Source organism: Dreissena polymorpha, chromosome 9 (assembly GCF_020536995.1).
Source record: "Dreissena polymorpha isolate Duluth1 chromosome 9, UMN_Dpol_1.0, whole genome shotgun sequence".
NCBI classification, from domain to species: Eukaryota; Metazoa; Mollusca; class Bivalvia; order Myida; family Dreissenidae; genus Dreissena; species Dreissena polymorpha.
Genome location: NC_068363.1, coordinates 96,500,429 through 96,644,607, shown reverse-complemented (window position 1 = coordinate 96,644,607; position 144,179 = coordinate 96,500,429). Strand labels below are relative to the sequence as shown.

At 36.8% G+C, this 144,179-nt stretch overlaps 7 protein-coding genes and 1 long non-coding RNA gene across 16 annotated transcripts in view; 7 read left to right on the top strand and 1 right to left on the bottom strand.

Moving 5' to 3' along the window:
• The window catches only part of LOC127843867 (centriolin-like), a 176,184-nt gene extending 136,643 nt beyond the window's left edge, over positions 1–39,541 (top strand). For all 4 annotated transcript variants that reach the window (XM_052373747.1, XM_052373744.1, XM_052373745.1 and 1 more), the window contains 12 exons: positions 10,166–10,219; positions 11,297–11,398; positions 12,999–13,068; positions 16,425–16,525; positions 18,424–18,507; positions 25,295–25,417; positions 27,460–27,552; positions 30,779–30,904; positions 32,487–32,597; positions 33,349–33,429; positions 33,625–33,745; positions 37,510–39,541. In XM_052373747.1, coding sequence (XP_052229707.1) covers positions 10,166–10,219; positions 11,297–11,398; positions 12,999–13,068; positions 16,425–16,525; positions 18,424–18,507; positions 25,295–25,417; positions 27,460–27,552; positions 30,779–30,904; positions 32,487–32,597; positions 33,349–33,429; positions 33,625–33,745; positions 37,510–37,523 — 1,080 coding nt within the window. In that variant the 3' untranslated portion in view covers positions 37,524–39,541. The remainder of the gene's footprint in view (positions 1–10,165; positions 10,220–11,296; positions 11,399–12,998; positions 13,069–16,424; positions 16,526–18,423; positions 18,508–25,294; positions 25,418–27,459; positions 27,553–30,778; positions 30,905–32,486; positions 32,598–33,348; positions 33,430–33,624; positions 33,746–37,509) is intronic.
• Positions 39,542–42,823: 3,282 nt separating this feature from the next.
• LOC127845010 (medium-chain specific acyl-CoA dehydrogenase, mitochondrial-like) lies at positions 42,824–70,780 on the top strand. Its single transcript, XM_052375622.1, has 14 exons — positions 42,824–42,881; positions 48,168–48,270; positions 56,387–56,484; positions 57,852–57,921; positions 59,545–59,645; positions 59,784–59,864; positions 62,220–62,412; positions 62,607–62,653; positions 63,702–63,773; positions 64,076–64,144; positions 66,054–66,149; positions 66,794–66,970; positions 67,428–67,499; positions 70,395–70,780. The coding sequence occupies exons 1-14, from the start codon at positions 42,861–42,863 to the stop codon at positions 70,464–70,466; spliced, it is 1,272 nt and encodes a 423-aa protein (XP_052231582.1). The 5' UTR covers positions 42,824–42,860; the 3' UTR covers positions 70,467–70,780.
• A 1,965-nt stretch (positions 70,781–72,745) lies between these two features.
• Positions 72,746–103,614, top strand: LOC127844294 (ubiquitin-associated domain-containing protein 1-like). Its single transcript, XM_052374388.1, has 10 exons — positions 72,746–73,073; positions 78,158–78,222; positions 90,070–90,183; positions 91,648–91,750; positions 92,150–92,264; positions 94,114–94,207; positions 95,203–95,346; positions 98,518–98,604; positions 100,786–100,924; positions 101,423–103,614. The coding sequence occupies exons 1-10, from the start codon at positions 72,815–72,817 to the stop codon at positions 101,584–101,586; spliced, it is 1,284 nt and encodes a 427-aa protein (XP_052230348.1). The 5' UTR covers positions 72,746–72,814; the 3' UTR covers positions 101,587–103,614.
• On the top strand, positions 81,694–88,459 carry LOC127844295 (uncharacterized). 2 transcript variants are annotated; one of them, XM_052374389.1, is made up of 4 exons: positions 81,694–81,870; positions 86,474–86,645; positions 87,249–87,397; positions 87,584–88,459. In XM_052374389.1, exons 2-4 carry the CDS (start codon positions 86,539–86,541, stop codon positions 87,757–87,759), a joined length of 432 nt encoding a protein of 143 aa, XP_052230349.1. In that variant the 5' UTR covers positions 81,694–81,870; positions 86,474–86,538; the 3' UTR covers positions 87,760–88,459. The 2 variants fall into 2 exon arrangements, with proteins under 2 accessions (XP_052230349.1, XP_052230351.1); XM_052374391.1 differs by lacking the exon at positions 81,694–81,870 and adding an exon at positions 81,906–82,334.
• A 627-nt stretch (positions 103,615–104,241) lies between the features above and the next one.
• LOC127844296 (uncharacterized) lies at positions 104,242–109,876 on the bottom strand. Its single transcript, XM_052374392.1, has 4 exons — positions 109,710–109,876; positions 106,485–106,609; positions 105,297–105,394; positions 104,242–104,707 (listed from the first exon to the last, which is right to left on the bottom strand). The coding sequence occupies exons 1-4, from the start codon at positions 109,710–109,712 to the stop codon at positions 104,616–104,618; spliced, it is 318 nt and encodes a 105-aa protein (XP_052230352.1). The 5' UTR covers positions 109,713–109,876; the 3' UTR covers positions 104,242–104,615.
• Positions 109,877–115,588: 5,712 nt separating this feature from the next.
• LOC127845479 (uncharacterized) lies at positions 115,589–129,516 on the top strand. Its single transcript, XM_052376413.1, has 4 exons — positions 115,589–115,739; positions 124,908–125,531; positions 126,372–126,546; positions 129,434–129,516. Exons 1-3 carry the CDS (start codon positions 115,693–115,695, stop codon positions 126,433–126,435), a joined length of 735 nt encoding a protein of 244 aa, XP_052232373.1. The 5' UTR covers positions 115,589–115,692; the 3' UTR covers positions 126,436–126,546; positions 129,434–129,516.
• Positions 129,517–130,203: 687 nt separating this feature from the next.
• Positions 130,204–144,179, top strand: part of LOC127845477 (uncharacterized) — a 67,690-nt gene continuing 53,714 nt past the window's right edge. For all 5 annotated transcript variants that reach the window (XR_008033234.1, XR_008033235.1, XR_008033233.1 and 2 more), the window contains exons 1-3: positions 130,204–132,507; positions 134,429–134,530; positions 134,668–134,843. Coding sequence is in view for 1 of the 5 variants with exons in the window: in XM_052376407.1 (XP_052232367.1) it covers positions 134,761–134,843 (83 nt within the window). In the remaining 4 variants the exon portion in view is untranslated. The remainder of the gene's footprint in view (positions 132,508–134,428; positions 134,531–134,667; positions 134,844–144,179) is intronic.
• Positions 142,180–144,179, top strand: part of LOC127845483 (uncharacterized) — a 20,736-nt gene continuing 18,736 nt past the window's right edge. The window contains exon 1 of the long non-coding RNA XR_008033237.1: positions 142,180–142,215. This is a non-coding gene — a long non-coding RNA (uncharacterized LOC127845483). The remainder of the gene's footprint in view (positions 142,216–144,179) is intronic.

Below are 144,179 nucleotides of genomic sequence, written 5' to 3'. Positions count from 1 at the left end.
TGTCAACATATTAAAGCATGTTCCCCTCAGACTATTCAAGTCAGAAATAAAGTAAAAATGCTTATGCTTATGTTAATAATTTTATGCAGTTTGGTCAGTTAGTGGATTTTGTAACATCACATTTTATTAATATGTAAAAACATGGCGCGATTTGTTGTGAATTAACACTTAAATATTAAAACACAGTATTATGTGAATTTGGAATAAGACATCAAACTGGGAATGGACCTCATTTTGGTGATTTTCTCAAACAAAACTATTCATTTCATGATCTGAATTTATTTTTGAAATATTTTATCTATACTTACAGCTTAATAAGCAATTTTCCATGACTTTTTCATTTACAGTGATTGTATTTTTATCCTTTTACTGTATTTTTAAACTGTGTTCATGCGCCGCATGGACACAGTTTTATTATGCTCCCCGAAATATTTTTGGTGGAGCATATAGTTGCCAGTTTGTAGTTCCGTACTTCCGTCCTTCCGTCACACTTTTGTTACCGTTTCTCATAGCGCCTTCAATACTTTACTGATCTCTTTCATATTTGGCATGTAGGTACCTTGCATGGACCTCTACCTTTTGATGAGGTTTGAGATCACTGGGTTCAAGGTCAAGGTCACCGTGGCTAATAATAGATTTTCTGTCACGCTCTTGTTACAGTTTCTCATAGGGCCTTCAATACTTTACCGATCTCTTTCATATTTGGCATGTAGGTACCTTGCATGGACCTCTACCTTTTGATGAGGTTTGAGGTCACTGGGTTCTAGGTCAAGGTCACCGAGGCTAATAATAGATTTTCCGTCACGCTTTTGTTACAGTTTCTAATAGGGCCTTCAATACTTTACCGATCTCTTTCATATTTGGCATGTAGGTACCTTGCATGGACCTCTACCTTTTGATGAGGTTTGAGGTCACTGGGTTAAGGTCAAGGTCACCGAGGCTAATAATAGTTTTTATTATGCTTTTGTTACAGTTTCTCATACCACCTTCAATACTTTACCGATCTCTTTTATATTTGGCATGTAGGTACCTTGCATGGACCTCTACCTTTTGATGAGTTTGAGGTCACTGGTCAAGGTCACCGAGGCTAATAATAGATTTACCGTCATGCTTTTGTTACTTTACCGATCTCTTTCATATTTGGCATGTAGGTACCTTCCATGGACCTCTACCTTTTGATGAGGTTTGATTTCACTAGGCTCAAGGTCACCAAGGCTAATAATAGATTTTCCGTCACGCTTTTCCTACAGTTTCTCATAGGGCCTTCAATACATTACCGATCTCTTTCATATTTGGCATGTAGGTACCTTGCATGAGCCTCTACCTTTTTATGAGGTTTGAGGTCACTGGGGTCAAGGTCACCAAGGCTAATAAAAGATTATTTTAGGTGGTTATTAACACATAGATTGACAAAGCGCATCATCAGGGAGCATCCATCAGTTTCACTGATATTCTTGTTTTATGAGGATTTAAAAAAATCAATAAAAATCCAGTTTTGTAGTAAGATCAATTTAAATGATGCTATTATATATGCAAGTATTTATTTTAATTATAATATGTCAAACTAAATAAATACAACATGTAAAACTGCATATTATGCACTGTTGAAAAAACACAATTTATTCCCAATTGATGTCTTTTTCCAACTTCACATAATACTGTGTTTTAATTACTAAAAGACCTGTACTGAAAGTGTTGGTTAATATTTAAATCCATTGTACTTCTTATTGATTGAATTCAGGTTACCCCCTCAATAAATCTTTTGCTATTTACACAAAATCTTGGAAAAAATATGATGACTTGGATGTCAACACACTATACATTAGGACATGTGTAAGTTAAAACTTCAAAAATATTGTATAGTTAAAACCTTTGTCCCGAGGCTAGGTATTAAGGTCACACTTAGGTCAAAGTTCATAATTGGTCACAATGTACATCAAGTTTGCAATACATGGTATATGTTCACACTTATAATGCAATCAAACGTTTTTTCTATTAATGTATGATGATTTCTTTCTTATTCCAATATTGATAAATCAGTCTCTCTTTTGTTTATTTATGCTGTTGGTTCCTGGTACTGATTGACACATCTTCTGTAGTTTATGGTGTGTAACCTTATTTATTGCATGCTTAGATGACTGTGGTTACATATTTTATCAGTCCTTTCAAATGTTATCTTTACCTTTATAATAATTTGTTCAGTGCCATATTGGTTCAAAACTTTGTAAATATAATGAAGTCTTTTATTAGTACAAGGTTCATTTCTTATTCTTGAACATGAATTTGTTTTTAATGAAGAATGAATTTTGATGTTTTCTTCAATGTGATATGTTTGATCATCTAAATCTTTTTTTAATGGCAACCTGATTTTTTTGCCATACTGATTTGTCTGAACTACCAGAGAGTGACTGACCTGAAATTGTATAAATCATTATGTTCAGCATTCTTTTTTTTTACTTAAAAATAGCTGACAGACTTAAGTAAATAATTAAATATGTGTGCTTTAGGTGGGGGTGTATATTACTAATGATAGGTTTGTCATAACTAGTAATTATAATTACAATAGTCTGAAGTAAAGGTTTGATTGATATCAGATATAATTCAAATTCACATCATTTTTCGATCATAACAATTTCTATTATATAAGTCTCAAGTCTAAGAATCTGTTAGTTGTGTGAGACCCTGTCTGTGTGTGCTCGTCATTATTCTTCCTGTGTCTGTAGATTGACCTGCAAAAAGCTGAGTTGGAGAAGGTTGACCACGCGATGGGCAAGAAGCGGACAGAGTTGCAGTTCCTGACCGAGAGTCTGGAGAGGAAGCAAGGGGAGATCAACCAGCTGATCAGGGACACCGAGGCTGAACTCTCCGCCAACAAGAGGGACATCAAGGTCAGTAGGTCACACAGAGGACTTCAGAGGTTAATTTGGGACAACAATCACTCACATGCATTAAGCCCAGTTTTCCCATAACAAGGCGCATTTGGGTTCACCACTTGGGGAAGGGGTCTGAAACCTGTGTAATATTGATGTGAGAACATGCAGTTGGGAAATATTAAGAAAGACTTGACTAGTGTTTATAAAAAAAACAGAAAGATTACTTAATGATTTACTACTAAGAAACACATTTCTCTTTATATTTAGGATAAATCACTTGTGTTTTTTTTTCTGTGAAAGCGGAAACAAATAAATTATATTTGGCATTGGGAATTTGTCCTTTTACAAGATCCTGTTCTTGTAAGGAAAACAATCTCTGAACTACCTATCATTTCTCACAAACATTCTTGTGAATTAGGAGGCAAACCAACAGTTGAGGTCGATTGTGACTTGATAGTGTTAGTTTCTTGTTTGCTGTTCATGTACTGCTATATGCTGGCATGTGTTTGTGTTCAGGAGCAGCGTGACATGCTGCGTAACATGGAGGTACAGAAGTCGGACCTGGCTGCCCAGATCAAGTCCACAGACAGGAGCTTCAGAAACTCAAGGACGAAATGGGCACCAGCGAGGAAATCATGCAGGTCTGTAAATACACCAGTCACAAATGTGCACCATGCAGGTCTGTAAATACACCAGTCACAATGTGCACCATGCAGGTCTGTAAATACACCAGTCACAATGTTGCACGCTCTGGAGTGTTTTTTTTTAGTTTTTCCTACACTAGTTCAGGGCCCTTTAAGAAAAGTACTCTATAAATACTATAAATATATACAATAAATATTATTCTTATAAATTTTTTAACGACTTGAATATTTTTGCATTCATTTGTTGCTGATATTTGATCCAAAGCAATACAGATTTTGATGTTTTTATGAAAACTTGTTACCATAATAATATGCATAAGAAGTTTACAAAGTTTAAAAGCATTCTTTACCTCTGGTTGACAATGTTTTAAAATAAAAAGTACCATTCATTTAACAGTAACATGTACAAGTAATTCATGTTATCTGACTGTTTCTAAAGCTGGACTATCGTTTTTACTGTTAGGACATGTTGCATGCACCATATTTGAATTTTTTTAAATCTGGGTGGAAGAAATTTAAACCTCTTAGCTTTTTTTCACTGCTCCTGAATTTCCTAGTTTTTCCCTAGTTTTCTACATGAATGTTTCCTAGTTTCCTAATAGTTTTTACTTTTGTATTGCTTTAGAGCCTGAAGGTGTCTAAATGGACAATAGCTTGTGGTAGTATTTACTTCTGTCACATTTAGCCAACACTCTTGACAGTGAACAAATGTTTTTACAATAGAATGTCCTCTTAATATTAAGTGCTAGCTTTCAGAATGGCTAAAACATTGTCAATCAAATCTCAGAATAAGATCAGGTGAGATGTTTGCTCGACAATTTATTTGAGCCTCACTCTGATAAAATGGGGCTTAATGCATATCCCTAAGTTTAACAAGATTAGCCTGTGCAGTCCGTACAGGCTAATCAGGAATGGCACTTTCCGTTGTAATAGAATTTTTCGTTGAAAGAAAGTTTCTTAATGGAACTATAGTCTAGGTGGAAAGTGTGGTCTTTGATTAGCATGTTCAGAGTGCACAGGCTAATCAGGGGCGACACTACGCACATGCATTAAGCCCCGTTTTCATAGAGTGCTGCTCATTGCTACATGTGCACACACAGAAACTGGTGAACTCAGTGAGCAAGCACAAGTCTGATCTGAAGCACACGTTTGAGATGCAGCGTCTGGAGCAGACAGAGCTGGACAACCTCAAGTCCCAGCATGCACAGCGCCTAGCAGAGCTGGAGAGGACTCAGAGGGAGCTCATTGAGGTCATTATATACTCATTCAAATCCAAATGTTATTAAATGTAAAACCTTCAACTGAAGTAAAAAATAAAGTCAAAATTTTTAGCTCGACTATTATATATGAAATATATATAGTGGAGCTATCCTACTCACCCCGGCGTCGGCATCTGCGTGCAAATGTTAAAGTTTTCGTACTACCCCAATTATTTTCATTGTCCCTTGACATATTGCTTTCATATTTTGCATACTTGTTACCAACATGACCCCAACATATAAACAATAGCAGACAACTCTATCAAGCATTTTGTCTTAATTATTGCCCTTTTTATACTTAGAATATGCATATTATTGATAAATCTATGTTAAAGTTTGCGTACTACCCCAAATATTTCCTATATCCGTTGACATATTGCTTTTATATGTTGCATACTTGTTTACCAACATTTACCCCAACCTATAAACAAGAGCAGACCACTGTATCAAGCATTTTGACATAATTATGGTCCCTTTTACACTTAGATAATTGAACATTTTGCTTTAATTGCCATAACTTCTTTATTTATGATCACATTTTATTATTACTTTGACAAAACAACACTTACCTGAATACCACAATGGATTCCACCCAAACAATACCCCACGCCCCTACCCAGAATCCCTTCCCCCCCCCAACCTCCCCCCCCAATTTTTTTTTTTTTAAAACATCATCTTATAAATTACCACACCCCACATTATACCCCCCTTCCCCCCCCCAAAAAAAAAAATAATATTTATTTTTTCCTTTTTTTTTATTTTGAAAGATCGTCTCTATGAATTATTGAATATGAACAATTTCCCCATGATGGCTTACGTTATACTGTCAAGCACTCGAATAGTTGAGCGCGCTGTCCTCTGACAGCTCTTGTTTCATAAACGGACTCCCATAACCATACATTTTCTTAAATAGAATTCTAAGTTGAATGCATTCAAGAAATAAAAAGGTATGTTATTTAATATGTTGGCAAATGTAATTTAAACTGTAATTGAACTAAAACATTTAATATGTTGGCAAATGTAATTTAAACTGTAATTGAACTAAAACAAAGATTGGATACTCATACAAATATCAAATCATTTATGTTTAAAGAATCTTATACTACATATTTCTGGTTTGTATATCTGTAGGAGAAGAATGCCCTCGAGCAGCTGAACTCTGATGTGAACAAGAAGACAGTGGAGATGGAGAGGCTGCGAAGCTGCATAGAGCGGGACAGAGAGGACGTGGAGCGGCTGGCCATGGAGAAACAGTCGTATGAGGACCGCATAGCCACCATGAGCAGAGAGAAAGAGATGCTTGATGAGTCACTGAAGACACTCGATGCCAAGGTCACACACATGAGAAGGTGGGCCCCAAGGGGTTGTTCTCCAGAGCAAGTGCATTGATAGTGTGGGCTGAATCTAGTGTGAAAGATTGGTATACTTTAGAAAAGATGTATAATACCATAACACTTGTTAATGAACCACCACAAACACAATTTGATAAGGGTTAATCATGAGTCACTAGATCAGTTGGTTTGGTTTGTTAATTGATTGGTTTATTGGTCTGTTACAATGGTTTGTGCCCTTATGCCCTTTCAGAGTGTGAAGGCAACTTCTCATTAACTTCTGTGTCGATTTTGTTTTGATGTACATGATTGAGCCTGATTAAAACTCAGCTCAAATATTGTCAAATCATATAATCCTGTTACCATTCTTGAGGCCACATTTATGACCAAATCTCGATGAAACTTGGTCAGAATGTTAATCTTGACAATAGCATGACCATGTTTAAATCTGGGTCTATTGGGGTCAAAAACTCGATAACCAGGTCAAGAGTGCCTAAGGGCCATCGTCACCCTCTTGTTAAATGGAAATTTTAAAAGGAGATATCTTGCAAACTATAGTAAGTATCAATATGATTTTTAATATTTCAATATATAGCTCAATGATGGGAAGTTAAGTGCACAAGAGCCATAACTCTTGCTTTGATAATTTCACAGTAATTGGCTAAAATTTTGTTCAGGGATCATCTTGGCTTCATAGCAATGTCACAGGTATGAAGCTTGAATTTTTAGGATACCAGTTCTTCAAACAGATCTGCCCATGCCCTCTTACAAAGCAGCATTAAGGGGGCAGTGGGGTATTCAAGGCATGACATGGACAGGTGTTGCAGTTTTCCCTGATTAAATTTTTAATGGTTGATGTAGGTAATATTAGCTAAAGTTTCTCCTTTAATCTGCTTGTATTTGCATGACAGAATTACACGAATTCTACATGATAAGAATGTGGACTTTTCCCCTTTCAGGAGTCAGAGTACAATGGAAGAGAAGATTGACAGCACATCTCGTCGCCTGGATACGCTGGAACAGGAGCTGGTGAGGCGGGAGGGAACGGGAGATGGACGAACTGAACAGGGAAAAAACTGCTATAGCCAAGGATGTGGGAAATGTGAAGAACGCTATTATTGGTGGGTAACTAAGTATTTCTGTGGAGAACGCTATCATTGGGGGGTAACTAAGTCTTTCTGTGGAGAATGCTATCATTGGTGAGGAACTAAGTCTTTCTGTGGAGAATGCTATCATTGGTGGGTAACTAAGTCTTCCTGTAGGAGAACGCTATCATTGGGGGGTAACTAAGTCTTTCTGTGGAGAATGCTATCATTGGTGAGAAACTTAGTCTTTCTATGGAGAATGCTATCATTGGTGGGTAACTAAGTCTTTCTGTGGAGAATGATATAATTGGTGAGTAGCTAAGCCTTTCTGTGGAGACTGCTATCATTGGTGGGTAACTAAGTCTTTATGCAGAGAATGCTATTATTGGTGGCTAACTGAGTCTTTCTGTAGAGAATGCTATCATTTATGCATAAATTAGTCTTTCTGTGGAGAATGTTATCATTGGTGGGTAATTCAGTCTTTCTGTGGAGAATACTATCATTGGTGAGAAACTAAGTCTTTCTATGGAGAATGCTATCATTGGTGGGTAACTAAGTCTTTCTGTGGAGAATGCTATAATTGGTGAGGAACTAAGTCTTTTCATGGAGAATGCTATCATTGGTGGGTAACTAAGTCTTTCTGTGGAGAATGCTTGAATAGGTGGGTAACTAAGTCTTTCTGTGAAGAATTCTATCATTGGTGGGTACTAACTCTTTCTGTGGAGAATGCTATTATTGATGGGTAACTAAGTCTTTCTGTGTAGAATGCTATCATTGGTGCGTAACTAAGTATTTCTGTGGAGAATGTCATCTTTGGTGGGTAACTAAGTCTTTCTGTGGAGAATGATATTATTTTAGGGTAACTAAGTCTTTTTGTGGAGAATGTCATCTTTGGTGCGTAACTAAGTCTTTCTGTGGAGAATGCTATCATTGATGGGTAACTAAGTCTTTATGTGGAAAATGCTATCATTGGTGTGTAACTAAGTCTTTCTGTGGAGAATGCTATCATCTGTAGGTAACTAAGTCTTTCTGTGGAGAATGCTATCATTGGTAGGTAACTAAGTCTTTCTGTGGAGAACACTATCATTGGTGCAGAACTAAGTCCTTCTGTGGAGAATGATATCATTGGTGGGTAACTAAGTCTTTCTGTGGATAATGCTATCATTGGTGGGTAACTAAGTTTTTCTGCTGGAAAATGCTATCATTCGGATGTAAATAAGTCTTTCTGTGGAGAATGCAATCATTTGTGAGTAACTAAGTCTATCTGTGGAGGATGCTATCATTTGTGGGTAACGAAGTCTTAGTCTGTGACTTATGTTATCAAGGGTAGATAATTCTGTGTTTGTTAATTGATGATAGAACAAAATATCTCTGCAGAATTTTCTTTAGAAACATATCAAAATAAATATGAAATCAGCTTCAGTGTTCAAATTGTTAATGTTTAAACCTTTATACCTTTTACTTTTGATCTGTTTAAAGGGCCTTATCAAAACTGAAATTAATAAAATATATAAGTAAAACAATTATTGGCAAGATATTTCTGTTTATAAGTTTTTTATGTGTGCAGTCAAGTGCTATATCTGTCTGTTTGTATTCAGATGGCAAACAGAGCTGAAGGGTCTGAAAGAGCAACTAAAGGATGGAGAAAAGACCATGGCTCACCTAGAACAGGTACAACAAATGTATCCATAAATCTTACACCACTTGGCTTCTATAGAAACGTACCCCTCAAACGTTAAACCACATTGATCCTATAGAATAGTTGCCTGTCCGCACATTTCACAAATATTTTGTGAATGGCATTACTAGGATTGAAACAATTGTATCCATTAAATGATTTGCATGCTAGAATCATTTCGAATAATTTTGAAAGAAAATTAAGTGGTTTTGCTTTTCAGTAATTTCTTTGTCAGACAATTGTGTGGAAAGTGTCGTCCCTGATAAGACTGTGCAAACCACATACATGACGGCTATCTGGGATTACACTTTATGCAAACGCATTAAAAGCCTCATTCTTCCAGAACGAGGCTCATTTGATGAAAGCCTAAATGCCTGTATGTGTCTTTTTGAAGCAACTGCGTTACACAAGTCTGCTTAATGCCTGTATGTGTCTTGTTGAAGCAACTGCATGACACAAGTCTGCTAAATGCCTGTATGTGTCTTGTTGAAGCAACTGCGTGACACAAGTCTGCTAAATGCCTGTATGTGTCTTGTTGAAGCAACTGCATGACACAAGTCTGCTAAATGCCTGTATGTGTCTTATTGAAGCAACTGCATGACACAAGTCTGCTAAATGCCTGTATGTGTCTTGTTGAAGCAACTGCATGACACAAGTCTGCTAAATGCCTGTATGTGTCTTGTGAAAGCAACTGCATGACACAAGTCTGCTTAATGCCTGTATGTGTCTTGTTGAAGCAACTGCGTGACACAAGTCTGCTAAATGCCTGTATGTGTCTTGTTGAAGCAACTGCATGACACAAGTCTGCTAAATGCCTGTATGTGTCTTGTTGAAGCAACTGCGTGACACAGTCTGCAGCGTGATGAGGCCAAGCTGGAGATAGAGCGGCTCAATGAGGGCATCCGTCAGTCCCGTATCACCCATGATGACTGTCTCCGGCAGCAACGGCAGCGGGAGGAGGAGTTGCAGGACCTGATACGGACCATGGACGAGCGAGAGATTGAGTACCAGGAGACCAGGAAGGTGGGTGTAGGCTGTGTACTGAGATAGGCCAGGGGGTTAGTTTCTCTAGGTATTGCCTTTAGAAAGAAGTTAAATATGTCTATATATAAACCAGTTATTGAAATTGCATTAAGCAATCTTCTAAAACACAACAATAATAAAAACTAGGGATGGGAAAGAATTTTAAAATGATATTTGAATTTTCGTTCTTCATAATATATTTGAATATTCAATTTTCAACCTTAGATTCAATTGACCCAGCTATTGAACATCCTTTACTTGATGAATTTCAGTCCTTAAACAAAGTCAGGAAAGAGGTTGAAAAAGAGGAGTCCAAATTACAGAAGGTTGGTTATCAGACTTAAAGAAAGAATTCAGTATCTGCTACCTAAGAAGTTGAATGTGCATAGGTGTGGAAATGTTCACCTAGGTTTGTTACAAAAGAACATGTCCTACTGAAAAAATGCAATTATTACTGGTATGTAACACCCATTTAGCTTTAAAAATATATACAGGTAATTAACTTGTTGGTTTTGTTAGTGTAAAAGATGTTCATTAAGGTTCTTTTTTAGCCGATTTGTTCATTGAACAAGCATGCGAAAGATTTCTTTAGCTTGGTAGGTTTGTTAATATTCTGATGTATGAGCATGATTAGCTGGAATTGCTTCATCATGAATGCTATATGGCTTACTGCTAACAATCCTTGGCGGCTTATCTTTGTGAAATCATTTCAAATTAAAAGCAGCAGATTATCTTTCATCATTTTCAGAATGTGAATTGCTTCAGATGCTTTGATCTGTTTCTAGTTTTCCACTTGTTTTACTCTTGTCTAATTTTATAAGTAATTTACTTTTTATGCCCCCGGATCAAAAGATCGGGGGTATATTGTTTTTGGCCTGTCTGTCTGTCATTCATTCATTGTGTGTGTCCCAAAACTTTAACCTTGGTTAAAGTTTTGCAATAACTTTTGCATTATTAAAGATAGCAACTTGATATTTGGCATGTATGTGTATCTCATGGAGCTGCACATTTTGAGTGGTGAAAGGTCAAGGTCATCCTTCAAGGTCAAAGGTCAAATATATGGCTTCAAAGCAGCGCAATAGGGGGCATTGTGTTTCTGACAAACACATCTCTTGTTTTCTTTGTTATTAATCATTTACATGAAAACAGATTATGTTATGTATTTTATTAGTAATATCATTATTATAATAATAATTATTATTATTATTAAATTCGTTAAGTTATTGTGTGTTTTATATTGAATGCTACTTCTTATGCTTTTTTATGCATTAATACATGTAGCTTACTTTAAACAGGAAATTATTAAAACCTTGTCTATAGTTTCATAGCTAATAAAGAACCTTAATTTTGGTGATGGTTGCTATGGTAACTAGTTGACCCTATGACCCCTGACATAATTTCAGCTCGTAACAACAGCCAATTTTGAGTTGGACAATATAAGAACGGATCTGAACACAAAACAAACAGAACTTAGCCACGCCACAGCGGATATAATGAACTTGAAGGTATACCTCCAAACACAGCTGGTTGCTAGCGATGATCTTGTAGGGAGTGCCTAGTTACAGAAGCTTCTTTAAAGGCCAATATTATAGTGCTGCTTTGTTCAAGAGTTACTTTTGTTTCCCATACCAACATTAGTTGGATTTGCTTTCAAATTATATGATTACGATTTTAGATGCTGCAAATGATATTTATAATAATACTGAAGATTATACATCATAGAAATAGTATTTATTTTTAAGATTTATGTAGGTATTTTCATTTAAATGGAATTGAGTTTCAATAGTCTACTTGCTGCTATCAGAAAATAACAGAACAAAAGGTGTGATTCTATGATAATGGACCTACATTCCATATGCCCAGTTTGACAAGTTTTACCCAGTATTGTAAGGTTTGACCTGGTATTGTAAGGTTTGACCTGGTTTTGTGAGGTTTGACCAGGTATTGTGAGGTTTGACCTGGTATTGTAAGGTTTGACCGGATATTGTAAGATTTGGCCTGGTATTGTAAGGTATGACCTGATATTGTAAGATTTGACCTGGTATTGTAAGGTATGACCTGATTTTGTAAGATTTGATCTGGTATTGTAAGGTTTGACCTGATATTGTAAGATTTTACCTGGTATTGTAAGGTATGACCTGATATTGTAAGGTATGACCTGGTATTGTATTGTTTGACCTGATATTGTGAGGTTTGACCTGGTATTTTGAGGTTTTACCTGGTTTTGTGAGGTTTGACCTATTATTGTAAGGTTTGACCTATTATTGTAAGATTTGACCAGATATTGTAAGGTTTGACCAGGTATTGTAAGGATTCATCAGGTATTATAGGTTTAACCATGCATTGTATGGTTTTACCAGGTATTGTGTGGTTTGACCAGGTATTGTGAGGTTTGACCAGGTAGTGTAGGGTTCGACCTGGTATTGGGAGGATTGACCAGGTATTGTGAGGTTTGACCTGGTATTGTACGGTTTTACCAGGTATTGTGAGGTTTGACCTGGTATTGTAAGGTTTGACCAGGTATTGTGAGGATTGACCAGGTATTGTGAGGTTTTACTGGGTGCTGCAAGGTTTGACCCAGGAATTAGCTGCACAACATTAATCCCTTAACCTTTTTTATTTCTTTGATAACAGCGCTATTAACTCACCTAACCTTCTAAGTTAATGTCAGCAATCATTTTCATATTCATCTAGCATGTGTCCGCATTTGCTGTTTGTAACATTCAGCTTTACAATTTTATTGTTAAACTAGCATAGGCATCTCTCATACTTAATTTTTACAATTGTGAATAATTAAAAACCCATCACGCTGGAGGATCACGTATTGTATTGGTACTTTTAAAATGACCCAATCAGTGTCACTTATCCAGATCACTAATACTCATTGCTCCTGAAGTATAATGATTACCCAAGTTCCTTAATGGTACACTGTACAGATTCACTTTATCTTTTGCACCATTTACTGTCCTTGTTATTATGTGTTAGGTACCAGTATATACTTCGTAAATTGTTGTTGTAATATAAAAACGTACTTACAAGTCAAGAAATGATTAACTGACTTAAACACAATTGTTATTGAGAGCCATGGTTCTTCTTGTATTTCAGAAAGAGGCTGAGAAAATGGAGCTAGATGAAAAGAAACTGACTGAATGTGAAAACAAGATCAGAGAACTGAGTAAATATCCATCTTTACTTGACACCTGTAGATGAAATCAGTCAATATCCAATAATCTACACCTGACACTATACACCTGTAGATGAACTCAGTAAATTTTCAATAATGTACATCTGACACTATACATCTGTAGTTGAACTCAGTAAATATCCAATAATGTACATTGGACACTATACACCTGTAGTTAAACTCAGTAAATTGTCAATAATGTACATCTGACACTATACACCTGTAGTTGAATTCAGTAAATATCCAATAATGTACATCGGACACTATAAACCTGTAGTTGAACTCAGTAAATATCCAATAATGTACATCTGACACTATACACCTGTAGTTGAACTCAGTAAATATCCAATAATGTACATCTGACACTTAAACACCTGTAGTTGAACTCAGTAGATTTCCAATAATGTTCATCTAACACTATACATCTGTAGTTGAACTCAGTAAATATCCAATAATCAGGGATCATATTTTTGTCGGTTTTGTCGGTCCTAGGCCGATTGGGGTCATGAAAGACCGATTGAAAATCCCAAAGAGTCGGTCCGATTCTGTTTGCTAAAATTCCCATGTCATGAAATCGATTACGCAGTGAACATGCTAGCATACCCTTATTACATTCTTGTCTCGATTAGGTGTGATAAACCATACACTGCAATCTCTAAACCGGTCAGGACCAGTCTATTGCACGTCAGCCGACTAGTATCAGCGTATGACACCAATCAACGAAGATTCGCGCGGTTGTGTATTAGTAAAGCTTGAATAACCCAGTGTCAATATCAATCGATAATTTCACTGGCTTATACCTAGCACACTTATCGGTCCGTAATGTGTGCTCGTCCACGATAAAATCGTTGACAGTTACTTCGGAGATTAAAACCTCGATGTTATCCTCGTGGAAATTGTGCATTTCATGCATGATACAGTCAGTAAACTTTCATATAAACAAAGAAGAAAATCGGATATTCTGCATTAATTGTCGGCGGACCTTATACACTGAAAGCACGCGCTGTGACTAAACAAAACATGCCGATACATTTTCCACCAGCGTAATAATCCGGCAATAAATGAATGAAAGTTGCGGTTTTGATTGACAGAACAGCCGAAAGTTATTTTTATGGGCGGAACTTCACATAAAATAGTACACAAGAAAAATAATATACATTGTATAAATCTTTAGTAAAAATCGTGTTAGAATCGAAATAATTCGTGTACTTTATTGTTTGTTGTTGAATTACCCACGACCGGAAGTTAAGATGCGTGTTTTTGAATCACTCGTGCTTCGCACTCGTGATTTAATCTCTACGCATCTTAACTATCGGCCGTGGTTTATTTAACAACAAACTATAACGTACACAAATTGTTTTTCAACTATTTGGTTTTATTATTGCCAGTAGCCAACCTACGCACAGACATTTGTTAGATTCAATGCATGTGTGTAAGCTATTATCGAGTCGACAATGATTTAAAACATCTGTATAGACTTACACAGATTAATTATATTGACAACGATGAAAAGTCAGATAAAACAGTTACCGAAACAACAATGAAATAGCTAATGATAAAACCAATTGAGAAAACCTCGTATGTTCCGTTTAAAAAAATGCTTAAGGCAATTTAACTTGTACATTATTATACCCTCTTCATGAATGGCAATATCAATGGTATATATTTTAACGTAATTTGTCATAATTTCGGACAAAAATTTTCGGACACTTTTTCCCCATTTAAATCCGGACCGATTGATGTTGCTGGAAAATATGATCCCTGCCAATAATGTACATTTGACACTGCACACCTGGAGTTCAACTCAGTAAATATACAACAATGTACATTTGACATTAAACACATGAAGTTGAATGTACAGTCAATCTTGTGGATGCGACCACTTGTATTAAGCGACCTTTGTCTTATGCGACCATTTTGAAATCCCACGGAGCTTTTTTGCTATATAATGATATTGTATTCAGCGACTTTTGTCTTACGCGACCAGCGACCGCTGATTTCTATGTATTTTGATGTCCAAATCTTGAATTAAGCGACCACTAGGAGGTAAAAGTGGTTAATGTATTGATCTTTCAGGGACAAATCTGTGTTAATTGTTTATCTAAGCCGATAAGATGTACTGCTACTCCGCTGCTTTGTTTTCACACCAACCATTATGATTATGCTTTGTCTCGTTGACCTGTATTGTAGACTGCATATCAATTTATTGAGTTCAATAATAGAGGAACGTTTTACGCACAGTCTACAGCTTAAAAAGTTTACTATGTGGAACTTTAAGAGACAACGCCGATTTTTCTCGAGTATAGATAACAGGTGCAGAAACAATGCACTGTACGCGACAAACATTTCCTGAGAAGTGCGGAAAATAAACTATCAATCGGCAACATCTGTCGAAATCCGTACATTACCAATTTGTAATTATGCTAATTAGTAAATATTTGTTAGCCAATCACATTGTTATTTACTTAATAAATTTTCCAATCAGGTCTGTTTGTTTGTTTTGAATTGACGTGTTTTAATTTTTTCAGCTCATTATGTATCATAATCGAGTCAGATTTCCTTAAGCGTACATACAGAAATTAAAATGTCAAAACGAAAAGTGTTAACGTTGAACGAGAAAATTCGGGTTTTGGAATTGTCAAATAGTAGAAGTGCACGTAAAATTGCAGATGAGTTTGGAGTTGGTAAAACTCAAATTCAGAACATTCTTAAGCGTAAAGCCGAGGTGCTTGAAGACGTGGAAAATTATGTGTCAGGTAAAAAAAAACGTGAAAAATATTTCCTTGTCTATGTTGTTTTTGCAAATAAATATGTACACACAATTCATTTATAATATATGATAATTTATAATAAGTGAAAAAATAAAACACATTATAAGTAAAATATTGTTTATGTACATTTGTATTGTGTTTATATTCATTTTATTATAAAAGTTAAAATCATTGTTGACAAAAGAGATTATCCTTCATATAGATTAAAATTGAGGGTAAGAATTCTTCCAGAATGGCCTTTTTTTATTTAAAGACCATTTTATTAAGAGACCACTTTTGATTACTCCCTAGAGTGGTCTCTTAATACAAGATTGACTGTACATTCAAGAGGCATTTTTTTTTTTTAATATTCACATGGAAAAATAACAAGAGCTCAAGTGATTTATCTTGGAATTAATGCATTTGCAGTGGCATTATTGTTATTAATACAGAAACAAGGTTATAAAAACTTCTCAAGGAATGATAGCTATTATAATGAGCACATTAATACTAATTTTAGTACTGCAGAGACATGTCCATTATTGTTCAAAGGGTCTCAGGCCTCCCCAATGCTAACTGCATTGCCTGGTGTTTCAGAGCAGGAAATACAGGACCGCAATGAGGAGAAGAATGAGCTGGCTAAGGCCCTCACAAGGTCCTATGAGGAGCTGCAGAAACTGAGGACTGAATCAGCACAGGTATGTACAACTAATGACCGAGTCAGCACAGGTATCTGAACAACTGAGGACTGCGACAGCACAGGTATGTACAACTAAGAAACGAGTTGGTATGTACAATTGAGGACCAAGTTGGCACAGGTATGTACAACTGAGGACTGAGTCAGCAAAGGTATGTGAACAACTGAGGACTGAGTCAGCACAGGTGCATGAACAACTGAGGACCGTGTCAACACAGGTATGTGGAACTGAGGACCGAGTCAGCACAGGTATAAGGAACTGAGGACCAAGTGAACAATTGAGGACTGAGTCAGCACAGGCATGTGACACAGAAGATTGAGGCAGCACAGATATGTGGAATTGAGTACTGTGTCAGCACAGGTATGTGAACAATTGAGGACTAAGTCAGCACAGGTACGTGTAACTGAGGACTGAGTCAGCACAGATATGTGTAACTGAGGACTGAGTCAGCACAGTAACATGAACAACTGAGGACTGCATCAGCACAGGTATGTACATCCGAGGACCAAGTCAGCACAGGTTTGTCAACAACTGAGGACGGATATGGCACAGGTATGTATAACTGAAAACCAAGTCGGCACAGGTACATGAATAACAGAGGAGTGAGTCAGCACAGGTATGTGGAACTGAAATCCAAGTAAGCACAGGTATGTACAACTGAGGAGTGAGTCAGCACAGGTATGTGGAACTGAGGACCAAGTAAGCGCAGTTATGTGGAATGGAGGACTGAGTCAGCACAGGTATGTGGAACTGAGGAGTGAGTCAGCACAGGTATGTGGAACTGAGGTCCAAGTAAGCACAGGTATGTACAACTGAGGAGTGAGTCAGCACAGGTATGTGGAACTGAGGTCCAAGTAAGCACAGGTATGTACAACTGAGGAGTGAGTCAGCACAGGTATGTGGAACTGAGGACCAAGTCAGCACAGGTATGTACAACTGAGGAGTGAGTCAGCACAGGTATGTGGAATGGAGGACTGAGTCAGCACAGGTATGTACAACTGAGGACTGAGTCAGCACAGGTATGTGGAACTGAGGTTCAAGTAAGCACAGGTATGTACAACTGAGGAGTGAGTCAGCACAGGTATGTGGAACTGAGGAATGAGTCAGCACAGGTATGTGGAACTGAGGACCAAGTAAGCACAGGTATTTACAACTGAGGAGTTAGTCAGCACAGGTATGTGGAACTGAGGACCAAGTCAGCACAGGTATGTACAACTGAGGAGTAAGTCAGCACAGGTATGTGGAACTGAGGACCAAGTCAGCACAGGTATGTACAACTGAGGAGTGAGTCAGCACAGGTATGTGGAACTGAGGTCCAAGTAAGCACAGGTATGTACAACTGAGGAGTGAGTCAGCACAGGTATGTGGAACTGAGGAGTGAGTCAGCACAGGTATGTGGAACTGAGGACCAAGTAAGCACAGGTATGTACAACTGAGGAGTGAGTCGGCGCAGGTATGTGGAACTGAGGACCAAGTAAGCACAGGTATGTACAACTGAGGAGTGAGTCAGCACAGGTATGTGGAACTGAGGACCAAGTCAGCACAGGAATGTGTACATATTAACCACCCTCACAGCACTCTTGGTACACCAAATAAATACCGCCCTCCCATTTTATTACGCATGGGAATCGTATACACTGTATGTTTCAAAGTGTTGGCCTTACAATAAAAATGATTAATCTCGACTATGTTTTAACAGAACTTAACATACAATATCTTATGCTTACTGGTATGGATGTCATTGATGGAAAAGAAGGTGTTGTTTCGCAGATCTTAAACAAATTTACAGGTAAAAATACGGTGATACAGTACTAAATCTTATTACGTAGTTATTCATGAGCTTCAACTCATAACACGGTGTGTGGTGCCTTGTGTTGACTGTAATGCTGTGTTTTCAGGAACAAGAGAGGCTGACCATGGAGAGGATGACCCTCCAGAATACATTGAGGGACATGCAGGATCAGATGGAGCATGCAAGAAAGGTATGTACGGTGTTAGGATCACACAATTTCTGCCTCGCAAAATAACTTTGAAAAATACTAGAAAGCTTCTTAAGAATCTGAAATGAATAACGTCATCATGTGCTATGTCATTTGATATTTAAAATATTGACTTTTTTATTTGGTGTTAATATATGTACAATGTAGTCAAATATTTTAATGTCATAAATACTGACCTGTTATCGTATGCTTATACTTTCCAAGGGGAAATAACTCATCCGGAATTTTAACTGGGAATCTGCCACCTCAATACCGTAATACAGGCCAGGTTAAACATAGTGCAATGCAACCTAGCCAAAAATCGGTAACCAACCCTCAATATTATTTCCGGATCAACCAGGTGTATACGTGTCTTTTACGGCTCTGAATTAAAATATTGTTTTTCACTTGGTTGATTGGGGTTTTGAATAGATAAATTGTGTTATTTATCTTTTTATTTCTCATTCGGATTAATTTGTGTGGATTAAATGGATTTTGTTTCATTTGTAAAAGGTAAGCCATGCTTGTTTTTATCGAACAATGGTTTATTTCTACCATGCTGGGTGTTTTCAGGCGCGAACGACCACGTGCAAAACGTGCTCTTCTAATACATTGCTAGAACGTGCAAAGCATGTTCTTCTAATGTGTTACGAGATCGTGCAAAGCGTGTTCTTCTATTGACAGATTGTTTATCATTTGCCATTGTGTGCAATAATGATTTTAACGTTCCGTATGACAATCTAATTGATCGTCATTTTATTTTTCATCTGTTTTGAATTAAACTTTTGTTTAATTTATGATCTACGGGAGTATTATTATAATTTTCATTATGGTCAAATAATGATTTTATGTGCCGTATGATAATCTGGTCTGTGACCAGTTTATGGTTGAATATGCTTTGCTCTTGTTTTTCATATATTCGACTACATGATGGTCGCAGAAACAAGAGTGGATAAATACCCGGTGACTTCGCAGATCATGGATGATAGTTGCAGTATCAGTCACCGGGTATCGGGCACGATCGCGACCGTACTATGCTAAGTCTCTTAGACAGTCGGTCAACGTCAGACCATATGGCGACACCCGTCAGCCGGTCTTTGCCCGATGGCATTGGTCAAGGACATCGACCAATGCCGGACCATTTGGCATCCGCCATACGGTCATTATCCGGTGACAACACTGGTCATGATATGACCGGTACGTCACCGGGGACGTTGATCACGGACCATTGATCGACGTCTGACCGGCCGGTCCGGTCACCGGTCATGTCACCGGTCCGGTCCGGTCATTGATCACCGGTCCGGTCACCGGTCATGTCACCGGTCCGGTCCGGTCACCGGTCATGTCACCGGTCCGGTCCGGTCACCGGTCATGTCACCGGTCACGGGTCCGGTCTTTGATCACCGGTCCGGTCACCGGTCATGTCACCGGTCATGTCACCGGTCCGGTCACCGGTCATGTCACCGGTCCGGTCTTTGATCACCGGTCCGGTCATGTCACCGGTCCGGTCACCGGTCATGTCACCGGTCCGGTCCGGTCACCGGTCATTGATCACCGGTCCGGTCATGTCACCGGTCCACTCATGTCACCGGTCCGGTCATGTCACCGGTCTGGTCATGTCAACGGTCCGGTCCGGTCACCGGTCCGGTCATTGATCACCGCTCCGGTCACCTGTCAACAGTCATCAGTTAGGCCTGCCACCGATAACACCAGTCACCGGTCAAGAAGAAGAACTCGGTCTTCTTCATTGAATTATTCTCCTATTCTTCGTTGAATACATCGTCTTCATCAAGGATTAGACATCGGACACGCTCTTCTTCGTCGAGCAGTTCTCATCGTCGCGGCTCTCGTAAGCGATCACGTCGTCACTCACGGAGACGTTATTCTAGAAGATCTCGGTCTCATCGCAGCCGATCCACATCTCGGCCGATCCAGATCTCGACATCGCAGGAAACGAGGACGTCGTCAACCTTCACGTAGACATCAGCGGACTGCATTGAGCACCACTGGATAGTTATCGAACATACCTCTCCTTCATTGAGCAGTTCTCGGCGTTGATACGCTCGTAAGCGATCATGTCAATGCTCACGGAGACAATATTGTAGAAGACAATATTTCCAGCGTAGCCGAACAATATTTCGGCATCGAAGTGATATGGATGTCGCCACTTCTCACGTAGGCGTTAATGAACCTACTGGTCATATCGACGTTCTCCATTTTATTCCTTTAGGAATATCATGTCTCCATTCCACGTGTGATGGTTCTTCTTATGGCATCCACAAATGTTGCAGTCACCGAGCCGTAGTTGTATACGAACACTAGTTCGTTTAACATTCAGGCTTCGGGATAAGCTGTTGTTTTCTCCACTACGACTACAAGGACACTTATGCCTATTAATACTGATAATCTACCGTTGTTTTCCGGTTAACATTATCAGATGACTTCGTGGATGGTCATTCTTCTGCACCAGATATTTCCATTCTGACGCAGTTATATTATACCGGTCCCGATCACCGGACATCGGTCACCATTCATCGGTCATATCACCGATCACTGATCACCGGTCAGAATAAGTGATGTCTCATCGCCATCGGATTGGATTTTTTTGGCATGATCTTCTTTTCCGAGCTGTGCTTGACATTGATAACAGACCATATGGATTCCACCATTTTTCGGTCTTTAACTGGTAACGTCACCAGTCATATTATGACTGGTCCGTTCACCGGGCTACAGTTACCGGTCATTGACCGGTCCGGTTCGGTCACCACTTACCAATTACCGGTATTCCACTGTGTTTTCATCGGTCAATTTTTAGTATCACGGGTATCGTCTACATTACATAGTTGTATACCCCTGGCTATGCTTGTATTGAATACTATATTTTATGGATTCAACAATCTACATGACTTTTTGTGTTTTTCAATACTGATGTTCTACTGGCGACGGTTACCAAATCATGCTATATCTGTTATTTGTACTTCTATCTCAACCGGCTACATGCAGACTACTGGTCTTGCAGATAGATCGGCTGAAGTGGGCTCGGAGACTAGCATTGAGGTCGAACATTACTATTTGACCTCTATTAATTTATGTTCGAGACCCGAAGGATGAAATGTTTTAACCCCCTTTACCTGTCGGCTACAGACTTTGCAGTCAGTGTCACGGAACAGTTGGGACACATTAATGACGCTAGCAGGATTAGCAAGACGACATTTGTATCGACTTCTGCTTTTCTATTGCTCCTACGGCAGTGCATATTTTCAAGCTACTGGAATCAACAAGAGTTCTGATACATAGGATTGCCTATCAGATTGACCGCATAGCGGCTACAGTCTTGTAGATGGCTTAGGACCTATTGAACTCAGATCTTAGATCCTAGGATCTGGAGGGACCTCATCTTAAAGTTATTCTTCTATTACACTTCTGGCCATAACAGGCCGTCTTCCTATAACTGGTCGTATTCCTTTCGGAATTCGTTCCGGTTAGAAGTCTTGAAGTAAATGGATTAATCAAGTCAGAATTTAAGACTTCCATGCATTCTACCGGCAAGCGTGGACCCGCTTAAGGTTACCCCTAGGGTTTTCACCTTTTTCTGCCATCACACCTCCGATTCCGGAGGTACCACTATCAATCATATTTCCGTACTTCGCAAATCGATGACTTCGCGACCTGTATTATCCAGGATTTTAAAGGCGCCTGTTATTGGTTCAAGAAGAGGCTATATTCTGTAGATAGGTCATAAACTTATAAGTGTTAAACACTGTCCTATTCTACCAATTTTCAAGTGTGTTTGGATTGGGAAAGTTCGGCTTGCCGTGGTTTCTTTGCCCACCCATCCTTGACAAATGGTTCCGGTCACCGGTCGGTATTTACCGGTCCGGTCACCGGTCCTTCTGCTGAGACGTCTTTTCTTACGTCCGTTTAAGCTTTATTTTTAAGATAATTGTATTAATCTCGGGATTATTTAATGACACAGATTTCCATCTTTTTGTCATTATTTACCACTATTCAGTGGTGTCTAGACTAGAAGATTATCTTGGCAAGAATATAGTTTATTCTACCACAACCTTCCTTACATCTTATACAGATGTGAGCAGATAAGGTTATGGACGATCACATAGAACAACGTATCGTGATTTTCTCAATTATGTGGTATCCTAACGAATATCACCTGCACATCTACATCTTGAAAAGCGAAAATTCTTTTTAGCTGTTTTTCATTTACAACACATTTTCACGATTCCTTTGTGATGGTTTCAACTATCACACATCGGTCGTGGTTTACTTACAGACACGGAGGTGATCATATTATCACTCCTTGTAACTGGAAATCAGGAACTTATTCGTTCTTTGCAAGAACAACAAATTTTCTCTATCGTCTTTCTCATACCAGTTCGTCTCAACGCCCTGTTGGACGTTTTGTCCTGCAGTTCTTTCTTTCGAATTATTTTTCCGTTGGGTTCAATAATGTAATTGCGCATGCGCGGCAGTGAAGTTGCAGACGAGTTGCATGGTGTACATAGTATATCAAAAAATGTTGTTTATCATCAAACACTAGTTATTAGCGTTATGCGATCGTATATCGCAGTGTATACCGGTATGCTGAACAACGTCAACAATGCAGTTCACAGAAGTCGATCCAGCAGGGTGTGCGATTGTTATACATTCGTCCATTGACATAAACTGGAATATCTTGCCTTCTTGGTGAGTTTTTGCAATAACTGAGTTTTTGCCATAATTTCATGAAATATACTTAATGAACCATGGGATTATGGTTCTACGACCTTTTAAGTCTCCTGTACAATTATTTTCAGGAAACTTCTTCACAGGTCAAATATCATATCTCACTGAGACATATTTTTACTGATCCAAACATGTGCCACTTCATGTCTGGCCATTAATAACTTTTAGTTATCTCTACAGAAGAACGTTTTTCTGTTAGAGTTTCAATCCTTGTTACTTGTGCAAGGATAATTCCATCAGAACTGTATAAAGGTTCTATGGAAATTCATTTTTTTACTGGGTAATTGAGAGCATAGTTATTACCTTAATCACTCTGCTAGATACATAGAGGTTTTTCTCATCTTTTTCTTGATGATAAGAAATTTGTTCTTTTCTTCATCAAAGGATAGAGATTATGCTTTCGTATACCTTGTTTTGTGTAAGTCATCGCAACTCTGTGCTGTCTTACCTATTTTGGAACTGATCCAAACTATGGAACGTCAACACTATGTTTTTCGTTCCTTTACCTTCTTAAGCGGTTTTGACTTGTGTAACATGTTGGGATGCTTAATGAGCTCCCTTTGAACCTTTTTCATCAGGCTTATTAACAGTTCCAATATAATTTTAAGACGGTTTTCCTTCTTATGATGGCTTTTACCATACGGAGAAGTGAAATTCATGCTTTTTCTGTTGAATACGACCAATTCCAGTTGGATCTATTGTCGTTTTCACTTTGTTGTGTCAGCCAGGATTCCTTGCTTAATATCAAGTCCTCTATATGGCTTCTACCTTCAAGTTTCCAAGTTTTCTTAAACTGGTAGTCATGAAGATGAGGATAAACTTCTTTGGGCAATCAGGGCTTTGAAGTTCTATCTCAGCAGTGTTAGTCAGAAGTCCATTCGAGGTTCTCAAAGACACTCTTCATTTCCCCAAAAAAGGGGGGGGAGATGTGTCTGCGGCTTCTATTTCTCGGGGTTAGACCTCGACTAAGGAAAGTTAATCTTATCCTATCTAAGGATTCATTCCTTTTTAGGATCTGACCGCATGAATTAAGAGCTCTGTCTGTTTTGTGGGCATATATTAATCACACCCCACTTTTTGACGTGCTCTAAGCTGTTTACTGGAGGAATCCGACCACCTTGTCATCTTTTTATCCTCGTTTTCTGAAGTGCCAACAATACAATTTGTATATGTTTGGGCTTGTTGTGGTTTCACTAACGGTAGTGTCTTCTTTACGACATAGACATATTACTCTGTCCGAGAAGTCATAATTAATACTGTTTTAACGAAGATTACTTGATATCATTAGCTGATAACCCTGTTTATGGGTTCTACTGTGTTGGGAAAATATATACGAACCTTCCCACCGCAGCTGCAAAATCAGCATACGATAACAGGTCAGTATTTATGACATTAAAACAAATTTTTTTAAATAAAATTCATTTTAATTATTAAATACTTACCTGTTATCGGTAAGTCCCACCTCCCACCCCGCTATTCGATTAATATTTTTGTATATATATTGAAAGAATATTGAGGGTTGGTTACCGATTTTTGGCTAGGTTGCATTGCACTATGTTTAACCTGGCCTGTATTACGGTATTGAGGTGGCAGATTCCCAGTTAAAATTCCGGATGAGTTATTTCCCCTTGGAAAGTATAAGCATACGATAACAGGTAAGTATTTAATAATTAAAATGAATTTTATTTTAAAAAATTTGTTTTTCTCCGTAATTATAAAAAGGCACATTCCCAAAATGTATAAAAAGGAGTATAATCAGAAGATTTATTATTATTAAATATCCCTGAGCATAATTACACTGAGTCTATTGATTTTAACATTTGTTTTGTAATATATGTAATTATGTTTGATTTTGTATTTAAAGGTAAGTTTTCTGTTCACATCTTTATCCTCTGGGTTACTATGTTTCTTGTTTGGAAGCTTAATTTTGATTGGTTGGTGCTTGAGGAAGGTTGAATTTAATTGGTTGGTTTTTCTTTTACTGCAAAATCAATATTGATTGGTTTGCGTTGGTGGATAGTTGATTTTGATTGGTTGGTGTGTGCAGGAGATGCAGCAAATGCAGAAGCGGTCCAGTTCACAGGCAGTAGAGTTACAGACGCTAGCAGAGGAGCAGTTTAACCGGGCCAACAAGCTGTCTGATGAGCTGCTCCGGTTGAAGAGTAGAAAGGTAGAAAACTCAATCTTGTGTGCACACTGGCATAGTCACTAGTCAGCCTGTAGGAGCTGGAGATAGGGCATGTCAATGGAAAACACATAACATTATACAGTAAATGCTATTGTTAAAGTATTAGTAGATCTTTTTTATGCCCCGGATCGAAAGATCGAGGGTATATTGTTTTGGGCCTGTCTGTCTGTCTGTCATCCCTTCATTGTGTGTCCCAAAACTTTAACCTTGGACAAAGTTTGATAACTTTTGCAATATTGAAGATAGCAACTTCATATTTAGGATGAATGTATATCTCACGGAGTTGCACATTCTGAGTGGGGAAAAGTCAAGGTCAAGGTCATCCTTCAAGGTCAAAGGTCAAATATCATTGTATTTTTCTTTCCTAAAACTTTAACCTTCGTTAAAGTTTGGTCATAACTTTTTAAATATTAAAGATAGCAACTTGATATTTGGCATGCATGTGTATCTCACGGAGCTGCACATTTTGAGTGGTGAAAGGTCAAGGTCATCCTTCAAGGTCAAAGGTCAAATTTATGGCTTCAAAGCAGCGCAATAGGGGGCATTGTGTTTCTGACAAACACATTTCTTGTTAATGATTGGAATGTTTTAGTCATTTTTTGTAGTCAAAATCGTTCCATTTTCACACTTTTAATTGGAGGTTTAAAAGATCAGCTAAATATTATAATCTTTGAGATTGACATATTCTTGTAAACTGTACTCAGGGGTTTTTTTTTAGAAAAAGGGGAAGACGCTGGACGCTGGGTAAAAGGGGAAAATCGAACGCGAAAGAGACATATTTGGGGAAAAAATAAAAACTGTTCATTTCAATGTCTATAACTCGCCTACATACTTCAGGGTTTGTTTTTTTAGAAAAAGAGGCATGTCTCTGACCTTTTTGTTCTTAAACACATGAACAAGTATGATATTAAAGTCAAAGGCCTAAATAAAGTTGCAGGGGTAGATCTAATAATGGGAAATGTTTTCAACTGGGGCCGGGGAACGATGTCAATATTGTGATTTCAATTTCATGATGAATGGGTTGACGATCTAGATCTGCTACAGTATTGGAAGGGAAAGGTGCGACAGTATTAATCGATGTTGATTACATTTACCTCCGACTCCTGCTGGGTTTCAACGGTTTTTGGTGATTCATTCTTAAAAAATGCGTCAACGCAATTAATATTTCCCGAGTCCGAACGTTTTATTTTGTTTGTGTATGAACGCCAATTGTGAGACTTTTTTCTGTTTTAACGTTTATATCTTGGCTTTCACATAACCCGGATGAAAATTCGACTGGTTTCTGGTAATTAATTGACGAAACACCCTTCTCGCGCAAGACCGGAATCCAGTAAAATAGTCACATGAATAATACGATTAGTTGCCCGGTTTCCATGACGTAATTTAAGAGCTATATATAGAATCACTGGGATTCCCAGATTTTAGTGTTCGTCGGGAGAGAGAGAGAGAGAGAGAGAGAGAGAGAGAGAGAGAGAGAGAGAGAGAGAGAGAGAGAGAGAGAGAGAGAGAGAGAGCGAGATCGTTGTACATGGTACAAATTGGATAAGTGTCGACTTCCCAAAAGAAAAAAACATTTCTTTGAGGGTAAAATATTATATTTTGGTGAAAAATTATATTTTTGAAGGGGAAATGGTAGTTTTAGGGGAAAAATTCTTGTAGGGGAAGACGCCGAATATCGGCGTCACTTTCTTAGTAAAAAAAACCCCTGGTACTGAATGTTAAACTTAGGACTGTGTGCATCTTAATGACTTTGCACAATTTACAAGTGTTATCCCTTCTACTAATAACATTCAATTACATAAATTTTATGTGTCTTTGAATATCCCTTAACTGATGCACATGTAGAATTTGCTACACTTTGTTTGCTGTGACTTAATGCAATTTAATTGCAGTTGTTAGCTTTGAGCTATAGTAATTACGCCTTATGCTATACTTACCTTTAGTATAATATTTTTCATCCAAGTAATTGTTTGCCTTTTGTCACCACCATAGATTCTTTAAACACACATACTAATTGCTTACAGAGTTTCAACCAGTTGGACGCTACTTTGTCTGATGTGACCAATCAGAGTGCAGAAAATGAGTCACATGACAATGTCAACCAATCAATTATTGAGGTTCTCTAGATAATCTTAAATATTTTGTAGATGTCCCAAACCTGTAGCTTTATAAATGTTATAGTAATTTAGATTTGTAGATGTCCCTGTGTTTCAGATATGCGTTTATTTCACATATACTAGATTTTTAGATGTTTGTGTATTATAGATTGTTAAAGTTTTAGATGTTTAGATCTATGTCTTCTTGTTCTTTATTTACCCAGATGAATCTATACTGTCTGCTTTGCCTTGGCTACTAGTGTGTATGATGTTCTGCCTTATTGGTCTGGTTATATAAATAGTCAATTAGAAATATCTTATATAGATAGCAAATAAACCATTTGCTCCACTTTTTCTGATGATTTTCAATAGTTTTACAGAATTTATATATGAGCCTCGCTTTTTCTGGGAAAACTTTGCTAAATGCATGAGCATAAAGTGTTGTGCCAGATTAGCGTGTGCAACCCAGACTAATCTTTCTGCTTTTATGGTATTTTTTGTTAAAAGGAAGTCTCTTCTTATGGGAAATCTAGTTTAGGCGGAAATTGTCGTCTCTGATTAGCCTGCGCACAACACTTTACTTACATGATATAAACCCCATTTTCCCATATATAGGCTCAAATACAAGAACCTACCCCGAGTGATGGATAACAGAACGCCCAGTATCCCATGCACTGTAGTGATACATTTCTATAATAAGAGCTTGTAAAAAAAACTGTGAAAAATAGGAAATAATATTGAAATTTAGTCTAACTGTTATAGGATGATAAATATATTTGACCAACCTGTTCCCACCATGTTTCTATATTGATGCTTTCACCAGCTTGATTTCTAAGCATTTTATTGTGTTGTTCCATCTTTGTGTTTCAGTTTGCACAAAAAGAAAAATGTGACTTGATGTTATCTCTGAATTTGTTTTGTCTATTTTACCCAAATGGTTTTGGGATATTGATAACCATCAATAAGCAAAAATTAATTGAAGTAAAACAATTAAATGTCATTTTATTGTATTGGTATTTTATTTTTTTAAAGTTCCATTCTTTAAAATATTACCAGCAGAGTAATATTAAGGTGTTAATATTAAAGAATGTTTAAGATCCTCATAATACTTATTGTGAAAATAATGCTCATTACTAGATTAGCTTAGAAAAATTGGTTACGGGAGAAATACAGTAGTTATGTAGGTTGAAGGACGGGTTATTTATTATATGTAAAGTTTAGTATCAGCTGTTAACTTGTGTTTCTTTCCTTGGTTTCAGCAGTCTAATGCACGTGACAGTACAAAAACAAAATCTCATGACAAAGGACAGGTGCCTACATGTCAGTCTATACCGACTGCATCACAATCAGCAGCTGTAGGTTTTAGAGATTACCTTAATATAGAACCCTACACCATACCATCCAAAAGTTCACGTTACCACACCCTACCATCTAAACCTGGAGAATCTAACACCCTACCTTTCACTAACAGCAAAGTCTCTGACCCTGATGATCCCTCATTTAACCTGTTAGACAGCCTTGAGTGGCCCGCAGGTAGCCCAGACTTGAGTTTTCTTGTGTCCGGCTCCCCTATTACTGGTTCCCCAGCTCTGGGCTCCCCAGTGAGATCTAGGTCAAGGTCTAGCCTACGTGAAGAGTCCTCCAGTCCTCTTTATACCCAGAATAGGACAGGTAGACCCTATGGTGCTGTGGTCAGGTCTGAACACAATAAGCCCTTCAAAGAGGTCATGGAGAGGTCAGGTCAAGGTCGTGTCAGAGAGAGAAGTTGGAGTCCTCCCCGTCACAGGGAGCGCACTGTAACTCCTCCACACAATGGCTCCAGACAGCTACCGGTGATCAGAGATCGAGACATCAGGTCATTGCCTGATCTGGCTGCAAAGACCGCAAGAGAATCACTTGATAAGGGCTATAGTCCCACCAAACCAGTGACAAGAACTGTCACACAACATGACACTGCCACATCAGCTATGGCTGGTACTAACACAAGTCTAAGCCTGACTGATACTTCCTCCACCCTAACATCAACTGTCACCACCCCAGTCCCAACTCACAGGGAGCAGAAAGATAACAAGGGTATGAACACACTGACCCCGTTGTTAGGTAAAGGTCATTCCCCCCCTGTCAGGGACTCTGGGTCCTCCCTCACCACGGTGACCACTCTGACTGACCAGCAAGCTCTGAGCAGTGCCCCTGAGAGTGCTGGAGAGAACAGCGCCAGAGACAGACGTGACCTCTCGTTTGACCTTGGATTTCTGGACATTCTGACTGTAGATAGTAACTCAACCGTAGTGGATCAGTTAAGCACTGGAAGAGTGAGTTGTACAATGGCTCTTGGTGGTGTTCCTAACCTTGTTGTGGAGGAAATAACAGTGTTGTCACATTGTGAAAGCCTAAATGGATTTTGTGTCTGTTTTAGAACCAACCTAATTGAAACATTTTCTTATTTATATGTGCCACAAAATTGTTGACTCAAAATATGCTGTGTCACTTGATGTGCCTAAATTATTAAATTATTATTATACCCCCACAAACGAAGTTTAAGGGGGTATATAGGAGTGAGCTTGTCTGTAGGTCGGTCCGTATTAAGTGTCTGCTCTCTAATTCAAGTAGTTTTCATTCGGGCTTCACCTAACTTGGTCAGAAGTTGTATCTAGATGATGTGTAGGTAAAGTTCGAACATGGGCCATGCTGGGTCAAAAACTAGGTTCCGGGGTTACTTAGTGCGTTTTAAACATTGAGCATGGTGTCCGCTGTTTTATGTGAAGACAACATGAAAAATATTCTGTGTCAATGCGGCATATGGGGGTATTCGTCACGTCTGTGACAAAGCTCTAGTTTGAAAATTTCTGATATAATTTCACAAATGCAAGTTTTCATTGTGGGTTCGTTGTGATAACTAATAACAACTAAAATATGTTTTTGAAAAAGAGTGTTGTTTTTCAGCTTTTATTTTCTTTTGTCAGAAATTTTCCTCACACCTATTTACCTGGAAAATTGTAAAAATGCTCTGTATTAGCATATGTTTTCGTCTCTAATTCAGCGTCATGTTGTTTAATGTGATATATTTATTTTAGTTGTTTAGATATTACTGTAATTCATATTAATATTGCACTACTGTAATTCATATTAATATTGCACAATAATTATCATTTCAATATGGCCAATCATTGCACTCAATTATCTGTTGATCAATCTTTCTGCGGCATGTCTGTATAGAGAGCCTCATAGACTGGTGTTCATGTTTCAGACTACAGACCGGTTCTCAGAGGACAAGGAGAACATGCGATCTGACCGGTCAGACCCGGTCGAGGAGGTGAGGAAGTCAGACATCGCACTCAGAGACAAGCTCTCTAAGGAGCAGGAGACACTCAGGGTGAGTTCTTACTGGGCATTAATACTGATCAGTGTTCCCAGTGGCAATCAACCTCAATTTTGTATCAATGCCATTTGTGTTCACATCTGTATAGTGTTTTCTTCAAAGCGTATATATATTAATATAACTCAGTGTGTACTTCACATCTCCACTTTTAACCTTTTGGTTTTATTAATAAAGCCTATCTATATTTCATAGCTGCAACTCTTTCCCTTTAGTATAATATCTAAAGCCTATATATATATATATATATATATATATTTCATAGCTGGAGCTCCAAATCTTTTGTAGAATATCTGTATCCTATCTATATTTCATAGCTGGAGCTCCAATTATTTAATAGAATATCCCAATGTTTCTAAGCTGCATCTTTAGCGCTGTGCTTATAGCTCGATTGCAAGTATTTGTTTCACAGCTGAATATCTATCTATTTATTTGTATCATTAAAGTGTGCTTATTTCACAGCTGAAACTCTAAAATGATGGTGGTATCTATTAAAGCATGCCATGCAAGAGTTTAACTGTAGCAGTTCTAGCATTGTAGTTTAATCTGTAAAGCCTGTACATGTTTCACAGCTAAAGCTTTAACACTGTGGTAGTATTTTGTAAAACATGAGTCTCTTTCACAGCTTCAGTTCTTGCATTGTGGTAGTATCTTTTAAGCATGTTTGTATTTCACTGCTGAAGTGATAATATGATGGTCGAATCTGTAAAGCCTGCACCTCTTTCTCATCTTCAGCTCTACCACTTATAGTATCTCTAAAGCCTCTTTATGTTTCAAAGCTGTATCACTAACAATATGATATTATCTCAAACGCCTGTGTGCGTATTCAAGCTGTAACTCCTCAACTGTGGTACATGTATCATCTCTAAAGCCTCTGTGTGTATTCCAGCTGCAACTCTAACCCTGTGGTATTATCTCTAAAGCCTCTGTGTGTATTCCAGCTGCAACTTTTATCTTTAACCCCTGTGTATGCCAGGCATTATCTGTAAAGCCTGTGTTAGTATTACAGCTGCAACTGTAACACTGGTATTATCACTAAAGCTGGCGTTAAAATTCCAGCTGCAACTCTAACACTGTGGTATTATCTATAAAGCCGGCATTAGTATTCCAGCTGCAAATCTTACACCGTGGTATTATTTCTAAAGCCTCTTTTTGTATTCTAGCTGCAACTCTTACAACATGGTATTTTCTCAAAAGCCTCTGTGTGTATTCCAGCCGCACATCCTACACCGTGGTATTATCTCTAAAGCCTCTGTGTGTATTCCAGCTGCAACTCTTACACCATGGTTTTATCTCTAAAGCCTCTGTGTGTATTCAAGCTGCAATTCTAACACGATGATATTATCTCTAAAGCCTGTGTGAGTATTCCAGCTGAAAATCTAACTCTGTGGTATTATCTCAAAAGCCTGTGTGAGTATTCCAACTGCAACTCTTACACTGTGGTATTATCTCTGAAGCCTGTGTTAGTATTGCAGCTGCTATTCTAATACCATGGTATTATCTTTAAAGCCTCTGTGTATATTCCAGCTGCAACTGTTAAACCATGGTATTATCTCTATAGACTTTGTGTGCATTCCAGCTACAACTCCAGCAGCAGATGCAGAGGCATGCAGACGCGATGGAGCAGGCAAGACTCCAGTCAGAGGGCACCATTGAGAGTCTGAGAAAGAAGCTCAACACTCTGCAGGATGTAAGCTGGAAAGCTTATCTGTTTTCTTTAGAAAGTTTGTTGTGAAATAACACATTACACAAGTTTGTGCATCCTTTAACGAAAAAAAAATTTAACTTGTAAACCATTTCATAATAAAATTAAAGCAATTATGTTTTAATCCACTCTGAAACTTACTGTTGTTTTTTAATCAAAGTTGCCAGGAATGTTTCTGGGAGTTTTCTTTAAAATATTTCTTAGCATGTACACTTATTGGCAATATAAAAATCAGGCTTTACTGCGGTTTCTGCATTTTTCTCTTGTTTCACATTTTCATGGTACGTGCCTTAAGAATTTTGTCAGACATAAATCGTGGTTGACATATTACAGAAATAAATGACTGAAATCTGGATCATGCAATATCTGAAAAAATTCTAAAGTTAGGTTGATGAAACTCACAGTGTTAGTAGTGGACCTTATGGGAATTGTAGCATTATTTCAGTGTTTTTTTTCCTCATACTTAAATTATGGTTGCTATGGTTACATAATTAATTGAAAGCAAAAATCTGGATCCTCCTTTTTTGTTCCTTTGAAATTCATAATTAGGCCCTGTCCTTACTCAGACAACATTAACACAGTAGGGTTCTGTTGTTTGTTCTTACTTAGACAACATGAACACAGTAGGATTCTGCTGTTTGTTCTTACTCAGACAACGTTAACACAGTGTGTTTTATTATTAATTAAAGTTTGTATATGACTTGTATCAAGTATTATGATCGTATTCTTATCGCAGGTGCTTGTCACGACAGCAGATATCACAAGTCCCACCCTACGTCGGGCACGCTCCAGGTCTGCAGGTCTCGTACCTTCCCCGGTATGTTGCACACCTGATGATTTGTGCTTCCTTTGTTTTTGATGAGGATCAGAACTTGTCATTATGGAACAGAATTGAAAGGCATTGCTCATTTGTGTTGATGAACTGTAGGATAGGATTTCTGCACTGTATGACAAATAATTCTATACATGTATTACTACATATCAGTCATTTGATGTTGTATTTGTGTTCCAGGATCGTCAGAGGTCGCCCAGCCCTATCTATCCTCCTCGCCATAGTTACCTCTCACAGAGGCCAAGGTCAAGGTCACGTTCAGCTGACAGGATCACAAGGAGTCTTTACCCAGAACGGGACTGTAAGTTACTGCACTTTAATGAGATTCCTCGTGAGCTGTATTCATGATTTATAGTTGTCAAAAATACGATATGATTCTATTAATTCTCTAACATTTTCACCTAAGGGGACACTATGTTAACTACTGACAAATCCGTATGTCCGTCCGATAAATGTGGATCCTGCAATTACTCAAATAGTACTAAAGCTAGTTTGAGGAAAATCTGTAAGTGGATAGAGGGCAATATTGGAAATATGAATTTTATTTAAGTTTTTTGTCAGACAAAAATTGTGGTTGCTGTGCTTCCAAAAATGATTAAAAATATAATCTTGATCCTGCGCTACCTCAAAAAGTAATTTATCAAGATTAATGAAACTCTGTATGTGAATACAGGGCAATATATCTTTTTGAATCAGACAAAAATTGGTTGCTATGATTACAGAAATAATTAAAAAATATAATCAGGATCCTGGGATAATTAAAAAGTATGTAATTAGCTAGGTGGATGAGACTTAGCGTGTTGATAGATGATCACATAGGGAGTATGAATGTTATTTCATTGTTACCAGACCAAAATTGTTATTACTACCGTTATGTTTGAAACCAAAAATCTTGAACATTGGATGACTCAAAAGTACTTAAGGTACATGTAGGTTAATGAAAGTTGGCTTGTGGATTGAGGACCATATGGGGAAGGTGCATGTTATTCTAAGAATTTTGTCAGACATAAATCGTGGTTGACATATTACAGAAATAAATGACTGAAATCTGGATCATGCAATATCTGAAAAAATTCTAAAGTTAGGTTGATGAAACTCACAGTGTTGGTAGTGGACCTTATGGGAATTGTAGCATTATTTCAGTGTTTTTTTTTCCTCATACTTAAATTATGGTTGCTATGGTTACATAATTAATTGAAAGCAAAAATCTGGATCCTCCTTTTTTGTTCCTTTGAAATTCATAATTAGGCCCTGTCCTTACTCAGACAACATTAACACAGTAGGGTTCTGTTGTTTGTTCTTACTTAGACAACATGAACACAGTAGGATTCTGCTGTTTGTTCTTACTCAGACAACGTTAACACAGTAGGGTTCTGCTGTTTGTTCTTACTCAGACAACATTAACACAGTAGGGTTCTGCTGTTTGTTCTTACTCAGACAACGTTAATACAGTAGGGTTCTGCTGTTTGTCCTTACTCAGACAACATTAACACAGTAGGATTCTGCTGTTTGTTCTTACTCAGACAACGTTAACACAGTAGGGTTCTGCTGTTTGTTCTTACTCAGACAACATGAACACAGTAGGATTCTGCTGTTTGTTCTTACTCAGACAACATTAACACAGTAGGATTCTGCTGTTTGTTCTTACTCAGACAACGTTAACACAGTAGGGTTCTGCTGTTTGTTCTTACTCAGACAACATGAACACAGTAGGATTCTGCTGTTTGTTCTTACTCAGACAACATTAACACAGTAGGATTTTGCTGTTTGTTCTTACTCAAACAACATTAACACAGTAGGGTTCTGCTGTTTGTTCTTACTCAGACAACATTAACACAGTAGGGTTCTGCTGTTTGTCCTTACTCAGACAACATTAACACAGTAGGGTTCTGCTGTTTGTTCTTACTCAGACAACATTAACACAGTAGGGTTCTGCTGTTTGTCCTTACTCAGACAACATTAACACAGTAGGGTTCTGCTGTTTGTCCTTACTCAGACAACATTAACACAGTAGGGTTCTGCTGTTTGTTCTTACTCAGACAACATTAACACAGTAGGGTTCTGCTGTTTGTTCTTACTCAGACAACATTAACACAGTAGGGTTCTGCTGTTTGTTCTTACTCAGACAACATTAACACAGTAGGGTTCTGCTGTTTGTTCTTACTCAGACAACATTAACACAGTAGGGTTCTGCTGTTTGTCCTTACTCAGACAGCATTAACACAGTAGGGTTCTGCTGTTTGTTCTTACTCAGACAACATTAACACAGTAGGGTTCTGCTGTTTGTCCTTACTCAGACAACATTAACACAGTAGGGTTCTGCTGTTTGTTCTTACTCAGACAACGTTAACACAGTAGGGTTCTGCTGTTTGTTCTTACGCAGACAACATGAACACAGTAGGATTCTGCTGTTTGTTCTTACTCAGACAACGTTAACACAGTAGGGTTCTGCTGTTTGTTCTTACTCAGACAACATGAACACAGTAGGGTTCTGCTGTTTGTTCTTACTCAGACAACAAGAACACAGTAGGGTTCTGCTGTTTGTTCTTACTCAGACAACATTAACACAGTAGGATTCTGCTGTTTGTTCTTACTTAGACAACGTTAACACAGTAGGGTTCTGCTGTTTGTTCTTACTCAGACAACATGAACACAGTAGGGTTCTGCGGTTTGTTCTTACTCAGACAACATGAACACAGTAGGATTCTGCTGTTTGTTCTTACTCAGACAACATTAACACAGTAGGGTTCTGCTGTTTGTCCTTACTCAGACAACATGAACACAGTAGGATTCTGCTGTTTGTTCTTACTAAGACAACGTTAATACAGTAGGGTTCTGCTGTTTGTCCTTACTCAGACAACATTAACACAGTAGGATTCTGCTGTTTGTTCTTACTCAGACAACATGAACACAGTAGGATTCTGCTGTTTGTTCTTACTCAGACAACATGAACACAGTAGGATTCTGCTGTTTGTTCTTACTCAGACAACATGAACACAGTAGGGTTCTGCGGTTTGTTCTTACTCAGACAACATGAACACAGTAGGATTCTGCTGTTTGTTCTTACTCAGACAACATTAACACAGTAGGGTTCTGCTGTTTGTCCTTACTCAGACAACATGAACACAGTAGGATTCTGCTGTTTGTTCTTACTCAGACAACATGAACACAGTAGGATTCTGCTGTTTGTTCTTACTCAGACAACATGAACACAGTAGGATTCTGCTGTTTGTTCTTATTCAGACAACATTAACACAGTAGGGTTCTGCTGTTTGTCCTTACTCAGGCAACATTAACATAGTAGGGTTCTGCTGTTTGTTCTTACTCAGACAACATTTACACAGTAGGGTTCTGCTGTTTGTTCTTACATAGACAACATTAACACAGTAGGGTTCTGCTGTTTGTTCTTACTCAGACAACATTAACACAGTAGGGTTCTGCTGTTTGTCCTTACTCAGACAACATCAACACAGTAGGGTTCTGCTGTTTGTCCTTACTCAGACAACATTAACACAGTAGGGTTCTGCTGTTTGTCCTTACTCAGACAACATTAACACAGTAGGGTTCTGCTGTTTGTCCTTACTCAGACAACATTAACACAGTAGGGTTCTGCTGTTTGTCCTTACTCAGACAACATTAACACAGTAGGGTTCTGCTGTTTGTTCTTACTCAGACAACATTAACACAGTAGGGTTCTGCTGTTTGTTCTTACTCAGACAACATTAACACAGTAGGGTTCTGCTGTTTGTTCTTACTCAGACAACATTAACACAGTAGGGTTCTGCTGTTTGTTCTTACTCAGACAACATTAACACAGTAGGGTTCTGCTGTTTGTTCTTACTCAGACAACATTAACACAGTAGGGTTCTGCTGTTTGTTCTTACTCAGACAACATTAACACAGTTGGGTTCTGCTGTTTGTTCTTACTCAAAAAACATTACCACAGTAGGGTTCTGCTGTTTTTTCTTTGACAAATCTCTTGAGAATTTGGATGTGTGCAAACAGGGAGATAACATTTTAAAACCAAAATCCAATCATAATGATTTTTGTGTTTTTTGTATTCAGTTCTGACAGCGTGATGATGTCGATGAATGAAGTGCCAGATTATATGCCGTCCAGTTTATTGTTTGCCGTCCAGTAGATTGTTGCAGCATGATGAAGTGCCAATAACTTCAAGCATTTATTATTCGTGTTCCTGTTAATCTTTTAAAGTTTACATTTTAATCGTGTCAAATGGTGAAATAATATTGTTTCTTCACATTTAAAAGAAAGTTATATTTTGTTACTATGTTGAGTTTGTACATTGTCACATGTGCCTGTCAAAATAAACGGAACACATTCTGTATGTGAAGCATTGGAAATATGAGGTGTTTTATGTTAAGAAAACTGCCATGCAAACTGTTTAAGTATTGAGTTTGAGTTTTACTTATTCTGGGTAATATACACTATTCTTTATCATATATTCACACTGATATTTGTTTTATCTGATTTATTTTTCATAACAGGTCAATAGGCATTTGTATGAGTCAATGTTTAGAGGAACATCATATTTTTCAGGACCAACTGTAAAATCATCATTTTTGGTAAAAGAGAATCAACATAACAAACACTTTGATACCAAGATGATATTTTGGACAAAAAAGGCAAAAAAAAATATTCACAAATAATAAATACAAGTCTCATGACGTCATGATTAACATGTAAATCGTTGCAAAACATAAATTCCCACTAAATATGCAGCATCATATCGATGATACTTTATTAATTGTTAAAGCCTGGTTGTGTGGAGTTCTGATAAACAGGTTACTGCCGTATATTTTGTACTAAGGCATTTTCGCCTCTTGTCCAAAAATAAAATATTAACGTCACCTGATGTATTAAAAAACTATAGAACAGTAACCAGTTATTTTCTATTTATGAACATTGCTTTTACTCTTCACAAAGAGAGTTTGTGTAAATCAATGTGTGCTGTGTTCACAAATACCAAAAGGTCGTTTTAATGTTTATTTCTTTTTATTAGATAGTTATGGGCTCAATATTTTAATCCTAATGTTAGACCATACCATTGCCTGCACTTTAATACAGCATATAGATGGTAGATTGATTGAATATTATTGTTGAACCTGTCTGTGATATTTATTCATTTATATTTATGTTGCCATTTATGCTTTTTACTATGCTTTTAATTGAAGTTGGTGAAGCATTACACTTGAATTGTAATCGCCCTATTTCCATTCTTGCTTTTTTACCAGGAGGCTTATTTCCGTGCATTGCACATACAACTGCACATATAATTGCATTGAAACTATGATTGCGTGATTGTTTTTTTTTTTAAATAACGCCATTTGTTTTAGTAAAATATATAAATAAATTAAGCACTGAACGATATATACTCCCAAAACAGAGCAGGATTTAAGCTATTCAAGTAATTCTTTAGAAGGTGTGTAAGTGAGTATGGTATAAACTATTGTTGTCAAGTGCACATGAAAATGACAATTTAAATTGTTTACAAGTTTTTTTTTAGTCAGCCTTTATTGTGACATGTAGCTCTGCTTTTTATGGTTAGATAAATATTTATTCTTTGTTTAAATTATGTGGAGTCATTTTGTGCTGCATTTACCCCTAGTATTATGTGTTTTTGTGTAATGTAATCTGTATTTATTCTTATTTGTTATACACACTGCTGTATAACAAGTCATGAGACTTAAAGGTTGCTATATGCTCCAGTATAGAATATGTGTGAGTTACATAAAGCACTACATCACACAAACCGTAATATATCAACTCATGACTTATGCCAGTTAGATTGATAATAATTGCATTTTTTAAACATAAAGCTCTGATGTAGTAATGTACTAAATGCAAGCAGATATGTTCAAAATCCACCTCCGATGTAGTATGTTTTTAATTATATATATAAATTTATTAAATACATGTATACGGTGATGCAGTATAAATGTACATGTAAGCAGATATGCCGATAGTCAATTAGGTTTTAACGTGTATTTCTAGAAGTGTAATTCACTGTGATACTATCTGTTAAATGTTATATGTGTGTATTTAAATTATAAAAATATTAAATAAATATTTATATACACCATGTCTCGGCTTCTGGTGTGACCAACAGTAACAGTAAATATGATTGAATTTTGTGTCTCCATGCAATAAGAATGGCGGAGGATATAAACATCTATAGATCTAGTGATTTAATTGCTGTGCGCGTGACTAGAATGATACATTCATTTTACATTGACACAAAGGTCAATGTAAAAGTCGGCACTTGGAAGTTTGTGGGTTTTATATGGATATGGTGAAACTATAGTTGCAATTATCCAACTCCCAGCTATTGACCCTCCGGAGCTGTACTTATAAATGCTCAGAGCATTCAAGAAGAACTAGGTGAAACTACATATGGTTGTGTATGGCCCATTACTTTAAAAATATTGTAAATGATTGGATTTCAAATAAACTGATACACGTGATCAGAAAATAAGACAATTGTCTCAGACGAAAGGCCATGGTCACAGAATACAAGTGTGTCGATATTCTCAATATTGATATTACCAAAGATCCAGAGGCGTATTTAGGTTGGGGGCTAGGGGGCTAAAGCCCCCCCCAGCTGGCTGGCTAGACACGATTTTTAACAAAAATGAGCCCCATACAGTTTCAATCCACTTGTGTATTTCCTGTCATATGTCCCTTATTAAGCCATAAACAGCTGTCGATTTGTGTGATTAGCCCCCAGGCATGTGTATAGACGATCTAACCTTCGTCAGCTAAAGTGCACGCTTCATTGACTGTAAGTAATAAACTGCCCTATTTGATTGGCTGAAGAAGATACATTCAACTAATGAAATTCATCCATACATTTAGCTATAGATAAATGTTTACAAATGGCTGCCGCATGAGACTTGTGAAAAACAGTATTTCAAATTGTAGCAATTAAAGAGTTTAGACGAACACAATGGACAATCATAATTATTTTTTCGGTAATTTCTTTGATGAATTTAATTGGTATTAGCTCTTTAGAGTGAAAATCCTTTTGAGTAACAAGTTATTGCCAGTGAAATTCAACTGCACACTTAATGAATGGCATTTTTTTTTTTTTTTTTTTTTTACAAATCGGGCTAACTGCTTTGATGTTCATCCATACTTTTTAAAATTAAAAAAGACTCAAAAATGAAGAATTACTTTGCTATATGAAACTAAATCATTTTCTTAAAGCGTGACAACATCGAGGCAGCAACACCCGAATTAAACTACACAGAAACCTAACGACTCCCTTTGTTAACACTTTTGTGAACGAAATGGACACCCGATTCAGTGATTTTCAGACTAAGGCAGCCATGGAATTGAAGTTTATACCTGAACAAATGTGCGCCTCTCCTGTCAGTGCTAGTGACCTTGAATGGTTCATTGATGATCTCCCTTCCCCTCAGTCCCTCCCTGCTGAGTTGCACTTTATATGGCAGGCTAGGTGGAAAGGTGTACCCAACCCACCTACTACCCTTCAGGGCTCTGTTGCACATTGTGATTCCCAGCTGTACCCCATCATTTACACTGTTTTGTCCATACCATGTGTGTTCCCTGTTACATCATGCGAGTGTGAAAGGAGTATCAGTGCCCAAGGACTTGTTAAGACAAAACTAAGATCATCAATGGGTCAGGACAGGTTGTCCGCTGTGTGCCTGCTTTCCATTCATAGGGACATGGACATAAACATTTTAATGTTGTACCTAAGTTGACCTAGTAGGATATCCAACAAGGTTAAATAGGAGGTCCACTCATCTTACTCTGTTAAAAAAGTTATGGATAAAGATAATGACTCCCACCACTTAAGTGGTTTGAGAGACATTTGATTTACCCTGTGTGTCTGTCTGTCCGTGTGTCTGTCACACTTGATGTGTGAACTCAAGTTCTTGTTTGTTTTACATGCACTTTTATCATGCAAAATGCTGATTAGATAGCAGGAAATCGCATCATTTCAAGGTGCCATTAAAAAAAAATCGTCGACGGAAGGGGACACCCCTTCCGCACCCTCCCCTGTTGAGCCCCCCTCTGTACATTTTCTGGATACGCCTCTGAGATCTATACATAAACTGGTTAATTGACAAATACTTTAGAGATCTTTGATATAACGGTAAATGTTTGTGTCCAGCCCATATGAAAACTACGTGGCGTATGATGACATTTCAAAAGAAATTGGCAAATCATTATATGAAGAAAACGTGTCACGTACACGAATCCTGCATGGGGATCGCTTTTAGGTCCTGAGCATGGTGCTATATGCTTATTACATTTATTTGATAGCGTATGCGGCCCTGATTCAATTGTGCAAGATAGAACAACGGGAAAAAATCATTCAAATGATTATTACCGGGTACATCACGGCAACGTGTTGCGGGAATCAAAACTACTCGCGTAAACGTTTTTTAATAGGTTACATGCAAGAAGTGAAGCAACCGTTAAAATGGCTCATATTAACTATTTACACGCATCGCACACATCGTCGATTTATTTGGCATATTTCATTCTTGCATAAACATAACATGTCTGTAACACAACATTCTTTTTGTGTCCAGTGACAAGTACATAGCTTGTTGTAAAATGACATCGTGTCATATGGAAACAATTTCTAGTTAAGCATACAAATAATTTCTCACATGTTCATGCATATATTTTCATTTTTAAGATTAACATCACTTCCGGCACATCATGTTGCCTTGAAAATGGGATTTCATTCCAAAAAAAAATATCCGAGAAGAAAACTCAACGCTTTCAAAAATAACCCTGTCTGTCTCTATCAACAATTGAAGACTTGATCATCGATGTCGGCTGATGCTGGCATCTCCAGAGTGATTGCTAATATTTGACCGATTTCGGCCCGACTTGGAAATTATGTGCATGTATACTGTTTGTATCAACTCAAAACTCACCAAAACATAGGGTACCCATGCACATTTTAAAGACGGCCGTTCGCCATCTGAATCTGACTCTGAGAGTATCTACAAATACATTGTCGCAGTCGGCTAGCTACAATAAAGCATTCCTTAGTTCAATATGGGCACTATTTTAATACTTTTGATCCTCAATTGTGGGAAAACATTTTACAAATACGGATTCAGACATGCGCACGTGTGCATTAAAGCAAAGACCTATCAATATACATTGATAGGTCTTTGATTAAAGAAGGGTGCTGTCGCTGTTATATTACCATATTAAGTATCGAAAATGCGTAAGTTCCCAATCCAGTTTGGACTGTTGTAGTATCATTATCATATAGGCCCCCTATTAACAAATCATCGATGATTTCAGTAATATGTATATTGATTATTAATATTGTTAAACAATGCACGTGATTTTGTAGCCGATAACGATATTTTTAATCAGAACGACCCGATTAGTAACCTTTCAAAATGGCGTCATTACTTTCGCAGGTAGTATTGGTTACTTCACTTTTATTTTATTTTTGTTACTCACGCTGCTTTAAGTGCATTTTATAAGTCATATAAATAATCTATATAATTGTATCAATAAACTGTGTGTTGCTTTTGTTTGAACCTATGAAGTACGCCTTATACTTAATTGCACTAGTAGTATACTTACATAAGTATGGTCAATGGGGAAACTCCATACAATATGACAGTGTCTATTAAATATGGGCAGAAAATTGAGAATGATTGTCACAATTTACAGACCAGCTCAGAGTGTCCTATAAGGAGGAAAAATAACAGGCCGAAATAAATACCCGAAGATTTATGTGTAAAATGTATGCTATACTGCAACACGGTTGACTCGCGGTACTTGAGGAATATTCACTTGCGTCTAGAAACGATCTTCATATTTCAGATAAATGATTTAAAGGACAATCATATTTAACTTAACTTTATTGGACAAAGGCCTTTTTATGGCGAAAATCCTTCAGTATTAACTGTCGTAGAAACAAATCTAACACCACTGTCCGCCATTGTTGTTTATTTTTTTCTCCCGGTAGATTCGCGGTAAATAGGTTAAACAGCACCAATTTTAAATTAAACATGAATTATCAAAGCTCTGACATACTCTTCAAAGTAACAATCAATAAAGTATATAACAATTTAAATATATGGAATTTAAGACATCAAATAAAATAAATAGCACAGTTATTTTTAGGCAATGTCGTATTTTTTTCGTTACGACAATTAACTGAACTATACAAATTCAAATATTGTTAAAGCCTGAGTTTTACGACATTTAATTACCAAAAATCGATTCCAATCTGTAGGGAGACATGTTTTCTGTCAGATTTGACAAGTAGGTCACGCAGGATTGTTAATAAACAAAATCAAGAGGGCGCTAATGAAATACCGCGACTCAACCAGACCCGTGACTTAACCGGGTTTGAGTATATATGATACGTTCTTGTTGAGTCCTGGTTATATCAAAGACCTATATTTAGGTTTTTGGTTATATAGATCACTTGAAATCATTTGATGCAACGTTCCCTGACCAAATGATGCAGTTGTTTTGAATTATTTTTTTTACCTTTTCACCATCGTTTTGCTGATCAAAAATGCAACAAAAACAGGTCAATATTGTAATTCATAAGAACTATAATCCAATATTTCCTATTTTTTGGCGTAGCTGTTTAACATTACTTTTGACCTTAGGTAGATGACCTTCATTCATGATAGGTCCCAAATGAATAAATCTGAATTGTGCATTGGCTAAGAATACAAAAATCACCGTAAACATTGGATGCATATCATTTGAACTGAAATATGAATATGTTGTAATTTACATGTAAATGACAATAAATTAAAAACTGTCATGATACAAAACATCCTTTAAACATTACATCGAAACGTTTCTCCTTAGTTTACAAAGCAGTATAGCATTAATCACATGTCTCTACAATTAAAAGAAGCTTTTGTTAACAGGCCATAGCGGTCACACTAAACACTACGAAAACAGGCTAGATTGCACTTTACCGGTACTCAGTTGTTTACCACTATATAGACAAAGCGGGGGTTTGGGGGCGGTAGCCCCCGATACTAAGGAAATATATAGGTGTTGGAAATATATCTGTCTTTGATTTATTCTAATCCATATTTGCGTTTATTAGTGTAAATATGTTTCTTTGTACTTTGTTTTGTTCATTTGTTAGCTCATCGTGCTCATGGTGAGCTTTTGTGATGGCCTTTTGTCCGTCGTGCATCGTCCGTTGTCCGTCATGCGGCGTCAACATTTGCCTTGTTAACTCTCTAGAGGCTACATTTATTGTCCAATCTTCATGAAATTTAGTCAAAAGGTTGGTCTCAATAATATCTTGGATGATTTCGAAAATGGGTACATTTGCTTGAAAAACATGGCTGCCAAGGGGTGGGGCATTTTTCCTTATATGGCTATAGTAAAATCTTGTTAACACTCTAGAGGCCACATTTATTGTCCAATCTTCATGAAACTTGGTCAAAAGATTCATCCCAATAATATCTTAGACGAGATCAAAAATGATGCCCTTTGGTTGAAAAACATGGCCGCCAGGGGCAGGGAATTTTTCCTTATATGGCTACTGTAAAACCTTGTTAACACTCTAGAGGCCACATTTATTGTCCAATCTTCATGAAATATGGTCAGAAGATTTGTCTTATTGATGTCTTGGATGAGTTCGAAAATGGTTACGTTTGCTTGAAAAACATGGCTGCCAAGGGGCAGGGCATTTTTCCTTATATGGCTATATATGGCTATAGTAAAATCTTGTTAACATTCTAGAGGCCACATTTATAGTCTGATCGTCATGAAACTCGGTCAGAAGATTCATCCCAACAATATATTGGACGAGTTCAAAAATGATGCTGGTTGGTTGAAAAACATGGCAGCAAGGGGGCAGGGCATTTTTCCTAATATTGCTATATTAAAACCTTGTTAACAGTCTAGAGGTCACATTTATTGTCCGATCATCATGAAACTTGAAGGTCAGAAGATTTGTCCCAATGATATCTTGGATCAGTTCGAAAATGGTTTTGGTTGCTTTAAAAACATGGCCACCAGGGGCGGGGCATTTGTCCTTATCTATATGGCTTTAGTAAAACCTTGATAACACTCTAGAGGCCACATTTATTGTCAAATCTTCATGAAACTTGGTCAGAAGATTGGTCTCAATGATATCTTGGATGAGTTCGAAAATAATTATGTTTGCTTGAAAAACATGGCTTCCAAGGGGCGGGGCGTATTTCCTAATATGGCTATTATAGTAAAATCTTGTTAACACTCTAGAGGCCACATTTACTGTCCGATCTTCATGAAACTTGGTCAGAAGATTCATCCCGATAAAATCTTGGAAGAGTTCAAAAATGATGCCGGTTGGTTGAAAAACATGAACAACATGGCGGCCAGGGGGCGGGGCATTTTTCCTTTTATGACTCTAGTAAAACCTTGTTAACACTCTAGAGGCCACATTTATTTTTCGATCTTCATGAAACTTGGTCAGAAGATTTGTCCCAATAATATCTTGTTATCTCAGGTGAGCGACTTTGGGCCTTTCAGGCCCTCTTGTTTATATAAAGTTCTGTCTTTCTGCAAACAATTCATATCACTATGATGCTTGCAATATTGAGTCTTTTATGTTTACATTCTACTAACATCTTTACACATTATAACACATTATCTTTTATTTCATTCCAACATTATGTTCATAGTATGTCAGTGGCAAATATGTTTTCTTCTCCTATTGAAACTAATGTATTACTCGTTCAATTATGAAAACCTAGTCATTACAGTACTTATTGACAATAAAACATACAATTTCACCTCTTCTTGTTCTTCATTTCTTATTTGTTAATACAGTAAAATAAATTATCTTATTATCACTCACTTCCTTCATTCCATCTCCTTTCACTGGTCTCAAACATTACAACATCAACACCTTATATCTTTTTAAAATGTTCATATAGTGTTTCTTAGTAAAACAAAATCTTTTATTTTGATTACCTGTATTTTCCATATTACATTAGCTGTGGACATTTTTTCACAAGAAATTTACCTACTCTCAGGCTCTGCAATGTCAGTTTTGAGAAAATTTGTGTCACTTAGGAACACTGGTTAAATTGATTGTCCATGTATATAATGGTTAAGGTAAAAACACTGTTTTCTTTTATGTTGTACATTTTTATCTTGAATTTAGACTACATGTACCTTTGGAAAATGTATTGAAGAAATAAATCCGTTCAGGCAAAAAAAAAGAGATCTTCACAGGATCTTTGTTATTAATTACACAAATTGTATTTGAATCAAAATATTTTTATATTAGCTTTTAAATGATTGGTAACTAAGAAACATAAATAAATGTGAAAATGTTATTAAGAGGCAGATATGTACTTTTCACTAAAGAATTGTCTGCCTCAGTTTGAAATCTTTCTAAGTTTCGCTAAAATACATATACATGTACCCTGAACTATTTCAGTTAAAATAAAAATATGCAGTTTGAAATCTTTCTAAGTTTCGCTAAAATACATATACATGTACCCTGAACTATTTCAGTTAAAATAAAAATATGCAAATTTAGCCTTCAACTTTTATTTTGCCTCTTAAAGTGACAGTTCGCGTATATATGTATATATATATGGGCCGAATCGTAAGAAAACATGTGTTTATTAAGGATATCTCTGAAAATCCGGTTGAAATCGGTTGAAAACAAACAATATATCGATTTTTATTTTGGGGTTGAGTAAGGTAAAGTATGAAAACAACCTATAAATATCAATGATTCGACATGTTAATACGAACCTTAACTAACAAAGTTGTGGATACGGGCTAATTTAGCTGATAGAAGGTAAGAACAAATGCAAATACATCTGTTACAGACGCAAACTGTTTTGCATCGCTACGTTTTTGCTAAATCTATGTTTTTATCTTTCATATGCTAAGAATATTTAGCAAAAGCTAAATATAGATATAATTTTCTTATCTCACGACACTGCAATGATTTTCGCCCATTGCATGTATTTATGATCGTTCATATATGATTTTATCGATTTAAAACCAATTTTGACCAGGTTTTCGATGTCAACCTCGATAAAAAATATATTTCAATGAATTTATGTAAAGTTTATTTCTCTCTATACTATTTATATGCAAAACAACGATCTATTCCGCGAGCTGTCACTTCAAATGATATTCAAATAAGAAATATAAATATAGAAAATTCTGAAGTTGTAGGCGAAGGCAAATGTGTACTTTTCAGTAAGAAAGTCTGTCTCGGCCTCAAATCTTACAAGGTTTCGCTAATATATCCTGAAACTATTAAAGTTAAAATCACGAAGTTAATTTATGGCTGTATATTTATATGCCCTTAAAAATAACACTAAAATCTATAGAAAATGAAACAATAAAGTTTTATGCAGCAAAGGCAGATTTTCAGTTTTCAGTTGAGTTGTCACCTTTTGCTTCTAATCTTTCAAAACTAAGCAAATAAATATGTATTCTGAACTTTTCAAGTTAAAATCAAAAAGTGTACTTATGGCTATAGATTTTTATATTACATTTAACATGATACTTAAATCAGTTGTTTTAATAAAGAAATACAGAGGTTTATGACAAAGAAGTACTCAAAGCTGTACTATTAAAAAAGCTAACAGTTTGTCTGAGCAGCTACAATTGCTGTGGTCAGTAGTTATCAGTGTATCCAATTTTAAAATATAGACTGCTTGTATAATGGGTTGTAGACAGTGATTTGACTGTTTCAGTTGTCCCGCCGTGTCGTGCGTAGTGCTGGCCATGGTTTGAGATTGCGCAATGGCAGCACCAAGACTGCCACCAGTGCTGCAGCTTCCAAGGGACTCAACTTTGGTAGGGGCTGTAGTGACTCAGAATAAATAGATTTAGTTTTGTATTGCCTTTTTGCAAAGCGCTGCGCCTTGTTGCCGTTCTGAATCACCACTTTGCACTTTGGAGGCGAAAGCTTCCGTCCAGCTCTTATTGATAATATCTTAATTGCCTTTTGATCCAAACTGGTTAGGTTAGATGTCTGCAAAATCAGTGAACATCATTGTCTGTGCTTGATTACCTCCATACAAGTAACATGTGCATGTCTAATTAAGTATTTTAAAAGACTAAATCCAGTTTTGTCCGGAATTTCTGTTAAATCATCATACAAAATAATAAAAGATGGTAATGATAAAGATTTGGCGTATTTGATTTTATATTCTAAATTATTTAGGAGATAATTTAAAACTAAAAAGATCACAAAAAACTTTTTTTAAGTTTTTAAGCAATCAGGTGAGCTTTTGGGATCAGTCTTTGTCCTTCGTACGTCAGTCCGTCGTCCGTCCACATTTGGTTGTAAACACTCTAGAGGCCACATTAATTGTGCGATCTTCATGAAACTTGTTCAAAATATTTGTCCCAATAATATTTCGATCAAGTTCGAAACTGGGTCATGCTGGGTCAAAAACTAGGTAAAAAAAAACAAAAAACTTGTTAACACTGTAGAAGTAACATTTCATGCCCTATGTAACTTTGTCAAAATGTTTGTCTAAATGATATGTTGGTTGAGTTAAAAAGTGGTTCCGGTCCGTTGAAAAACATGGCCACCAGTGGGCGGGGCAGTTTTCCTTATTTGGCTAGAGAGAAACCTTGTAAACACTCTAGAAGTCACAATTTTTGCCCAATCATCATGAAACTTGGTCAAAACATTGGTTTTATTGATATCTCGGACGAGTTTGAAAATGGTCCAGATTGGTGAAAAAACATGGCCACAGAGGGGCGGGGCAGTTTTCGCTATATGTATATTGTGAAAACATGTGAACACTCTGGAAGTCACATTTTTGGTCCAATCTTCATTAAATTTGGTCAGAACATTTGCTTCCTAGATATGTGAGTTAAGTTCGAAAATGGTTCTGGTCCGTTGAAAAACATGGCTGCCAGGGGGACGGGACAGTTTTCCTTATATTTATATAGTAAAAAAGGCTTGTATACAGTCAAGAAGTTATATTTTTTTGCCCAATAATCATGAAACTTCGAAGTTCGAAAATGGTCCAGATTGGTGAAAAAACATGGCCACCAGTGGGTGGGGCAGTTTTCTCTATATGTATATCGTGAAAACATGTGAACACTAGAAGTCACATTTTTGGCCCAATTTTCATGAAATTTGGTCAGAACATTTGTTTCCTTGATACGAGAGTTGAGTTCGAAAATTGTTCCGGTCCGTTAAAAACATGGCTGCCAGGGGGGGGGGGGGGCATTTTTCTTATATTTATTTAGTAAAAAAGCTTGTGAACATTCTAGAAGTCACATTTTTTGCCCAATCATCATGAAACTTGGTGAAAAGAATGGTTTTATTGATATCTCAGATGAGCTTGAAAATGGTCCCGATCGGTCAAAAAAAAAAATGGCCGCCAGGGGGGGGTGCAGTTTTCCTTATATGACTATAGAGAAACCTTGTGAACACTCTAGAAGTCATATTTTTTGCTTAATCATCGTGAAACTTAGTCAATACATTGGTTTTATTGATATCTCGGATAAGTTGGAAAATGGCTCAGATCGGTGAAAAAAAACAAACTTTTTAGCTCACCTGATTGCTCGGGTGAGGTTTTAGTGTTGGGGTTTGTCTGCTGTCCGTCTGTCAAAATTTTGTTTGTAAACACTCTGTCATTCACATTTCTCAAGCATTCTTTATCAAAGTTGCTGAGAAGCTTTATGGCCACAAGATCTCAGTCACTCAGTAAATGCCACAATTATTGCCCTTAGATTGTCAAAATTTTCATTATATTATACAAAATCCCTGAAGACACTCTAGAGGTCACAATTTTGTTTCAGATTTTATGAATCTTGGTCATAATATTAAATTTTGTAAGCAAAGTTTGATGTTTGGTCATGAGGGGTCAAAATATAGGTCACCAGGTCAAATCTTACAAAAACCCTGTAAACACTCCATACGCCAGAGTTTTGGTTCAATAATGATGAAACTTGACCAGGATGTTTGTCTGGACAATATCTAGGTCAAGTTTGGCATTTGGTAAAGATTGAATGAACCGACTCCTCTCAGGTGAGCAAACTAGGGCCATCTTGGCCCTCTTGTTATACTAAATCTACCCACGCTTCCCATGCGGATGACTTGATGTTGTTCATGTTCGGCATAGCTTTCCGGATTTTTATGTGGACAAAGGGTCAATACATGAAATACATGAGCATGGTTTAATTGATGCTACAACTTGTTACCATCATGTCAACATAAAAACTAGGAAGTATTTTTTCGGATTACAAATTGAATTATGCTCATTTCAGAATTCATCAAAACAATTACAGTGGTGTGTAATTAATGCAGTGATAATTTGTTTAAACGATTAGCATGTCTATATAAATGTTTTGGCAATATTACCGGTATGCATCAAAAAGCACAATTTCCACGAGGATTGCACCAAGTTGACATGATCAGTCTCCTAAGTAATTGGCCACAATTGTATAGTGGAGGAGTACACCATAGGGACCAATAAGTGTAGTTGGTATAACTTTGCTTACAAATTGCCACAAACCCCCTGAAATTATTGACTGATAGTGTAGCAGGGTTTACAGGGGTTTTATTCAGGCATCAGGGCTCGGGCTGTCGTTCGCCACTTGAGCCAATTGCGAAAATATTGACAATTTGGCTCAAGAATAATCAGATTTGTGAAAATGCTAAAATCTCGTAAAATTTCATTGAAAACCGCCGCCATTTTAACCCGAAAATGGTTTTCTATATTTATGCCCCCCTTCGAAGAAGAGGGGGTATATTGCTTTGCACATGTCAGTCGGTCTGTTGGTCGGTCGGTCCTTCCACCAGGTGGTTTCCGGATGATAACTCAAGAACGCTTGGGCCTAGGATCATGAAACTTCATAGGTACATTGATCATGACTCGCAGATGACCCCTATTGATTTTGAGGTCACTAGGTCAAAGGTCAAGGTCACGGTGACCCAAAATAGTAAAATGGTTTCCGGACGATGGATCAAGAACGCTTAGGCCTATGATCATGAAACTTGGTAGGTAGATTGATCATGACTCGCAGATGACCCCTATTGATTTTCAGGTCACTAGGTCAAAGGTCAAGGTCACAGTGACCTGAAATAGTAAAATGGTTTCCGGATGATAACTCAAGAACGCTTAGGCCTAGGATCATAAAACTTGATAGGTAGATTGATCATGACTCGCAGATGACCCCTATTGATTTTCAGGTCACTAGGTCAAAGGTCAAGGTCACAGTGACCCGAAATAGTAAAATGGTTTCCGGATGATAACTCAAGAACGTCTATGCCTAGGATCATGAAACTTCGTAGGTAGATTGATAATGGCTGGCAGATGACCCCTATTGATTTTCAGGTCACTAGGTCAAAGGTCAAGGTAACGGTGACCCGAAATAGTAAAATGGTTTCCGGATGATAACTCAAGAACGCTTATGCCTAGGATCATGAAACTTCATAGGTAGATTGATCATGACTCACAGTTGACCCCTATTGATTTTCAGGTCACTACATGTATATCAAAGGTCAAGGTCACAGTGACCTGAAATAGTAAAATGGTTTCCGGATGATAACTCAAGAACGCTAATGGCTACGATCATGAAACTTCATAGGTACATTGATCATGACTCGCAGATGACCTCTATTGATTTTGAGGTTACTAGGTCAAAGGTCAAGGTCATGGTGACCCGAAATAGTAAAATGGTTTCCGGATGATAACTCAAGAACGCTTATGCCTAGGATCATGAAACTTCATAGGTACATTGATCATGACTCCCAGATGACCCCTACTGATTTTCAGGTCACTAGGTCAAAGGTCAAGGTCACGGTGACCCGAAATAGTAAAATGGTTTCCGGATGATAACTCAAGAACACTTATGGCTAGGATCATGAAACTTTATAGGTACATTGATCAAGACTGGCAGATGACCCCTATTGATTTTCAGGTCACTAGGTCAAAGGTCAAGGTCACAGTGACAAAAAAATATTCACACAATGGCTGTTATACAACGGAGAGCCCATATGGGGGGGCATGCATGTTTTACAAACAGCCCTTGTTTTCTCTTTGTTTCAATGAAAGTATTCGCAATTTGAACAGTGAACGAAAACCGGTCTGCACCTGTATCGAGACATCGCTTGACCTTATTGTTATTGAAGTGCACATGGTAGCTGGCCAATCAAAACTGAGTTCGCTTACACATGAAATGAGGTTGTTGAATGAAACGTAAAAATGGGTGGAGCTTTGAATACACAGTTAATATTGTCGTCTGCAAACAAAATAGCGGCCGGTCGCAAATGTCGTATTATAAGATTAAAAATGAAAATAAGCGTGACCATAAATTAATTATTTCCAAGCTGACTATCGATCTAAATTAAAGAGTGATAATTAAATAATTAGTTCTATGTTGTTGATGTTACAACTTTCTTCCGATGAAAAGGTGATTATTAATTAATTTGATCTTTTTACTTACACATCATGCTAACTAACAGCGGCGTATTTTAATCAAAGGAAAACATGAAAAACACGCGCGGTTTAATTGCAATTAAAGTTTTATTAAAGTTACGAATTTGTAACACATAGGAACAGTAATTCATATCGTCTACACAATTTGGAACATCTCATGAAAATCTCAAATGAAGGAAAAGACTGCAAAGATGTTGACTTTATAGTGATCTACAAACTGTGGGCTTGTAAAAAACAGCGCAGAATAATAATGAAATAATAATGATACATGTCATGACTTTGTTCTCTGTGTATAGCAGGATTTGTTTGCAATGTATTTTGTGAATGAAATGTATGCTTGTATTTTACATGCCATTCATCATGTTGTTTAAAATGTGCTGTATGAAAATATCTCTATTACTATGAAAATTGTGATGTGATGTATATTATGATATGTGACATGTGCTTGTTGTAATTAAAAGAAATATGACAAATCTATAGTTTATATTGTTATTTTAAACAAACGAAAACTGGTTGGCAATAGCCCAAAACGCACCACAGATAATCTAGGATCCAAATTTTTGTCGGGGGGGGGGGGGGGGGGGGGGCATGCCCGGACCCCCCTAGATCTGGGTGGCTCAAAGATATTTTGGGCCAGCGCTAGCCCTGGGCATGAATGAATTACCTATGTTCCCATCTTTCTGCCTTTTGCCATGTTTTGGGAAAACCGTAAAACAAATCATTCAGAAGACTTCTTTTGTCTTCAGTTGTTTTAATGCAGATTATATAACAAATTTCAATAAAGTTAGTTGCCCTACAGTGTAAGTATACCAAGTACTCATTACTTTGCATTTAGTTGTGTGTAGCCAATTTCTGTGGAAGATAAATAATTTCATGAAAACAGCCTAACATCTTTACAAAAAACTGGTACTCACTACTGATCATCAATTGCACAGTTATGCAGTTCTGACAATTTAAGCTCACCTGAGCACAATGTGCTCATGAATGATGAGCTTTTGTAATTGCTTTTTGTCCATCGTGCATCGTGTGTTGTGCGGCGTCAACGTTTGACTTGTAAACACTATAGAGTCCACATTTATTGTCTAATCTTCATGAAATTTGGTCACAGGATTTGTCCATATGATATCTTGGATGAGTTCGAAAATGATTATGGTTGCTTGAAAAACATGGCTGCCAGGGGGCGGGACATTTATCCTAATATGCCTATATATGGCTGTAGTTAAACCTTGTAAACACTCTATGGGCCACACTTATTGTCCTATCTTCATGAAATTTTGTCAGAAGATACGTCCCAATATTATCTTGGACAAGTTCAAAAATGATTCCGGTAGGTTGAAAAACATGGCCCCCAGGGGCATTTTTCTTTATACGGCTATAGTAAAACCTTGTTAACACTCTAGAGATCACATTTATTGTCTAATCATCATGAAACTTGGTCAGAAGATTTGTCCCAATGTATCTTGGACGAGTTTGAAAATGGTTCCAGTTTGTTGAAACATGGCCACCATGGGGCAGGGCATTTTTCCATATATGGCTAAATATGGCTATAGCGAAACCTTGTTAACACTATTGAAGCCACATTTATTGTCCAATCTTTATGAAACTTGGTCACATGATTTGTCCATATGATATCTTGGATGAGTTCGAAAATGGTTACAGTTTGTTGAAAAACATGGCCACCAGGGCAGCAGCATTTTTCCTTATGTGGCTATAGTTAAAACTTGTTAACACTCTAAAAGTCAAATTTATAGTCCAATCTTCATACAAATTGGTAAGAAAATTTGTTCTAATCATATCTTGGATAAGTTAAAAAATGGTTCTGGTCTGTTGACAGGCCTAATCTAATCGGCGGCAGAATTTCGGCCGCAGTCCCCCACCTGAGAAGAATACATTTTTCCCCTTTTGGGGGAAAAAATTCCCACTGATTTAAAAAAATATATAAAAAAAATATATATATATCTTTTTTAAAGATGTGTCTCATGATTATTATATCTCAATTCTATTTCAATTAAATCTTGTCAAACATACTTAATTATGAAAAAAGAAATGAATATAGTGCAAACATGTACACATGTAATAATGCGAGAGTAAGTAAAAAAATCCTGCAAAAAGGGAAATGCCACGAAAATTCCCCCTCATGAGGGTAGTGACCCGCTTCCCCTAATTTGGATTGAGGGCCCTGGTTGAAAAACATGGCCCTCTTTGCAGGGGCATACGGCATACGGCAGTACGCCCGTGCATATAATTCAGTTTCAAACTTTAAAAAATGAAAACTCTTAAAATTCGAAAAATGCAATAAAAAGTGAGGGCTAAGGGGGGTAAGGGGTATAATTATGTAAACAACCAAACTAGACGTCCACTGTTAGAAAATAACAGTGGGTACAAAACACAACACAGTCTTAAGTCCAAACATATAAAGTAGTCTTTTTTCACTGATGAGGGGTAGTAATCAATGTGTAGACATTACTTGTTTTAACTTCATACTTTTTTATGGTCGAACGTATATTTGCTGTTGACAATGTTTAATGAAATATTTCCTTTTATCTTTTTCAAGCAAGAAATTGATGCAAAAAATTTACAAAACGTGGTTGAAAGATAACACCAAAACAAACCATCTGCAATTAATTTTCCAAAATTTTCTTGAGGGAGACCCCCCAAACTCCCCCAGCAGGAGGGGGAGACCCCCTTCCGAACCTACACCCCCACTCATACCTTCGCTGCTCAATCGTGCATTTAGCTGAAATAGAATTTATCCTTATATGGCTATAAGAAAACCTTTGTGCACTCTAAAAGTTACATTTATAGTTCACTCTTCATGAAATTTGGTCAGAACATTTGTTCTAATGATGTCTATGGCTGCTCAAAACAGGTCAGTTCCTTTGTATCTTAGGTGAGCGAATTTGGGCCTTTCAGGCCTTCTTGTTTAAATTGTTATGGATATTTTTAACTGAATAAGTTGATAGCTAACATTACTGAACTACTATACAAAGAGTTTTGGTAAAAGCACAACAGTTACTCTGAAAAGAACAAGTAAAGTGGGTTGTCTGCCGACAGGTCTTGTGTTCTGTACATGGTTGTTTAAATCTACCCATAACAATACATGACTGTAAATAAAGTGGGCTTGTGTTTTAAGATTAAAATACATGTAAATGTGTAAATAAAGTATGCTTGTGTTTTAAGATTAAAATACAAGTATTAAGATTCAGGATAAATATGTGAATATAAAACAGGAAGATAATGTGAATAAAACCACTATTGGTATGAAAGTCACTAACGATAATCATATTTTTATTATGAGATTTAAAGCATTGACATATATCATGCTGCTGGGATTAAAGAAATAGCAACGAAAGTACACAATAACGGAGTAATGTCAAATATTTAACAATAACTTTGTTTAATTCAAAAATCTTTTCATGTTGTAAATCTGCATTAAGTTTCAAGCTTAGTATAATATGTAATATGAAAGTAAAAGTTTGTCAAATCATTTGCTACACCTTTAACAGAGCTATCACCGGAACAAAGAGAGTATCAAGAGCTGGCAAAGAAGTTTGCCAGGGAGGTCATCATTCCTGTGGCAGCGCAACATGACCGCACAGGGGAGGTAACTACTCATAACGGTAATTAACTCCCTTAGAGGCAGGGAACAACATGACCGCACAGGGCAGGTAACTACTCATAACAGTAATTTACTCCCGTAGAGGCAGGGAACAACATGACGGCACAGGGGAGGTAACTACTCATAACAGTAATTTACTCCCGTAGAGGCAGGGAACAACATGACGGCACAGGGGAGGTAACTACTCATAACAGTAATTTACTCCCATAGAGGCAGGGAACAACATGACAGCACAGGGGAGGTAACTACTCATAGCATTAATTCACTCCCGTAGAGGCAGGAAACAACATGACGGCACAGGGGAGCAGGGTAGGTAACTACTCATAGCATTAATTTACTCCCGTAGAGGCAGGGAACAACATGACAGCACAGGGGAGGTAACTACTCATAGCATTAATTTACTCCCGTAGAGGCAGGGAACAACATGACAGCACAGGGGAGGTAACTACTCATAGCATTAATTTACTCCCGTAGAGGCAGGGAACAACATGACGGCACAGGGTAAGTAACTACTCATAGCATTAATTTACTCCCATATAGGCAGGGAACAACATGACAGCACGGGGGAGGTAACTACTCATAATGGTTATTTACTCCCTTGGAGGCAGGGAACAACATGACTGCACAGGGGAGGTAACTACTCATAGCATTAATTTACTCCCGTAGAGGCAGGGAACAACATGACAGCACAGGGTAAGTAACTACTCATAGCATTAATTTACTCCCGTAGAGGCAGGGAACAACATGATGGAACAGGGGAGCAGGGGAGGTAACTACTCATAGCATTAATTTACTCCTGTAGAGGCAGGGAACAACATGACGGCACAGGGTAAGTAACTACTCATAGCATTAATTTACTCCCGTAGAGGCAGGGAACAACATGACGGCACAGGGGAGGTAACTACTCATAGCATTAATTTACTCCCGTAGAGGCAGGGAACAACATGACAGCACAGGGGAGGTAACTACTCATAATGGTTATTTACTCCCTTGGAGGCAGGGAACAACATGACTGCACAGGGGAGGTAACTACTCGTAGCGGTAGTATGCAAATTAAGAGGCAGTGAACAATATGCCAGACAACCTGTCTCCCAGATGTTTATTCCATATTAAGTATGTGTAGTTGGTAATGGTTTTGCATAGGCGCTGAATGCCAAAAAGTAGTGAAAGTAAAGAGATTTAATCAGGAACGACACTTGCGGTCTGAACTGATTTTTACTTAGAAAAAAAAGCTTAAAATGTAGTCCCAGCTTAGCCTGTGTGGACAGCACAGGCTAATGTGGGACAATTATTTATGCACATACATGAAGCCTAGTTTTCCCAGAGCTAGGATCTTTTATTGTATATTTCAGTACCCATGGGAGGTCATCAAGAAAGCCTGGGAGTTGGGCCTCATCAACACACATATAGATCAGGCATATGGTAAGGCTTTGTGTGTATACCAGGGTATCACATCGGAATATTTGTTGTACAATAGAAAAAGGGTTTAGTGTTTACAGTAACTGTATTTAAATGTGTTAATCATTACAAGTATGACGGACTGGTGTCCTTGAAAAATACTTCATGAAATTAAGTAAAGTTCAAATAACATGTTTGTGATTGCTTTGATTAATTGCTTTTAATAAAGGAAATCTGAACCATGAAATGCATGTACGCTAAGGAAAACTAGGTGATAATTCATTACATGTAGGACAGACTGGCGGCCTTAAACAATAATCAATGAAATTCAGTATAGTTTAAAAAATATGTTGGTTAATAATGCTTATAATAAAAAAAAAAAAACTTAAATAAAAAAAAACAGCATAGCAATGTTTTATAGTGTCATTTTACACGTGTTAAAACACACGAAGAACATTTTATAGGGACTCGCCAGACTGTTTACAAACGCAGAATGGGCGTGCAGATAATTATCATTTACCTCTGGTTGAGTCCAAAGTGATGTTAACACAGTTTTTCATTTAATTAAAGAAACATATAAACATAAACCAGTGTGAAAGCACAATCTATCTAATGAAATAAACGATTTACAGATGAAATTAAATATTTACTGAGAAGAGACCAATAACCAATAACAATTAATTGAGTCAACATGAGCATTTACACGCAATCACACTTTTGATTAATCCATACTGCTGTTGGTCTAGGCTAATCGACGGAGCATTTTATTTTGAATGACTAGTTCCACGATTTAACAATTTTAGTACGAATTAATGGTGTCACGCCACTATGCTGTTTTTTTTCTTCAAACAAATTTAATTCAATGTTTCTAACATTTTAAATGTTAAATTTCAAATTTACTTTGTACTGTTTTTATCCAGAATATTCTGTTGAAATTTTGGATGCAGTCTCCATATTGTCTGTCCATTAAACGGTACACAGTGTGGTATATTTATATTATTAAATCTTATTGTGTGTCTAAATTCCACATGATTCTTGGTACAGCCGTCATAGACTGTGTATTTTTTTTTAACTGTACAAAATAGCAGCGTTAAGTTGTCTGGTCCTTAAAACCACACTGTTATTTCCCTCTAGATGGTCTGAAACAGCCTGGTACAAATAGTTGTTCAGACTGATTTCTTTTGACGACCATTGCTTCTGACTATGAAATGTCGTCTAAATGGGTTCATTATTTTTAAAAGGGCAAGTATATTTGCTTATCTCAGCAAAAAATGCATAAAGTGCACCAAAAAAGATTAACACAAATCAAGGGTACTAAGTAAGTACACAAGATAAGGAAAAACTGGACTGGATAGAATTAAGATTAAATTCTTTGCAATATTAGAAGCTTTGAATGTGTGTGGCAACAAACATTGAAACTATTAATTTTGTATGCGTTTTTGCTTTACTCTGATTATATAAAGTATGAAGAAAAATTATTTTATTTGTATGGCACATGCTCACACTCACTCCAGTTTTTGGGCGACTAAAAACCAACAAACAACTGATAAATTTGTTGTTGTCCAAGGTACAAATGTAGTAAAATGTTAAAATAGAATACAGTTAATGTTTGGTCCACAATACATGGCCAAAAGGCTCCCATTTCAGGTGGTTTAGGGCTGGGCACATTTGATGCATGTATCATTACCGAGGAGCTGGCATATGGCTGTACAGGCATTCAGACAGCCATTGAGGCAAACTCTCTTGGGGTAAGCAACACTTGAATAGACCGCGACATATGCCATATTGCACTAATCATTATTATACTTGGTGTGGTGAATTACAAATTTACAAGTTAAGCATTGAATTTGTATTGTTTAAAATTACATTGTTATCATTTTTTGTAGCAAATGCCTGTGATCCTGGCTGGAAATGAAGAACAAAAGAAAAAATACCTTGGCAGAATGACAGAGGCACCTCTCATGTGTGTAAGTATACATACTGTCTGTAATAGCTTGGTATATCTGCCAGTCTGCTCAACTGTGTGCTTTCAGCTCTTTATTACGAATACTTGTTATGTCCCCCTTTTTACATATTTATACTTTAAATTTTTCAGCTTTTGTGAGCAGGTACATCCAGCTTAAAGCTCCTCTGGGTAAACCATAAATAATGTAAAAAATAAAATCCAATTAAGTCCCGACCGGTTCACCAGCCCAAAGAACAATAAAAAAGGCAGAAACAACTGACTATTTATGCCCCCCTTCAAAGAAGAGGGGGTATATTGCTTTGCTCATGTCGGTCGGTCGGTAGGTCTGTCGGTCGGTCCGTCCACCAGGTGGTTGTCAGACGATAACTCAAGAACGCTTGGGCCTAGGATCATGAAACTTCATAGGTACATTGATCATGACTCGCAGATGACCCATGTTGATTTTGAGGTCACTAGGTCAAAGGTCAAGGTCACGGTGACCAGAAATAGTTAAATGGTTTTTGAATGATAACTCAAGAACGCATACGCCTAGGATCATGAAACCTCATGGGTTGATTGATCATGACTTGCAGATGACCCCTATTGATTTTGAGGTCACTAGGTCAAAGGTCAAGGTCACGGTGACCCGAAATAGTAAAATGGTTTCCGGATGATAACTCAAGAACGCATACGCCTAGGATCATGAAACTTCATGGGTAGATTGATCATGACTCGCAGATGACCCCTATTGATTTTGAGGTCACTAGGTCAAAGGTCAAGGTCACGGTGACCCGAAATAGTAAAATGGTTTTCGGATGATAACTCAAGAACGCATACGCCTAGGATCATGAAACTTCATAGGTAGATTTATCATGACTTGCAGATGACCCCTATTAATTTTGAGGTCACTAGGTCAAAGGTCAAGGTCACAGTGACCCAAAATAGTAAAATGATTTTTTGATGATCGCAGATGACCCCTATTGATTTTCAGGTCACTAGGTCAAAGGTCAAGGTCACAATGACAAAAATCGTATTCACACAATGGCTGCCACTACAACGGACAGCCCATATTGGGGGCATGCATGTTTTACAAACAGCCCTTGTTGGTTTCTGTTTTTCTTTGGGTTGAATAAATTGTTTTCTTTGAAAACATTGTTTCTTTGCATTTTTGATTTAAAATGATAAAATGTTTTGCAAAGATAAAAAACTAGTATTAATTAATTTATTATGAAAGCAGCCAATACCATACCATTACTGGTATAGATAGCATAGCTTTCTAGTATGTTATTGTCCAGTTATGCCAAAAACATTCCCATATGAAAATATGACCGCCTGGATTCTTAGAGGCGAGTTGGTCGACTAAAAAGTCAGTAGCTTTGAGTTATATTGTTGCACGGTGTGTGACTGAGCCAGGTTGTGGTGCAGGGCTTGCATTCAAGGATGTTTGGAAGGAATATATGAGTCTCATCATGGGAAAATGGAGCTTATGCAATTGTTTAAAGTGTTTTCCCATATAGCCTATGCAGTCTGCACATGCTAATGAGGGACAAAACTTTCCATTTAAACTGGATTTTTGCTAAGAAGGGACTTGCTTTGAATTAAAATTACCATAAAGTTGAAAGTGTCATTCTGATTAGCGTGTGTGGAATGCATTAAGGCCCATTTTCCCAGAACATGGCTAATGACAGGTTTTGCTTCAGGACTTCCAAAATTGCAGCCATATAAGTACAGTACCAAAACTTCAAATAGCCTGGAATTATAGACTCACACAACTCTATTGTAATTTCAGTAATGGAATATTTTCATAAATTGAACTACCAGAAAATGGAGTAAAATAATAGCAATACTTAGAATACTGGTTTATTTTTTATTATGCCCCCGGATCGAAAGATCGGGGGCATATTGTTTTTGGCCTGTCTGTCTGTCATTCATTCATTGTATGTGTGTGTCCCAAAACTTTAACCAAAACTTTAACCTTCGTTAAAGTTTGGTCATAACTTTTTGAATATTGAAGATAGCAACTTGATATTTGGCATGCATGTGTATCTCATGAAGCTGCTCATTTTGAGTGGTAAAAGGTCAAGGTCATCCTTCAAGGTCAAAAGTAAAAAAAATACAATCCAAAGGAAGTAATAAGCTTTAAAAGGGAGATAATTTCTAAACCTGCCAAATGATATATTGAAATTTTATTTCAAAGCGGCGCAATAGGGGGCATTGTGTTTCTGACAAACACATCTCTTGTTGCAACATGAAATGAACATGTTAAGTATTTCTGTGAAAACTTAAAATTATGAGCAAAATCTCCCTTATCATAGACCTGGAAGCCTGAACTTCAGTTGTGAAATGTTCATGACAGTGCTAGTTCTGTCTCCTCTAGGCCTACTGTGTGACTGAGCCAGTTGCTGGCTCTGATGTGTCTGGTATCCAGACTAAGGCAGTGAAGAAGGGCAAAGACTGGGTGATTAACGGCCAGAAGATGTGGATAACAAACGGTGGCCATGCCAACTGGTACTTTGTGCTGGCTCGCACAAACCTTGATAAGAGTTGTCCAGCAGGAAAGGCATTTACTGGTATGATATTTTGATAATCCGTTTTATTGAATGTGCCCGATTGAATATATATGTACTGCTGATAGGTGTCGTAATTGCTGCCATTTAAAAAAAGAAATTTCCTTTAAAAGATATGTAGCTGTATCCAGGTGTCCTGGTAAGGATACTTCTGTTCTTTCCATCCTTCCATGTCACTGTTCTCATGCTTGTTTCAGGTTTTATTGTGGAAGCCGACACCCCCGGTGTGATCAAAGGAAGGAAGGTATACTTGTAACTAAAGATAATCATCATGTTTACATATAAGAAAATTGAAACCACTTATGAATCATTCATTTTAAGTAAAACCTTCTGAAAAGAGATGCCTAAACTTGTTTTCAACATGTGACAAACTTGGTTAAAGACACAGAATACTAGATTAGTGTCAAATACATATAAGTTTACTTATTAGGCTTAGAAAACCAAAACCACAAGCCTCTGCGAATTAAACACTTACCTGGTATTCTATTGATACCATTATTTTCAACACTTACCTGGTATTCTATTGATACCATTATTTTCAACACTTACCTGGTATTCTATTGATACCATTATTTTCAACACTTACCTGGTATTCTATTGATACCATTATTTTCAACACTTACCTGGTATTCTATTGATACCATTATTTTCAACACTTACCTGGTATTCTATTGATACCATTATTTTCAACGCTTACCTGGTATTCTATTGATACCATTATTTTCAACACTTACCTGGTATTCTATTGATACCATTATTTTCAACACTTACCTGGTATTCTATTGATACCATTATTTTCAACACTTACCTGGTATTCTATTGATACCATTATTTTCAACACTTACCTGGTATTCTATTGATACCATTATTTTCAACACTTACCTGGTATTCTATTGATACCATTATTTTCAACACTTACCTGGTATTCTATTGATACCATTATTTTCAACGCTTATCTGGTATTCTAAGGATACCATTTTTTTCACAACTTTTTTTGATCATTTTTAAGGTTCACTCAAGAAAATGGCTGAAAACAACACTGAAACATCCAATTATGCCATTAAAATACACAAAGTGATGTCATAATGTGTGTGTTTGCTGTATTGATGATAATGTTTAGTGAATTAATATAGTGTGTCATCGGAAGAAGAGTTGTTGGTGGAGCAGATCAGCTTCAGTTCTCTCAGGGCTCTTAGATATTAAATATGAAATTCCCTGTTACTTTATTAGCACCCTTCACATATGTATTCAGCAAGTTCCCATACTGTATACAGTGTATCTGTATACTTTAGGAGATCAACATGGGCCAGCGAGCGTCTGACACCAGAGGGATCACCTTTGAAGAGGTTGTGGTCCCAGCAGAGGTATGCACATCCCTATAATCATTCTGAATAAATGATACATTCTTGCTTCTATCAAATAGCAAGGCTTTATACGTGTCTTATTGGATATTTCTCAAATTAGAAAACTACTACATTGATTGACGGCTAAAATAACCTATAAAAACAGTTATAGTTATTACAAACTCTCAATTGAACAGGAAAATGTGGGCCTGCTGTCCTTTGACAGCTATTGTTATATCAGCTCAAGTACTATACATGCAGGATGATGCTTAATTCTTTTATTAACAGATTTGTTATTGAAACATGCATTTTTTTATTGTCAGAATGTGTTAACTGCAGAAGGAATGGGATTCAAGATTGCCATGGGAGCTTTTGACAAGACACGACCTCCAGTAAGATACAGTGCACCTCTTAACTTTGTCTTAAAGTATATTTCAATTCAATCAAAATTGAAAGTTTTTCCAACTAGGTGTGAGGCTTGAGTCCCTTTAATAAGCTGTACATAACATACAGATTACATGTGTGTATATATTTGTTCCTGTAGAATGTCCATACGAATTCATGTGTCATCATCATAGGATTTGCAGGATATCAATTCATTAATAATGGATAATAAAGTATCTCTGTGATGATAGAGCAGGGTTTCCAGCCAACCTGGAAATCAGGGAAAACCTTGAAGAAGACTTTCCCTTTTTCCAGTCAGGGAAAAGTCAGGGAATTTGGAAAAAGTTCCTGAAATCAGGGAAAAATCAGGGAGTTTTGTTTGGTCAGACTTTCCTGACTTGTGTCAAGAAGTCCATATGATTAAAACAGCAAATCGATTCCTCTGAATGCCTGGTGGCTTTCTAGTATACATGTAGCTTAGTTATATCTGCAACTACTATTTATTGAGGGTGTCTAAAACAAGAAATAGGTCGAAATTATGATCCTGGAATTTTTATTTTCCATCCGGAAAAAATCAGGGAAATATCAAGGAATTCTGTTCATGCAAAAAGCTGGGAACCCTGTAGAGTGCATTCCCTCAGTTCTTGAATACTCATTGACATAATGTGTTATTTTAGGATGGACATTTTTGTGTTAAATCATCATAAAATATTGAAAGAATGTACATTTGTACTCAAAACTGTGTAAACAATAGGGCATGCTGGATTCTGGTGTTGGGACTTTTCCAGAATGAAGTATCTACTGTGCCATAAAAACTGTTATTAAACTAGATTGGTGAAAAGAATTCCGATGTACACACAGTTACATGTGTAATCAGTTATGTATCCCATGATTATGAAATAAATCAGAAATGCCAAACATTAGTTTGGACAGGCACATGTTACAAAAAGTGTACTTGTATTCCAAAATTTCATCACTTTGAAATTTTCCATCTTATTTCATTGCAACTTGTTGGTCTCAGCTGGGTTTTGTATAAAATGTCCACAATTGAACGCAACACCACCTTTTACCATGTAACAGCTGGAACTGTGACACTATTAAATGGAATACACTCAGTATTGACTATAATTACTGCCCAATCAGCATGTCCTATGTCGAGTCAGTGGGGTGATGCATTTTCCAAGGCTGTAAACTACTGTAAGGTAGTTTCTGAGCATTGAACACTTTCTTATTTTAGCTACATACTGAATCTTTAAATAATTACAAACCTTTTAATATTATCGTTTATAGCATGTTTTGAAAGTTGAAATGTAGATTCGTGGATGCATCATTGACTTTGATGTACAGGCTGCAGGCCTGCATTGTACACACGCTACCAAGAAAACTTGTCCACAGCAATATTTTATATTAATTGTTGAAACATTCAAAGCCCACTTATGTCACGAAGCCTACATTTGCTGTTCCGTTTGTTGAATGTCTGTGTTGGTTTTCCCTATGTTGATTGTCAGTGTTGGTTTTCTCTATGTTGAATGTCTGTGTTGGTTTTTTCTATGTTGAATGTCTGTGTTGGTTTTCTCTATGTTGAATGTCTGTGTTTGTTTTTTCTATGTTGAATGTCTGTGTTTGTTTTCCCTATGTTGAATGTCTGTGTTGGGTTTCCCTATGTTAAATGTCTGTGTTGGTTTTCTTTATGATGATTGTCTGTGTTGGTTTTTCCCTTTGTTGAATGTCTGTGTTGGTTTTCCCTATGCTTAATGTCTGTCTTGGTTTTCTCTATGTTGAATGTCCGTGTTGGGTTTCCCTTTGTTGAATGTCTGTGTTGGTTTTCCCTATGTTTAATGTCTGTGTTGGTTGGTTTTCACTTTGTTGATTGTTTGTGCTGGTTTTCCCTTGTTGATTGTTTGTGTCTGTGTGCAGGTTGCTGCAGGAGCTGTAGGTCTGGCCCAGAGAGCCATGGACGAGGCACTCAAATACTCCATGGAGAGGAAGACCTTCGGCAAGTTCATATGTGAGGTGAGTTACCTAGCAGCCCTGTAACATGTGCAGAGTTGACTCATGGTGACATGTACATGGTCATTAAATAATTACTTTATGTTGTAAGAACATAGACATTATCTATGAATCATTATTTTATTTTTATTTTACTTTTAAATGAATACATTCCATAGAAAAAGTTACCTGAATTAATTGAAATTGTCTTTGCTAGACAAATTTGAAATGTAAAAAAAGCCTTATCATTTTTAGCTCGGCTGTTTTCGGGGAAAACTCAAGGTATTGTCATAGCCAGCTCGCTGTCCGGCATCTGCTAAAACCTTTACATTGGCTCTGAAATCAGAAGTGATTCCACCTACAACATTGAAACTTCATATGTAGCTGCACCTTGATGAGTTCTACATGCCACACCCATTTTTGGGTCATTAGGTGAAAGGTCAAGGTCACTGTGACCTCTAATATTCTTCTAACAAGCTTTCATTTATTCAAAACTGCACCCACAGCCGAGTGTTGGCACCCTCTATGCGGTGCTCTTGTTCAACTAAACAATGATTGGGACTCCACATTCCTAATTGATCACCTTATGCACTGTGGGTGTTTTCCAGTAGTCGTTAGACCAATTATAATTTGTAGTGCCAACCTGTCTCTTTCTTGTTTGTGTTCAGCACCAGGCAGTAGCATTCATGCTGGCTGACATGGCTATAGGCATTGAGTCAGCACGTCTGGCCATGTACCGGTCTGCCTGGGAGATAGACCAGGGCCGCAGGAACACCTACTACGCCTCCATTGCCAAGTGCCTTGCAGGGGATGTGGCCAACAAGACAGCTACCGATGCTGTACAGGTCAGTGGTCAGCCACCTTAACAATGGGTCTCTGGGATATAGGGACGGCTCTATTCAGGGAAAGCAGGGGGAGCCAGCCATATGTTTCCCTGACAGATCTTTCTCTACATATAGCCCACTGTTTTATGGCTCTTCATGTGTAAACCACTTTATAACAGTTAAACTTGTGTTTGACAATTTTGAACTATGATTTCTCTTAATTCTGTCCATTAAAAAAACACCTAAATGAGTCAGATCATGATCTATATCCTTTTTTGTTGGCTTATAAGTAGCACAAGTGATTGAATTAAATAAAACTTGAAATACAATTTTCACCCTTAGTGATCCACATGTTTCTTAGTTATGTGCCCTTAAACTTAGATGTTGGCATGGCCACTAATAAAGCATGTGCTGGGGTATTGTTAACCACTTTTGTGACAAAGCTCTAGTTAACATTAATGGGATATTTTTTTTGTAGATATTTGGGGGAAATGGCTTTAACTCTGAGTATCCGGTTGAGAAGTTGATGAGAGATGCAAAGATTTACCAGGTAGGTATTCACATAGCACCAGGCGATTCGACAAATTAGCTGTTCTTTACCATCATACGAATTTGAGTTTCTTTGCAAGTGCAAAAGTAGTACCATAAGTCCTTTTGTTTGGTATTTTGACTGAGTTTTCACTAAGATATCCTGTATCAAGTTTATATCATGCTGCAGTTGATAGCAAAGGCACATTCAAAACTCAAGTGAATAACTTATCAAAATGTGTACTTTTTTGTCCAAGCATTATAATTAATACACTAAATAAAGCAATCACTAAATCTTTTGAGTATATCATTGCAATGAACTCATGCCTTGGATGCACAATTTTAAACAACTTTGTTTTGCATTTTTAAATAGGTTTGAACCCTTTTCATTTTGAGTTTATAGACAATCCCAGAAATCGATACCTCCCGGATTACCCACCCCTGAATACTCTTGCGCGCCTCCAAAACGGTACTGAAGAAATACACATGGACCTATATATGTTTGTATAGGTCCCTACGCAAAACAAGGGAGAGAAACGGTTATATCGAATATAATTGAGGATTTAAAGAGTTTCTGTTATCGATCTGACAACCACATAATAGTTCGTTTGTTTTTTGTTTTTTTTTTAAATTATGTAATTAGTAGAAATAAGGTTCATCTGCATTCTTTTAAGAGTTATAAAACATAGCATGGACATGGACCTATTTGTGTAGGTCCCTGGCATGAATAAGGTCTAGTTATAAAACATAGCATGGACATGGACCTATTTGTGTAGGTCCCTGGCATGAATAAGGTCTTGATTGTCATTTAACATGTTATTTGAAGGTGACGCGTGATATCTTATCTTAATTAAGTTATCTACACATGTGCAGACATGTGGTGTCACGGGCAAACGCTTTTAATCCGCACTTGGAACATCGCCTCCCATTTAGTGAATTCGTTCGCGCCTTTATCGCTGATGTTTTTTTTCAAAAGATTTATGTTGCTGTCATTAATAATCCGTAATTAAAGAAAAATAAATCACTTATTTTTTTTCGTGTTTTTATTTTTTAAGCGTAAATTTAGACCGTATTACTAAAATTTAATAAAGACATACTTTTGGAAATCTAGAGAACACAATTGGAACTATTTAAGTTTATTTAAGGCTCATTATTTTTCATGTTGAACATTTCAATCGTGAATTAAGATGTTATTAAAAAAATTAATAATATTTCACGCAATAAACTTTCATTTTACATGAAAAACGTTATTTAAATAATAATATAAGAAAGTTGTAGACAAAAGCTGATATGTCCTTTTCAATAAAAAAAGTATGACATATCCTGACATCTTACACAGTTTTGCAAGCGAATAACTCCGAACTTGTTCATTTAAATCACAAAATTCATTTCCGGCTAGATATTTTTGTATTAGCTTGAGAGCGATTTTTAAATAAAAGATTGCTAAAAACCACTTTAGTTTTAGACTAAACTAGACACATAATTTTAATTAAAAAAAAAAATCTCTACCTGAAATCTTACAGAGTTTCGATATAATAAAGATTTACGGAACAATTTTAGAATCACAAACTTCATTTCGGCTATAGATTTGTATATTACCTTTAAAATGACACTTACAAGGGAAATATTAATAGCGAAATGGTAAATGTTTAGACAAATATAGGTATGTATTATTCAATAAAAGAAGTCGGCCTCAGTCTTTAATCTTACAACGTTTCTTAATGAATATCTCCGGAAAGTATAGAAAGTATGACATTTAATAAGAAATAATATAGGCTTAAACAAAGGCAGATATCAATATAATTGTCTACATCGACCTTAAATCTATCTAATTAATATCAAAGATCTATAAAAAAAATTGGTCTGAATGGATGTTTCCAATCTTTATATATTGATAGATCTTTGTTAATATCTCCAGCACTATTTACGCTAAAATCAGAACGTTTACTTCAGACTTTAGATATTTCTATGCCTTTATAATTATGCTTGAATAATTTTATTCCATAAAGAAATAATTAAATTTTATACAAAGGCATTACTGAAAGGTATGCTTAAAAATGCCAACTCGGCCTTAAACATTAGGTGTTGTCACTGAATATTGTTGCAGAGACACATATTTTATGAATCTATCGTGTATTTTTTTTATTTAAATTATATTGATTTACGATGTGATACATATCGACACTTGGTTTCATGTTTCACTTGTTTTCAATCCTACTGTGCGAAGTCATAAAGTACTGTTTATTGGAATAAAGCGGGTGTACACTATGATAACGTTGTAGTCTGTCAAATTCTTCAGTACCGTTTTCAATCGCGGGTTACGTAATAGCCAATATGGCGGCGCCCATTTATCGATTCTGGGATTGTCTATATTATTATCCCCAGCCATAGGCGGAGGGATATTGTTTTGGCGTTGTCCGTCCGTCTTTCCGTCCGTCTGTCTTCTCGTCCGGAGCCATATCTTGGAAGTACTTTGGCGGATTTCATTGAAACTTAGTATGAGTATATATATGGATAAGAGGATGATGCACGCCAAATGGCATTGTACACCATCTGTTAATAACGGAGTTATGGCCCTTTGTATCTTGAAAAAATGCTTTTTTCAGTGTCAAATATAACACTTGTGTCCAGAAGCATATTGGCGGGGGATATCAATTCAAGGAATTTGCTTGTTGTTAGTGTTTTTGTCCTTATGTTGTCCAAGGCTCTCAACTAAAGTAAAGGGTGTTGTTTTTTTAAGTTTTAATTATTTATTGAAAGAATTTTCATAACTCATAGCTTCTTATTGCAAAAAAAATATTCAAGAGCTTTCACTTTCCAAAGTTGTTTAAATACATGTTCTTTAAATATTAAAGTGTATGCCCTGTGTAAGCTGTATGTGTTGGTAACCATGTTAACCACAGCTTTTTTATTGCAGATTTATGAAGGCACAGCCCAGATACAGCGTTTGATCATCTCCCGAGAAATGCTAACGAAGGCAAGACAATAGTCTGTCTGCAGGTCTAACCACGCCAGCATGGACCAACATACAGTGATGGCTGTCTCTGATTGATTCTCTGTGTTCAGTGAATGTTGGACTCTGAATGAACATTCACTACGAAAACTGTAACATATTAAAATTGTTGTGTTGATTTTAATTGTTTCATGAAATTTTCAGTTGACTTTGGTCTTGCTGAGTATTCAGTAAAGAGCTCTTTAATTAATATGTACATTATTATGTGTATGATAAATTATAAATAAAAATAAAATGAATGTTGGATTATTGTTAATATATTGTAAAGAAAATAAATGAATATATATTTATTGTGTCCTTGAATTTTTCAAAATAAATTTACACCTTCATAAAACCCTCTGTCTGTCCGTCTGTTTTTCCTTTCCCTCTATATTTATGTTTATAAGAAGCTTCCTATCTCTGCCATAACTTTAAAGTTTATTGATAGATCTTGATATAACTTGGCACACATGTAAACCACCAAAAGACCACGTGATGCATCACATGTAACACCCATCCCCCTTCTACAGAGGTCAAGGTCACACAGATCAAAGGCCAAATTTTGCCATAAAACAGCTTGAAAATTCCTGTCTCAGAAATAACTTACTACAAATGATCACCAGCACAAGAAGAAATATTGTGTGAAACACCCGTCTCCCTTCCCCAAGTCTCTTAGACTAGCTTGCCCAAGTTATTGTCAATATTGATATTCTAACAATGTATCATCAAGAATACAATGTGGCCTTGATGTTTTTTTTGTTTTTTTTTATCAAGTGCACTGGGATTGTCTCCCATATGGTCATCGCCCCAGAAAGACGTGTTAGTTGGTTACGGGGGATAGTGCAAGATACAGGAGACACCCCGTTCCAGAGGTGACCCTGGGTCTTTTAGTGCCCGGTGTATAGCACCTAGTACACTGCACCTCGGTTTAACGTCTCATGCGAAAGACGAGTTAGTAGGTTAGGTGCAGCGGGGGATCGAACCAGCGATCTCTGGATTGTGAAGCCAGTGTGTTACCACTAGACCACGGATCCGCTACATGTGGCCTTGATAAAGCTGTAACTACGTTTTTATAAGATTCGACCTGGCGCCTTTGTTTTGGTACGCATTTGACCCAGATTTGATCTCGGCTTAGAAAACGATAAGATAAACATTCAAAGCACCGCACATCGATTGATGCCGGACATTAAGTGATCACAACTGCTCGCCTTGTGCAATTTGTACTTATATTAGCTGAACAAGCAAAAAATGTCTCTTTTATAAATTATAAGAATGAATGCTAGATGTATTGGATTTAAACGCTGAAAGGATAGTCTTTAATAAAAGCGAAGGTTGTGGAATAAAGGTCCCGAAAGAACTTTAAAAATTAAATCACAAATTATAGCGAGATAGCATTTTGCTTGTACATTCAATTAATCAAAAACAAACGCAATCACTGTAATGATTGTCATACAATTTAATCTGACTATTTCGGTACCCCGAAGCTCACGACTTAATACACAGTTAGTGAACTACTACTACCTAATTTAATCTATTGCCAGAAAGTGTGTAAATGTTTTCTGCGTCGGATCACCTCAAATTTGTAAAACAAACTTCCGAATGCACACCGGGTTGATGAAACCAGCGACCTATACAAACATGTTCGTAAGATCCGTGATGAAACTCGGATCTATGCACTATAGAATCGAAACTAAAATATACAACACATATAATTGGCCTACAGAAGACACCATTATTTTTTTTGTATCCATGTATATGTGCTATCCCACATTTTAAAACATTTTAGAGTTGTTTATAAGCTATGGAATACAAATTTGAAATAATTTTGATCTGACATCTTTTGTAATTGAAACAATAATATAGTATCTAGTTTGCTTTATACCTTTTATCTTTTCAGCAATAAGTGTGTTCCTGGTCATCGGATTATTTAATTCCTATGATAATATTATGTTTTTTTAATGCTTTGCGCTATTATGACTGCAAAAGTACAGCGACCCTGAGGGTCTGTATTTGGGAGTTGAATTCTTGCAACTAGGTAATGAGTGTATAGTCAGTATTTTGATAAGAACGTGTTTATGCGGTTCATGCGGAGTGATGTATCTGTATGCTGATTAAATGTATGACTGCGTTTATGTGTTTTGTAATTATTAATGTATGCGTCGACAGAAAATGCGCCTATGTGTGTCCAACGCCGACAGCGTTCGAGTGATGATGACGTTATATTTGCGCTTTTTTTTACCATACCCGCTTCAAGCATTTCAACGACACGGATTGACGTTTCCAAGCGTCCAGTGACTTGAAGAATTTTGACAGGCAATACATTTTCTGTGTAATGAAAACTAACCATGTTTGTCTCCGATACAAACATTTTTCCTTCGTCTGGAATGAAAATTAGGATTTCATGCCCAGATGGATCCGATTTATTTCTTAGTTTTTTGCCAGAAGCCACGGTTGACAACTTGAAAGTAGCTGCACTTAGAAATATTTTAACAGATTCTGCAAGCAGTCTTAAAGAGTCACTTTACTACAAAATTATTTTAGTCAGAACTTGCAAATCGCTGGAGGATGAAAAGACACTATTGGAACAGGGTGTACAAGATAATGGTAAACACTGGTAGAGAAGCATAATCTATTAGATTATGTGTGTATTATGAAGTTAATGAGCTCTTGCCGAGCCAGAAGCTGCTTTATGTACCCCCCCCCTTGCGAGAAAAAAGTGTTTTATAACATCTACCTATTTTTCTGACTTGAGTCACACAAGTTTGCAAATTTTTTGCATTATAGCTGCATTTTCCAGCTATTCAGTCATTAATTACTAAAAGACATTAAAATTGTTTGTGATCTAGTGCTGAGGGGTGAAACCAAAGTACTCGTAGGAAACTCTACTGCACTGTAAGATGCTCAGGAAATATTTAGCTACTATTGAATGGCCATTGCCTTATTGAGAAACTTAATTATGAACTTATGAAAAAAGTACTGGACCGTTAGTCCAACTTGTTGACGCTCTAAAATATTAAGCTACTTTTTATATTGGTAATATTTGGAGCGTACAATGGGGGAAAGACCAAAACAATGGTGGAAAGTTTTCCTTCTTTGCCTATATTGTTGCGCAAGTATTTTGTGCGCAACATTCAAGCCCCAATATCGGACAGTTAATATCAACAGATTGCAATTATATTTACATACATGTGCAGATAATTAATTTCTCGATAATGTTCCTTAAAATTATGTTATGATACTTTGAATTTTGCATGCCTGTGCAATTTAAACCCAACCACTATTCAAATGTTCAATATCTCTCGATTCGCTCGCTGTGTAGATATTTATCGATAACACAGCCTTGATGTAAACCATGTGGTTTAAATGTGAAGAATAAATGGTGGAAAACACAGTTTGCATTCGTCTGTTGTGAGCACAGAGCGTTATATAGTAAAGCGATGTTATTATACCAGTACTTTTCTGGATTAATTGAGCATTGTTGTTTTTTCTTAAGTGACAATTAAAAATTTGCAAGTTCTGAAATAAATAGCATCTTTTATTTGTATACGGTACATAAATAATAGTGATACAGATTGTACAGTATACCGTCGGTCCTATGTAGCGTAGAATGTACAGAAAGTACATACAACAACACAGACAGAGGTGTGAAAAAGACATGCATAAAAAGATGCTGAAACTAGGAAGAGTGAATAGAAACTGCACCATACCTGTTTTGAACATATGCTTATTAAATGGACAAATTTAGATGACCATACTAGATCTACTTAGGTAAAAGTCTGTGTTAAAAGCTCATGTTAAATAAAATTTACGCGTACATGTTACACCATAATGCCTTCTTCTGAATGGGTCATATTTCAAACTGTTTCATAGCATGGCAAGAGGACAGTGATTTTATTGCGATTTAAGCAGAAGTTTAACTGAAGAATTTATGCCTTTCTAACTTCAATTTGAGAATATTTGAGGTAAAAATGGACTTCTGAACTAAAACTTTATGAGTTGGTAATGTTATTTTGCAATTTTACTCAAATTGATGAACATTTAAACTTTCTGGTTTCCACCAGGTAATTGGTCCTTCGCGGATAAGACGTTCCAAAGAATTTAGCCCATATAAAAAGTATCTCTAAATTCTTTGTGCGTCTTATAAATAAGACTAACTGGACCGTCTGACCTCATTAACGATTGTAAGACAGGCCCATTGAATGTTGCATGTCCTATAAATGTTGGGGAAGTAATTCCAAAGGAAAAGTTTATTCATTTCATAGAACTTAACCTGAAAAGAAAAAGCGAGCTGAAACAAAATACCAGCAGAAAAGTGACATAATTTTGTTAAAATTCATTACATGTTACTGCACATATGCGAACCTGAAAATTTCCTCCTATGGGAGTAAATACATGTATATATATAAATAGTCCTTTTCAGGTTTGACCAGTTAAACAAACCAAATGTAAACACTTTCTGATTGTTAGTTTAAACCTATTTATTTTAGCTCGATTGCATCGAAAGCCTAAGGCTTATATAAACGCTCTCGAGTCCGTTTCCTGGGCCTAGAACCAGTACTTGGTGTCTTATGGGAGATCTAAAGAACGCTGCCACGGTGGGGATCGAACCCATGACCTGGTCGCTAGGCGGAAACCATATCCAGTACACCACGGCGACCTGATTCTTATTGTTGTAGGTATAAACATTTTATTTCTTATCAAATTGATATTTAAAAGTGCTTTTTCAATGATTTACTAATGTATATACAGTGGAAACCCTCTACACCGGATCCTCTCTATACCAGAATCCTCTCTAAACCGGGAAAATTGTCCGGTCCCATTTTTTCCCCTATAAAACCATGCGTAAAATATCTCCTCAAGACAGGCATCCCCTCAATTCCGAATAATGGTCATTCTATGGATCAAAATTGGGTCATTCCATGCGCAATTGTACCTCTTCAAACTGGTAAGGACTGGTTTATTACACCTCATACCTAGAGTCAAATACGTGTGAATAGCGAATTTAAGACGCAAAAAATTAACAAAGGTGGTCGAAAATTTTGCAAACTGTAAAAATCGCAAAACAATTTAAAGACACTTGGCCTGTTATATACATATCGATCAATAGAAGTAATAATACTGATTATAATTATTGATAACAAACACGGGGTTCTTTAATGTGTTCTTTAATGTGTTTTGTTTTTATGCTATATTTTAATTAGCTTAATGCTATTTAATTATGCCCCCCTATGAAGAAGAGGGGGTATATTGCTTTGCTCATGTCGGTCTGTCGGTCGGTCCGTCCACCAGGTGGTTGTCATACGATAACTCAAGAACGCTTGGGCCTAGGATCATGAAACTTCATAGGTACATTGATCATGACTCGCAGATGACCCCTATTGATTTTGAGGTCACTAGGTCAAAGGTCAAGGTCACTGTGACTCAAAATAGTAAAATGGTTTTTGAATGATAACTCAAGAATGCATACGTGGCCAACAGGGCACACTCTGAACAATATTACTGAAGCAACTGGTCTGTAATCCTAAATCTATAATTATCAGTCCAATGAAACATCATCCTTTTAGTAAAATACAGTGGATCAGTAAAAATATTATCAGAATATGAGATTTTTTTGTATATTTTGTATATTAAATATTGTGTTAATGTTTAATTTTGTTGATTAATATAAATATAAGCAGGACAGGGGAGGTAATACACTATTATATCTTTGTTATATACAGGGGAAACAAATGCATTAAGTTAAAATTTATTGTTACTGCATTTGCCTCCCTTGTAATATATTAAAATTTTACCAAATGTAAGGCTAACTGCATTTTTGTAATGCATACTACTACTACTACTACTACTACTACTGCTGCTGCTGCTGCTGCTGCTACTACTACTACTTCTACTACTTCTACTACTACTACTACTACTACTACTACTACTACTACTACTACTACTACTACTACTATTACTACTACTACTACTACTACTACTACTACGACTACTACTACTACTACTACTACTACTACTCTACTACTACTACTACTACTACTACTACTACTACTACTACTACTACTACTACTACACCATAACCACCACCACCACCACAACCACCACCACAAACACCACCACCACCACCACCAATACAACCACACCACCACCACCACCGTTCACAGTGACAAAAAACGTATTCACACAATGGCTGCTACTACAACTTATAGCCCATATAGGGGGGCATGCATGTTTTACAAACAGCCCTTGTTTTGAATGGTTTATTAAAATTGCTAATTTAGTGTCATCAAATGGTGATTTGCAGCGTTCTTGAAGCAGTTGCATTTAGATATTCTTTTTTTTTTTTTTTTTTTTGCAATTTCAAATTAAGATAACTAAGACTAAAATTGTCCAAACCTCCTTCCAAGCGAAGGTGCATGGAATTGTCTCTAGAAGACAAAATCAACCTGATCGACAAGGTTGGGAAGACTATCATGCGTGGGAGATGTTTGAAAACATGTTTTTCAGTGTGAAAAAGAACTAAATTCACCTAGCATATAACACCATGCATATAACATTGTTTGTTTTTCAGGGTGCACTGTGTGATCTATATTGTGACTGATATTGCTTTCGAATCAACAGATTTAGTGACATGTGTTGGTCTTATGTGATGCAATATGAATGAATGTTATATATTAATAAACTATATACATTTGATGAAAGTGTGCTTTTCCACACTAGGCTATGTAATTGACCTTCTGAAAGTAAAATAGTCAATTTACCTCTAAATCGGAATCCTCTCTAAACTGGAATTTCTCTCGATCCTGGGGTTGTCCAGTTTAGAGGGGTTCCACTGTATATATATATCTTTGTTTGCCAGTTTGTTGACCGTTGTATTTAAATTCTGAGTTGTAATATTTTCACGACCACAAATATTTTGTAATTTAAAGTTTCTAAATTCTGATAATTGCTTTGTGCTTTTTAAACTGTGTATGTTGAATAATAATTTATGTAATTAATAGCATACATATGTGTTGTGTTGTTGTAAGGTTCTTCATTGATTCCTAACAAGATTATTGATAGACATTCTTCAGTTATAGTCACACTTAATCAGTTTCTGAAAACATTTGTTTAAATAGCAATTTGCAGACCAGTGTATATTTTTCAATTAAGAAATTGTTATGTTTTTAAATATTTTTTCTCTAGAATACTGTGTTTAATTTTAGTGTAGTTTTTGTTTTCAGTGACCAATTATCATTATTTCAATACTATAATTCCCAGTCAGGTCCTTAAAACTAAGTTAACAAAGTCCACAATACCAGATATTTTTGAGAATGTCCGCATTTGTGTATTTATTGTTTCAATAGTTTTTTTAGTACTCAAATTTAGTAATAGATGATTATTGTGAATGAATTGTACTAAAATGTAACAGACCAGAATAGAAAAACTATTCCCAATTATCACGATTAACTTAATGTAACATGAATTAATGTATGATTATGGTACTCTTATAATTTGAATGATAAATTTAACCATACATGCACATGCAGTTTGAATTTGAAGCCAATCTTGATATCAATGATGTATTTCAGTACATTTATATACATCTGACCTTAATTTTAATTTTTGGCCAATGCATTTTTGATAATGTTCTAAGTTGTGTTTTTATCAACTTTGATCGTATTTTAAATAAGATGTATTTATGTTTACAGATGAAGTCCTGTTATTGAAAAGGAGACTTTTGCCTTCTCAGTTTGAAAAATCAAGTGACAAAAATGTATGTTTTGTTTTTTTACATGTATAAAAGAACAGAATTGAGTAACTGATTAAAGAGCTTACCATAATGTTTGTAATGAAAAATAAATTAAAAAATAATAAAATATTCGTGCACATTTGTACATTCTATTTAAGATATTAGAAAAAAAAGGTAAAACTATTTTTATTTCCATAACAAATAATTTTTTTAATTACCGGTAACTTTGCATAGTATTTTACTGCTTTAAGTCAACAAGTCTGGCAGACACTGTAAATCAGTATGTCCGTCAGTCTGTAAATAACATTTTCATGTTTGCTGCATATCTCATATACCATTTGACAGATTTGTATTAAACTTGCCTCAAATATTAAGTTCATTGAGTCTTATTGCATAAGGCATGAGGCAGTCATGCTGGCTTAAGGTCATGGTCTAAGTTCGAAGTCAAAGGTTTCAGCCTCTGTTGTCATGTTTATTCCATACCTCATATACCCTTCAACAGATTTGCATGAAGCTGGCCTTAAAGGTCAACAGAAGAAATCTGCTTAACTGTTCATATTTTATAAAGTAATACCATATTATAACAACAAAGTAAAAAAATAAAATTAAAAAAAAAAGTTAGAGCTAAAAAAACGATGATTTTGATGATCGGGAATTTCCGTAACGCGTTCGGCAATTTCCGCCGCAATTTTACCCCGATGACGTATGTGTGCACCACTGCGCATGACGAATATTCCCATGTTATGTACAGTATGCACTGAAGCATGCAAATTTCCCTCAAACCTTCAAGGATTACAAGACTGTGTTGATCATTCACTTGCATATACTTAATTTATAATCTCTTTTGTGTTGATTACGAGTCGAACTTCTACATGACATTGAGGATTCACTGATTTATAAGATGGTTCATTGTGCAGCGTTTGGCTGCAATGCTCGTTCTGAAAAGCAAACGGAGAAGAAAGGATTCTTCGGCTTCTCAAAGGACGAAAGTATTAAGCGGAAATGGATTCTAGCCGTGAATTCACGAAGGATTATCGACGGAAAGGTGGTGGACTTTACGCCAAGCAAATATGCAAAACTCTGCATAAAACATTTTGAGGATAAGTGCTTTGTCCACCCCCCCCCCCCCCCCCCTAGTCAATATAAATTGCCGCCTAAGAGTCTTTTGATGATTTTTGCTTTGGCAGACTCTTGGCGTCAATAGTCCACTCTATCTTTTTAATAGCGAGAGTTTTCCTTCTTTGTCTATATTGATGCGCAAGGAATTTGGTGCGCAACATTCAAGCCCCGATATCAGACAGTTAATATCAACGGATTGCAATAATATTTACATACCTGTGTAGATAATTCATTTCTCAATAATGTTCCGTAAGAATTATGTATTGACTCTTTCAATTTTGCACGCCTGACCAATTTAAATCAACACACTACTCACATTTTCAATTCCAATCGCTGTGCCCGCTGTATACGGCAGGTAGATTTTAATCGATAACGCAGCCTATTACACCGTAATGCCTTCTTCTGATTGGTTGATATTTAAATATTTCATAACATGGCGAGAGGTCAGTGATTGACCTTTCGACAGCCGATTGATTGACAGGCTTATTAACCAATCAGATTACTGCATAGATTAGGCCCGTTTCTATCCGCCATTTTGTCCGTCAAACTCGCCGTTGTTCGTCACATAAGCTTATACGTAATGCTGTGTTTTAAACAAAGAAAATGGTTAAAAGGTGCTGTTATGGCACTTGTTATTCAGACACAATGTATCCAGAACGGTTAAAAGATGGAACTACGTTTTTTCCGTTCCATTAACCGGGTACTAATCTTAAAAAATGCAAACGTTGGATTCGTCTTTGTAGTCGTCTCAACGAACAGCTTAATCTCAACATATTAAGCTATCGCCCGAAAGCAAAACACCTCGACGTTTGTTCTAAGGTCGTCATAATAAGATACTACGCGAAAATAGAATATGTAAGTTTTGCACCGGACACGCTATAGAAAACGAGTATCACTTTTTACTTGTTTTTCCTCTATATAGAGAAATTAGAAAGGAACATTTAAAACCATATTTTCAAAGGTGGCTAACGTTAAATAAATTTGACATTCTAATGCAGTCGGCTAATAAAAAAATATTCTAAACTTTGCTAACTAGATTATTAATGCTAATGAAATGCGTAATAATAAAGACAATCAGTTATAATTTTTAATAATATCACATAAAATAGAGCATTTTTATTTCTTTCGGTTTAAATCTTCCGAATTTAATGTAGCTAGTTGTATATCGTTAAAAGTTAAGAAACTATTTTAAAATGCGCATGTAATTATCAATAGTTGCCAATAAATGTCATTTTACACCATATGTGGGCTTTCTACTAATCCGTTATCAAAACAGATGCCGCAAACTGTGAATGACCCTTGACACTTTGATAGCCAGTCTGATTAGCGAGTTTTTTTTGTACATGAAAATTCTTTCAACTTCTTATATTTTAAACATTGCAAAAAATAGTTTAAGAGGAAATTAATAATATATTGTGTATGTTACTTTTTTGACGACATTGACTATGTTACACGATTATAACAATGCTCATGGGTCATTTTGACCAAACGCATTATAGATATGTGTTATATCGGATTTCAATATAACGTTCTTTGTCTTCTTATATAATAAATTTACTTACCTTTGCCACATTTGCAATATTGCCATCGGTTGCAAAATTAACGGCTTTTAATTAAAAAACTGAAACATCTATTACTCAATGAAAAGTATTGTGACAAACGACAATGCATACTGTATGTGATAATTTGCGATAATTGGCCGACTTTGACTATAGATTAACGACTTTTAAGTAGACTTACAAAAAAGTTATGACTATTTCATAGATATGATAATTATATTCAGCATAACTATTCAATGATAATAAAAATATTGTATGGCCTTTCTGGTATACCATGAGGCGTTTTTGGTTCACTGATGCGGACTTTTTGGGAAGCCTTTTTTGTAAACGGCCTTTCTGGTACTATATCTTTGAGGGGAGCTAAACACCTATTTAATACATTTATACATTTAACACATTTTAAATAAAACATGATAGCAATAGAAACATTTCATGTAATTTGGACCGAAATCTTTGTGAATATCTTCCAACGTACCGATTCGCGTAGCCAGTTTTATGACGGACTTCGGCGGAGTGACCTCCCTTGAAATCGGGGGGCGTGGCTTCACTCTCGCTGTCGAAAGGTCAATTGTATTGCGATTTAAGCAGAAGTTTAACTGAAACAAATTATGCCTTTTAACTTCAAATCGACGCTATTTGAGGTAAAAATGGACTAATTAACTAAAACTTTATGAGTTGTTAATGTTATTTTGCAATTTTAAGCATATTGATATTGTATTTATTTTTCGTTATGGTTTTTGCAGACCGGAGTTTCAGCGTTCAGATTTATTCTGAACGCGAATTATTTCAGCTACCCCCCCCCCCCCCGAGTGTGATGGCGAGTGCGGGCTTTGGGATGAGACTGTCGCTGCATCCTGATGCAGTGCCAACTTTGTTCCCTGACACGGACAACTTCAAGGTATTACAGCCGAAAGCCCTAAGGCCAGACGAGTTAGGAGCCCCCAAACGGAAACGTGACAACTATGGTGCTTTTGCCAAGAGAAATCGCAAAACGGTAAGAACTTAATTAATAAGGTCAATGATCAGATATGCATCTTAATACCACAAGTTCTATGTTATTTCAAAAAGCTCAAACACTGACAATGTAAAAAATACTTTTGAATTAAAAATCATTGTATGTAGTTAGAATAGTTGGCAGCTAGTAACCAAACTGACTTTGGCAGTACGGCAAGATCTAATTATTTATTGTAAGTGTTTTGACAGGCATCAGTTTGAAATCGACACATTTCGATCTTAATACAAATGTGTATCTATCTAAATATACTGCTAGTCGACACAATTAGCATTTCAAGCAGTGGACACTGTTGAGTCCATTTCCTGGGAAGAACCAGTACTTGGTGTCTATGGAGGAGATAATGAGAAAGCTCCCTGAGTAGGGAGCGAACCCAGGAACTCCCGATCGCTAGACGGACACCGCATCCACTACACCACCGTGACCTCTTACTGTTTTCCACCACGGTTAATTTAGCTCAAGTTCTAATGTAAAGCAGTTGCTGACAAGCCATATTTTCTACCTATTTACCAAAAATTCAATTAATAATGTGTTGCTTATCTTTTTATTGTTTAAAATGTGAAAACGCAAGGACTTTTTAGTAAATACATTCAGACTTCCAATAATGTATTAATGCTGGTTTAGACTAGAAATGGCGCGGCAGAGGCCGACGCGTATCCCCACACCGAATGTTTGACCTAGGTGTGCCCCAGGGTTGGTAATGGGGCCATGCATAGCTGAGATTGACCGTATTGTCATAAGAGAAGTTCATCATCAATTAGAAGTGAATTGGTGTAGAAATGAAGAAGTTATAGTAAAAGGCAATTTTGGGTGGGTGTGACATATGTGGGCAGGGCGCCCCAGGGTTGGTAATTGTGCCATGCATAGTTGAGATTGACCGTATTGTCATAAGAGAAGTTCAGTATCAATTTGAAGTGAATCGGTGTAGAAATGAAGAAATTATAGTAAAAGGCAATTTTGGGCGGGTGTGGTCTATGTGGGCGGGGCCCCAGGGTTGGTAATGGGGCCATGCATAGTTGAGATTGACCGTATTGTCATAAGAGAGGTTCAGTATCAATTTGAAGTGAATCGGTGTAGAAATGAAGAAATTATAGTAAAAGGCAATTTTGGGTGGGTGTGGTCTATGTGGGCGGGGCGCCCCAGGGTTGGTAATGGGGCCATGCATAGTTGAGATTGACTGTATTGTCATAAGAGAAGTTCAATATCAATTTGAAGTGAATCGGTGTAGAAATGAAGAAATTATAGTAAAGGCAATTTTGGGTGGGTGTGGTCTATGTGGGCGGGGCCCCAGGGTTGGTTATGGGGCCATGCATAGTTGAGATTGACCCTAATGTCATAAGAGAAGTTCAGTATCAATTTGAAGTGAATCCGTGTAGAAATGAAAAAATTATAGTAAATGGAATTTTTTGGTGGGTGTGGCCTATGTGGGCGGGCGCCCCAGGGTTGGGATTGGGGCCATGCATAGTTGAGATTGACCCTAATGTCATAACAAAAGTTCAGTATCAATTTGAAGTGAATCCGTGTAGAAATGAAAAAATTATAGTAAATGGAAATTTTTGGTGGGTGTGGCCTACGTGGGCGGGGCGCCCCAGGGTTGGGAATGGGGCCATGCATGGTTGAGATTGACCGTATTGTCATAAGAGAGGTCCAGTATCAATTTGAAGTGAATCGGTTTAGAAATAAAGAAGTAAATGTAAAATAACCTAAAAAAATGAGTGATAATTTCTGACGCGGCCCCACCCCAACCGCTATAACTTTTGACCCAGGGGTCAGATCAAAATTCCAAATAGTGCAGGGTCGCACATATGCTCATAGCTACCATGTGTGTAAGTTTCAAGGTTCTAGTGCTTTTAGTGTAGGAGGAGATAGTGGCCAGGACGGACGGACAGACAGACGGACGGACGGCGGAGATAACCACAATATCCCCACCTTTTTTTCAAAAAGCGTGGGGATAAAAAAGAGATGATAAGTTAGAAATAGTGTGCCATTTAACTGTTAAAAGAATAAAAAAGAAATTTGAATTAGTAGCCGACAGGTGTTTTATTACTTATATACCATTTATTCTTCATGTAGTGTGAATCATAAAATGCATCTTGATTTTTTTGTGTTTTCATAAATTGAACAGCAACTGATTCTAGTACTTAGTAGCTCAGGGCTTTTTTTCCTTCTTTATGAGTGGCCGTGGAAGGACATTTCACAATTTTGAAAAGGACAATTCACAAACCTAACATGGCCGTGAATTTTTACAAAATGGGCCATTTTTCACAATTTTAATAATTTCACGACTCGGTTTTTCACAATTTTAAGAAGTTCGCGACTCAATTTTTCACAATTTTGAAAAGTTTCGCGACTCAATTTGTCACAATTTTGAAAAGATTGCAACTCATTTTTTCACAATTTTGAAAAGTTCGCGACTCATTTTTTCACAAAATAAGGGGGCCAGGGCCGCTTCACAAAGTCAGGAAAAAAAGCCCTGATATTTAGGCTACTGGTAGTGCCATGATAATTTAAATAACAGTTCAATTTCAGTCTTCAGGGTAATATATTTAGCCAAAATCATTGTTCTATATTAGAAACAGGAGAAAAATCCAATAGCCTGACTATATAAATTATTAATTTCTAGAAGCCCAAATAAAATCTTACCAGACCTGGGATGTCTGGCTTATAATTTAAGACTGAATAAATGTTATATTTTCAAATTAATATTGTTACATGCATTAATTGCATTGGAAACAGTTTTCAGTGTAATAAACTCATTTTGCTCCTTATGGGCTTTAGCCATTTTGAGATTTCATTATAGCATTCAATGTACTAAAGATGTGTTGTTTGATTAATTTCTGAAGTGGAAAAAAGAAAAACGTGTAGTTTTACTATTATGAATACAAAGTTTACTTTATTTTACAATTTTGTGTTACAAATCTTGTAGAAAATAAATGACAGCATTATAATATGTGTAAAATTAAATAGGCTTTTTTCGGGTTATCATTTTTATATTTTATTTATAAAGTTGCTTCAATTAGGTGGTTTCTGTACAAAATAAGTTGGTCACTAAACTAGCTGAATTTTTGCAAATCACCATGCCAACAAGGCACCAAGTTGGCAGAATGTGGTGTATTACCACCCTACAGCTGCCATATATCAAGCTGGTGTCATAAAATAGATGGTCCTCTTTGTTTCTGTAAAGTCAAGTATTGTTATCAGTGATCTACTGTTATCAATTGTATTTGGCACAGACAGTAATAAAACAAGCAGATTATCAGACTGCAGTAATCATAACAACTGAATATACAACATACTGCACTAGTAGATAGAACAGTATTTATAAATAGAATAGGAAATAAATTGCAAAAAATATAAATAACAATTTAATTTTGAACAACAGCAAAAAATATAAATAACATTTTAATTAAGAACAACAATCTACACTTTTATTCTTGTCTCTTGTCTTTATGCTTTCTTTTAATTTAAACACTGTATTATTTTAATTGGGATATTTTTTTTATATATTGTATTTATTTAGTTTGACAAATTATATTTAAAACAGATACTTGCATAAATACTGGCATCATTTAAATAGATTTCTTCAAAACTTGATTTTTTTATTAATTAAAAAACAAATCCTCATGAAATGAGCTATAATGCTGCGCATGGACACAGTTTTAAAATACAGTTAAAATGAAAAAAAACAACAACCATTTTTAATGAAATAGTCATGTAAAATTGCTTACCGGTATAAAGCTTTAATTAAAGATACTAATACTATATTGCAAAAATAAATGTAGATCATGAAATGAATAGTTTTGTTTGAGAAAATCACCAAAATGGTGTCCATTCCCTGTTTGATGTCTTATTCTCAATTCACATAATACAGTGTTTTTAGAACACATCATGACTTGCAGTTGACCCCTATTGATTTTGAGGGCACTAGGTCAAAGGTCAAGGTCACGGTGACCCCAAATAGTAAAATGGTTTCTGGATGATAACTCAAGAACGCATACGCCTAGGATCATGAAACTTAATGGGTAGATTGATAACGACTCGCAGATGACCCCTATTGATTTTGAGGTCACTAGGTCAAAGGTCAAGGTTATGGTGACCCGAAATAGTAAAATGGTTTTCGGATGATAACTCAAGGACGCATATGCCTAGGATCATGAAACGTCATAGGTAGATTGATCATGACTCGCAGATGACCCCTATTGATTTTGAGGTCACAAGGTCAAAGGTCAAGGTCACGGTGACCCGAAATAGTTAAATGATTTTCGGATGATAACTCAAGAACGCTTTTGCCTAGGATCATGACACTTTATAGGTACATTGATCGTGACTCGCAGATGACCCCTATTGATTTTCAGGTCACTAGGTCAAAGGTCAAGGTCACAGTGACAAAAAACGTATTCACACAATGGCTGCCACTACAACAGACAGCCCATATGGGGGGCATGCATGTTTTACAAACAACCCTTGTTTCATTTACATTTATCGGATTATATATTTAACATCCGATTAATGTAAATGAAATGATTATGAAATTTTGTTCAATGACATGTGTTGCCATGAAAGTTGGACTTTTACTTGTCTTTAGGCTCGAAGGCGCACAAGGAATTACTGTTGGTCATCGGAAGCAAGCGTCTTCTCTCTGACATTCGCATGCTGTCACCAGCTGAACAGACCTCGATGCTGGAGGCTCAACACAAGGTGGTCTGCCAATTTGCGCCAAAATTTGTCTGCTTTTCATACGCAGCAATGAAACAGAGGTATGAATTGTGATCGATTAATATAATATCTACAGAAGAGCTAGCGCAGGCATGTTGTTTTTGTCTTTCATAGTCCAGTGGTAATAATTTATAAAACTACAACTTTAAGGCAAAAATTAGTTTATTTCCTACACGATTGGTAAATATTTGTGCAAGTTTAATGAGAACAACATTTGATTATGATGCGGTTTGGGTTTTTTTACATTCGGCATTGGTTGCCGAAATTCTAACAACCAAAAATATGATCTTTAATTCGAGTAAAATTAATATCCTAGTTGACTAATAAACATTGTCATTTGCAGTTCATAAACCATCAAGTGCCCATGAGCATATGTCCATAATAAATATGCATTAGTTGTGAAAATGATTTTAGTTCCTTTTTATGCCCGTGAAGGTGGGCATATAGTGATCGCACTGTCTGTCTGAAATTCCGTCACACTTTGCGTTTAGGTTTCGAAAAATGTGGAAAAACACTTTGCGTTTAGGTTTAGACAAATTTGGAAAAAGGGGGCATATGTCATCCTATGGTGACAAGCCTTGTTGTTATATGAAATAGTAATTGTTGATATAATTTGTGATTAAAGGCTATTTTTTGTAATCCAGATTGCATCTGGCAGCCCTGCATTCCGTTTCTAATGCGCACAGGAAACATGCAGAGAAGAAGAACGGCGAAAAGCGCTACAGGATTTCGTATCCAAAGTACAAGGCGGAACACCATGTCGTGAAACCTGTCAAAGAGGCCTGCAATTATGGTAATGGTCCTTCTAAGCTAAATAGAAAATTGGCATTCTAATATATAATATACAAAAACCTAACAGTGAAACTGACTAAGTTGACTGTTGTTGTTTTTTATGCATAATATGTGTATTTTTATTTATTTGTTCAATGTGCATAGTTTAACCAAGTAGTAAAAAATAAATTGTTGATGCTTTTTTCAGATTATGTCACAGAGCTCATGGTTGAATTGCTGCAATTAAAACAACAGTTCAAGAGCACCCGGATTGCTAAGCAGGCATCTTCTTCCATTCTGTTCTCTCCACCACCATTAGCATCATCTGCGAAGAAAATTTTAAAGAATGAAGCAGTGCAGTTGCACCGCTCTAGGTTTAATTAATTACAGTAATTGGAAACAACTTGGCATGCCATTTGTCATGTATTGCTCCAGCTGGGTTTAGTGTACGTGCGTAAGGTGTCATCCCAGATTAGCCTGTGCCATATATGTTTGTAATTAATTAAAAAAATCCTCGCGCTGGAAAGATGGGACAAAGCGTGCGCAAAATATCTCGTCCCATATTAGCCTGTGTCCCTGATAAGACTGTGCAGACTCGACGTGAAAACATGATATGCCCCAAGTTTTATATGACAATGTCTACGAATGTGCCCTTTTGACAAATTAGAACCTAGCTGAAGCACTGATCACGTATTGTTTCAAATTAACATAGCAACTACAATTATTTTTTTGAAAAATGTGAATGTATTATTTTGACAAATATGCTGTAATAATAGTTTTCCCATTGTGTGCTATACTGTTAGTATAAAAATGTTAATGTCAACACCTTTATTTTTAAATGTTGGGACCATGTAGTGTTTTTTGTGTGATAGTATTGGTCTGTAAAAGATGTTTTAGAAGTCATTTTGTTAAAGGTACTTAATATGACTCCATGACAAGTTGTATTGCAACATTGTGCTAGTAAAGCTCATTTACTTATTCCGTCCAGTTTTCTAAAACTTGTCGTCAGGTTACAAGTTGTTCTGTTGTTGTGTCTGTGGTAATTTATATTTTTAGATGTTGCAATAAACTTGTATGCTACATATATATTGTTGTGTTGGAATGTTTTCTCCATTTCAAAAACATCGAGAGTAAAAGTTTGACATGCTATTTCTCATTTATAATATTAAGTCACCTCGCTCGTGGAGAGTTTAGAAAAATTCAATTGCGTCATATTTATATAAAATCAAGACTTATTATTAAAAAATATTTATTAAAAAACAACAGAAATGAGATCATTCAAACTTTGAAGTGAATGTCGACATAAATGAGATCAATTTACCATAAATAAAAAATCGTGTGCAGGGAACACATCGGGTTTCAACAAAATGGCCATGTCAGGATACTAGCAAAATAAATAAAACATCTATTCTCGGTCATTTAGTATTAAATGACACGACCATTTACGTAAGAATTATTCATTTCAAATCAACATTATTTATTTCAACTAGTACGTTGTTGAAGTGTTGAACTTGAACGGTTAGTAAATTTGGACTGGCATTCGTACGTCGATCAGTTTCAGGGAATAATTATATCTTTTCAATGTGTCAATTATATTTGCCTGATTAAATTATAATTAAATACTTAAACAGTCAAGATGCGATGTCCTGTGGATGTGTACTATGAAAAATAAAAACACGTTATATGACGAACTTTTAAAAGACAAAAGCTGATACCGTTTCCTTTGTTATGAACTCGTTGCAAGTGGTTAACTCATACGTCACTTCCGGTTGAAACAAAAATGTCGACTCGATCACGAAGTGCGAAAAATCGGCATAGTTATCGGCTGTATACTCGCTGAATACGATGGTTTTAATCGAATTATGATATGGAAATGCATTTAAACGTTATAATCTCGCATAGTATTGGTGTATTTCAGGATTTTTTAATCGGGTCCGTTGATCTTTAAATGTTAAAGTCATTTAGACAATCATATATTAATATTTCATGAAAGGTTAATGTCATTCAGAAGATGTTCAGAGGTTAATGAGTCAATTATGGTTACTCAAACTCAAGGTCACCACTTCAAGGTTGAAAGAATCTCAGCGGGTTATTAGGTCTTTCTTTGACTGTCATGTATCTAGATTAATTATACAACAGTTTTCTTTAGTTGAGCATGCACACACTGCAATCAGGTGCTTGTATTGGAAAAAAAATTGGGTATTTAAAAAGCAGGATCAGGGTTATAGAAAATGTCCAGATTATATTACTTCTATGTTTCAATGAAATAAAAAGTGCATATATTTGTAATTATTATACAGAACAATTACACATACAATGTTTCTTAATCTGCTTTATTCCTTCAAGTTATTATCCCACGCCAAAGACAGAGGAGTAAAGAATTGGCTTTTATTTGCGGTCTGTCATTCAGTCTGTCACAAAATTTTGACATTGGCGGGGGTCATAAATCCAACAGATTTGCTAATTTTGATTTGCTATTCACATGACTTTTTGTGGTCCATGGTTCATCTAAAAACTTAACTTGAAACTTTTCTCAATTGCTATTACTTTTTTGCAATTGTTCAACCCCTAATAGGTTATTTTGTTCAGGTGAGCAATCCAGGACAGTTTCGGTAATTTTTTCCACAACAAATAATAAATATTGAAACAAATCTCGGTATATGTAATACATGTTTATTAATTTCTATTTTACAGAAACAAGAGGAGATTAGATCTAGCCCAACAGCTGCAGATATACAGAAGGCCACATCTGGTCTTCCGGTGACAGACACACACACATGCCAGGCAACTGTCTCCAGCACTGTTGATGTAACAATCACTGATCAATTTATACATTATATTTTATTTTGGTTTGGAATTCCCATGGACGACTGTTCTTAAGTCCCACAATGACAAAATTCCAAATTGCTTAGATTCATCTGATTGTCCTTTATGTTGTAAAATTTTGCAAGTGTGAATTTATTTTATCAAACAAAAAATTACAAACATTATTAACCTTTTAATTCCCCCTTCAAAAAATTCTGTCTTTATGTCTGATTATCTGAATGTCTTTTGATTTGCAAAGTTTCCTGTCTCAGCCATGACCATACATTTATGATAATTGAAATCATTTACCACGTGATGCAACAGTCATTCTACCTCAAAGGTCTCATTTAGAGGTCAAAGGTCAAATATTGCTATTGAACAAAAAACAAATCCAAAAATCCTGTTGCATGTAATGATGGATTTTGATGTAATTTGGCAGAAAAGTTAACCATTATGGTACAATGTGTTGTATGTAACATCTGTTTCCTTGCCTCAAAAATCAAGGTTAAACTTAAAACAGTTTGAAAATTCCTGTCACAAGCAATATCTTTGCAATATATTGATGGATTTTTAAATAACTTTGCACAAATGTAATGCATCATAAAATGTTGTGTTACCTTTAACACTTATCATCCAACCTCAAAGGTCAAAGTCAAACTTTGACTTCAAAGGTCTAATTTGCCCTTAAAGAGCTTGTCTGGACTGTAGCTGTGTCATTCATCATGCTGATTAAAAAAAAATGACTTACCGCTGATTACCAAAATGATGAGTTGGCATTTCATGTGTAAAACCATCTCTCTACCTCAGAGTTCAAGGTTACTTTTAGAAGCAAATGTCAATTTCAGCTATACAACAGCTTACTTTGGCTGTTACTTTGTCATTCATCCTTAATTTATAAATAACTTGTCTAAATTGACCACATCAGGAGACTGACAATCACATGTATCACCCGTCTTGTTACCTCAAAGATCAATGTCACAAATAGAGTTCAAAGAATATAATTTGTTCATAAACAGTCTGTTTTTGACACAAGCTGATTTTTTTAAAAACAAAACTGGAAATGGGGGAATCTGTTCCCTATGTATACATGTCTTGTTTAATTTAGAATTTTTGTAACATTGTTACTTAACACTTTTCATCTGATTTCATAAGGTCAAAAGGTTTTATTATTTGGTATGTGACATTGGATTGTGTGTCGCTAAGTTCATTAGATAAATACTGTGCACGTTCCAAAGTTAGAAAATTATAGGCAATAGCTAATGTTACAATTGTTAATGTCTTACTTGTACCAATACATTGCATTCTTCAGAACATAAACCAGTCAATTTTCTATTGCTGTTAGATGTTGCTGTTTGAAACAATTAGTTCAGATATGTAAGATTGTTTGCTTATAAAAATAGAACAATAAATGATGTTATTGTTATCGAATATTTCCTGTTTCTTGACCTTGCCTATATGTTCATCCAGTTTCAAACAGAGTTACGCAAGATTCTCATCTCGCTGATCGAGGTCTCGCAGAAGCTGCTGTGCCTGAACCCAGAAGCTAGCAAGATCTTCGAACAGGCCGAAGGTACCTTACTAAACCAGTGTGATCATTTCATATACACAGGAGCCATGTATCAGTGATAAAGTTAAGGAAACAGAACTTGGGGCACATTAATTGGTAATAAATTGCTAGCAGTTTATATTTTATCAAAAGATATGGAACCAATTATTTTCAGGAAATGTAAGGAAACAACAAATGCCATTAAGCCTCCCTAAGGGAAAATGGGGCTTTATGCATGTGGATAAAGTGTTGTCCCAGATTAGCCAGTGCAGTTGGCTGATATGGTATTTTTATTTCAAGGAAGTCTCTTCTTAGCCAAAGTTCACTGTAGGCAGACAATTTTGCAGACTTCACAGGCTTAGCCCCATTTTCCCAGAGTGCAGCTCAATTATATTCCATATTGTGTTCTACCTATTCTTGTAGAGATACTGCATGAGCCGTCCTCATCTAGAGATGACCTGGATGATGACAGCATACAGCAGCTCACTGCCATGGGCTTCCCTGAACACAGAGCACGCAAGGCTCTCAAACTGAACAAGTAAGGCAACATACGCCTATGGTACTCCTGAATACAGAGCATGCAAGGCTCTCAAACTGAACAAGTAAGGCAACATGTACGCTATGGTACTCCTGAACACAGGGCACGCAGGGCTCACCAACTGAACAAGTAAGGCAACATACACGTTATGATACTCCTGAAAACAAAGCACACAAGGCTCTCAAACTGAACAAGGAATCAACATACACTATATGGTACTCCTGAACACAGAGCACACAAGGCTCTCATATTGAACAAGTAAGGCTACATACATGTTATTGTACTCCTGAACACAGGGCATGCAAGGCTCTCCAACTGAACAAGTAAGGCAAAATACATGCTATGGTACTCCTGAACACAGGGCATGCAAGGCTCCCCAACTGAACAAGTAAGGCTACATACATGTTATGGTACTCCTGAACACAGGGCATGCAAGGATCTCCAACTGAACAAGTGAGGCTACATACATGTTATGGTACTCCTGAACACAGGGCATGCAAGGATCTTCAACTGAACAAGTAAGGCAACATAGTTGTTATAGTACTCCTGAACACAGGGCATGCAAGGCTTCCCAACTGAACAAGTAAGGCTACATACGTGTTATGGTACTCCTGAACACAGGGCATGCAAGGCTCTCCAACTGAACAAGTAAGGCTACATGCAGGTTATGGGACTCCTGAACACAGGGCATGCAAGGCTCTCCAACTGAACAAGTAAGGCTACATGCAGGTTATGGTACTCCTGAACACAGAGCATGCAAGGCTCTCCAACTGAACAAGTAAGGCTACATACATGTTATGGTACTCCTGAACACAGGGCACGCAAGGCTCTCCAACTGAACAAGTGAGGCCACATACATGTTATAGTACTCCTGAACACAGAGCATGCAAGGCTCTCCAACTGAACAAGTAAGGCTACATACATGTTATGGTACTCCTGAACACAGGGCATGCAAGGCTCTCCAACTGAACAAGTAAGGCAACATACTTGTTATAGTACTCCTGGACACAGAGCTAGAAAGGCTCTCTAACTGAACAAGTAAGGCTACATACGTGTTTTGGTACTCCGTAACACAGGGCATGCAAGGCTCTCCAATTGAACAAGTAAGGCTACATACGTGTTATGGTACTCCTGAACACAGGGCACGCAGGGCTCACCAACTGAACAAGTAAGGCAACATTCACATTACCATACTCCTGATTTGTCCTTGTTCAATTTCACATCTTTAACAAATATATATGAATAACCTGAGAACATAAGTGTGTGGATTTTTTTATAGTTCAAACTTTTTGTATTTATTTATTATTTAATTTTAGGAAGTGAAGTTTAACATATCAGTTCTAGGTAATACATGTACATATTCTTTGAATTTATAAGAACACCACACCACAAAAGCACATGAGCCTCACTCTTTGGAGAACACAGTTTAATATAATTATGTGCATAAACTGTTGTCCAATATTAGCCTGTACATTCTGCACATGTTAACCAGGGATGACTCTTTCCACTTTTATGGTATTTTTAGTTTAAAGGAATTATTTTCTTTGCGAAAATCCAGATTAGGCGGAAAGTGTCGTCCATGTTTACATTTGTAGATTGCTCATGCTAACCAGGGATGACACTTTCCACTTTTATGGTATTTTTAGTTTAAAGGAATTCTCTTCTTATCCAGTTAAGGCAGAAAGTGTTGTCCATATTTACTTTTGTTGACTGCACAGGCTTATCTGGGATGACACTTTAAGCAAATGCATTAAGCCCTGATTTTCCCAGAGCGAGGCTAGTATGTTTTTCGCACAATTGTCCTCCTGTTCTTTTGACAGCAAACATGTTTTATGGCTGTATTGTACAGACTGTCAGTGATGTCTGCCATGGACTGGTTGCTGCAGCATGGTGACGACCCAGATATCGACCAACCCCTGCCTGACAATACAGACACACTACAGGTAGGTGAGGATCCAGATATCCACCAACTCCTGTCTGACAATACAGACACACTACAGGTAGGTGATGACCCAGATATCCACCAACCCCTGCCTTACAATACAGACACACTACAGGTAGGTGACGACCCAGATATCCACCATCCCCTGCCTGACAATACAGACACACTACAGGTAGGTGAGGATCCAGATATCCACCAACCCCTGCCTGACAATACAGACACAATACAGGTAGGTGAGGATCCAGATATCCACCAACTCCTGTCTGACAATACAGACACACTACAGGTAGGTGATGACCCAGATATCCACCATCCCCTGCCTGACAATATTGACACACTACAGGTAGGTGAAGACCCAGATATCCACCATCCCCTGCCTGACAATACAGACACACTACAGGTAGATGAAGACCCAGATATCCACCAACCCCTGCCTGACAATACAGACACACTACAGGAAGGTGAGGACCCAGATATCCACCAACCCCTGCCTGACAATACCAACTCACTACAGGTAGGTGAGGATCCAGATATCCACCAACACCTGCCAGACAATACAGACACACTACAGGTAGGTGACGATCCAGATATTCATCAACCCCTGCCAGACAATACAGACACACTACAGGTAGGCGAGGATCCAGATATCCACCAACCCCTGCCAGACAATACAGACACACTGCTGTCAAGACTGCTGCACTGTTGAAATGATATTGGGTGATATTGGGTCTTGTTTTATGGTTCAAACTCACATCTTCAGTCCATCCAAATTCAGATATAGAACATAAACACTATATGACTTGAATTTTAACACATTTTAATTGTGCCATAATCTTTATGTTTGAAATTATAAAAATGAATCAATATTTAGTGAACCAAGATATAGACACACACAAAAGGTACCAATTAAATTGTGTCCGAAAATTAGATATACACTGACAATATTCAGACACTGATCTCTGTCATGTTCATATACATGCCTTGTGTTGGTTTCAGAGCCTGGAGGGAGAGGTCGGGGCTGAAGGGGGCACGGCTACCAATCTGGATGATACGGGGACTGACATCTCTAGACACCGCGTGTCCAACATCCTCAAATCACTCAGGGCTTATAAGAAACGAGAGTTTAAACCCAACCCAAAGGTATGGCTTGAGTTATTGTGTGTTAGAGTCGGACCATTGGGATGGAGCTTCACATGCTTCAAAAAATGCTGCTTCTAAGATACCTAGAGTTTATTTTGGCAATGAGTAAAAGGTGCTATGAAGAATGAGAAATATGGTATATTAATATGCATCTTTTTAAGACTAAATCATGAATAAACAAAATTCATGGAATTAAATTTGTCTACTTATCGAAGTAATACTTTCTACAGTATTTTGAGCAAAAGCATATGTATTTTATGGATCTTTCATGGGTATTTACTGTAATAGTGTAGTTGCCATGTTTGTTCTTTTTAGCTCACCTGTCACGAACTGACATGGTGAGCTTATGTGATGTCCGACGTCCGTTGTGTGTGCGTGCGTGTGTGCGTGCGTCCGTCAACAATTTGTTTGTGTAGACAGTAGAGGTCACAGTTTTCATCCAATCTTTATGAACTTTGGTCAGAATGTTTATCTTGATGAAATCTGGGTTGGGATTGTATTTAGGTCATCTGAGGTCAAAAACTAGGTCACTAGGTCACATAATAGGTCAAATAATAGAAAAACCTTGTGTAGACAATAGAGGTCGCAGTTTTCATCCAATCTTTATGAAATTTGGTCAGAATGTTTATCTTGATAAAATCTGGGTTGGGATTGTAATTGGGTCATCTGGGGTCAAAAACTAGGTCACTAGGTCAAATATTTGAAAAATCATCAACAATTTGTTTGTGTAGACAGTAGAGGTCACAGTTTTCATCCAATGTTTATGAAATTTGGTCAGAATGTTTATCTTGATGAAATCTGGGTTGGGATTGTATTTGGGTCATCTTGGGTCAAAAACTAAGTCACTAGGTCAAAAACTAGGTCAAATAATAGAAAAACCTTGTGTAGACAATAAAGGTTGCAATTTTCATCCAATCTTTATGAAATTAGGTCAGAATGTTTATCTTGATGAAATCTGGCTTGGGAATGTATTTGGGTCATCTGTGGTCAAAAAAAGGTCACGAGGTCAAAAACTAGGTCAAATAATAGAAAAACCTTGTGTAGACAATAGAGGTCGCAGTTTTCATCCAATCTTTATGAAATTTGGTCAGAATGTTTATCTTGATGAAATCTGGGTTGGGATTGTAATTGGGTCATCTGAGGTCAAAAACTAGGTCACTAGGTCAAATTATAGAAAAACCATCAACAATTTGTTTGTGTAGACAGAAGAGGTCACAGTTTTCATCCAATCTTTATGAAATTTGGTCAGAATGTTTATCTTGATTGAATCTGGGTTTGGATTGTATTTGGGTCATCTGGTGTCAAAAACTAGGTCACTAGGTCAAAAACTAGGTCACTAGGTGAAATAATAGAAAAACCTTGTATAGACAATAGAGGTCGCAGTTTTCATCCAATCTTTATGAAATTTGTTCAGAATGTTTATCTTGATGAAATCTGGGTTGGGATTGTATTTGGGTCATCTTGGGTCAAAAACTAGGTCACTAGGTCAAATAATAGAAAAACCTTGTGTAGACAATAGAGGTCACAGTTTTCATCCAATCTAAATGAAATTTGGTCAGAATGTTTGTCTTGATGAAATCTGGGTTGGGATTGTATTTGGGTCACCTGGGGTCAAAAACTAGGTCAATAGGTCAAATATTAGAAAAACCTTGTGTAGACAATAGAGGTCACAGTTTTCATCCAATCTTTATTAAATTTGGTCAGAATGTTTATCTTGATAAAAACTGGGTTGGGATTGTATTTGGTTAGTCAGGTGAGAGATTCAGGGCCATCATGGCCCTCTTGTTTATAGTTATGGAAGTCTTCAGGATTTTTTTTCTTTTCATAACTGTTCTCTTCATTGACGGGGTATAAAGCTATAAACTTATTCATAATTTCATGTTTGACATGTCTGCGATTAAACATCAACAACAACATATTTTCTTTGTTTTATTTGTAATATTTAGGCCTCACTAACTTGATCAATTTTTCAATGGACTTTGGCTACTCAAAAAATGTAGAAAGCGAGCGTAATAAAAAAGTTTTTACTTGTTTTCCATTTTTCAATCAGAGGGGAGCAAAATGCACAGAATAACACATTTGTGTGCGTATTAATAATGCCAGTAATTACCATTCAATACAATGACATATGCCAATATTTACTGTTTCTGCCACTCAATATGACAAACTAAGGGTAGAGCATATAGTATTTTTTATCAATCTAAGCCTGTATCTGCAGCCCATTCAATAAAATCATAGTTGTTTTTATGTGCTCCATGTAGGTCAGCCTCTTTTTGTAATGAAAGAACACCAAAAGTGCTAAAATGATCTTTGATGTTGTTTGTTTATTTTGAATTAAAACTTTACGTATTACAAACAAATAATTGCAAAATAATAACTAGTCAGATGATTAAAAATCAATATTTTGAAGTAAGATTTTAATTGAATAAATCAATATTTTGAAGTAAGATTTTAATTGAATGTGTTTGTGTGTAACCAATGAAGTGGAAAACTTTTGCTGTGGTGTCAGGGATAAGCTTTCATTTTCTCATCTGCAACAATAAGACAACCAATAATGCTCTGGGGCATGTTTGCTCTGGCTAATTTGCTCCTGTAATTGACTCCTACAAATTGGCATCTTAATAAATCTGATTTTGTCCTTTAAGTAAAAGGTACCAAGAGAAAACATTTTTTTTTTTTAAATCACCGATTTTGAGAAACAGTTTATTTTGGGTAATTTGTTGCCAATGGCGATCAACAGCGGGAACCATGATGTTTTTAGTTGTTACAAGGACCATACTGCCAATCAAATCGGCTGTTTTCATACATTGAAAATGTTTTGGCAATATTTCATGGTTAAAAGCAGTGAACACCGATCGAAATGAATCTGCTAAATATTTGTAACAAAGATTTGGAGCAACTAAAGGAAAAATGATATATTTGTTAGTGGCATGAAAAAAATAATTTAAGATTGCATTATTTTACCATTAACCATAAAACCAAAAACAAAAATTGTGTTGTAAAATATAAAAACTTAATCAAAATAAAAAGAAAAAAATCTCTTCTATGCAAAACATTGAGTGCTGGCAAATTTGCTGGCGCAATTTTAAAATACAAATATTTTATTTTACAATTTTTAGGTGTGGCAAATCAGATGTTGAACATTTGATAAATTTCCGACTGCTATTGCAGGTATTGCAGCATCTGCTTGAGATGGGCTTTGATGAGAAGTCCTGTGTGGAGGCCCTCCGTGCAACAAGGAACAACGGAGATGCCGCGGTAAGCACACCTGCAGTAGCAATCAATCATATATTTAGAGAATACATGTACTAGATTTGTGTTGAATGCAGATAAGTTTATTTAGCGAGGCTTGGAAAAATCAACCACAAGCCTTGAAAATTGGTTCAGGTTTTTGTGCTGAGCATATCTGTTTGGGCTTTTTTGGCTATTTTTATAGCCCTGATTTGGCCATATTCCCTATTGCCAAACAGTTATTTTTCTCAAAGGTCCCAATTGATGGTTTTGCTGACAACTGTTTTGAAAAAAATAATTTAAGTATAGATATAAAGAGTTTGAAGTTGTTTTGTCCATTCAAGTTGTTATGTCTTTACATTTTGTATATCTTGCATTTTCTGTTTTATGAAAGTTTTATCAATTATTATTTAAAAGTTATTAATCAAGCAATACTTTGTTATCCCAATATTTACCGGTAATGTAAATGAATGCTTAAATTCCCAAATTCACGGGTATAGGTCATATTCCCAAAATGGTGAAAAAAAGTTCTTTCTGTGTCCAACATTTACCTGGTATTGTATTAACCCCCTACATTTCACATGTTTTCTTTCTTCATTTTGCAAGAAAACAAAAGAGAATGTCTTTAAACAATAAAAAACATCATGAAAATACACAGAAGAATGTCATTATACTGCAAATGTTTACTATATCAAAAGTGTTGAATTCACCTTAGTTTATTTGATGGTATGTTGTCTGTTGTATTAGTGCGTGTATGATGAGTGGATGACATTCTAAAGAATGCTGAATAAGTGTTGAACATATAATAGATAATTGAGTGAGGCTTAGAAACATTGAATTAAGTGTGTAGTGCTTCTTTTCAAGCAAATAGGATTATAATTAATCAATGCTTATCTAGTGTCTATTAACATAATCATCTTCTGATATGGTACCCAGATGTCCTTAACTTTACAGCTTTGTCTGTTATGTAATGAAGTCTATATACTCATACTTGTAAATACAATAATTTTGAACAAGGCAGTCAAAGACAGCTATTTCCCTTGTCCATATTATTTTTACATTGAAGTGGTGACCTCTATTTCAAGCCATCAAGATTGACTTAAGACTTCTGGACATATCAATTACATGAACTTTTCATGAAAATCACAATTGATAGATGATATATCAGATATGACAACTAAGAATGCTAAACTATTGACCATCAAGCTTGACCTTGAGCCAGTGAGCTTGACTTATGAGCCAGTGTGCTTGACTTATGAGTAAGTGTGCTTGACTTATGAGCCAGTGTGCTTGACTTATGAGTAAGTGTGCTTGACTTCTGAGCCAGTGTGCTTTACTTATGCCTTGTACACATCATAGCAATGACTTTGAAAATGTAGACAAGTTTCATGAAAACCCTTCAAATGGTATAGGATATATGGTGAAGACATGAAAATGGAGGCTTAAACCTGCAACCTTCAAGTATGACCTTGATGTGATGACTGACTCATACCCTCTGAACATCGTCCTAATGACCTCTACATTTTAGCCATGTTTCAGTTACATCCTTCAAAGGTATAGGAGAAATGCAGTGGACACAAAAATGGAGGCTCAAACCTTTGACATGACTGACTCATGTCTTTTGCACATGGCTCAACGACCTAAAAATTTCATGAAATCTTTTAAAGGGTAATGAACATATGAGGCTGACATGAAAATGGAGGCTCTAACCTTTGAGTTTGACTCATGTGACCGACTCATGCCTTCTGCACATATTTGTAATGCCCTAAGCATTTGAGGCGATTTTCAGAAAAAGCCCGCACTTGGTATATGAGATATAGAGCAGACACGAAAGTGTAACTGACACTCTGACAGACAGAGCATTCCTAGTACATTGTATCCCCCACACCCAGGAGGGATTAAACAGGAGAATATTGCTGACACCATAGGTTATTGCAAATGTCTTGAATGATACATACCTTAAAACATAAGGTTCATAAAATGATGTCTGATGTCATTATACTATGGCTTATATTCACAGCAATGACTATACAAGTATTACTTGTAACATTGTTTAAGATGACATCGTTATTGCCCTGTGCCACAGTTAACTCATTTAAGTTAGCTATGAAAGTATGGTCAGACATTACAATGTAATAAAATAACCAGTAAAACAACTATCCATTATATCTCAATTGCATGTGGCAAGTCCCACCATGATAATTTCAGTGTGAGATGTTACTGAACAACCGCAAGCCTCCGCCAGACACCCTAGACGAGGGTATCGATCCGGAGAGCCCCATGTTCAGAGCAATCATGGCCAATCCTGTGGTACAGCTTGGCCTCAACAACCCCAGGTGCCTTCTGGGTAAGCAATACAACCCTAGGTGGGGCCAGTGTTATATCTCAGACCATATATTCTCTCTTATCATATCCCCTTTGAATGTCATACAAGCTTTCATGTATAACTGTACTGTTCTATGTCAGACCCCAAATGCTTTCTTGTTACGGCCACTTTTTGTTAATAAAAGCCATTTATCTTGCTACGCTATAGTCCATATAGGCCTCGTTCTGGGAAAGCTGAGCCTAATGCATGCGTTTAAAGTGTCGTCCCAGATCACTCTGTGCAGTCCGCACAGGCTTATCACAGAGGAAACTTTTTTGCTTTTATGGATTTTTTGTTTGTTTAAAGGAAGTCTCTTCTTTGTTAAATTCCATTGAAGGTGGAAATTGTTGTCCTTGATTGGCCTATGCAGACTGCTATCACTGGCTGATCTGGGACAACCCATTCTTCACATGGATTAAGCACTTTTTTCCCAAAACGTGGCTAATATTGTCCTTATGTGCTGTGTTGTGGTTCATCCAGCATTCATCCAGATGTTGGAGCACCCTCACACTGCCAACCAGTGGCTCAGTGACCCTGAGACTGCTCCCCTGCTGGTCCACATCTCCAGGATCTACCACGCAGAGAAACACTCCCACCAGCAGCAGCAACATGAAACCAGCACGGCAATAACACAGTCCAGATGATCACCAGGGGCTTAAGCTACTCTAATAGAACAGTTTTGAATTGAAGCTGTTGTGATGTTAATTATAGAAACAGTTTAACTCGGCTGTGATGCCTTCAACACATGCAAGTGTTTTATTGGAGATGTAAAGATAACTTATGTTTAAAAAAGATTTTGTACTGCATATCACTGTGTTTGATAAATTTCATGTAATTAAAATGTAGCTTGAATAACTTACCTCCTAATATGCTTATGTGAAAATTCCAGCTATGTAATCAAGTCTCAAATAATGTATTTCGGTAAATTTTTAATCATTTTATTGGTGTTTTTGTTTTTTATCTGCAGCAATGACTAAAGCTATTTGTATCTTCCGAAATGGTGATTCACAGATATTGGAGTTAAGCATTTATATTCCCATGGTTTGACATTAATGGATTGTTATTTATTATTTTGATCTGTGTTTAACCATAAGGGTGCCTTTTAAGATATAAACCAAAGTGCCAAAAGTTCATTTTCTGCCATTTTTTTACTTGTTTATGTATTATACACTTACTTCTAGTATATTAGGGGGTCAATAGAGAAAATGCATCACCTCTGGTCTTATGACATGCACATATTGTCACATGGTTCCACTCCAATTATATTTATACCCAAAGGGAGCCACATAGTTCTGGGCTGTCTGTCCACACTTTTTGGTTTCTGCTCTTTTACTCATCCAGTTTACATATCATATTGTCATCAAACTTTGTGAAAATGTTGATAAGCATAACTAATTAAGCCCAGAATATACAATGAAACAAATTCCATACCTCAACGCTTTGCTGTTTCAAAGATATTTTATTGTTTTTACTATAAAAATATAAGGAAAACAAGTACTATTACTTTTTTTTATATGCTGGGTAAAAATTTAAGTGTTTAAAGTTGATGGAGGGCAATAACTCTGAAAATAGAGGAGCACAGCTAATGGTTCATGTGCAAAACACACCCTCTCAATGACCTACTACCTATTAAGTAAACTTTGAAACCTCTCTGCAAAAAGAAATTCAAGGGCTGAACTCCAAAGTGCCTGATGAGATTAGGCTGGTAATTTGAATACCTGGTTTGATATTTGGTGTTTTACATTTCATGGTGTTTCTCTACCATGTTTGTTCAACTTGGACTTCATACGTTGGTTTTGAGTAGATTTGCAGTGCACACAAACCATTAATCCAGCTCCCCTATTTTTAGAGTAACAGTCCCTTAATAATTTGGTTCTGATTTTATTTGAATAACAAATTCAAATCAAATCATAACTGTCAACCAAAAACTAATTTATGTGCCCAGTTGGATTTTACGAGGGCATCTGTGTATAATGAACGCATGTCTTCATTAGGAAGTTATTGACCTTTATATTATTGATATTTTAAATAAATTTTACCTTTTTGAGAGTGATGTGTTGAAGTTATAATCCAAATTTTATTAAACTGCATCTAAAAAAAAATATGTGGGAAAGTGCACATTATCACGTTGCTCTGCTCCAATCAGTTTTTTGGAAGTTATTGACCTTTTCATTACAAATAGGACATTTTTAAGAACTTCATTTCAGCACAAAATCTCAGATATCTTTAATCCCCATTTGATGAAAGTATACTTATATCCTTTTTTCCTATAGTTCCATCCATTCCTATAGATTCTGCCACTGATGACATATTTCTGATAAAACTAGTTATTGATCTTTATTTAAAGCATTATATCACAAGGATGTTGTTGATTTTTATCAAAACACATGGATTTTAGCTTTTATTTGGAAAAAAAGTGTGTGCAAATTAAGCATAGATTGTTTAAAGGCCAATAATTTTGAAAATATTAACATTGAAACAGTATGTTGTTGTTTAATTTTCTATAAGAAGACATCTTTAATGATTTATCAAAATGATGACTGAACAGATTGATTGGAAAGATATGAACAAAACAGTGTTTCTTCCTAGAATTGGCCTGTTTATAGAGAAATATTTGAAATGTATTTTGCTTTACATGTATTTTGTTTATAATAAATAACATTTGAATCAAATGTCTGACTTTAGTTGAAATTGTTTTCAGTAAAAAAAATCAATTTAGCAATTTAAATACTGACCGTATATACAGGAAGAGGTTTATAGGCTTGACGTTTTCATATTTTCAGGTCATTCCACTACAATGAATTTTCACGGAGTTATTATCTTTAATTAGAATTTAAGTTCATTCCTGTGCAACTCTGGAAATTATTGCCAAATTCAATGACAATTTTAAGCAGCTTGCCTCCCACTTGATCTTTTGCTGATCAACAGGTTTTCTGGTATGTTGATATTAAATGGAGTTGTGTCATATACTTGTTCCAATGCTTTCAAATAACCCATACATTTTCAAAGCACATTTTCAGGAAGTATCCATTAGTTTCATAGGTGTTCTTGTTCACATCTGTTCAAGTGGCATACAGATGGTTACGGTAATCAGCCATATAATGAGGCCGACGTGTTGCGTCTGAAGTGACAGACAGATGGTAAATCAGCCATACAATGAGGCCGACATGTTGCGTCTGAAGCTTGGACTAAACTGTTTTTGACATGTTTCTTAAACTGTTGTAAGTGGTTGTATGGTGGCATGATAATATTCTAGGCTAGTTAAACTATAAACAGACAAATTGAGTAAGATTACTTGGTTGATTATACGATGAAACAGCATTTATTTTCCATATAACAATATTTACAAAATGCTATGAAATTATCATACAAAAAACCTAGCACTACTTCTCAGCTAGGTGTTAAACAGTTTATACTTGATACAGTGAAAATAAGTCAGTGGATAGGTGTTTACTTATGACAATATCACTACATACCAAGTTTGATATTGTATCGTTATTGATGCATCATAATTTATTATTTATTAATGTCGTAAATGACAACTTCCACTTTCATGGCATCCCCCTTAAATTGGAGAGCATACAGAATTTGAGAAAAATCTTTATGTCTGCAATGTTTTGTCGCCCTCACTGCACACACATAAAAGTGTTCAAGATAGAGGAGCTGTCTCCTCTTAACTGTCGGACTCCATGGCTGCCCCCTCTGTGGCTGCCTCAGTACTGGTTCCCTGCTGTGGCTGGGTCCTGCCAACCTGCTGCACCTCCACTGTAACCACACAACTTTAAGGGTAACAAGGGGCTACACAACAGTAGTGGTACCTCGGGGAAACACTGCATCAGGTTATATTTCAGAACTAGTGGTACCTTGCGGGGGGGGGGGGGGGGGGAAACACTGCATCAGTCTATATTTCAGAACATCAGAACAAACTTTTATTTAGGATTTTTTTTAATGTCAACAAGAGATGTGTTTGTCATAAACACATGTCCCCTTTTGCGCCGCTTTGAAGCCATATTTTTGACCTTGAAGGATGACCTTGGCCTTTCACCACTCAAAATGTGCAGCTCCATGAGATACACATGCATGCCAAATATCCAGTTGCTATCTTCAATAATGCAAACGTTATTGCAAAACTTTAACCAAGGTTAAAGTTTTGAGACACACAAAATGAATGAATGAATGACAGACAGACAGGCCAAAAACAATATGCCCCCGATCTTTTCGATCTGGGGGCATACAAAAAATGAAAATAAACCAACCGCAACATACAGAAAACTCTTATTTATTTCAGCTAGATGAAGGACATTGTTAAGATCCTAGACTCATACCAAGAAAATCAGATAAAATGGTAGCAAACCTTCCATTTGGTTTTTGCTCTTCTCTGCATGCCGTAACCTTTTCAACATCTTCCGCTTCCTTTTCCCAGACACTCGGATATTATTTGTAGGCTGTTTGCTACAATGACACATACAGATAATTATACAACTAGAAACATGTTGCAGACACTACTGCCCCCATGTTTGGACACAGACACTTTACATTCTAAAGAAGACAAAAAGAGAAAGAGCCACTATTCTGCCAAATGTTGTTGCAGCAAAGATGCTTTTCTTTACGATAATCTAAAGGTATACATGAAGGTATTTCATTAGCATTCTGTTAAAGTTTGAACCAAATTCACAAAGCAATTAAAAAGGAGATGACTACACACAATTTAAGAGACCTTGCGCACGAATGTCATTCAGTTGTGAAAGTTTGAGCAAAATCTGGAAGGCAGTTATAAAGGAGTTGAGTACATGTATACAACATTATCAGGCTTACTAGTATATTATCTTTTGTGATAAAACAATCAATTGAGAGTCACTTGTTGGTTATATTTTATAATTTAAGACAACCCATACGTATACCTATTTGAACTGTCTGGAATCAAATAAATTTCATAAAGTAAATTTTTCATTGAAACTACTAGATTTACCATTAAAACCTTTGATTTTTTATAGCAACAGAAAGATAATAAATTGATTTCAGTTGCTATTATGCCAAGTAACTTGTATATTTTATAATTAAATGTGTATGCAAAGTAAGAAAAATCACTTATTCACTTTTCATTTAGCCCCTGACATACATAAAATTGGAGGTGAGGGGTACAATTATTTTCTTCACAAATGCATTTTAATATATACGTGGAGCTATAACTAAAGGGACCTTTTCATAGATTTTGGTATGTTTTGAAGTGTGTCATTAAATGCTTAAAATTGATAGATGCAAACATGGGAACTAAGGATTTCTAGTTTGAAGAAGTCATGAGAAGAAAAAGTGTACCGACTGCACACACGAAAGACGGGGATTTTGGTATCCTAAAAGCTCACCATATGTACTGTGTGCTCCAGTGAGCTAATAAATTTTGGGACCTAGGTTTGAATTGTTTGGATTACATGTATAAGAATTAATGATAGAAATTACAATAAAATTACATTAAACAATATGTTAAAAATGAAGTACTAGTACACAGACCCAGTATTTATGTTGCATAAAAAAACAGGCTTACGCTAGTTTCTTCTTCTGATCTTTGCTCATCAGTTCAATGTTTTCAACCACAACTGTCTTAACCCTGCCCTCTTTCTTGGCCTGTTTCTTGTGTATTCTTTTCAGGACATGGGGTTTGCGTTGTCTCTGTGGAATGAAGGAAAGCCAGAAGGAAAAACAATGTACACAACTCAGGGACCTAAAATTCCCCCAATATACTACTTACCATGTAAGACTAGTGTTTTCAAATCCTAACTTGCCTCAAAGAAATCTGTACTTGCCCTTAAGGTAGCGCACCTCTAATGATTTCCCGCGATTTATTTTACGATAATTGCCGATCTTCAATCATCGCTTTTTTCCGAGAGATGCATTTTATTTTTTTCAAACTTCGAATTTTGATATATGTTTAACTTATTCATTTAGAATATATTATTTTCACTATAAATATTGACTTTGATCCAATTATCATCTGAAATATACGATTTCGCGATTTCTTCAAAAATCGACGAGCCTTTTTACCTGTTTACTTATTGATATATAATTTAAGGTTGCATTGATGTGAAGTTGTCGTGGCCCAGTGGTTAAGGCAATGGACTAGAAATCTTTTGGGATCTTCCCGCGCAGTTTCGATTCCTGCCGACATCGCATACTTTTTGCGACGCGTTTTATTTCTTTTCTAACATAATTTGATTTAATTTAGCACATAAGCTATGTTTATTGTTAAATATGTTGAAAATTGTATGCACATCCTTCAATTTTAAATTAAAACAACGTTATGGCGAAATTGATTAATTTACTGCTGAAAATAGAATGATGCATGTTGCATTTTTATTTTTATTTCAAAAAGTAAATGGTAAATCTGTCTATTTTTTGGTATTTTTGCTGTATATAGTGTTTCTATAAAAACTAAGTTTAAAATATAACTTAAATGATACTATTTTGAATTTTATGACACTTTGTTTTTAACCGACCCAATTTTTACTTGGCTGAAATCACTTACATTTCATGGCGCTATTCCATAGATTAAAATTTGTAAAAAATAAATGTCTGTAAAATAATACGTATTTCATCTTGTTTAAACTTTAAACACCTTTACCATACATGCCATACGTCCCGGATTGTCCGGGACAGTCCCGGAAATGAAGAACTTGTCCCGCTGTCCCGGAAATCTGTCAAATGTCCCGGAAATTACACAATCCATACATACTTGTACCTTATCTTAGGCTTTACTGCACCTCGAATCTGTGTATATCTGCAGCCTCTCCATGACAATGCCTACCCGAATAGGCAGACTACGCTAAGTGTCAAAATCGATCAATTAACAGGGGTCCTGTTATCATATCGATTGTCGAACATTGTTTAATGTGGTTGTTAATTGACTTGAATCTACTACGTCATTATTTCCCGCTGCGTAAGGGCAAAGGATAGTTATTCACACATCTGAAGTCCAACATCGCTGAGTACCGTAAAAAATTAAAAGCAGTTTATGTGCGCACGTTTAACCGACAAAGAAATTGAGTAAAAAAGTAAGCATATAAAAACATCATTCTCACTAGGTTTATTATTGTCTTGTTCTAAACCCCGAGTAAACATAACGTTAAAAATAATAAGTGAATTTGAATTGCGTTTGCCATGTCAAAACGCCCAGCGTAAATGAATAAAGGCGTATCAACAACTACGCGTTACACACCGGTCTTAATAACAATAACGCAGTGATGTCACCATCCATGTTTAGAACGCTTACACTGAAAACACGTGGCTTGTATCTAGTAACGGAAGTAGTAATGTTTAATTTGACGTTAATAGATCAAGTGTATTTCGGATAGGCTTTCGAACTTTTGCAATTAACGATGCGAAACAACAAAAAAAACTTACCAAAAATGCATATGTCTATAAATATCGCTACATTTTATACATGTCCCGGAAAATCGGCAAAAGTCCCGGACAATTTAACTCAATGTCCCGGAATTGGTCTGAAAAATTATGGCATGTATGCCTTTACTGCATCTGTACACACCAACTGCATGTCCATATTTGGAAATTTGAATGAATTATGGAACTTTTATATACCCCAGGGGTAAAAATAAACTGGACAAAAGCCGAGCGTGAGGGTGGTTTTGCAAAAATCGGTATATTTTTTTAAAAAGCATGTAAAGCCTACCTACAAATTTGCATGTAGTTCAGTGAAATGATGCTGATTAGGAAAATAATTAATTAAATTACATTTGGATATGTGCCCATTAGAGGTGCGCTACCTTAATACCTTTGCATTTTTTGGTACACAAGCTGCAATGGGTCTGAACATTTTTGCCTCACATCATCACTTGGTTTAGTCTTGATTGTTATAAACAAAGGTTGAATAGATTTCTGTTAAAAATATACATTCTTAGTTTGGTTGGTAATAAGCACTGTATTTCTGTTTAAAAAAAAGATGTAGGCGATGTCGAGTTGACATTTTCAATGTTTGTATGGTATTTTATGATTTTACAAATTGAAAATGCACTCTCATGGTAAGACTAGCATAAGATGAATCAAGTTTTCTTGATTGCGAACTGGCATGTGGGATTTTACAAACCTGTAACTATGAAGTGTGCAGAAGGGGTACGACTAAATTGAGTATATGACTCATATCCTCGGATATGACTGAAAAGTTCGGAGTTCGGACATGAACATATAGCGGCTTTTTAAATGAATTATTTTCCTTTATTTTTATATGAAAATCGTTTTAAGAACAAAAATACACTCCGTTCATGGGTAATGTTACGATCGAATGAATTTTAATGTGTTTTTCATTGGCATTTTCATTTCAGTACCTCCAAATTCATATCGGCGAATATGAACGAGCAGTCGGAGCACCGCTTTTAGGTTGCTCTATATTTTGAGTTAATGTTAACATATTTATCACATATTGTGAAATTTTCATTCAACAGTGATTAATTTGTAAAAATAACTGCAAAAAAACGCATAAATATTGCCTATATTCGTTCATATTCGCACTTTTCGTTCATATCCGCGGATATGAGTCATATACGCATTTTAGACGGACCGTGAAGAAGTCTTCAAACTCGTCCGAAAATTTACAAATCCGAATATATGTTAATTACAGTAAACAAAAGCAAGTAAGAGATTTTTATGCATTATAAACTTTCGATATCATTACAATTGCTTGTCTGATTAAGAGGCATTGTGTATAATAAATAATAAAGTTAATATCTCCTTTCTAAATACAGATATAATAAATACCAACCATTTTAAAAGTTGCTCACGTGTTGTTGTTTTTATTGAAGGGAGGTAAAAAAAATAATTAAACAACAGCACGCATGTGGGTAATCTCCATGCAGAGTTGTCGTTCCTTGCGCTCACATCCATGAATGTGATGTAACTGTCGTGCAAGCGATTCGCATGTGAGTTTTTCTTATTTAGTATACCGTAGAAGACCCCTCGCTGAGTCATTGTCGTACAAGAGTGTGTGTTGTTGTAGTTTATTTACAGGTCTTTTCCGCATCTTCACGACTACATTAGGTATCGACCTGATGATTTGTCGTACAAGAAACTATGTGCAAAAACATATATAGCTATAAGAAAAAACAAGAGGGCCTGAAAGGCCCAAAGTCGCTCAATGAGATTCAAAGGAACTGACCTATTCTGTGCAGCCCAAGATGTCATTAGAACAAAATGTACTTACCAACTTTCATGACTAGTGAACACACTGGCAGCCACGTTTTTCAACAGACCAGACCCATTTTCATACACATCCAAGATATCATTTAAACAAATATACTGACAAAGTTTCATGAAGATTCATAAGTCCATATAAGTAAAAATGCCCCGCCCATTGGTGGCCATGTTTTTCAAGCAACTGGAACCATTTTCGAACTTGTCCTAAATATCATTGGGACAAATCTTCTGACAAAGTTTCATGATGATCGTACAATAAATACGGCTTCTAGAGTGTTAACAAGGTTTAACTATAGCTATATAAGGAAAAATGCCACGCTCCCTTGGCGGCCATGTTTTTCCACCAATCGGAACCATTTTCGAACTCATCCAAGATATCATTGCGACAAATCATCTGACCAAGTTTCATGATGATCGGACAATAAATGTGGCCTCTAGAGTGTTAACAAAAGCATGATATATATAGCCATATAAGGAAAAATGCCCCGCCCCCTGGTGGCCATGTTTTTTAAGCAACCAAAACGCTTTTCGAACTCATCCAAGATATCATTAGGGCAAATCTTCTGACCAAGTTTCATGAAGATCGGAAAATAAATGTGGCCTCGAGAGTGTTAACAAGGTTTTACTATAGCCATATAAGGAAAAATGCCCTCCCCCCCTGGCGGCCATGTTTTTCAACCAACCGGCATCATTTTTTTACTTGTCCAAGATATTATTGGGATGAATCTTCTGACCAAGTTTCATGAAGATTGGACAATAAATGTGGCCTCTAGAATGTTAACAAGATTTTACTATAGCCATTTATAGCCATATAAGGAAAAATTCCTCGCCCCTTGGCAGCCATGTTTTTCAAGCAAACGTAACCATTTTCGAACTCGTCCAAGATATCATTGAGACCAATCTTCTGACCAAATTTCATGAAGATTGGGCAATACATGTGGCCTCTAGAGTGTTCACAAGGTTTTACTATAGCCATATATAGCCATTTAAAGAAAAAGGCCCCGCCCCTTGGCAGCCATGTTTTTCTAGCAAACGTAACCATTTTCGAATACATTCAAGATATCATACAGACCAATTTTCTGACCAAATTTCATAAAGATTTGACAACAAATGTGGCCTCTAGAGTGTTAACAAGGTTTTACTATAGCCATATAAGGAAAACTGCCCCGCCCCCGGGCGGCCATGTTTTTTCACTGATCTGGACCATTTTCGAACTCGTCCGAGATATCATTTAGACAAACATTTTGACAAAGTTACATGAAGATGGGCATCAAATGTGACTTCTACAGTGTTCACAAGATTTTTCGTTTTGTTTGACCTAGTGACCTAGTTTTTGACCCAGCATGACCCAGTTTCGAACTCAGTCGAGGTATCAATAGGACAAATGTTCTGACCACATTTCATGAAGATCAGACAATAAATGTGGCCTCTAGAGTGCTCAAAAGGCAAAATGTTGACGACGCACGACGCACGAAGGACGACGGACAAAAGGCGATCACAAAAGCTCACCATGAGCACGTTGTGCTCAGGGGAGCTAATAACAAAAATAGGCAGTCTAGCTAGTGGCTACATGCAGTTTGATGCCCCCCATTCCTTGAAAGTTTTACGGCTGTGAGCAGTAAAAAAGGTGGTATGGCGTTGGTTACATAGTGGTGTTGCTGACGAGAAAGAGGCATGGCTGAGGTAGTCTGTTCAGACTGTTCTGCAGTATGGGGCGATATACCTGACATTGCTACTTCTTGTGGTTGACATAGCAGGTCGAAGTTATAACAATTCCAAACAATAAATATCTTAAAAAAAGGAATTCGGAGTTTATCCTGACTATGAAATAAAGTTAGAAATTGTATGTATCTAAATAATTATATTGAAAACTACGTATCTATATAATTATATTGAAAACTAAGGTTTTATTGTTGTTGTTGTTGTTTTCACTGTTTAGTCACATATCCACCGCATGAAATTTGTGTTATTCAAACCACAATAGTGTTCGTAGATAGAAAGTATACTACGGGAGATCACATCTTATGTGCCCTCGTAAGTCTTATTATAAGTTTATTTCTTCCCCATCGAAATATACGGTATGTTAATATTTGAGTAACACGCAGTTTTCTTTCGAAATATTCAAAGCGCTCTTTCAGATTCGTTTCTCTGAAGATTTAGTGACCGATATCTTACCCTGAAATTCTGAAAGATGGGGTTTAACGCTTACCGGTATTTGCCATTGGGCCAAAATTTGTGTCTGTGTGCGGTATAAACATGCAGAGAGTAGTCCTGAATTCCTTACACTGACAGTGCCACATCCTTTTCGCTGTGATGTGGCCAAAGTAATGGCGGATTTTTCTCGAAGCAGCCGAGGCAATATTCGAAATTATTCATTTGGGTTTACTGGTTTTAGGTTAAACCTATATATTTTATCTCGATTGTATCGAAAGCGCAATGCTTTTTTGAAACGCTCTCAAGTCCCTTTTCTGGGACTAGAACCAGTACTTGGTGGCTTAGGGGAGATCTAATGGACGCCCCCACAGTTGGGATCGAATCCGTGACCTCCTGTTCGCTGGACAGACACCATATCCACAACGCCACGGCAACGTTTAACCTTTGCTGGCGTTATATAACGGTCATTTAAGGTGAAAAGCTGGGTTAAGGCTGCCAAGCTAGCGCAGTGATTTATACACCTTCTCACCTAGGCGACCCGTTATCGATTCCAGTTCCCGGCAGCATGTGAAGCCACGATACAAGGCCACATCAAAATTGAAAATTATTTTAGGAACAATGAAATAGCTAGACATTGCAGCTTCAATTCGAAATTCGCCCCTAAACCTTGTTGGAAGAAGTATATGCTTTATTCGCCCACTGCCTTGATAAATGTTTACAAAGCTGTTAAGGGAGAGAATGTGTCCGTCCTTAGAGCCTCCAAAATATACAGAGTGCCTGAAAAAAAAACTGTGACAGGGTCTTGGGAAAAATCCAACAAGTCACAGAGATAATGGGATCTGCTCAAATGTTCTCACAACTGGAAGAATCAAACTTGGGCAAACATTTTCAAACCATGGCAACCTATGGGTATGGTTATACATGTAAGGAATGAATTGACGTAGCAACCGAGTATGCTGTTAGCATTGGAAAGAGAACCCCAAATCAGGCATTGTCTTTCCATTGGTTAGAGGGCTTTAGAAGTAGATGGCCTGAAATGAAGAAAATTAATCACAGGTCTTCAGAGTTGGTCCGTGCTAAAATGACAAAAGAGTCTGTGGTTATGGAGTATTTCGGTAACATGGAGTCATGCCTAAAAAAGCACAACCTTCTTGACAAACCACATTTAGTGTTTAACGTGGATGAGAAAGGCATCACTTATGAACACAAACCACCATGTATTATTTCCGGAGCTGACCCTACTTCACATGCAGATACCTCAGGTAAAGGCCAAACTGTGACGCCCATTGGTTGTGGTATTGCTGGGGGCCAGGCTTTACCACCATATTTTGTTTTCCCTGGAAAACGGGTCATGCCTGAGTTGTTGGTTTGCTATTCATCCGTTAACGATCCAGCAAATGCACAAATAACATAAATTATTATAAGTTCTTATTTTAAGTTTTATATCGGGTGTATAGGTCAGTATTTTTTGTAAAACAAAGCTTCAACATTTAGGGAAAAATGGTTATCAGTGTGTGCATAATGAAGAAAGAAAACTGCCATGAGATCATTAATAAAATAATTATGATGTTTGTATACTAGTGTATGTAAGTTTATTTGATCTGGGTTTAAACGGCTGTTTAAATTTTAACCTCTACAGTAGATAATTGATGATGATGATTTCAATGTAGCTGGTATTTGCATAAAATCAGTTGACGGAGAATTCATTTGAATACATTCACATTATAAAGAACAACTGGAACATTTGTATAAGAACCATCACCTCGTATTTTAAACAAAAACATAATAACAGAAAAATCTGGATTGATGACTTTCAAATATTCGCGCCGTGGTAGTTCGCATTACGTATGCCGCAACTTACACATTCTTTCCAATAATAGTTTGAGAGGAGAACGCTGATTGGTCGTGAAAAAGTAACCGTTTATTTGATAGGTAGATGTGGGATAAGACGGTCATGTGACATAGCAACGTGTTTAGTAGCAACAAGCTGCAAAACTGTATGCAACGCATTTAAAACAGAGCATTATTTTCGTCACAAAAATGAGTTACGGAAAGACATTTATCAAAACTGATGTTAAAATAGTTTCGTAAGTACACTATTTATAAAATATTTTCGACATCGTCATTTATTTTGTATCAGATATTGAATAAAATGATTTATTATTCATAAGTATAAGCGGGTGGGGTGATGGTAACACGATGAATTTATTATAAATATCCAATTGAATTTTTTGTTTGTAAAATGCCGTTGATTACGCGCATATAACGCATAGTTATAATAAATGCTAATGTCAATTTATCTAGTGATAAATAAATTTGCTTGAATATAGAAACAAATACATCTTAAAATACCTTTATCGATCATGCTTTTATTTTATTATTATTATTATTATTATTATTATTATTATGATTATTATTATTATTATTATTATTATTATTATTATTATTATTATTATTATATATGCTAATATCAGTTGATTTACGGTTCAACAGACAAATTGGTTGATACATTACCATGTATTAAATTTATACTATAAACACGTCGGCATAGATTTTAAAGTTTACAATTAATAAAATGAAATATCGAATAAAGTCGGAATAAAACAGTTATAAACGGAAAACCTTCCACAACTGTTTTGTTTACTTACGTGACCTTTGAGAAATTAGATGTTCAAATATCATTTTGTCAGTGTCTCATAATACATAGTATTTTTGCATGAGTAAAATATTCCACAAATCCCGATACTTTTTCCCAAAGAATATTTAATTTGTTAAAAGAATAATTCATTGCCGAAAACATGATGTTTTTATCCCACATTTTGTTACCCGACGTTTTAGCACATTTTATCACCTTACCTTTCAAATAGCAACCATATCTCACTATTGCCCTTTTCAGGACATGCGGCTATGCTATATGTTTATCAAGTTTCATTTAAATATTTTAATTGGTCCATCAAGCACGAATTCCGTAGAGTCAAATGTATGTTCATTAAAAGAAAAAAATATATAAGGGCTCACCGGGTTATAAAATTCGTCCTTTTTGCAAACAACAATAACAACGAACATTACACACATTGTCAGTAAGATATACATAACTTCGCTTAAACACATGCGTTCTTTGTATACATTACTACCCCGTTGTTACGTCTTTTCTTCTTTCTTTTTTTAATTAAACCTATTCGCGCGCCGGAAACTAGTTGTTGCCCATTACGAGCCGCATTGTTGCGTCGCCTAAATGTTTTTGTAAGGTGCATTCTGATTGGTCGCCTAAAGTAACACTCAAAATGATACGTTGGCATCATATAATGATCACGTGACATAGCAACAGCTTCAGTAGCAACGAGCTGCAACAATTGTGAAAGCGCACATTTAACGTCTGTTAAGATTTATCGAAAATAATGGGTTACGGACAAGTGTTCAGTGACGGAAATGTGTCCAAAGCTTCGTGAGTAAACCCTTTTCAAAACTATTAACTGTTTAGGAATTATTTCGTCGAATTTTAATGAAATTTAGCTCTTTTTTGTTTCAACAAGTGGGTGGGGTAATGTTCCAAACAATAAATCGTATGCTGCAAAGCCGATAACGACCCGAAATTATGTACAAAAGGAAAGACAACAACAAACTACAACACTAGCGCTTAAAAAGAGTTTTTAACATATATACACTGTAATGTTTATTCCGGATAGCTCTTCGTGGGCAGGCTTGGCGAAATTGGAAAAACTATGCTGGTCATCCGGAAAGGCATTTCAGAAAATGTGCTGGTCCAGAGAAAATTTAGCTGGACCGAAAAAAACAAACAACACAACTATGTGCATTAACATAAACCCTTTATTTTAGCTCAACAAACCACTGCCAGTGCATTATCTTAATAAGATAACAGTTTTTTGGTGTTCATCAATTCGTCTTGATATCTTCTTCAGTGTCACACAGTTTAGCAATCTCCTTTTCGAATAAAATTGCAGTTAACGGACACTAACTTGTACAATGTAAAATGATGACATTTTTGGAGACCTATGATGAGTGCATGTTATAAAGATATCACTAGAACATTGTTTATATTTTTATAAACAACCTTTTAAAGCCATGCTTTATAAAGAAATTAATATTTTAATGTCCTTATCTACTCGAAAAATGAAAAATATGTCAAAGCTATCAAGATCTTTTTTGTTAGAACGCAGTTGCCGATTTTACGACTGAGTTTGAAGTAGGTGTTGTGTAAACAGTTGGATTTGCTAATTGTACGTAACAAACTTATTGCTAACATCAAAACAATGAGTGATTTTATTTTCATGATGCAGGAAGGGTTTGCTCTTCGAATTTTCAACTTTAAAAAAATTTGATTTGTTTGCATTCATTTCACATTTTGCCGGTCGCCAGGACCGACATTCTTGTTAAACCTGCCGGACCAAAGGGAAATCTGCCGGTCAGGACAGGCGGACCGGCAATTTCACCAAGCCTGCGTGGGTTTCATAAGTTGCAATAATTCAACTCTCAGCTCTTGTCCATGGTGCAAAATGTTATCAACAATTCAAAGGTTAATGAACACTGAAACTGCAAGAGTTTATTAAAATTTACCTATCTAAACCACAAACTCATCCAAATGGTACCATTAAAGCAAGAAATAATTGATTTGTATTGACTAAGGCTTTGTTTTATACGCTGTATCCCCCATATTGGGAAATTGACCCAATATAGGTCAGGTCGCATTACACCAATGTTTTGTATGTCGCGTTATGTGTTGAAGCCAAATAGTCGCTAACGATGTGGTATTCGATACAGAATACACTGTTTCAAATTTAAACATAACAATGTCAGCGAGAAAAGTGTGTTGAAACATCGTCGTGTTTTTATCAGCTGCATGCAAAGGATAACATCCTTAGGTTTCCATTCAGGTAAATTTATCATGGTTATGAAGTTTATTCATTATTTTCCTCAATTTGTCTCGAACGACGTCTGTAACTCTGTTTAGTGAAGCGCACGGATTCGCTGCGCTGAACTGCACCCATGTTTATGAAGGGGTGCATATGGACTGCCAGAGCCGCCATAGCAAAAATTATCAAAGGTTCTGGGAGTCTGTTTATTTGGACTATGGTTTCATCTACAATTATTATCATGATTATCGTGCGATTTACTTATTTCGAGCATAACCTTATTTCAATCACTTTGTTAACATTAATTACGCGGCTTTTGTGATGACGTCACATGCATGCGCTCCGAGTATTTTGTTTTATTAATATGATTACGCTTGAAAATAATTACAGACACGAATAAAAATTAAAAGAAGGAAAAAAACAGTTTAATTTCATTTCAAAATCTTACTTCAACTGAAAAAATCCAAATTTATACCTATTCCTTGCATTTTTTTGGTACACTTCCTTAGACTTGCACATTAATTGCCTTCCACTGTACCAGGGTAAACACATTACTTTCATGTCTTTGATTTATTTTAAAGATTTTTTTTTACTTTTTCGAGATTCCCAGAAAATATTCCATGGAAAAATCTGTGTGCGCATATCGCGAAAATAGCTGACATGACGATATACGCACGTTCAGTGGATAAACCTGGTCCCGATTAGATGATAATTTTATCAAATCTTTTAAAAGTAACATATATGCCGAAGTTTTATTTGAACAAATTGCGAACATTGTTTTTATACGTCCCGTCATAGTATACCCCGCGTCCGTCCGTCTGTTAATGTCGTACGTTACGTCAAATATCCTTTGACAGATTTTCTTCAAATTTTAACACAATCTTAATATTGATAAACCCTGATCCCCTTTCGTTTTTGACGGAATTCTGAATTGTCGTTCCAGAGTTATGGGACTTTGTTCGTCAAAATTTCGTGATTTCATTGAATGTCCTACTGTAGCTCAAATATCCTTCGATGGATTTTTTTCAAATTTCAACACAATCTTAATATTGATAAACCCTGATCCCCTTTCGTTTTTGACGGAATTCTGAATTGTCGTTCCAGAGTTATGGGACTTTGTTCGTCAAAATTTCGTGATTTCATTGAATGTCCTACTGTAGCTCAAATATCCTTCGATGGATTTTTTTTTTTTTAGTATCCCTGAAACATTGAACAAGGTGAGCTTTTTTCTATTCCGATTGTACACTACCACTTACCCATCTACATTTCTCTTTTATTATTGGTCAAAATATCTATAACAGGTTTACTTCAACTCCATATCCTCTAAAGAAATGCATACATATACTCAAAAAAAGATATGGTATGAATGTCAAGGAGACGGCGCTCCATGCTCATGTACTTATAAAATAAACCATGTATTCAAATACAAATAAACTGAAGTAAAAAAATGATTCAAAGGGTTATTTATTACCTTACTACTTCATTGGCGAACGACGGGCGTATCATGCGCTCATGGCGCAGCAGTTTATTTTTCCAATTCGCGAGCACTTTTTCGCGTCAATTTTGCTCTAAAAAAGATCGACCGATAAAACAGAAACTTGTTAAATTGTAAATAGATTATAAAAAAGTTAAAGTAATCTTTCAGTTTCTATAATTGTGTTCAGTGAATCGAATTTTCGAAGTTTTGTTGACCTCATGCAATTGAGTACTCTCGCTTTTCGAATGTGACATCTCGACTCAAGGTAAACAACACGCATAGTGTATGTAATTTGCGGGCGTGTATGCAGTGCTCCAGCTAGGCCTTAATTGAAGGGCGCCCCGCCCTGCCCTCCCGAACCTCGCCCTGCCCTTCCCCCCCCCCCGCCCTTAATTTTTTTTACATAAAAATTATGATAATTAATAAATCTCTTATTACAATACATTGTAATTAATTTATTCCTCATTGTAGACATTGTATTTGAATTGTTTAATAATAATGGGAATACTTATATCTAACAATTATTAATAACATATAAATTAACATGCAAGAGGATGCATTCCAGAAACGCCCGCACGCTCGAAAGACGGGAAAGTGCCCTTTTGACAAAATACTGCGCGTCCAAAGTGCCCTTTTGACAAAAAAGCCCCCCCCCCTGCTCTTTTAAAATCCTAGCTGGAGCACTGGTATGGAACTATCAGCTTTTAGTGGTTAAACACGCTGTAAATAAATAATTTTGACATGGATTTAACGGGAATGAAATAAACCTTTAAAGGTACATCATTTATTGCGGCATTGTTCGAATTTATTCAGAAATTCTTTTATTTGTTTCCTTAATTGCTCGACTCAAGATAATTGGAGGATACAACAACTTACAACGATACTTAACTAGTACTACTCACCGGGTCATTGATCGGAAACCCTTCAGGATTGCACAAATCGTCCTCAGCTGTACACACAACGAGGGAAACACTTGTCTGCTATCCTCGGCTACACGCCACTCATCCTCCTGAGAATACTTACCTCACGCACAGGCTAATCCTCCAGGGCAACACACACAGTCACAGGCTAATACTTACCATCACAGGCTCACATACACAGGCAAATACCTACTGTAACAGGCTAACACTTATCCTCCTGGAAATACTTACCTCAGGGCATCACAGTCGCTCACGTCAGCAGACTGGGTAGGAAGAGACAGGGGTCATCGAGAACGATACCGGCAGGCATCAGCTTCCATCGGATTGGTCGCACGTCTCCACATCATGCAGCATGACCAGACGGCACAGTCTTCTTTTTCCACTTTTTGGGAAGATAGCCCATGGCTTTGGAATTGGGAATTTTATCGGCATTTTCATGAAATTGGGAAAATAAATTCATTTGCCTTTTTTCCCACACGAAAAGTCCACTGATTAGGGAAATACTAAATTTGATTTAACTCTTTATAATCATTCAAATTAAAAGAAAAAATCATATAATACTTTGTTAGATGTAATTTAATTAAAATTGAGATAAAATACACATAAGACTTCTTTCTAAAAAAAATAAATAAAAAATATACATATATATTATTTTTTTTGGCAATTGGGAATTTTTTGCCACATTTTGGGAAAAAGGTGTACTTTTTGGACTTGGGAACATAGCCGAATTTCGGCTTTAAAATCGGGCCAAAAAAAAACCCTGCAGCATGTGTGTGTCACAAGCCGGATGCCAACTCTGCATGCGGGGATGTCACCGGATGGTCACAGGCACTACACTCCCCCCACTTTTCTCCCTTTGGGATGACGCCCCACTCGGAAGGAGTCGTGCCGACACAGACGTCCTGTCGCACCCGAGGAAGTACATTAACTATCTCTCAGACCCAATGCCCCTTTCATAAGCAAGAGGGGCGCCTTCACCATGCAACATACTCTTAGATCGCTGTGCCCAAGCTGTCCCACCGAACCCCGAGGAAGTACATTTACTATCTCTCTGACCCAATGCCCCTTTCGTAAGCAAGGGGGCGCCTTCGCCATGCGATGTAATCCTGGACCGAAGCAGAGCTCCAGATAAGGGCCGTACAGCCTTTTTACGCATTTATGAAAAAAATCTGGCCATACCGATACGTCTGCGTCAGCGCGGCGTGATTTGTTAGTCTCTAACCTAACGACTGGGTTCATATATTATTGTCTATTCTGTCATGTGATTTCCTGTAACTTGTAAATCCGTCAAAAACGATATGTTTGCGCGCAATTGAATGCCGGCTTGAACAAAAGCGGCTCAAAACAACACTTTGTTGTCATATAATGACTACATACGGTGTCTTCTAGCCATCCTGACATTAAATCTGTAAACCCAGAAAAAGACATTGTTGCCCCGATATTAAACGATTTGATTGCATCGGTGGCGTAAAATGTTAGATAACACGATGGAAACGGATGAGACGGTGAAATAAGTGTTCATTTACTTAGCTTACTAGTTGGCTTGTGTTTTATTGTCAACAAAAATGAAGAAATAGTATTAGTCATGAGTTTTAATGTGTAGTTGTATTAGCATCATTATTCAAAATGGAAAACCTAATACAGTAACTGTTTAAGAAGCTACATATATTTATTATAATTGCTGCAAATGTTTCTGTAAAGTCAGTTATACACCCTTCAATATCCAAGAACACGGGTAGTACAGTACTACCTGTATTTTTGGATATGGTAGTACAGGTACTAATTGATTTTAAGCGTTACTCCTTTTCTTTCTGTCAGTGGCAGTACCGTTACTAATTTCACAAATCCTTATCTGGAGCTCTGACCGAAGCGAGCAAGTGGATTCTGTGACCTTGACCAGACTCGTCTGCTTTCCGACCGGCTTTTGTCCGACCACTCTGTTGGCCTAACACCTGCAATAGACCACAACCGAATCAGCCACAAGCTAGTGGACAAGTCATTTTCTTGAATAAATGAACACTGTTTTTTGTGCATGATTTGAATATACATGTATGTTTGCTGATTTGTTTGAACTGTGAGATAATGTTTCACTAGTTTAACAATTATTTAAAAACATTTTTATATTAAGTTAATTTTAGTTAAAAAAATAAAACAGAACAAACAAAGAAATAACATTATTGTGAGCCTGACCAAAAAAAAAAAATTACACGTGAAAATAAAACTTTTTATAGTTCTTATAACTTAAGAATTAAATGCTTTAATGCAGGAAAAATAAATACAAAAATAGCATATGTCTACAAAATTATTAGAATAAATGTTATAATACATTTGTATTATGAAACTGATATGTTATCAGCGCAAGCAATATCAAATAAGGTTTGTTTCTATTAAGAGTACATGTATGCGGTTCGACAAGTTTAACGTATACTTAAACATTTTTATTACTAAAGGTTTTTCGATTTACCTCTTAATAACCGGTTATGGCAAAAGGTTAACCCATGAATGGTTTTTGTAACCTCTTGCATCCCTGCATGGTTTATTAGTATGTGTGTGTATTTTGAAGTTTATGAGGTCCATCCGCACCTGAGGCTGCATTATGAGAGGACCAAGATTGTGTCCCAGCATTCCTACCTAAATAACTTTCTGGACTCACGAAAGGGGGACCAATTTTGAATTGTAGCAGGAATGTCTAGATATTTGTTTTGTACTTTCCAGGGGTGGCGAAATCTCAAAAAACTATACTTGTCCACGGACAACCATTTAGGAAATTTAACTTGTCCGTTGATGAACTACACTTGTCCGTTAATATTTATATAAATTATAAACGCATTTATTGATTAATGTAAAATAATGTGGAATAAATCGAAATGAGAATAATTTGCTTTTATTTAGATCATATTTTTTTCATAATCTTTAAAATTGTTAGTTTTTTGGGGGGTGGACTGCTCAAAGCTTCGGCTTTCTGCTCCTTTACAAGTTGAAGATTTAAAAAAAATTTTTTTTCCATCTTTACCATTGAAGTCCTCTGAAATAACAAGGTAGACCATGTTTTGATTATCTTAGTTCGATACTTTTATTTCCGTCTGATTGTAACAAGGGCTGTTTGTAAAACATGCATGCCCCCCATATGGGCTGTCCGTTGTAGTGGCAGCCATTGTGTGAATACCATTTTTGTCACTGTGACCTTGACCTTTGACCTAGTGACCTGAAAATCAATAGGGGTCATCTGCGGGTCACGATCAAAGTACCTATAAAGTGTCATGATCCTAGGCAAAAGCGTTCTTGAGTTATCATTCGAAAATCATTTTACCATTTCGGGTCACCGTCACCTTGACCTTTGACCTTGTGACCTCAAAATCAATAGGGGTCATCTGCAAGTCATGATCAATCTACCTATGAAGTTTCATGATCCTAGGCGTATGTGTTCTTGAGTTATCATCCGAAAACCATTTTACTATTTCGGGTCACCATGACCTTGACCTTTGACCTAGTGACCTCAAAATCAATAGGGGTCATCTGCGAGTCATGATCAATCTACCCATGAAGTTTCATGATCCTAGGCGTATGCGTTCTTGAGTTATCATCCGGAAATCATTTTACTTTTTCGGGTCACCGTGACCTTGACCTTTGACCTAGTGACCTCAAAATCAATAGGGGTCATCTGCAAATCATGATCAATCTACCCATGAAGTTTCATGATCCTAGGCGTATGCGTTCTTGAGTTATCATTTAAAAACCATTTTACTATTTCTGGTCACAGTGACCTTGACCTTTGACCTAGTGACCTCAAAAACAATAGGGGTCATCTGCGAGTCATGATCAATGTACCTATGTAGTTTCATGATCCTAGGCCCAAGCGTTCTTGAGTTATCGTCTGACAACCTCCTGGCGGACGGACCGACAGACCGACCGACAGACCGACATGAGCAAAGCAATATACCCCCTCTTCTTCGAAGGGGGGCATAAAAATAAAGGAACCAGTCTTTACACTGTCTTACAGGTGGGCCGAATGTTGAAAATAAGGCATGCTCCCGGTCGCTTATAAAATAAGGGAGATCACTGCGCAGGAGAGTGCCCGTATTTTAGCTTGATTGCTCCGCAAATAGCACTGACAATGTAATCGCATGTTAACATCAGGTTTTGTAAAACTTAATTACGGCTTTAATACAATGTATTTTTTTGTATTCCTCCACCCGACTGGTTGTCCACGGACAATTTAATTGAAAAAAATCAGTTGCCCAGACAAGCAAACGTACGACTCGGGCAACTCGGACATTTGATTTCGCCACCCCTGCTTTCAAAATATTGCAATGTTGGTGTGGTCTTGTGCTATGGAGGGTATCCGGAGTACCTGGAGGGAACCCTCCTGTCCCAATGTTGACCACCAACCAAACTCACATGCTGCCATGAATGGGTATTGAACCCGGGTCGCCTTGGTGAGCAGCGAATGTACAAATAGCCGATTTGTTTATAAACAAAAGCCAAGGGGCATAAATGAAATATCATCATCATAGCTGAGCCGTGAGAATCCCGCTTAGAGTATAGATAATAGAAAGAGTAAAACTTAATTAGTGTCAATATTGAACATGTAGTGTTAATAACACTGAGAGTTTTTAATGAGTTTTTTTAAGTTTAGTCTATTAAGGTTATTCCACAATTTCGATCTTCTGCTATTGAAAATAAAGGAATTTATCTTAATTGATGGCTTACTTTTATTTAAGCCAATTGTATAAATCTTTTAAAGTAGGCCATATTTTGAACCTTTGGGTGTTAACACTTTAAAAATAAAAGATATCTGTTTTTGTACACGAATGTATTTATCTTATAAAGTAGCCCTCATTTTGAGGCGTTTTGTGTTAACATTTTTTTTAAAAAAGATATTCGTTTTTGTACACTAATGTACATAGACATAAATCTGTAAACAAAACATTTTGTATACTGGTGTAGTTCCAAAAGCTTTATTTTATATAAATGTTGTTTGTTTGTTTGTTTGGTTGTCTTTTAAAAAAATAAGGAGACCATATTGAAAATAAGAAATGTATTTTAAAAATATATTTTATAAAATAGTTTGTAATGATAAATGCATCTTAATATGTTTTCATCTGAGCCTTATGAAAATAAAATAATTATTATAAATATAATTTTGTTGTTGTAGAGGGACCAATAACTGAATAAACTAATGGGTTAAACAATATGTTTGCTATATTTAAAATGCATTTTATTTGATATAGAAACATTTTTCTGTGAATGTTGGACATTTTTATATGTTCATTATAAGTCTTTATAAAAATACATAGGTTGTATGCTTTTGTTGATCTATTTGAATTGGTATTAAATTGTTTCAGTTACCTGTACAGGCCAAGCCAGCCTGTCAGGAGACCGGTCTCGAACTGGACTGCTCCCTTTACCTACAGACCAAACCCCTATAAGTGGGTCAACCCGAGCCTAAGGTCATGCTCTGACGAGTACAAGGCTGATCTTCAGCCTGTCAGGTCTGAGCCAAGACCAGGGCCTGGTTATTCCACCACTTACAGTGGTAGGCCTGCAGATAGAGCCAGTCAAAAAGAGAGATACAGGTCAGCAGACCCGGCACCCCTTCAGCTGGCAGACAGATCTGAGAGGTCTAGTGAGTCTCGTAGATACAGAGAGAGATCCCAAGCCTCAAGGTCCAAGGAACGATCTTCTCCTCCCAAGAGATTCAGGGAAGATTTCATTGTGCTGGATGAGTACAGCAGTGAAAGTGATACCTCCTTGGTAACCACCTCTGGCAGTGGATCATCAATAGCAAGCAGCTGTGGCACTGGGAGTAACACATCACTGAGTGAGATATCCTCTAGCAGTAGCACTGTCCTGTACAGCACTGGAAGTGAATTATCACTAGATGATGAAAGTGACTGCAGTCTGGCTAAACCAGCTGTGGAGGCAGGGGGTCATGAGCCCAAAGAGACACCAGAGCTGTGGGGAACTCAGTAAGTGTCTGTTTTTATATTGAGAACTCTATCAGTCATTGAAAGTACATATTTAATTTATACACTTGTTGCCTGTTTTTAAGAAACATTTAGCACTTGCAGAATACATTATTGTGGCTTCAAACTGTATTTTGATGTCTGGTTGTTTTATAGCTATGTTCACTACCATTGTCAGATGTTCTATGTCTTTTCTCTGAACATTTAATTATCTGCTACTAATATTTCTATTTATTTAACATTCTTGTATTCACTCTCTGTACCTTCTGTCTCCCTTTGTTCCCTTCTTAGTCTGAGTGATGATATGGAAAGACAACTTGAGTCCTGGGCTTCAGAGAAACCTGAGGACTTTGTTCCTGTGACCCCAAAACTCAGGGGAAATAGTGACAAAGGTAGCTGTGAATATAAGTTGTTCATGATGTTATTGGACCGGAATAGTGTTAAGCCCTCTTTGTACAAATACAAAAATCATCCTGGCAGTGTTTATATTTCTAGTTCTACGTTAGTATACATCGATTCACTTCAATTATTAGAACTCACTTGACTTTGCGCTAAACTCCCCATGTTAATCCTATTGTTAACTTCATACCACTGAATACTAAGATTTTGTCATCCAATGAAGACTTTTACAGGCTTGAACTTGACTATTTAAGAGCTAAGTCAAGAAAAACTCCACAACTGCCTTTCATGCCAGGCCATCTCAATGTAACACTGATTATTCGGGGACTTTATCTTAGAATGTTTTTATTTTGTGCACTATCAATTTATAGTTTTCAGTTTGATTTTTTTCCAGAAATTTACAATTTTGCAGGTTAAACCTCATACTTTGTCATACTTTTCCAGGTCTTGGACAGGTCACACTGAGCCTCATCAAGAAGCCCCAGCCTGTTTCCATGGTTACAGCTGACAAACTGTCCAGTCCATTGGCCAATCCCAAACCAAGTTTCTGTGGTCAAGTGAAACCTTCACAGTTTGAGAACCATGTCCCAGCTGAACTGCCAGAGCTTTGGGGGTGCTAGTAAGTGGTCTTTAAGGTTACTTATTTTATGCAGGCTACCGTTATCAGAACCATCATTTACTCCAATAAGATATGCTTTTTGTTTTACTGTGATGAATTCCAGGATACAGGTCTAAATGCATCTGCAATATAATCATGGGTTTATGGTTGTAAATCAAATGATAACCTACCCTTCCTGTGTGAGTTCTAATATATTTTACAGAATTTACCCCCTGGTATATTAGATGTGAATCAAATGATTCCCTCCCCTTTCAGTGTGCCTGCATCTTCTGTATTATTCATGATCAGGGATGGAAACGTTTTACAATTGGTTGCCCAAACGGGCAACCATCTTTAGTATATTGGTTGCCCAGCTAAAGACTAACGAGCCCAGCAGTGATTTTTTTGCTTTTATTAGTTACAGCCTGTGCCTTTTGAATTGGGAAAATTAGCGCGATAAACCATGAAATTGGGAAAAATAGCGCGATAAACCATGACATTGGCATTATAAATATGATGTAAAGAAACAGACTGGTTTTTAAGTGCATGTTCAGGGTTTTTTCTAGCCATTTTGGGAAAAGGAGTCTGGTCAAATAGGGACTTTTTAATCGATAAAAGTGGCATATTTGGGAACTATTTATCAACAAAAAGGACTAAATTAATGTTATATATTTTGTAGGATGTCATAAGAGACTTCTTTCTTTAAACAAGAAATATCTTTAAAAAAGATATACGGCGTTGATTGTGGTCGATGTTTATGAACGATCAAAAGTTATCTCTATGAGATAAAAAGTAGCGGATGCATTTTTTCTGCACAGTTCTTAGCTACATCATAAGCAAATCAATTACGGGGTGTTGCGCCAGATTTCGTGGCTTATTTTGCTTTATGTGATATTATTACTCAGATATCTATATTTACAGAATAGAAAAACACAAGAAACATGAAAATAAACGAGTGCATATAGGTCAGCCGGCAATACTCGAATCTTATTTTATTGCATAATTATCGTATGGTGAATTATTGTGCTCATGCTTAATAAACTGGTCTAAATGGATAAATATTTCTAATTAATTTTATCAAAATTGGTCCTTATCATGCAAATGTTGAAACCATATTAAAAATCGATGATTGACATACCTCATTAATATCGCCGAATATCTTTATTTAGTATCTTTCTGATCAAAACAGACTTCAAGTGCACAAAGTTTACCAGACGGCGTTTATATAAAGATTTCTGCAACTGACCGCAAACTGACCTTGATACCTTGCGGATTGGAATGCAATGCATTACAGTCACTATGTTATTGTCAGTAAGACTGGTGTAACACAATGATCGCAACCCCTTCTGCGAACTCCGGTGATGAACTGTATATAAACTCCGACTTTCACAATTGGCCGCGAATTGACCCGAAACCTCGCGGGTTGAAATGCAATGTAAGTAAGTACTAAATATGACAACATAGCCTTTAGTATAAACGCTTTTGCGCTGGTAATTCACTGAAAATAAAAGGTGAACGCACAAACTGTATTTATGTCGAAAATTGATTGTAAAACTGTTCTATCTATTGAGCCTTTTCATTAGAGATAAAATTGTTTCATGCAGTAAAACAGTGTTACAAAGACGCGGATATGTTTCCAATGTTCTGGTGTTATACTCAAATCAGCCAATGGAATTAATAAAGTGTATTCATTCGAACCTAGCCGCGGGAAATTTTATTTGAGTATTATTGGACACTTACAAAGGTCAAGTCAGGGTGAAAAGCTGGCTTAATACAGCTTACGCCGAAAAAAAAAAATAATTTGAAATTGGGCTTTTTTGGGGGAAATTTTGGTCTGATTTTTGGGAAAAAATGTTGATTTTTGTGATTGGGAAGCAGCCAAATTTCGACTGTAATTTTAAGCAAAAAAAATCACTGGCCCAGTACGATGTACATGTAGGGTCATGTGTATATAAGAATTTCTTTAAATAAAATAAAAGATAAGTAAAACAACAATATTGCTTAATTGACAAACTTTCTGTGTATTATGTCATAATATAAGTCTGAGTTAAATCATTTCATTGGCTTTGATAAATGAATTTTATTAAACTAATTATTAAATCACAGTCGCCAATTTCATTAAATGTTTAAATGCACTTAGTCCAAATAATTAGACGTAATCTGTCGATGTAAATCGACCTCATATTTATAGGAGTAAAATGCATTGAATTGTTTCAAGCTTAAAAAGCAAGTTGCCCAGCCGGACTACTAACTTTTGAATTTGAGTTGCCCTGGCCTAAATGTACTGGCCCGGGCTCACAGGCAACCACTAATTTCCATCCCTGATGATTATCTCCCTTATATATGTCAAATGCATCAAATAATATTTCTTCCCTGTAAGTATGCCCGCTGTTTAATAATTCATTTAATATATATCTCACTTACATGTGTCAAATGAATCAAATATTATTTTTTCCCTGTAAGTGTGCCCTCTGTTTAATATAACATAATTTACCACTTGGTATATGTGATGTGAATCAAATGATTCCCTCCCCTTTCAGTGTGCCAGATGCTGTATTGTTCATGATTATCTCCCTTACATATGTCAAATGAATCAAATAATATATGAAGGCTACCATCATCAGAACCATCATTTACTCCAAAACGCTATGCTTCTTGCTTGACTAGGATGAATTCCAGCATCCATTTTAATGGAATTGCAATATAATCATGGTTTATGATTTTAAATGAAATAATAACCTACCCTTCCAGTGTGAGTTCTAATGTATATAACATAATTTACACATGGGTATACATAGTGTGAATCAAATGATTCCCTCCCCTTTCAGTGTTCCTGCTGCTGTATTATTCATGATTATCTCCCTTACACATGTAAAATGATGTGTATCCAATGATTGCCCCCTTTCAGTGTGAGTGCTGCAATGCAGAGGCAGATGGATCAGTGGGAGAGGGAGGCTAGTAGCCTGAACATCAAGGCTCCATCCAGCACTGGTAAGAATACATAGTTAAGTATTCTATTACATGGTTGATACAACAAAAAATTTATTGTGAAATCTATGTAAATGTTTTGGTTATCAGTGTTTGAACAATGACTGTAGGTTGATGCAAACGAAAACCACTATTAGTGTGCAAGCCAGAAATTTGTACAGGGGCACTTATTATTTATGAACTTATTATGTAAAATACTTAACAAACTATCTTTTATTAAATATTTAATGTTTGCCTGCCATATATTTTTCCATTTTATAAACATTAAGTTAAATATTTCTTTTCATAAATATAAAAATTGCATGTTTTAGGTCAGATTCATTTGACAAAACCTGGGTCTGCATCTTATCCATTGATGCAGTCCAGTGTGGTTGCTAAGCAGCAAGTCACTTGGTGTGCTCCCAAGCCCTGCCTCCAGTCTAGTGTGGTTGATAGGCCAGTTGTCATGCCAACCCAGCCTGCACTGCAGTCATCTGTGAGTGCCTGGACCACCCCTGTCCAGAGGATTATACCTGGCCCTTCACCTGCTACCAGATGGGGCCCCAGCTCTTACCCACAATCCTCTGTGAGGTGTTCAGTTGCTAGGAAACGGCCACTGGAGGAGTATGAGAATGAGGCTGCTCCCTCAGCCAAGATTCACATTAACAAGAACCACCCAAGGTTCAGACACTTGTTCCAGTAAACAAGTATGGGTGGAGGATAAGTATGGTTTTTATTATTTACAAAAAAAACGAAAAATGAAGCACATGCTTCACCAAAAAAAGTACAAAAAATATATATGAAGCAACGCTTCACCAAAAAAAAGAAAAAAAACAACACAAAAATACCAAAAAAAGACGTAGTGTAGGTTTTGTAGTGTAGTTATGTAGTTATCCTATAAAAACTGTATTGTAGAGTAGTTTACTGTTTGTTTCATGTTCCTTCTTTGTTCAACCATGCACAACATGTTCATGGTTAGCTATTGGGATACCGTGATTTCTGTATGCGGTTGCATCAATGTATCTGTTGATTGTTTCCCATCTTGTTCTCTTTAACTACCAAATTTGATATAACTTCAGAGATATGTTGCTCAGGTGGGAAATGTTCAATGAGTTCCAATCAACTGCATATTATCGTTACCAGAGAAACACTAGATTTTTAAAGAAACAAATCTCCCCTGGAACTACAACTACAAGGTTCAGAGTTCTAATTTTATGTTTGTAATATTGTTTTTTGATAATTAATGAAGTATGTAGCATTTCTTTGGGGTCAAAACAAGCCATATCTCATATTTTCACATTTTTATACAAGTTTTCAAAAAGGTTGACAATTGTGGTTATTTTACGTGTTACTGCGGTCTGGCAGATGGGGGGGGGGGGGGATTGGAGTCAAACACATAGTATTCGGTCAAAAACTTTAGTTTGGATTGACCAATCTTGATGAACTTTGGATATAGCAAGCTTGCAATGGAGACTTATATTGGGATAGCTTTGGGGCAAGTTGGGTAAAGGTCACTGTTACTTACAATAGAAAACATCGAAGAGGTAGTTTCCAGTCAATAACATAAGTTTGCATAGACCAATCTTGATAAATCTTTGGATACCACAAGCCTGCATGGAGACCTAACTTATGATTGTTTTGGAGCTTTGTCTGGTGAAGATCAAGGTCAGTGATACTAAAAATAAAAACAATGGAGTACGGTGTGTGTAGATTATTCATATGCAGACCTAGCATGGAAGTTAATTTAGGGCCAGTGGCATAAAGGTGAAGGTCATTGTAACCCAAATATTGTACTGTTTCTGCTCAATGACTTGGGATTCCACCTGGGACCACTTTGACATAATGCTAGGTCACTGTTTCTTAAAAATAGAAAAATTGTTTCTGCTATCTGGCTTGATTTTTATGAAGATATTGTTGGTACATTTAGTATTTTGTATGCTGGTATCTTACATGCAGATCCGGCTTAGGATTTTATTTGGGACCATTTAAAGTCATGGTTACTTAAAATAAAAAAATAAGTTTTCTGCTTTAGTTCTGATGGAGGAATTAGGCAGAAATTTTATATGTAGCTTACATGCAGACCATGTTTTGGATTGAACAATTATTTAGTTAAATTTAAACATTGAAAATGTGGTTTTGTGTCATTGCCATGTTTCTTGTTAATATAGACTATTGGCACTCTAACATTTGTCCAACCAGAGCTTTTTGTTCAGTATTTTTCATCATGTGGTAGTCCTCTATAAAGTTTGTTGAAATCATGCCCCTTGGTCGAAAACTTGCAATGCACCAGGACCCAGTTGTTCGAAACCTGGGTAAATTTTAACCCTGGGATAAATGTCGGATAAATTTAACCCAGGGTTATTTTTTTTGGGTAAGTGTTGTTGCATCATTTTGGTTAAATCTATCCAGCGTTTTTTCTGAATAAATTTAACCCTGGTATAAAGGTTGGTTAAAATTTATCCATGTAAACAAACAAAATGGCCGAATTTTATTTGTATCTGAATCCACGTAAGAATCGCCAACATTCTTTGAATATTGAGTTAAATGATGATGAAATGCGGAGCTGTTATAGGTTTTCAAATGAAAATATTGATAGAATTTAATGATTTAATTGGCAAAAACATCGAAAGATCAACACAGCGTTCCAACGCACTTTCTGTCAAGAAACAGGCATTGATTACATTAAGGTACCTGGCATCAGAAAATTTTATGCAGACTGTGGGCGACACTTTCTGTGTAGATAAAGGTACTGTTTCCAGAGTGGTAAACTCCGTTGTCAGCCAGCTGTGCTCCCTCAAAAATCCAAAAATCGGTTCATCACATTTCCAATGACAGCTGAAGTCATACGGAGGGAACAACATGCCTTTTACAATATGCATGGTTTTCCCTGCGTTATAGGATGCATTGATGGCACACTTGTCCGCATACTGTCTCCAGGCTCCCCTGCTGAGAGAGACTATGTTAACCGGAAAAACTTCCATAGCATCAGTGTGCAAGTGATATGTGACAGCCGAGGTAAGTATCTAGGACAATTTTTTCAACACATCTATAAATAGAATTTGAGGCCCGTCCTGAAAGGCTGTGATATATTGCTTCCCCTAATAATGTGACATCGTTCACACACGTATTTTAAATGGGCAATGCTATTCGATTTACACCGTTTATTTGTATAAAAAATCCTCTTGTTGCTTTATTTAATCTGCAACACATGCTACGACGTTTAAACTGATAAATGAATAAATTTAATATATATACACAATGAGTATCGACGCATGTGTTTCTATACTATTTATATACCATGGTAGCTATAACGTTTACAAATGGCATGTTCGAAGTAATTCTTTTTCTTTACACTTATGATTGCGTTAAAGGTTAATTATACACGTTTTCATTCGCAATTTATTTACAGAATCACGACAAATGTCAAATACAATACAAAAAATACATAGTTGTTTGATTGATTTATAAACATATAATGGATTGAATATAACTGATTTAAAATTAACGTTTTTAAACTATTATTTAATCTTTTTCTCAGAATATGCTGTCCTATTTATAGCTTGCGATGTTCTAATTATTGATCCTACACGGCCGAGAAACACTAGCAACGCCTCTACAAAGAGAGATGTTAGGAATCCTGAATGCGTTCAATGTATTCTGTCCAGGGGCCGTCCATAAAGTATGTCAGGCTTTTTTGATCATTTTTACCCCCCCCCCCCCCCTCCCCTGTCACAAACTGTCACAAAATCTTGGACACCCACCCCAAAAGTATGTCACAAACTCACACTTTTGAAAAAATACTTTTTTTTAATTAATGCGTATTTCAAATTGAACCTAAAACGCAATTCACTATAAAACCGTATTCAAATTTAATTTCACTTAAAAGAACTTTTCACAAGTTTATCAACAATATGAGGTCTGGCATTTACTCGCATTTCTAACAATCATAACAACCCGCGAGCCTTTGGGCTCAGGCTTTTATGACTGTAGGGTTGTTACGGTGGGCAGTATGAATATTTATCCATGTGTTAACCTCTAGTAACAGCGAAATTATCATTTAGATCTTCTTTCAACACTTTACTAACTAAAAAATTGAACAGTCCAATACATTATTTCATCATTTAATAATGCAATCTGCGTGGAGGTGGTGCCTATTGAATAAGCCGGCCCAGCCAAGGTGCCTATAAGAGCTGTCACCATAGGATGACATATGCCCCTTATAAACGCTTTGATAGAAGTTATGAGCATTTTTTGAAACCTAAGCGCAGATTTCGAAACCTAAACGCGAACCCTAAATTCAAGGTCAAGGTCACAGGGGTCAAAATATGTGTGCGTATGGAAAGGCCTTGTCCATATACACATGAATACCAAATATGAATGTTACATCTGATGCGACATAGAAGTTATGAGCATTTTTCGAAACCTATACGCAAAGTGTGACGGACAGACAGACGGACGGACTGACTGACAGTGCGATCAGTATATGCCTTCCTTCGGGGTCCTAAAAATCGTACAACACATTCAGGAGATAAGCAATTTGTCTTATTTTGACATAAAACTAATTAAAATGTTTAACATTTTTTTTGAAAATTATTTTCAAATTGTACTTAATAAATGTGTGGCATCACACATGGCCTGACCCCCCACCACCACCATGTTACAAACTGTCAAACTCTCTTACACCCACTCTCCCCCACCTGGAGCGTGACAAACTTTATGGACGGCCCCTATTTTGAAATGCTGTGTGGTCAATGTTTAATGGGACTTTCTATCAAATTGACCAATGTTAAATTTGATTTAATTCATTCGGGCCTACTGGTGGGAAATTTCTTTTAAACTCTATTCGCTTTCTGTGAAGGTCCTGAAAGGTCAAATGTGATGTTAAACAGCTACGCCAAAAAATATTTTAATTTGTTGGTTTCTGCTATATTTTAAGGTCTAATCACCAGCATCAATGCAGGGTGGCCGGGAGCTGCACACGATGCCCATGTCTTCAGAAATTCAGCGATAGGAGCGTATTTAGATCGGCATCACGGAAGTATGCGAGTGAAACCCTCATTTCGCCCATTGCTTTAAGAGTAATTTGCTGTTGTCTCTAGCATGTAGCGTGTATTGTAAAAAAGCGATAATCGGTTTGGGGCTTTGTTTCACCAATATATTAATACCATTTTGCAGGTTTGGAAAATGGTGTTCTTCTTGGTGACAGTGGGTACCCGTGTCGCACGTTCCTGCTGACACCGTACCTAAACGCTGTGCAAGAACGGTACAATGACTGTCAAAGCAACACATGATGCTGCATTGAGCGCCTCTTTGATGTTTGGAAGAGACGCTTTCACATCCTTCACGCTGAGGTATGGGCGATCTGTAGTTAACTGTATGCTAACATATTTTATCCGATAAACATAATGGTACTGACGATGTGAACACGGTGTTATAGGTACAAAGGCGACTGAACCTTGCCCATGGAGCCGCACTCCAATAATTTTAGAAGTAGCCGTTCTTTGTTTTATTCCTGTCTGTACCGGGATTCTACTGACTCTGGCTAGCGTAGTAGTTGTGTTCCCTCTTAACCCATTAACCATCCCATTTCGGCACCCGTTTCTGGCGCAAATGAGCTGGGCTGGTGGTCATAATTATGAATACCTAGCAAGTGCGATTTCCTTCAAGATTTCCGGATAAATTTTAGCACAAGATTTCAGAAAAATGAAAATTATTTCTGTACTTATAATAGCTTCTATATTTGCAATTATCTTTCGAATAAGCGTCCCTGCTTGCGATAGTTTTCATTAAATTAACTATATATGAGTTATGGGACACATGAGCTATTCCGTGTGTATGCGTGATAAAAATGATTTGTATTTATCATTCTTGCTAATACGAAATGTTAAACGAAACCATATATTCATTCAAGTTAGTGTTCTTATTATTTGGTGTATTTTAATATTATTTACTTTCGTACTCTTATTGTTTGTGTAATTTATTAATACATTTTTTATTTAAAATTATATCTTAAACGCAGAGACATTGTCTAAGCCTCACATAAAATAATTCTTTATTCATAAGTGATATTTCCTTTATGTGCAAAATGTGTGATGATGTATTGCATCAAGTTTTATTGGAAAACCATATGTTCAAATTTTTCAACGTGTTCTACTTGATCGCCATTATCAATCTTATTTATGTTACATTCATCCAGATAAGACTGAAACCAGAGAAATGTAGCAAGGTGATTATAGCGTGTGCTGTACTTCACAATCTTGCCAAACTATGGGGTGAGTCGAAAGTACTTCCTGAAGACAAACTGCGTTACGTGGAAACCCCGGCATACATCGGACACCAGGATGGTCGTGGCATACGAGACCATATCGCCAACAACTAATTTTTCACGCTGAAATGTGCACATGAATAGAAAGCAAACATGAAAAGCAAACAAACAAACTTAAGTTGTACTACCATTTATATATATATGTGTATTCAAACAGAACAACAGTTACCAGTGACAGTGGTTTTTTATCACATAAAAAGAACTAACCGTCGCATAATGCATACAAGTTCATTAAAAGCGTACTATTGTTCATTTTCCGTCATCTTTCTGGTCTGCGCTAGTACATTAGTCATGTTCCGGTAGAACTCCCCCTGGTTCTTCACCATTTCCATCTTCGCTGCAATCAGTTTCATCTTTTCATCATGCAGCCTCAATTTACTTACAAAGTACTGCTTCTGTAATGCCTTTAGGTCATCCCTCCTGTAAAATAAATGCATTAAAAGATTAGGCCTAAAAAAATTGTTTTTTTTCACTAACCCGACCGATCGTAATTTTGTGTCGATCAGAATTTTTTTGGCCACATGAATTCAATTTTACAGCCAAAAACTAACTGTTTTTAAAGCAATGTGTTAAACTGGATTACTTTACTGTGAAACCATTTATTTTCGTCGGCACAAAATTTCGCCCTTTTCATAAAAATGACTATTTCGTCCGCTCTTAAATTCGTCCATTTCTGGTTTTGAAAAAACAAAACAAAAAACGTCCGATTTGTTTGTAATACATGTAATACGCGGTTGCGAAAACATTGTGCTGGGGAAAGAGAGGTGCAGCACTTGGTAGTCACTTGCAGGAGGTGGGCCTTGTTTGGCATATGCCAATTAGCAAGTCTGTTATTTTAGGTGATAGTAACTGTCCCTTATCATTTTATGTCATTGACACGTTCTTTGTTATGATTAGCGGATAAGTTGGACTGAATAATCGTTAACAAGTGTTTTAAACAACGAAGCCAATTGCCAATTAGTCTTTTTCCATTACTATCACGGTCAAACTGATTACAATCTTACCTTTATTGGCGCCAATTAGAGAAGGTGCGAACATTATGGGTTATAATTAGCGTAAGCAAATTATTTTGGTCATATTTCATTAAAGTTTCAAGCGTTTTGCATCGTAAATATTTGAAACCAAACAACCAAACACAAATCAAAATGTTCTTTATTAATTTGTAACAAAGCGCATAATATATTTCACACATTGTCATATTTTAATTGCGTTTAATAGTATTGTCTTTAATCCGGATTCGCCGCGTGTAGGCTGTATAATCTGCAACACCCCTGAAAAACACAATACACACAATGGGTAATAAAGTTGTTAACAATTAGCGCTAATCAACACTATTATACCTAAACAAAGTCGACGCATTCGATACAGCCTTATTGCATTCGCATTTTACAGGAAATGTCAGTTGTCAGTACACTGTATAATGAACACCCCTTTGTGTCAAAACCGGATTTAACTTGAGTGTGAATAGTCGACTGTTTCATGTTCTTTGTATCAATACCATCTGTGTATCTGTATTATAAGTATACCAGTCAACAAACAAGTTGCGCGCTTCCGCATATGGGTATTCGGACGTTCAAAAAATTGACCTACGGTTTAGCGTTCACGCCGTCGAACGCATTAAAGCAATATAACTCGTTTTTTTTTCACTATTTCTTTATATGCAAAAAATACTAGTGGCTTATAACTTACCTTGCAATCTTTTTTTCTCGCATTTTGCGAGTGTGCGAGTGTTAATTTCGAGCGGTGTGTATATGCGTGGATTACGCTGGATTTAAATGCCTCATGCCTACGGTAATTCAGTCTTATTTGTTTCAAATATGGGACATGATTGTTCGTTAGGATCTTGAATTCGTCCATCGGTCGAAGGACGAAAAACGCGAAAAATAATGTCGGACGAATAATAATGGTTTCACAGTATCAGAAGTATGATTGGGCCATCTTAGAATTATATAGAAATGTCGCCCTATCAACCCTTATTTTTTTGGGTGAGTGAGATACAGTTCTGTACTGCTAAAACCACCAACATCATCAGCTGAGAACCGCCTATCAACAAGTGTTTCGGCCCTTTAATCACAGGACACTCTCCATGCGGCGGGCCCGCAGTGTTGATCAGACACTACGTGTTGGTGGTAGGCTTCCAGCTCCTCTCCTCTCTCTTCATCCGCAACCAACTGGATGCCCTTTCTGCTGCTAGGCTCAGTTTGCCCACTGCTCTCTTCCTGTCTGCTCCTTTGATGCCCAAGGCACTGAACATTCTCCACAGCGACTGCTAGGAATCCTCTAGTGCCGATTTCAACAGGGTAGAGCCACACTCACCATCCTTTCTCTCTGCACTGTTCTTGCAGGTATGTATACTTGGCCTTTTTCCGTTCGAAGGCCTCTTCACAACGAGATTCCCAAGGGACTGTCAGTTCAACCATGATCAGACACTTATCTTTAGTGGACCACAACACAATATCAGGCCTTAATGTTGTCTGAATAATGTTCGGGAACACTAGCTTTTGCTTCAGGTCAACAGACATTTCCCACTGATCAGATTCATCTAATACAGAACTGGTAGGCTGCAGTTTTTTAGGCGCCTTTTGTCCTTCCTTCACGAACTGAATCATTTGGGGTTTCTGTCTGGGCCTCTTCTTGGTTCTCTCGCACTCCAACTTGTCAGCGAGATCCTGAAGAACACTGTCGTGTCTCCACCTGTAGCGTCCTTGGGTGAGGGCTGTGGTACACGATGACAGAATATGTTCCATGGTTCCTGTCTTGTCACACAATTGGCACTTGGGGTGGTCCTGTAGACCCCATCTGTGCAGGTTTGAGGGTGACGGTAGCAGGTCATAGACTGATCTGAGCAGGAACGCTATCCTCAGTGGTTCGTAGCTCCAAATATCAGCCCAGGTCAGTTTTCTTTCTGTCGTCCACTTCGTCCACGCACCTTGGGCACCCATAGCCACAGCTTTTGCTCTTTTGTCTTCTTCTTCTGCTGCTCTGACTTCATCTTGCACCATTCTCCTCCTTTCCATGTTTCCAGCAGAGCTCCATAATGTTATCTTAGAGCTTCCTAGCACCTGTCTGCCTACAGCTGTGATGCCGACAATGTCTTTTTGCTGGAGTCTTTTCTCGGCCTGTTCGACTGCTTGGCTTGCTGACCACTTTCTCCCTGTCCTAGTTTCAATCCCAGCATTTCGGATTGAACTGTCCTGCGATTGCTTGAGCGTCACTACCAGTCGTGTCTTTGCAACTTTGAACTCCTCCACTAGTGATGATAGCGGGAGTTGTAGCTGGTTCGATCGCCCATACAATCCAATGCTGGTAAAGCTTGGTGGTATTCCCAGCCATCGGCGCAGGTGTCTGCTGATCTTTCTCTCCAAGCATTCGACAGAGGATGTAGGTATTTCATATAGCATAAGGGGCCACATCAGTCTTGGGAGAAGTGCATTCTGGAAGAGCCAGGCCTTGAACTTTCCTGGTAAAGCGGATTTGTCGATTTGTTTCAGCCCTTCCTGGAGCTGTGATCTGATGCGCTCTACGTTTGCTTTGTCACTAAGACTCGAATCAAACCACTTGCCCAGGCACTTTATGGGACTGTCAATAATTGATGGTATGTCTTCCCCTTGGACTTGTAGGGTGAACCGTTTTGTGACTGATCCGCGCTTGATTACTCTATAATTCTAGATGATGTGGACGGCGGGTCACTTGGGGGTCTTCCGCCACCCGTTTTCGCGGACTCTTTCTTATATTCACTAAATTCTTTTTTCGCCTTTTTTCACCTTTTGACGCCACTTTTCTTTTATTTATTTTATTTTATGATCGAATTCACTTTATCGGCGATTTGTTGCCAACATTGTTTTAGTTTTGCATGGGTAATCTTATCAGAAAGATTACTTTCCAATAAGGAACCGTTCTCGGCAAACTCCTCCTCCAAAACTGAAAGTTCAGAGGCCATATAATTTGTCCCTCTTTTTCACTTTTTCGCTGCCGTATCCATATTTATAGAATTCAACGTCTGGCTTGACAACAAGTCGGCCATTTTGCTTTAACAATGGATTATGGGATATGTGTGAAAGTTAACCAGTGGATAAATTTACCCAACATGGATAGTTATCCAGCCTGGGTAAATATTTCCAGCAACGCATTTATCCAGCCTGGTTAGTTACCCAGCTTGGATAACTTTAATCCCCGGTTAGCTCTAACCAAGGGGATAAAATGACCCAGTGTACGAACAACTGGGTCCAGGGGCCACATTTGTGATTCATGTATTCACTTTGGTAGCAAAATAACTTAAAACATTTTCTGAATCCACAATACCCATAACTTTGTTATTTGGTATTTGACATTAGTTTGTGGTCCTCAACAAAGTTATGTCAAATCATATGGCTGGAGTCAAAACTTCTCATGCCCCCGGGTCCCATTTTTATAAGCTCTACTGGCCGAAGGCCTGTAGAGCTTATGTCATGGCGTGGTTTCCGTCGTTAGACTTTTTCTTGTTTACGCGATAAAGTCCACAGTTTTCATCCGATTCTTTTCAAACTTGTTCAGTGTCTTTATATTAATGAGGACTCGATCCCTATTGAAAATGGATTACATCAGAGTAAAAGGTCCAGAATTATCTCCCCTTTAATTTGAGAACTTTGTGAAATAAGGCTTGTTTACGCAATAAAGTCCACAGTTTGCATCCAATCATTTTCCAACTTGCACAGTGTCTTTATCTGAATGATGAGTCAAACCCTATTGAAAATGAGCAATATCAAAGTTATAAGTCCAGAATTATCTCCCCTTGAATTTGAGAAAAAAATGAAAATCTTTTATATTTTGCCATAACTTTTGCAATATTGAAGACAGCAACTTCATATTTGGCATGCATGTGTATCTCATGGAGCTGCACATTTTGAGTGGTGAAAGGTCAAGGTCATCCTTCAAAGTCAAAGGTAAAAAAAAAATACAAAGCTGCGCAGAAGGGGACATAGTGTTTCCGACAAACACATTTCTTGTTTGTTTACATATAAAGTTCTATCCTTTTGAAACTTCAACGGATGTTTTATATCATCAAGGGCCAGAACCCCATTGAGAGTGAAGAAAATTTGTTCAACTTTTTGTTGAAAAGGAGCCATTTGAAGTTTAAATTTTACGTTTCTTGTTGTTTATGAGATAAATTTCCCATTTTGGGTCTGTTTATTTAAAACTTACTCAGATTGTTCATACTATCAAGGGCTTGAGCCCTATTGATTCCAGCCAGTAGAGTGATTCAGGCCCTCATGGGCCTCTTGTTTAAGATACACAATACTTTCATAAGTCTTATGTTTGGCATGTCACATCATAACACCGTTCTCTTAAAGGTATGTTCAAATTGTGTTCTTCAGGGCAAATCTGGTCATACCCTGTCAAATGCTTAATATTCACTTGATAAGCAACATGCTTTTCTTGTCTCATTTCACAATTTAAACATGACTTGGGTGAGGGATCTAGTGCCATTTTGGCATTGTTGTTTGCAAGTTTGCATCATTTATTGCCTCTTTATTGTCTGTACATTTGGTTCGGTTTAAATTGTGATTTTGGTATTATCACTTACGTCAAAAAGATGGTAATTAATATAAGTAAATGTTACTTAAAAGTTTGTTTGAAGAGTTTTTGAAACTTTATACTCAATTAAAGCTATAAATTTGAGATATCAGTATCCTCTTTGGTACCAAGACATAAAGATCATTCTGAAGATCACAGTTTCTATATCTATAATATTTTTACAATAAGTTCAATAACAAATGTTAGTCAAATTGACTCAGAGTGATGGCAACTATTTTGATATTTTGCAAACAGGCTTTACTATTCTATAAAATGTTTGTTTTATTTAAAAAAAAAAACATAAAAAATGAAAGGCACACATTTTCTTCTCAAGTCGAGATCTATTTATGTTTTCATGTTGCTGGTACCTTCACATCCAGGCCATCCAGTAAAGCCTCCTACTGCTTCCACGCTTGACAAGGACACCAGCTCCAGTAGCCAGTGAGTACGACGTCAAGCTTCGAAGTCCCAAGCCCTTGAAAAGCAGAAGGGGGAGAACATATGTATGCTGAGTAACTTTCATCCATGCCATCCAGTAAGCCTCCTTAATGCTTACCAAGCTTGACACGGACACCAGCTCCAGTAGCAGTGAGTTACTGAGTCAAGCTTGAAGGTCCCAAGCACTTGGAAAAGCAGAGGGGGAGAACATATGTATGTGAGTAACTTTCATCCAGGCCATCACAGTAAGCCTCCTAATGGTGCCAAGCTGAACAAGGGAACACCAGCTCCAGTAGCAGTGAGTTACTGAGTCAAGCTTGAGGTCCAGCCCTGGAAAAGCAGAGGGGGAGAGTCAAGCTTGAAGGTCCCAAGCAATTTAGATGACATCAAAAATGGAACTATGTTAAGTATGTCTCATGTTTGTAGATGTGAGTATGTTTTTCCTAAGCCTGTGATTAACCATGTTTTGCCGGTTAGAAATTCCAAAATGTTGCTAACTTTTTTTAAATTCACATGTGCATACCATGCTCTGGCTAAAATTTTGTGGTGGTGTTTTGTCCATCTTGAAGCGTTCTTAAACTTTTTTTATTCAAACAGCATAGTATGGCATTTAACGATTTAACAAAATGCGTTTGGTATGCAAATTGTGTTCAATCTTTGGGGTCAACTAATACATATCTCAACAATTGTTATTAATTATATTGGATAAGTGACATCCTGTAATGGTACTGTACAAAGCGTATTCAGATTGTGCCCTTGCTATTCATACTGGCCATGCCAAAATATCTTAAAATTTAAAATCAGGCAAGAACTGTAGGGCAAAATGAGCAATTATTTCATGTTCATCCAATCTTTGATTTTTAAAGTGATTTGAACATAATAAATGTACCAGTAAATCCATAAAATATAACAGTCTGAGAACCCTATTATCACCATGCAGTCATCACAACTGGAATCCGTCGCCATTCAGTCATCACAACAGGACACATTCACCATGCAGTTATCATATAGAACTCAATCAACAAACAGGCATAACAATTTATCTTCATCATGAAGTTATTACGATCTCAATTACCATGCAGTTATCACAATATGACTCCATCAAAATGAAGTCATCACAATATGACTTATTCACTATGCAGTAATCAAAACAGAACTCCATTACCATGCAGTTATTAAAACTAGACTTCATCACCATGCAGTTATTACAACAGGACTCCATCACCAGGCAGTCATCAGAATAGGACTCCATCCCCATGCAGTTATCCCAAAAGAACTCCATCACTGTGCAGTCATCACAACAGGAATTTATCACCATGCAATTGTCACAAAAGGACTTCATCACCATGCAGTCATCACATCACGACTTCATAACCAAGCAGTAATCACAACAGAACTCCATTACCATGCAGTTATCACAACTAGACTTCTTCACCATGCTGAATTCACGACAGGACTCCATCACCATGCAGTCATCACAATAGGACTCCATAACTGTGCAGTCAACACAACATGACCTTATTGCCATACAGTCACCACAACTGGACTTTATTATCCTTTTCATGCAGTCAACACAACAGACCTTTATTGCCGTGCATCACAAAAGAACTCTCATCACTATGCAGTAATCACAAAAGCATTCCATTACCAGGCAGTCAACACAACATGACATCGTGGCCATGCAGTCCTCACAACAGATCTACATCACCATGCAGTAATCACAACAGGACTCCATCACCATGCAGTCATCACAACATGACTCCATCACCATGCAGTCATAACAATAGAACTCCATCATCATGCTGTCATCATAATAGGACTCCATCACCATGCAGTCATCACAACCAGATTTTGTTGCCATGCAGTCATCTCAATAGGACTTGTTGACCATGCAGTCAGCATAATTGGACTCCATCACCATGCGGTACTCCCAAAAGGACTGCATTGCCATGCAGTCTCAAGTGTATCAACATGCAGTCATCACAAAAGGACTCCATCCCCATGCAGTCAAAAAAATTGGACTCCATCACCATGCAGTCATCTCAAAAGGACTTGCTCACCATGCAGTCAGCATAATAGGACTCCCATCACCATGCAGTCATCTCAATAGGATTTGCTCCCCATGCAGTCAGCATAATAGGACTCCCATCACCATGCAGTCATCTCAATAGGGTTTGCTCCCCATTCAGTCAGCATAATAAGACTCCCATCACTGTGCAGTCATCACAACTGGACTTTATTGCAATGCAGTCACCACAACTGGACTTCTTCACCATGCAGTCATCATCACAGGACTTTAAGCAATATGTAGCAATCACAACAGGACCCCATCACGATGCAGTTATCGCAATAAGACTCCATCCCCTTGCAG

What these genes read in the sequence shown, in the direction of transcription:
- LOC127845010 (XM_052375622.1), top strand. Translation starts at nt 42,861, where the DNA reads ATGGCGTCATTACTTTCGCAG. An exon ending in TTCCAAGGGACTCAACTTTG is followed by an intron (nt 48,271 to 56,386) that starts GTAGGGGCTGTA and finishes CACCTTTAACAG; the next exon opens with AGCTATCACCGGAACAAAGA. An exon ending in TTGACAAGACACGACCTCCA is followed by an intron (nt 64,145 to 66,053) that starts GTAAGATACAGT and finishes GTCTGTGTGCAG; the next exon opens with GTTGCTGCAGGAGCTGTAGG.
- LOC127844295 (XM_052374389.1), top strand. Translation starts at nt 86,539, where the DNA reads ATGCTGTCACCAGCTGAACAGACCTCGATGCTGGAGGCTCAACACAAG. An exon ending in TACGCAGCAATGAAACAGAG is followed by an intron (nt 86,646 to 87,248) that starts GTATGAATTGTG and finishes TTTGTAATCCAG; the next exon opens with ATTGCATCTGGCAGCCCTGC. An exon ending in CAAAGAGGCCTGCAATTATG is followed by an intron (nt 87,398 to 87,583) that starts GTAATGGTCCTT and finishes TGCTTTTTTCAG; the next exon opens with ATTATGTCACAGAGCTCATG.
- LOC127845479 (XM_052376413.1), top strand. Translation starts at nt 115,693, where the DNA reads ATGGGTTACGGACAAGTGTTCAGTGACGGAAATGTGTCCAAAGCTTC. An exon ending in GGAAATGTGTCCAAAGCTTC is followed by an intron (nt 115,740 to 124,907) that starts GTGAGTAAACCC and finishes AAATTGTTTCAG; the next exon opens with TTACCTGTACAGGCCAAGCC. An exon ending in CCAGAGCTGTGGGGAACTCA is followed by an intron (nt 125,532 to 126,371) that starts GTAAGTGTCTGT and finishes ATACTTTTCCAG; the next exon opens with GTCTTGGACAGGTCACACTG.
- LOC127844296 (XM_052374392.1), bottom strand. An exon ending in GATCAGAAGAAGAAACTAGC is followed by an intron (nt 105,395 to 106,484) that starts GTAAGCCTGTTT and finishes GTGTCATTGTAG; the next exon opens with CAAACAGCCTACAAATAATA. An exon ending in GAGCAAAAACCAAATGGAAG is followed by an intron (nt 104,708 to 105,296) that starts GTTTGCTACCAT and finishes GTGTGGTTACAG; the next exon opens with TGGAGGTGCAGCAGGTTGGC.
- LOC127844294 (XM_052374388.1), top strand. Translation starts at nt 72,815, where the DNA reads ATGTTTGTCTCCGATACAAACATTTTTCCTTCGTCTGGAATGAAAATT. An exon ending in CTGTCTCCAGCACTGTTGAT is followed by an intron (nt 90,184 to 91,647) that starts GTAACAATCACT and finishes ATGTTCATCCAG; the next exon opens with TTTCAAACAGAGTTACGCAA. An exon ending in ACAATACAGACACACTACAG is followed by an intron (nt 94,208 to 95,202) that starts GTAGGTGAGGAT and finishes TGTTGGTTTCAG; the next exon opens with AGCCTGGAGGGAGAGGTCGG.